At 40.8% G+C, this 144,179-nt stretch overlaps 3 protein-coding genes across 3 annotated transcripts; 1 reads left to right on the top strand and 2 right to left on the bottom strand.

Moving 5' to 3' along the window:
- Positions 1-28,115: 28,115 nt before the first annotated feature.
- Positions 28,116-65,411, top strand: LOC311146617 (gamma-1-syntrophin-like; the record flags this gene model as incomplete). Its single annotated transcript, XM_084183147.1, has 17 exons — positions 28,116-28,142; positions 31,796-31,930; positions 32,825-32,881; positions 33,113-33,170; positions 33,265-33,308; positions 33,717-33,758; positions 34,075-34,177; positions 34,374-34,456; positions 34,808-34,938; positions 35,402-35,531; positions 39,088-39,126; positions 42,863-42,979; positions 54,836-54,907; positions 55,873-56,025; positions 62,303-62,395; positions 63,422-63,532; positions 63,725-65,411. 17 exons carry the CDS (start codon positions 28,116-28,118, stop codon positions 63,908-63,910), a joined length of 1,581 nt encoding a protein of 526 aa, XP_084039273.1. The 3' UTR covers positions 63,911-65,411.
- Positions 65,412-70,698: 5,287 nt separating this feature from the next.
- On the bottom strand, positions 70,699-87,508 carry LOC311146895 (protein-L-isoaspartate O-methyltransferase domain-containing protein 1-like). The gene is made up of 7 exons (XM_084183522.1): positions 87,337-87,508; positions 78,085-78,406; positions 77,763-77,929; positions 74,077-74,179; positions 73,497-73,668; positions 72,432-72,555; positions 70,699-71,566 (listed from the first exon to the last, which is right to left on the bottom strand). Exons 2-7 carry the CDS (start codon positions 78,222-78,224, stop codon positions 71,178-71,180), a joined length of 1,095 nt encoding a protein of 364 aa, XP_084039648.1. The 5' UTR covers positions 78,225-78,406; positions 87,337-87,508; the 3' UTR covers positions 70,699-71,177.
- A 10,855-nt stretch (positions 87,509-98,363) lies between these two features.
- Positions 98,364-139,205, bottom strand: LOC311146678 (suppression of tumorigenicity 18 protein-like; the record flags this gene model as incomplete). Its single annotated transcript, XM_084183211.1, is given in 23 exon segments — positions 98,364-100,707; positions 101,042-101,185; positions 101,275-101,378; positions 101,556-101,644; positions 101,821-102,045; positions 104,013-104,093; positions 104,384-104,446; positions 105,292-105,360; positions 105,778-105,840; positions 106,581-106,693; positions 107,529-107,771; positions 110,118-110,332; positions 110,986-111,212; positions 113,408-113,500; positions 113,609-113,699; positions 114,967-115,101; positions 116,201-117,007; positions 120,456-120,649; positions 121,105-121,135; positions 121,990-122,041; positions 124,906-125,024; positions 139,042-139,177; positions 139,179-139,205. Coding segments are annotated over 23 exon segments (3,462 nt in total). The 3' UTR covers positions 98,364-100,566.
- Positions 139,206-144,179: the final 4,974 nt, after the last annotated feature.

The raw sequence follows: 144,179 nt of genomic DNA, 5'->3' as shown, positions 1-144,179 counted from the left end.
CGACCCAGAATGGAAATGGCACCTCGCATTTTTAACAGACGTGACAGAAATACTTAACAGCCTTAACTTGCAGCTACAAGGCGAGGGGAAACTCATTTGCGACATGTATTCACACATAAAAGCATTTGAGGTGAAATTAGCGCTGCTTTTGGAACAAGTGAAAAAGCGCAACTTCGTCCATCTTCCTGCTACCCAAAACCTGTCGACAGAGAACCCAGCGGTCCCGTTCCCAGCTGAAAAGTGCGTGGAAGCACTGGAAATGCTGAAGGCGGAGTTCGGTGTGCGATTCAGTGAACTACATGTTCATGCAAAATAAATCCGTCTTTTTCAGAACCCCTTTGTTGCCGACATTGATGAAGCCCAGCCTTCATATCAGTTTGAGTTGGCTGAGTTACAGAACTGTGATGTTCTGAAAGACGCATTCAAGCCCAACAGTCTCATTGACTTCTATGCCGCCCTCCCAAACGACACATATCCAAACATCAAAAAACACGCAATGAAAATGTCCACAGTTTTTGGCAGCACGTATATCTGCGAGAAAACCTTTTCTCGCATGAAACTGCTGAAAACTCCGATGAGATCAAGATTGACAGATGAACATTTGCATCAGTGCTTGAGACTGGCTGTAACTAGAATGGAACCTGATATTCAACTTCTCACCAGCCAGATGCAGGCCCACAGTTCACACTGATGAACATACATAGGTAAGCTCACTTTTCTGACTTGAATGAGTCATTCTGAGCATAAACAAATATAATCATAATAAAATCTACTGGGATAAAATCCATCTTTACAACCATACTGGTAGTGAAATGTATTGTGCTGTGTAGGTGCTGTATCACTTAGTTCAGTTTCTCAACCTGCTTCCTTTGTGGTTTTCACAGGGAAGTTGATGAGAGAGAGCTGCAAACAGCGGTGTCTACAAGCCTACTGGAACCTACAAAAGGATTATAAGGAAGGAACACAAGAACTCAGCTCTGACAACTGAGCTGAACTTTTATCTGTTAAGATTGTACATGGCACAACAGAAAGTTAATGTTCCATGGCTTTTTTTTCTATGAAGAACCCAGAGAGAGTTATTTAGTTATTATTTATTTCATAAATAGTGTTATTTATTTCCTGTTTTTTCTGTGAAGAACTCAGAGAGGGTTATTTAGTTATTATTTATTTCATTAATAGTGTTATTATTTGTTTCCTGACTTTTTTTCTGTAAAGAACCTGGAAAGGGTTATTTGGTTATGTGTGGCTTTCTGGAAAACAATAAATTTTTTAAGCTCCCCTACGATCGTCACACTTTTTCTGTTACAAACTGACACCGGCCCCCCATCAGAGAAGGGAAAAGTTATGTGGCCCTCACAGGAAAAAGTTTGGGGACCCCTGCTCTAAATCAAAGAGGAATAGGCAAAGCATAAATATGTTAGCTCCATGAAGTAGCTAAGAGAAAACATTTAATGTAGCCAAAGATTATAGGGTCCCCTAGGAAACACTCACCAAGACTTTGGTTCCTACCATGTCAAAATAACTCCTCCCTGGCATTTTCATTCGTTGTCATGTCAAACACTGTATTCAAAATGCCCACTATTATATTCTAAATATAGAATTTGAATAATCATTCTATTTCCATGATTCCAACAGTTCACCCAAGTGTTTTGATCTAAATTGCTAGTCAAATAGCAATTGCAACATTTGGTAAAAAACAAGGCCAAGATATTTTGCCAATATCGCGCAGCCCTACGTGGCAGTGTGTAAATGATCTGAAATGAGTGCAGGAAATGCAGAAATTGATGAAAATGTAGAAAATGTTTTGGGGTTGTTTAATTGAACAGTATAATACAATCAGAATGGAGGAAGACCCATTGAAATCTGTTACAGGAGGGGGTCGCAGTTCCGGAGTGACCCACTAGGTGTCATCCTCCGACAACCTTAGGCACCTCCTCACTCACAGTCTGGACTAATCAGTATCCTATTGGTGTAACCTGTGTCTACCTGTTCACCTGTGTCTTTATGCCCTCACTTCCCTGTGTTCCCTTGCTCAGTTTTCTCTGTTAGTTTCTATGTCCAGCAGTACTACTCGGTGTCTGATCGGAGACCTATGCACAGGTACTTGAGAAGTGTTCTCCCTGTTTCGTTATTTGTTTCAGTCGTAGGTAGTATTTCGTATTTCGTATTTTGGCTGTCAGCCGGTTTTTGGAGACTTAATTGCTCCAACTTTCTTTTATAGTGATAAGTCCATTATTTTGTATTTTGGCTTCGGGACCACCAGTAAAGATCCTTGTTTCACCATCTCTGCCAACTGCCTACTGTATATCCTGCACCGCACCTGGGTCACACCAACCCTTACAGAAATCACATACAGTGGGGAGAACAAGTATTTGACACACTGCCGATTTTGCAGGTTTTCCTACTTACAAAGCATGTAATAATAATAATAATATGCCATTTAGCAGACGCTTTTATCCAAAGCGACTTAGTCATGCGTGCATACATTTTTTGTGTATGGGTGGTCCCGGGGATCGAACCCACTACCTTGGCGTTACAAGCGCCGTGCTCTACCAGCTGAGCTACAGAGGACCACAAGGACCATGTAGAGGTCTGTAATTTTTTATCATAGGTACACTTCAACTGTGAGAGAAAATCACATTGTATGATTTTTAAGTAATTAATTTGCATTTTATTGTGTGACATAAGTATTTGATCACCTACCAACCAGTAAGAATTCCAGTTCTCACAGACCTGTTAGTTTTTCTTTAAGAAGCCCTCCTGTTCTCCACTCATTACCTGTATTAACTGCACCTGTTTGAACTCGTTACCTGTATAAAAGACACCTGTCCACACACTCAATCAAACAGACTCCAACCTCTCCACAATGGCCAAGACCAGAGAGCTGTGTAAGGACACCAGGGATAAAATTGTAGACCTGCACAAGGCTGGGATGGGCTACAGGACAATAGGCAAGCAGCTTGGTGAGAAGGCAACAACTGTTGGCGCAATTATTAGAAAATGGAAGAAGTTCAAGATGACGGTCAATCACCCTCGGTCTGGGGCTCCATGCAAGATCTCACCTCGTGGGGCATCAATGATTATGAGGAAGGTGAGGGATCAGCCCAGAACAACACGGCAGGACCTGGTCAATGACCTGAAGAGAGCTGGGACCACAGTCTCAAAGAAAACCATTAGTAACACACTACGCCGTCATGGATTAAAATCCTGCAGCGCACGCAAGGTCCCCCTGCTCAAGCCAGCGCATGTCCAGGCCCGTCTGAAGTTTGCCAATGACCATCTGGATGATCCAGAGGAGGAATGGGAGAAGGTCATGTGGTCTGATGAGACAAAAATATAGCTTTTTGGTCTAAACTCCACTCGCCGTGTTTGGAGGAAGAAGAAGGATGAGTACAACCCCAAGAACACCATCCCAACCGTGAAGCATGGAGGTGGAAACATCATTCTTTGGGGATGCTTTTCTGCAAAGGGGACAGCACGACTGCACCGTATTGAGGGGAAGATGGATGGGGCCATGTATTGCGAGATCTTGGCCAACAACCTCCTTCCCTTAGTAAGAGCATTGAAGATGGGTCGTGGCTGGGTCTTCCAGCATGACAACGACCCGAAACACACAGCCAGGGCAACTAAGGAGTGGCTCCGTAAGAAGCATCTCAAGGTCCTGGAGTGGCCTAGCCAGTCTCCAGACCTGAACCCAATAGAAAATCTTTGGAGGGAGCTGAAAGTCCGTATTGCCCAGCGACAGCCACGAAACCTGCAGGATCTGGAGAAGGTCTGTATGGAGGAGTGGGCCAAAATCCCTGCTGCAGTGTGTGCAAAACTGGTCAAGACCTACAGGAAACGTATGATCTCTGTAATTGCAAACAAAGGTTTCTGTACCAAATATTAAAGTTCTGCTTTTCTGATGTATCAAATATTTATGTCATGTAATAAAATGCAAATTAATTACTTAAAAATCATACAATGTGATTTTCTGGATTTTTGTTTTAGATTCCGTCTCTCACAGTTGAAGTGTACCTATGATAAAAATTACAGACCTCTACATGCTTTGTAAGTAGGAAAACCTGCAAAATCGGCAGTGTATCAAATACTTGTTCTCCCCACTGTATGTGTTGCCACTACTCCTAAAGCAAATGTAGAACTTTTATTATTCAAAAACATAAAATACTGCCAAATACCATACTGTCAAAAAAGTAGACAAATACCGCGATAAGATATTTTGGCCATATTGCCCAGCCCTAGCTGGTCTGCAATCTCTCTCTTTCTGTTTAACAATATACTTAGCACGCAAGTGACAAAAGGTAGCAATAAACGAGGCGTTGACTTAAAGATTAGCTAGCATATCTCTGCCACTGAATTTCAGTCTGGTGCTGGCAGGTATTTGTTGGATGTTTTACAGTCACTAAGTAGCCTAGTGTGCTGGACAATTTTAGGTAATGTCTGATTAATGTAGATAGCCTGCTTAACCAATTATTTAAGCAATGGTACCTTGACAGCTAGATGCCTGTTGGTCTCTGCTCAACCTGGTAGGCCAATTTGCTTTTCCACTATAAGCTGCATGGAAGTCTGGTGCTATGTTTGTTGAGATTGGAGAGGGGACTGTGGATAGGTCTCCATCCGTCCATATGTACGATAGTTTGTACGTTAATCACACATGATATCTCAGACAGCACTGGCCAGATTTTGACTAAACTTGGGTGAATGATGCTTCTTGCCATCGAGATCTGGCATTTACAAAGATTTGCCCAAGGTGGGAGCTATAGTAATTAACTGAAATTTGTTTGTCACACCAGAGAGGACAAGGCGAAGCGAGAGGGATAACTGGGCCCAAACTTCATTCTATCCAGGAGGTGGTGTTTTTTCGTTGTTTTCACACACCAAACAAGGAGTTTTTGTATGGAGGTCAATGAGAGATTGTTGAATTTGGTTAACAAAAAATTGAATGGCTTATTTGCTACGTGTGGCTTATTTAATGAAATAGAAGTTTCGTAGTGCTTAGGTTGTTATGAGTGTACTGACACAAGTAGGACAAGTGACATCCAGGCAACTTTGAGAAAATAAACCTGTTGTTCACACGCGTATCTGCCCTCTCATTGGCTATAGTGGTCTGACTGCCTTCCATTTTTTAAGACATTTATTTTCATTGTTAGAGCGGCCACTTGAGTATCTGGTCAATATAATGGATAATCTGTGGTCACACACGATAACTGAAATTTGTTAGTCACACACAATATCTCAATTGGCCCAAGCGGGGTCGCTGCATCATTCGTGGGGGACAACATGTTTACTGTTGTTGTCCCTCATGATGAAATCGGGGAGGGAACTGTGGATCTGTCTCCGTCTGTACGTTCGATTGTACGTTAGTCACACGCTATATCTCAGACAGCACTGGCCCGTTTTTGACGAAACTTGGGTGAATGCATCATTACCATAATGATCTGTCATTTACAAAATTACACTGATTGGCCCAAGGGGGGCGCTGCATCATTTGTCGGGGACGACATGTTTACTGTTGCCTTGTTTCTTAATTACTTTTGTACAGAATTGCAACTTAAAAATAGATTTCAGATGATGTTATTCCAGTGGTGTTAATTGTGTTTTGTCAATGTGGGAATTAGTTAAAATGCACAATGTTTGGTTAGAGCACGTACAGCACATTGGCTCAAATAGGTAATTTATTTTAGACAATACAATGATGTTTGCTTATTATAGGCAGTAAGTTATGACTTTATAATTTGCCTTAGAAGGGCAATTTTGTCAGTTATATATTAGACGGCAGGTAAATGACATACAGGGTCTTGAATCATTGATGGTGATTGTTAATTGCTGCAGATGTGAAATATGTTTTCCAATTTGTCATGAAATTGTCTAGGAGTATTGCTTTACAGTACAACCATTACCCTTAGCATTTCAAGTCTTTTGATGATTCAGGCACTGTAATGTGCATGAATAACTATTAGTTAAATTAATGCATTAATGTTAATTGAGACAACCATGTCTGATTATTTGCTTCACTTCACTCAAGCCATTAACTTATATATTGGTATATTATCGTCTGTTCTTAATGGAACACAATGAATTAATTTCAATTAAGAAACTCACCAGGGGGTAAACAATCAGTTACACCTCTTTAAAGCCACAATCCAGAGTTTGTGTTTCAGCCCAGCCACTTGGTTTGGTATAAATATGAGGGATGGGGCTGTCACGAATGTCGGTGGAATGCGGTAGGCCAGAGTCAAGCGCAGGACACAGAATGAGATGAAGAACCACTTTACTGAGTAGTAAAGAAATACAAGGAAAAACCCTCCAAAACAACAAAGGAGGAGCAAAACCCGCTCACACTAATGACACTCGTACATACAATAAACACGCACACCAAACAGTGGACGTGTACAGGTTAAATAGGCAGACAAACTAACATAATGGGGAACAGGTGTGCAACAACAGACAACAATCAAGTGAACATAGAAACATCTAACATAGAGCGGCAGCAGCTAGTACTCCGGTGACGACGAACGCCGAAGCCTGCCCGAACCAGAAGGAAGGGCAGTCTCGGCAGAATCCGTGACAGGGGCTGGGGAAATGTAAGCAGAACTCGCAAATTAATATGTTGAAGCTATAAATTGTATGTTTACACAACTATATATCCCCACAACACAATATAATATAATATGCCATTTAGCAGACGCTTTTATCCAAAGCGACTTACAGTCATGCGTGCATACATTTTTGTGTATGGGTGGTCCCGGGGATCGAACCCACTACCTTGGCGTTACAAACGCTGTGCTCTACCAGCTGAGCTACAGAGGACCACATAATTGGTCATAATGAACAATTCCTGGATATTCAGTGCTATAATGGGGCAGCACCAGTTTGTGAAATGCTCCTGTTGGACTGAAGTTGACACCCACCTGATAGTTCTAGGCTGAGCCATGCCAAAAACCATTCATCAAGAAGGTCAGGAAGTGGGTCCATAAATGTGTCCGTCGCTAATTTACCTCTGCTCCCTCACTCTCACTGCTGAATGGACCTGGCATAGAGAGCATAATAACAATACTGGCCTAGACAGGACAATTCTGGCCATGCTGGCATAGATAGGAAAATACTGGCCATACTGGCATAGACAGGACAATTCTGGCCATACTGGCAAGATAGCAAAATATTGGCCATACTGGCATAGACAGGACAATTCTGGCCATACTGGCATATATAGGAAAATACTGGTCATACTGGCATAGACAGGACAATTCTGGCCAAACTGGCATAGACAGGAACATACTGGCCATACTGGCATAGACAGGACAATTATGGCCATACTGGCATAGACAGGACAATTCTGGCCATACTGTTATAGACAGGACAATACTGGCCAAACTGGCATAGACAGGAAAATACTGGCCATACTGCTTATTGTAGACAGTAAGTTATGACTTCATTATTTGCCTTAGAAGGGCAATTTTGTCAGTTATATATTAGATGCCAGGTAAATGCCATACAGGGGCTTGAATCATTGTTTGGTGATTGTTAATTGCTGCAGATGTGAAATATGTTTTCCAATTTGTCATGAAATTGCAAAATGTATAGGAGTAGCCTACTATTTGGGAACAACTCCACATAATTACACAATTCATCTGGTATAAATGTACAAAATGAGAGTTCTGTCAGATTTTTCTCAAACTAAAGTGAGGAATTTCGTACTTTCTCCTTTGATGTACGTTAAATGTAGGCCAAAGACTATTATTTATTGTAATATATATTATTTTGGTGCATTATTTCTGGTGCTATATATCCTTCAGACAGTATACCACCAGTCTAAAAAATGGCTTTACAGTACAACCATTACCCTTAGCATTTCAAATCTTTTGTTGATTTTATTCCCCCATAGACAGGACAATTCTGGCCATACTGGAATAGACAGGACAATACTGGCCATACTGTTGTGGCTCAGGTATTAGCTAACTTCTAATCTCAAGAAATAATGTCAAAATCTTCCTCTTTCCTATCCACTCCTTATGAGATTGACAGAATAAGGAAAGCTACCGGGGGTAATGCTGGGAGAGGGTTGACAGTCCCTTTTACAAATTATACAAAATAGGAGACAAGAACTCAGTCAGTACCTAGCAGAATATACAAAACCATCACACACTCACTCACAGCCAAGCATAAACCTACTGTAAGTAGCATTTGAAAACATTATACGAATTAGGGTGCTCTTGAATCTGAGAGCTCCTCTGTAAATACTGAGCAAATAATTGGTTGCTTTCCGAGGTTAGCCTTTGGAAATCAGTGCGAAGATTTGTTTTTCTTAGAGAAAAAATGTGATTCGTATTTCTTAGAGAAAAAATCTGGAGAAATCGAGTCCATACAAGATAAGAACATAACTATTTATTATAATCAAACTGCATGGCAAGGGCAACTGTTTAATTTGAAAGAGTCAACTCACTGCAGTATCATTGTCACACCCTGGCTCTGGGACTCTATATGTTGAGCCAGGGTGTGTTCATTCTATGTGTTCTGTTTCTATGTTGGGAGTTCTAGTTTGTGTATTTCTATATTGGCCTGAGTGACTCCCAATCAGAGGCAACGAGTGTCAGCTGTGGCTGGTTGTCTCTGATTGGGAGCCATATTTAAACTGTCTGTTTTTCCCTTTGTGTTTGTGGGTTCTTGTTCTGTGTTGGTCTATGTTACCTAGCACGTTACGAGTCGTTTGTTGTTTTGTTCATTGTCAGTATTTATCACTATAGATAAATAAACATGTTCGTTCATCACGCTGCGCCTTGGTCTATTCCGTACGACGATCGTGACAATCATAAGACTGCTCATGCTTGTTTGGTCACCAATTAATTTAGACTGATTTCTCTAAATTAACAAAGTTTGTGCATCTGGTTATTATTCCATTTATCTTATGACTGTGTAGGTTTGGTTATGAGGCTATACAATGGCCATGGTTTAGACCAGGGTTCTTAAATTCCGGTCCTGGAGGGCCGAAACACCTCTGTTTTTCATCCTCTCCTTCTAATCAGGGGCTAATTCAGTCCTGGGACACCAGGTGAGTGCAATTAACTACCAGGTAGAAATAAAAAACAGAAGTGTTTCGGCCCTCCAGGACCGGAATTGAAGAACCCTGGTTTAGACTATGAAAATACTGTAGTTACTTTGGTTTGGATATGGCCTCTGGTCGGTTTGGCTCCTGTTCAAAGACTGAGGTAGATAAGAACCCATAGAGATAGATCTAGTAGTTTCATATCATATATCTCTATGGAAGAATCCACCTAGAGAGAGGACGGAATGGAGATGGGCGGTGGTGAAGGTGGGATGCAGAAATCAGCCAGTACACCATTGTGACGTATGTCGCTGTTTATATAAAATGTAGGTGGAAGGGTAGGCAGAGTTGAAAATTGATCCTGTCATCTGATTGAGTGAAGTTTTCTTCCTGAACCTACAGTGAGCTCCAAAAGTATTGGGACAGTGACACATTTTTTTTTTAAACTTTCTTACGATTCATTATTCACGATTCATTCAGGACTATCCGTAATCATGGTAGCATCCACGTTAATGTAGAAGTGTTTAGAAACATATTATATTCTTATTTACAATAACAATGACTCCAAAATGACACAATACATTATTTACCATTAATTTCTATTGGGCACAAAATAATCTGAAACACAACCAAAACAAACAGTAAATGCATCCAACAAGTTTGTAGAGTCACAAGCTTGATGTAATAATTGCGTGCTAGGAATATGGGACCAAATACTAAACTTTTGTCTACTTTAATACACATACACATACACATCTAGAATCGGCTTCCTATTTCGCAACAAAGCCTCCTTCACTCATGCTGCCAAACATGCCCTCGTAAAACTGACTATCCTACCGATCCTTGACTTCGGCGATGTCATTTACAAAATAGCCTCCAACACTCTACTCAGCAAATTGGATGTAGTCTATCACAGTGCCATCCGTTTTGTCACCAAAGCCCCATATACTACCCACCACTGTGACCTGTACGTTCTTGATGGCTGGTCCTCACTACATATTCGTCGCCAAACCCACTGGCTCCAAGCCGTCTATAAATCACTGCTAGGCAAATCCCCGCCTTATCTTAGCTCATTGGTCACCATAGCAACACCCACCCGTAGTATGCGCTCCAGCAGGTATATCTCACTGGTCATCCCCAAAGCCAACACCCCCTTTGGCCGCCATTCCTTCCAGTTCTCTGCCGCCAATGACTGGAACGAATTGCAAAAATCTCTGAAGCTGGAGACTCTTATCTCCCTCACTAACTTTAAGCATCAGTTGTCAGAGCACCATACCGATCACTGCGCCTGTACACAGCCCATCTGAAATTAGCCCACCCAACTACCTCATCCCCATATTGTTATTTATTTTGCTAATTTGCACCCCAGTATCTCTATTTGCACATCATCTCTTGCACATCTATCATTCCAGTGTTAATACTAATTGTAATTATTTTGCACTATAGCCTATTTATTGCCGTACCTTCATAACTTGCTACATTTGCACACACTGTATATATATTTTCTGTTGTATTTTTGACTTTATGTTTTGTTTTACCCCATATGTAACTCTGTGTTGTTGTTTTTATCGCACTGCTTTATCTTGGCCAGGTCGCAGTTGTAAATGAGAACTTGTTCTCAACTGGCTTACCTGGTTAAATAAATGTTAAATAAAATAAATAAATAAATAAAAATATTAGTGAATTTGTCCCAACAACAAAACAACAACAAAACATTTGTCACCGTCCCAATACTTTTGGAGCTCACTGTATGTGTTAATTTCAACTAAAGAACGAGAATGGGAATCTCACCAGGGTCATTAGTGTGTTGTATCCAAAACAGAGCTGTACTTGTAAAAGCTTAATTTTATTTTTCATTTTCATACTGGCCACCCATGGGAATCGAACCCACAACCCTGGCATTGCAAATGCCATGCTCTACCAAATGAGCTACACAGGACTAATCTCACATGCCAGATTTTACAGATAGGTCTAAATGAACAGTATGTCAGAGTGTATTCCATATCAAGAGACATACTTGTCTGCTTCCATAAGACTACTAAAGCTTAAACCTACAGCTACTATATCCACCTCTCTTAGATTCAGGTCACTTCACCAATGTAACCAGTAGGCTAAATGGCTTGTCTCTTCCTCGAGGGGCGACACCTGCTGTCTTCAGGTCCTAGGCAAGGCCATGTCTTCATCAGCCAACACCTTCCAAGCGAAGGAAGCGTTTTAACTCCTCTCTACTCTACGCTAACTTTCCCCTGCTATTGTATCAAAGCCAGGAGTGCTATTCGAGAGAAACACTGTGCAATAAATTGGTTTCGGGGGAAATATCTGATTGCGTGCTTGTGAGTTGCGCTGACTCAACTTAAATTGTACAAAAGGTTCAGCTCAGTTTATCTGACTGGGATTCTTGCAGTGAAGTGAACTGCTTGCCCTTGTCAGTATGTTCCAGAGGGCACCTGCTGGAAGCAGGCCTGCGTTTGTCTTCAAACATACAATACATACAGTATGTAAAACAGTTCCTTTTTTAGATTAAAATTTTAGGACTTAGAAGGTCAGACGTAGACATTCATTTTTAAAGACAGTCTAAAATGGTGTCAGAAGACATCACTCAATGAGTTGGCAGGCTCCCGATGGAATGAACAGTATTGAGAGACATTCCAAAGTCTATGTTTTAAATAAAGGTTTTTAAAATGTTAATTTAGTATACTCTTGGATGCAGAGGGAAAAGATTTACATAACATGATGAGTTATAGTTTCAAATGTGAATGAAAAGCGAGTGGAAAAAGAGTCTTAAAACAATGATCACAGAGGCAGCTTGCGACTACAGCTCAACAAATATGTGATATTGTGTCAAGAAAGCACGCTAATGAGCAGAATTTCTCCTGAGGTTTCGATTGCAACACAACAAAACACCTCTGCAGAAATGTTTGTGCTTGGCATACAAATGACAAGGATACTTCTTCTACTCCTCCTACACCGTTTAAGCTAGAAACGTCATTCAAACTTTAAAACGTGCAGCTCGCTCTGGAATAGTCCCACTTGTCAAAACTGGTTTAATCATTGTTGTTTCCACGTCATTTCTACCTAAAAAATCAATGTGATAACGTAGAATCAAGGTGGAAAACTGATTGGATTTGCAAAAAGTAATCAACGTAAGGGCATTTTGTCTTTCTTTCACCCAACTTTTAACCTAAATCCAATGACATGGTGTCATTTTTTGTTGATTTCACATTGAATTCACCGTAGTTGACAACTCAACCAAATGTAAATCAAAACTAGACGTTGAACTGATGTCTGTGCCCAGTGGGGTGTGCTTGTATACGACGTTTTGATATCTTCTATACTTTTAAAACTATTAAGCTAAGCTTTGTGTCCTTATTTTTGTCCTCCATCCACTTTCATGGGATTTCCTCAGCATTCTAAAGGGCAATTGTGACATCATGACTCCCAACATTCTATTCTATTAACTGTAAACATTGCAACTTTTGCTCAAATCAGATCTTTGACCGCTGACAACAATTTAGACAAATCATTAGAGCATATTAAATCTTCCTCTACTTCTCTGCTATTCAAATCTGAAATCAGAACAAAATATACCAATCAAATGGTACAGCTATTTTAGTTACCACATAAACTGATTTTCTTCCTAACTTTTTGAAACAACTGCCGTTTTGACTGTTCTGACCGCTACAATGGCTTTGAAAAAAATATTTCAGCTAATAGGGAAAAGTGTCTAACAAAATAACTACATTATGGAATTCACTAACCATAAGCTATTTACATATAATAGACATTATTAGTGTATTATTTACTCAAGCTTTAAGCTAACTTCCCACTGTCATGTAACTTCGTTGGGTGACACTTCCCTGGTTACCATAGCAACATTTGGTCTCACTGTGCATTAATAGCCCTACTAACTTACTAACTCAGTCTGTTTGAAGTGCCACAATTATAGATTTCTACAGGTAAGAAGTCAAAAACACATTGAAACCAGTACACACCCATATTGAGTAAATGTATTTATTGGTTTCTTTTCATTTTGATAAGATATGAAAACGCAATGAATTGAAGGTTATTTGTTGATGTAAAAATCACAATTTACAGATTTTATTTTTGTGTCATTAGATTTGGTGTGGGGTAGGGTTGTGAGAAATTTGTGGGGAAAAAATGGGGTCCCCAGAAATTCTGGAGTAAAAAAGGGGGCCCTGGTGAAAAGGTTTGAATACCACTGGTTTAAAGGCACTGAACCAATCATTGTCTGTGGCAACTTCAATGAGGATCTGCTGTTCAGGTTAGTGTTAGTGTAAAAAAACGAAAAGTCAAAATACGTTGTGAAAGCACAATAAAAGATTTACGGTCTACATGCTCATGGTAAAAAAAATACTACAATAATTGCATTTCAAATAATTAATCTCAGATGTATGTAGGGCTCTATAAAATCTGCATTGTGGAGAACACGGAGGAAGTCCTGGAATCCAGACATTTAACCCTCCCGTTGTCCTAGGGTCAAAATGACCCGCCACTGTGTTGAACCAACTTTATTTAATTTTTATATTTTTTGGATCATTTGTGAGAAGGAGGCAGTGATACTTTCTTTCTTTAAACCGAATTCAATAATATTCCAAAAAGTATAGGAAATCAACTAAATGTATTGAACTTTCATTAGTTTGCCCATGTTAATCACAAGACAGTTATATGTATTTTCCTTAAACTTTCTTGAAACAGCACAGGAATGCCCCTGTCTGTGTGATTGTGTGTGTGGTACGTGCGTATGTCTACACATTGTGTAGCCATTAGTGATTATGCTAATGATTATGCTAAACATTACACTGTTGATTTTATGTGCATTTTACATTTACTGTACTTTTCGCCGCATTTGTTGATAACAAAATATGAATATACTCTGGATACATTCAGTAACATAATAAGAATATTTCTGGAAAATGTGTTGTAGCTGCAACATAAGACAACATTTTTTATAACAGTTTGAGTGAGAGGACTAACTGTTGTCTCTAAGTGGCCACACACTTCTCCAAAGTGTGCACATTTCCTAAGTAATTTCAATGCACTTTTATGACTCAAAGAAGAGTCTTCCTCTATAAGTTGCTTTTTCCCGCTCTCCTAGTTGTGCCATTGAGGAACTAGAGCAAGCACACTTGTAGTTGTTTTGTTTGGAACACAACCAACGGCGGCCGCTGATTGGCTGAATACCCAGGGCGCGAGGTGGTTGAAGTTGTTAACAAAGCAGCATGACAGAAATATGATGGCAAGTTTTCGAACTACCCGTAGTTTATTTGAGAAGATATATAAACCGATCTGTGCATTTGAACAACAGCATAAATACACCTATTTTACTTTTCATGTCAAAAACCAAATGACCACGGCTGCGCATGCTGCCACTGTTTTCAACAGATTAGATTATACTATTTAGAATAAGCAGCCAGCTCACGAAAAAACAAGTGCACCAGAATAGCTAGCTAACATAATGTCACAAATCATGATACGCTAGCCAGTTAACTTTCTGATATGACATCTTTTACACATGATGTGTTAATGTCTTTGATATTGTGTTGCATAGGATTTTGAGGATGAGGACATTCCATGTATTTATTTCTGTCACTGGTGTGTGCCAGAAGGTATGCGTGCCAAGGAAGACTGGGGGGCCACTAGTGCTAATCTTAGGAGGAGTACGTGATGGAATATCCTGACTAGGGTGCAAGACGATACCGTAGAGGGTGATACTATTGTGGTTAGGAGTGACACTCAATAATGGTTGGCAACTGTTGGATGGAATTAGCTTGCAAAGCAGTATATAAACTGAGATATTTTGTAAGCCTATCATTCGAATAGTGAGATGCAACCCACGTGTATCTTGCTATGTTGAATCCGGTGGGGAGTTCAAATGACAATTGGTGACTCACGTGCCGTTTGTTATACGAACCCGGTACCGTAACATTAAATACATGTATCAACTCTCCATCTAAGTGTTAAATATCTTCTTGCATCCTGAATTACTTGATACCGGAAAAACTCATCATAACAGATTGCCGTGTAACAAACAGGATGCAGTTTACGGCCGAACTAACGGGTAAGCAGACTTTCATTTTGTTATTATGTTAAATTCTGCTTATCTGTGGTAAAGCTGAGCTGTAACGAACGATTAAAATGCAATATTTTTTGAGGGGAATTGATGAGTGGTATTTGAGTATGTAAACATACAGTGGGGAAAAAAAGTATTTAGTCAGCCACCAATTGTGCAAGTTCTCCCACTTAAAAAGATGAGAGAGGCCTGTAATTTTCATCATAGGTACACGTCAACTATGACAGACAAAATGAGAAAAAGTCCAGAAAATCACATTGTAGGATTTTTAATGGATTTATTTGCAAATTATGGTGGAAAATAAGTATTTGGTCAATAACAAAAGTTTCTCAATACTTTGTTATATACCCTTTGTTTGCAATGACACAGGTCAAATGTTTTCTGTAAGTCTTCACAAGGTTTTCACACACTGTTGCTGGTATTTTGGCCCATTCCTCCATGCAGATCTCCTCTAGAGCAGTGATGTTTTGGGGCTGTCGCTGGGCAACACAGACTTTCAACTCCCTCCAAAGATTTTCTATGGGGTTGAGATCTGGAGACTGGCTAGGCCACTCCAGGACCTTGAAATGCTTCTTACGAAGCCACTCCTTCGTTGCCCGAGGCGGTGTGTTTGGGATCATTGTCATGCTGAAAGACCCAGCCACGTTTCATCTTCAATGCCCTTGCTGATGGAAGGAGGTTTTCACTCAAAATCTCACGATACATGGCCTCATTCATTCTTTGCTTTACACGGATCAGTCGTCCTGGTCCCTTTGCAGAAAAACAGCCCCAAAGCATGAGGTTTCCACCCCCATGCTTCACAGTAGGTATGGTGTTCTTTGGATGCAACTCAGCATTCTTTGTCCTCCAAACACGACGAGTTGAGTTTTTACCAAAAAGTTATATTTTGGTTTCATCTGACCATATGACATTCTCCCAATCCTCTTCTGGATCATCCAAATGCACTCTAGCAAACTTCAGACGGGCCTGGACATGTACTGGCTTAAGCAGGGGGACACGTCTGGCACTGCAGGATTTGAGTCCCTGGCGGCGTAGTGTGTTACTGATGGTAGGCTTTGTTACTTTGGTCCCAGCTCTCTGCAGGTCATTCACTAGGTCCCCCCGTGTGGTTCTGGGATTTTTGCTCACCGTTGTTGTGATCATTTTGACCCCACGGGGTGATATCTTGCGTGGAGCCCCAGATCGAGGGAGATTATCAGTGGTCTTGTATGTCTTCCATTTCCTAATAATTGCTCCCACAGTTGATTTCTTCAAACCAAGCTGCTTACCTATTGCAGATTCAGTCTTCCCAGCCTGGTGCAGGTCTACAATTTTGTTTCTGGTGTCCTTTGACAGCTCTTTGGTCTTGGCCATAGTGGAGTTTGGAGTGTGACTGTTTGAGGTTGTGGACAGGTGTCTTTTATACTGATAACAAGTTCAAACAGGTGTCATTAATACAGGTAACGAGTGGAGGACAGAGGAGCCTCTTAAAGAAGAAGTTACAGGTCTGTGAGAGCCAGAAATCTTGCTTGTTTGTAGGTGACCAAATACTTATTTTCCACCATAATTTGCAAATAAATTCATTAAAAATCCTACAATGTGATTTTCTGGATTTTTTTTTCTTAATTTGTCTGTCATATTTGACGTGTACCTATGATGAAAATTACAGGCCTCTCTCATCTTTTTAAGTGGGAGAACTTGCACAATTGGTGGCTGTCTAAATACTTTTTCCCCCACTGTATGTAAGAGGAATATCAAATTAGACAATGACATGGTGCTATGATTCAAAATAGGGTGCGTTCAGATTAATGAGTACGGAATACAGAGGATAAAGTTATGAGGTTTGAGTCCTTTAATGTGAAAAATCATTATAAAAGTGTGAGGTTTGAGTCCTTTAAAGTGTAAAAACACATTATCAAGCAGATACAATTCAGCATGATTCACATGGCACCAATGAATAAATGAGACAAAATACATTTTAATAAAGATCAAGTTTGGGATTTGATTCAAGTATTTATTTACTAACATTGCATGAACTAATAGTACAAAACAATGTGGAACCACATATCAGTGATTTATCAGCATGGTCAGATAATGAGTATCCTCAAGAAGGTATTTTTAAAATGGATAAATTACAGATGATAATAATGGCCAGGAAATATAATTAATAAGGAGAAAAAGTCAGCTAACAAAGTTAAGTAATTGAATGGAACAACATACTCTGCTGGGAGTATGTTTGAAGAAGTTGATTTGTGTCGATTGAGAATCGTTATAAAAACACAAAGGGATTTATTGATGTGAGTAACTAAGGATTTCTAACGTTCTATATTGATTATGTGAATATATGAACATGAATTCCAAAGCCTAGCAAGCTCCACTAAGGTGAGTGGAGTGGTATGATGAGGAAGTAAATAGCAAGCTAGCCACATTTAGCCAGTGAGCTTGGGAGATTGATTGCCTTTGTGAGAATTAAGGAGAAAAGATATTAGGTCACATTAAATTAGTGGTATTTATATGCGAGAGCACAAATTATGTTTAAGAATAGTCCAATTTTGTGTCGCGCTGCATTTAGAGGGATGACAGTAACAATATAAGGGGAAATATATATATATATATATATATATATATATATATATATATATATATATATATATATATATATATATTCCTATGTCGTTGGACAGTGATCCAGTAACGATACCACGATAACACAAATTATCAAGGAACCTACCAGGTACAACCCTAAATCCGTAAACATGGGCACCCTTATAGATATCATCCTGACTAACTTACCCTCTAAATACACCTCCGCTATCTTCAACCAGGATCTCAGCGATCACTGCCTTATTGCCTGCGTCTGTAACGGGTCCGCGGCAAATGACCACCCCTCATCACTGTCAAACGCTCCCTAAAACACTTCAGCGAGCAGGCCTTTCTAATTGACCTGGCCCGGTATCCTGGATGGATATCGATCTCATTCCGTCAGTAGAGGATGCCTGGTTGTTCTTTAAAAGTGCTTTCCTCTCAATCTTAAATAAGCATGCCCCATTCAAAAAATTCAGAACTAAGAACAGATATAGCCCCTGGTTCTCCTCAGACTTGACTGCCCTTGACCAGCACAAAAACATCCTGTGGCGTACTGCATTAGCATCGAATAGCCCCCGCAATATGCAACTTTTCAGGGAAGTTAGGAACCAATATACACAAGCAGTTAGGAAAGCAAAGGCTAGCTTTTTCAAACAAAAATTTGCATCCTGTAGCACTAACTCCAAAACGTTTTGGGACACTGTAAAGTCCATGGAGAATAAGAGCACATCCTCCCAGCTGCCCACTGCACTGAGGCTAGGAAAAACTATCACCACCGATAAATCTACAATAATCGAGAATTTCAACAAGCATTTTGCTACGGCTGGCCATGCTTTCCACCTGGCTACCACTACCCCAGTCACCAGCTCTGCACCCTCCGCTGCAACTTGCCCATGCCCACCCCCGCTTCTCCTTCACACAAATTCAGACAGCTGATGTTCTGAAAGAGCTGCAAAATCTGGACCCCTACAAATCATCTGGGCTAGACAATCTGGTCCCTTTCTTTCTAAAATTAGCCGCCGAAATTGTCGCAACCCCTATTACTAGCCTGTTCAACCTCTCTTTCGTAACGTCTGAGATCCCCAAAGATTGGAAAGCTGCCGCGGTCATCCCCCTCTTCAAAGGGGGTGACACTAGATCCAAACTGTTACAGACCTATATCCATCCTGCCCTGCCTTTCGAACGTTTTTGAAAGCCAAGTTAACAAACAGATCACCGACCATTTCGAATCACACCGTACCTTCGCCGCTATGCAATCCGGTTTCCGAGCTGGTCATGGGTGCACCTCAGCCACGCTCAAGGTCCTTAACGATATTATAACCGCGATCGATAATAGACAGTACTGTGCAGCCGTCTTCATCGACCTGACCAAGGCTTTTGACTCTGTCAACCACCGCATTCTTATTGGTAGACTAAATGGCCTTGGTTTCTCAAATGACTGCCTCGCCTGGTTCACCAACTACTTCTCAGATAGAGTTCAATTTGTCAAATCGGAGGGCCTGTTGTCTGGACCTATGGCAGTCTCTATGGGGGTGCCACAGGGTTCAATTCTTGGGCCGGCTCTTTTCTCTGTGTATGTCAATGATGTCGCTCTTGCTGACGGTGATTCTCAGATCCACCTCTACGCAGATGACACCATTTTGTATACATCTGGCCCTTCATTGGACACTGTGTTAACAAACCTCCAAACAAGCTTCAATGCCATACAACACTCCTTCAGTAGCCTCAAACTGCTCTTAAACACAAGTAAAACTAAATGCATGCTCTTCAATCAAACGCTGCTGGCACCCGCCCACCCGACTAGAATCACTACACTCGACGGGTCTGACCTAGAGTATGTGGACAACTACAAATACCTAGGTGTCTGGTTAGACTGTAAACTCTCCTTCCAGACTCACATTAAGCATCTCCAATCCAAAGTTAAATCTAGAATCGGCTTCCTATTTCGCAACAAAGCCTCCTTCACTCATGCTGCCAAACATGCCCTCGTAAAACTGACTATCCTACCGATTCTTGACTTCGGCGATGTCATTTACAAAATAGCCTCCAACGCTCTACTCAGCAAATTGGATGTAGTCTATCACAGTGCAATCCGTTGTGTCACCAAAGCCCCATGTACTACCCACCACAGTAACCTGTACGCTCTTGTTGGCTGGTCCTCACTACATATTCGTCGCCAAACCCACTGGCTCCAGGCCATCTATAAATCACTGCTAGGCAAATCCCCTCCTTATCTTAGCTCATTGGTCACCATAGCAACACCCACCCGTAGTATGCGTTCCAGCAGGTATATCTCACTGGTCATCCCCAAAGCCAACACCTCCTTTGGCCGCCATTCCTTCCAGTTCTCTGCTGCCAATGACTGGAACGAACTGCAAAAATCTCTGAAGCTGGAGACTCTTATCTCCCTCACTAACTTTAAGCATCAGTTGTCAGAGCACCTTACCGATCACTGCACTTGTACACAGCCCATCTGAAATTAGCCCACCCAACTACCTCATCCCCATATTGTTATTTATTTTGCTCATTTGCACCCCAGTATCTCTATTTGCACATCATCTCTTGCACATCTAGCATTCCAGTGTTAATACTAATTGTAATTATTTTGCACTATGGCCTATTTATTGCCTTAACTCCATAACTTGCTACATTTGCACACACTGTGTATATATATTTTCTGTTGTATTTTTGACTTTATGTTTTGTTTTACCCCATATGTAACTCTGTGTTGTTGTTTTTATCGCACTGCTTTGCTTTATCTTGGCCAGGTCACAGTTGTAAATGAGAACTTGTTCTCAACTGGCTTACCTGGTTAAATAAAGGTGAAATAAAATAATAAAATAAATTTGACATGGGAGCAAAGGGAGACGATTTTGAGAGTTGAATAATCCTTGTGAGAATTACAGAAAATAAAGTCTAAAAGGTTAATCAATTCAGAATTCTCATTGCAAACTCAGAGAACATTGGGTGGTTTTTATCTTGTGAGAGATTTTATGTCATCTTATTCTGGAGTAGTTATGAGGAATTAGATTGAAACAAACGATTATTGATCTGAGGTAGTACAGTGGAATTATCTGCATCATGTTTTGTGTTTAATTACTATTTTTGGATTGCTGATTATATCTGAATGTTAACAACATGTCAACTTTCTGTTCCAGGAGAATGGGGGTTTAATTATGTCTCTGTGGAAAGATTCCCGAGTCTGTGGGCTGGGGGAGCAGTTAGTTAAATCTTAAAGGGACACACACATGGAATTTTTTGAAGTTTTATTTTCTGAGTGAGTTTTAATTAAAGACGTGATTTATTTTGAAAATAACTGTACTAAGGACTGATTGTACACTTGGGATACTAAAGGTATGAAATGTTTTGACTGTTGTTAATGATTAGTCTACTATAGAATGAAACACTTCTTTGAAGGGTTTGAATGACCTCTGACCTCTGTCCTGACTTTCTAGTGTGATTTGATCACCCACACTGGAAAACCGAGAGACATAGGATGATGAATTTAAGGTAATTTATTATACCGAGTTGAGGGTCATTTGTAATACTGATAATTATGAAGAAGGTTATAATTTGGCAATAGTAATATATATGATTCGGACCATGAAAAGGACAGAGAGAGGGAGCTAGCCCTGAATGGGGACACGTGTCTCTAGTCAATTTTACTATTACTTGAATTACCTTATGGGATACAATTAAGTTAAAATATTATCAAGGGTTGTCTTTCTAATTTCATTTATTATTTTGGTTTAACAGGCAATGTTGTTGTTTTATTTTTGAACGCATGAATCACGACGTGAGTCATGTGTCCAAAAGGGGGAATTACTGGTCGCCTAGGGCCTTTTTGGAAATATGCAAATTGTATTAAGAATATGAGCAGTAGTAATTAATGTGTTATGGGTTAGATGTAATGTTTTATGTGCAAGTGTATTTGTGTTAGGAGGCAGGGTGTAGAGGAGGTCTGTGTCTCTGAAACTAGTATACTACAACAAGATGCAAGAATGTGCACTTCCTAATCTCAGGGCTTCTCCTGACTGATGAGAAGACATGGTATAGTAGCATCTGGTGTCTTACCTAACAATGTTCTTAAGACTTTCTTCATGGGTGAAGGTTTCTCTGCCCAACCTAATAGGAGAATCTTGGTATTTTCTGCACTTGGAGACTTTGTGGTGGTAATTGACAGATTGATAAGGGTATTAAAAATAATTGGTAAAACATAATAATTTGTCATATAGTCAATGCTTATATGGATTTCTTGGATTAGAAATGAACTCAGCTAAACTGTTATGTTCTGTCCTATCTCGAGGTAACTACAGATGGTGTCTTGATGCATAGCAGGGATGATTAGGCCTAGAATGGTGTGAACCTCAAAACCCCTCTAAACCGGCTGAAGATGAGCAACAAAGGTATTGAATACGGTCCTGTAGAGCACCGCTTCTACCTGCAACCTGTGTACAGCAGCCAATCGAAGCTATCAAACGCTTTTCTCTCATGCGTTTCTCTAGGGAATGTGACAGGAGTCCACAGAGATGGAGAGAGATCTCATGTTGTTGGTATACTGGTTGGCAAATGGACGAGACAAAATAAGGGGTAGAGATGGTAGCTGCTCTGATGAGACATTGAAATTGGGACATTATCATGGGCAATCCACATTGAACTAGGAAGCTGTCTGAAGAACATGATGAAGAGACACCAGAAGATTGAGTGCCGGAGAAGAAAGGGGTTGGTCAGCTGTGTCCGTAATTGATTTGGACAGATCTAAAATTATTATTTGGGGTATCAGGTTGATGTAGGAGGTATATACACTGATACATTTATAGTAATTTGGATTAAGAATGCATTGTGATAATGATCTGTAGTTATTCTCATGATGAGGAAGGTAATACTAGAATTCTGGATTTTTATACTCTATGCAATATAAGTGTACATTCTGAGAGTGGTGATATGTGCTAAATTGAGGGTTTTAAATTTGAGTGATAAGACCCATGTGAGTCACTAAGCATTGTCATTCTAAATTTGGGTTGGATAGTTAATTTGGATGTGTTGATGATTTTTCAGTAGACTATAGTTACATTTATTCAGACTCAGTGAACTATAAGATCAACATAGTTAATCAATGAACATCGAGATAGGGTTACATCTATGTTGATATGCAATAACTTAATTGGTTCCTATCACTGGGTTGGTGTGTGAAAGAGAAATGTTTATGCTATTTTCATCTGACCTTGGGTTGAATTACTCAATCCTAAGTAATCCAAGACTGTACTGATTTATTAGTGACTGAAATCAGAGTGTTATCCTTTGTATCTCTCCTAAGGCATATTATGGGAATGGATTTAGGGTTGAACAGAGTTCAGACTAAACATGGTACCTACTAACAGTCTTGGGTTTTCAAGCAATTGGGTCTGAAATGGCACTCATTAGACAATATGCAATTGATAAATCGCATAGCATTGGATGCTATTACAGCAGCTAAAGGGGGGAGTGTATGCGATTATAGGGGGAGATGCATGTTGTACATACTTGCCATCAGAATAGGAAGGTTTTGGGAATTTAACTAAAGCTATGGGAAATATTAGAGAAATACAGGATGGGATTAGTGATTACAGCTAGAGATGTATCAGTTAATATTCATGCGAGGGAAAGTACAAATTCTTCATCTATATCATGTTATTCAAGTGTAGAGTCCATTGATAATGTTATATGGGGAATTTGCTCCAATCATATGTAAAGCTATGGGAGAATATTTTATTTTGGAAATCAAATTTTATGTGAATTACATTTACATTTTATTAATTTAGCAGACACTCTTATCCAGAGCGACTTACAGTTAGTGAGTGCATACATAAAAAAAAAAAAAAATCATACTGGCCCCCCGTGGGAATCAAACCCACAACCCTGGCGTTGCAAGCGCCATGCTCTACCAACTGAGCTACACAGGAATTGTTTGGTTTAAGTAAATGTTATATCTGGGGAATTTTACTGACAACAGATAAAGAGAGAAATAGGGGGATTGATATGACGTATTTTACACAGGATTTGTTAATGTCTTTGATATTGTGTTGCATAGGATTTTGAGGATGAGGAAATTCCATGTATTTATTTCTGTCACTGGTGGGTGCCAGAAGGTATGCGTGCCAAGGAAGACTGGGGGGCCACTGGTGCTAAACTTAGGAGGAGTACGTGATGGAATATCCTGACTAGGGTGCAAGATGATACCATATAGGGTGATACTATTGTGGTTAGGAGTGACACTCAATAATGGTTGGCAACTGTTGGAGGGAATTAGCTTGCAAAGCAGTATATAAACTGAGATATTTTGTATGCCTATCATTCGAATAGTGAGATGCAACCCACATGTATCTTGCTATGTTGAATCCGGTGGGGAGTTCAAATGACAATAGGCCACTTACGTGCCATTTGTTATACAAACCCGGTACCGTAACATTAAATACATGTATCAACTCTCCATCTAAGTGTTAAATATCTTCTTGCATCCTGAATTACTTGATACCGGAAAAACTCATCATAACACTTTCTTTCTGAAATAGCTTCATATTTCCGAGTTAGTCAAATAATAGTTTAGAAAGACTTGAAATTGGCATGGGAGCTAACTAGCTAGCAAGCCACCAGCTAGCTATAGCTAGCTAGCTGCTTATCAAAGGTAGACAGCTAACTGGTTAATTTGACCAAAATATCTACAACACCACATATGTAGGCTACAGTAGGCTATATCATAAAAATCAAAAGATATTTCCATGTGGAAATGTAATGGGATTTGCTCCATTGGTTTTGTTGGTAGGCCATTCTGATAGGCGTACATTATGCTCAAATAGCCACTATAGCCTATTGGCTACAGTCTAAAACTGTTCATATGCGCTGGAAGTTGCACAGAATTCTCACAATGTTCAAGTTTCTGCTCACAAGACCTGCTCATTGCCAAAATTAATTAGAGGGAACATTGGTTAAATCCCAGGTGAAGCTTTAACGTCCTTATAGATTTAACGAAAGACAATGTACAGGATCCCATTGAGCCCATTTCAGCCATTGCCGTGGTGTTTGACAGGTCCTTACAAACATTTCCGTGGTCAAAACGTTAACCTGAATAAAACGACAGGCACAAGAAAGAGTATGAAAGAGTCGCTCGCAGGAGTAAAATGAAATCAATCAATCCAGCGAGATTTTAAGTGACAATTGGATTTTGCACACCTCAAACACAGGAAATATATGGCTGAAAAAGACAGCTCCTCAGGTGGGAGGGGCATGCATGTTGCTAGTTCTATTGCCAACATGACTAGCTAAGTTATAAAATACGATATTACAGTGTTAGGCTTTCACAATGCAATTCAGGGAAATAGATCGTAATTTTGGTGCCCATAGAAAGGAGTCATGAGTGCATTCAGGTGTGTGTGCCGCCGTGAATTCTCTTCACAGTTGACAAACACAGTCTCATTCTGTTCAGAATAACCCAGGGTAAGACGCCAAAAATAGTGATCATAAACACTGACACTGTATATAACATGAGTTTTATGATATGGAAATGTGAAGTGCACATTTGGACTCGCAGGGTTAGGGTTAGGGTTAGGGTTAGGTAACCCTAACCCTAACCCTAACCCTAACCCTTGCTTGTATGACATCAAAGCTGTATTTACTATAATCTTCAACGTCTCATCTATCAAAATACATTAAGTCCTTTTAATTTACAGCATTTCCCTCACTCAGTCAACAAAAAGGTGCAAAAGTTGCCCAATTAATGGGAGGGATGGAGCCAACTTCTCAAGTTCAGAATGACTGTCAGTTAAAATCCATATAGCGCTGTGAAGCGCAGAGACTAAGGTCTGACGTCATATAGCATGTTACTGTACAGCCACTAAGTTCCAGTTTAGGCGTTTATCAGTGTCCAAATCTGCCATTTTCAACCCGTATACGGGTACGAGTGTAAAGGGTGATTTTGACTGCTAAACCCTGAAAAAACAGGGAAAAACTGAAACATGAAAAACTAAACCGGGTATTGTGTGTAGATTGATGAGGAAAAAAACCTATTTAATCAATTTTAGAATAAGGCTGTAACATAACAAAATGTGGAAAAAGTCAAGCGGTCTGAATACTTTCCGAATGCACTGTATGCTATGCTCAGTTAACTTGTGTGTCCCTCCTTGGGGCAGAGGTGCTCCGAGGGAAGGGGATCCCCCTTTCCGGTCAGTGGGTCCCTCTTCCCACTGATCCCCCTCCAGCACAGAGAGCACTTCATGAACATCCCGCTGTCGTCCAAATATGTTGTGAAAAAAATAAATATTTTATTTATTTCAAACTTCAACAATGCATATACTGTGGTATTCTAGTAGGAGAGTGTCTATCAGTGTAGTAGTCCGAGTGTTGTTATTTCTGAAGAAATGTGTGATCTAACTGCCCCACAATCCACAGTAATAAGGTTGATGTAGTAGTATATAAAAGTAATCAGACCAATTATTTTACTACACTTTGACTATATTTAACTGCTTTAAGTAAAAAAATGTAAACTTCACCTACCACAGAAATACTTTTAAACAGGTAAAGCAAGTCCCACAATTTTACTTCATGTAAAATTGCCATCTAGTTGCTGCAAGGTATTTATATTATTAGAACCACAGGTGTCTAGAACCTGCAGCAGTTGAGACTTCTCACCTTTGTAGCGAGCTGCTTTCTGAAATTCAACCTCTGCGCTTGTCAAACAAATTGTCTCTGTGATTACATACCCCTTACCCATAAACTGGTCAGGAATACAAACCATTAGATCACACCCAGCATTTGTGAAGTCATCAGCCTTTTTGCGCTGTGAAGTGTTTTTGTGCCATGATTGGGGGCTCTGTAAATATGAACATCATTGCACCAGGCACAAACCATATGGGTTATTACTGTGATATACGTTTTGAGGATTAGCCCTTAATAGCCTCATGGTCTAGTTTCCCACTACCTCACAGACTAACTAAAATGTTATGTATTTTTCTAATCTCAGCTCTTATGGTCCTTTGAGTCTGGATCTGAGTGGAACTGCTCCTGAGTCCGCCATCAGACACCCTCCCTAACCACCATAAGGATTGGGACAGCACCTTGGCCACAACAACCTGGAACTGTGGCAGCCCATACACCAGGCCAGCCAGTGCCCAGAGTGGTCCAACACCAAGCCCAGCACAGGCCAGGCTCCGCCACCAGCTCCAGATGAGGGCCTGCATCTCCCCACAGCCATTCCCAGGGAAGCTCCTCTGCCACCGGTAGGATCAGTGCTCACCTGCCAGCTTCATGGCTAGACCTCTACAGACAAAGTGCCGGGGGCCTTTCTACTGAGGTGAGACTTGAATATATACTAAAAGCACTCAAGCACAATGTTGTTTTAGTGTAATTAATTCCTTTTCAAGGACAGCAGATTGTTCACTGCAATGTTGAGGACAAGGGAAGCATATGTTCTATATTTATCCTTATCCCAAACCAGAGCCATTTATTTATGGCTCTGTCTCAAACCACTTCTATTACCACTAAAGAACAGAACTGTACTACTCCTTCATCTGTGACTTGTCTTCAACAGCTTCAGCTGTAGCGTGTTTTAATACTTTTTGTACTACTAGGCTACTGCAGAGACTTGTGTTCATCAGCTTTGGTTGTTGCATGTCTCACTGTTTTAATTATTAGCCCTAATGTAACACAGTAACAGATATCGTAACACAGTCAGTCAGGAGCAATGGATTCCATATTAAAACATTTATCATGGTACAGATTAGGATCTTAATTTGAGCCAGTTTTCTACAGCAGGAAAATAATCCTGCAGCAGCAGGAAATGTGAATTATTATGTGGATTATAATGAATGGAAATTTTTTGGGCGGTTGATACATTTTTCCTAAGGGGAAATCAAGTCTGAAATTTCGAAGTACAAATTACAAACTTCAGAAGCCTTTTTAAACCTCAAATACACTAAACGTTTTAAATGTCCTGTATTTCAGGACAGTTCTCCTGCAACAGGGTAATCAAATTAAGATCTTACATCTGTAGATACTTAGGTTCTCACCTTCAGCTTATGAATTATTCATAGACATTTAATGGTCTTTGGTTTCCTCCCTGATTAGTCCATGGGGTTCTGCACATGATTCTGCTAGAAAGAAGTGAAATTGCAATGCAAATCTATTGCTCTGGATTCATATTGTTCAGTCCTATAAGGATGACATGACAGTAATGAAAATAGGCAGACCATGCTGGTGGGTTTTGTGTTTGTATTAAGTGGAAAGTGGTGCACCATCACGAAGTGGTTGGGCAATCTGTGTTATTACTACAAATGAGAAGAACCATGTCACTGACTAACTGCTAGGTATTTGTTCAGGAAGCTAATTCAATTTCCTTTCCTTCTTTCTTTTTCCAGGGCAGTTTCCCTCACTGTACCATAGCACATGGATTTCAAGACTTCAAATGAAGAGGTAGCTACAATTTGAGTTTAATATATTTCAATCTCTCACCATTTTGCAAAGATAATTGGAGCAAATTTGTCTGCCATGGCAACTAGTATTATGTCTTGTTACTTGACAGCGTACTCAACTGCTGACACGTTAACCTTTGCAACGCAACAAGTGTCATTGAATTATCATATCATGAAAATGTGACTGTCCTTGTTGCATATCTGGTGCCTGGTGCCTACCGCCTGCAGTGTAAATTGTAAATGTACACAGACGACAGCATCTCATTGGAGTTGATGATGTAGATAATGATGGAGAGGATTAGGATGGGAGGGTAATGATGAAACACAAGATGGGATCAGAGATAAGGGTAATTACTGTACATACAGTGAGGGAAAAAAGTATTTGATCCCCTGCTGATTTTGTACGCTTGCCCACTGACAAAGAAATGATCAGTATATAATTTTAATGGTAGGTTTATTTGAACAGTGAGAGACAGAAAAACAACAAACAAATCCAGAAAAACGCATGTCAAAAATGTTATAAATTGATTTGCATTTTAATGAGGGAAATAAGTATTTGACCTCTCTGCAAAACATGACTTAGTACTTGGTGGCAAAACCCTTGTTGGCAATCACAGAGGTCAGACGTTTCTTGTAGTTGGCCACCAGGTTTGCACACGTCTCAGGAGGGATTTTGTCCCTCTTCTCTTTGCAGATCTTCTCCAAGTCATTAAGGCTTCGAGGCTGACTTTTGGCAACTCAAACCTTCAGCTCCCTCCACAGATTTCCTATGGGATTAAGGTCTGGAGACTGGCTAGGCCACTCCAGGACCTTAATGTGCCTCTTCTTGAGCCACTCCTTTGTTGCCTTGGCCGTGTGTTTGGGTCATTGTCATGCTGGAATACCCATCCACGACCCATTTTCAATGCCCTGGCTGAGGAAAAGAGGTTCTCACCCAAGATTTGACGGTACATGGCCCCGTCCATCGTCCCTTTGATGCGGTGAAGTTGTCCTGTCCCCTTAGCAGAAAAACACCCCCAAAGCATAATGTTTCCACCTCCATGTTTGACGGTGGGGATGGTGTTCTTGGGGTCATAGGCAGCATTCCTCCTCCTCCAAACACGGCGAGTTGAGTTGGTGCCAAAGAGCTCGATTTTGGTCTCATCTGACCACAACACTTTCACCCAGTTCTCCTCTGAATCATTCAGATGTTCATTGGCAAACTTCAGACGGGCATGTATATGTGCTTTCTTGAGCAGGGGGTCCTTGCGGGCGCTGCAGGATTTCAGTCCTTCACGGCGTAGTGTGTTACCAATTGTTTTCTTGGTGACTATGGTCCCAGCTGCCTTGAGATCATTGACAAGATCCTCCCGTGTAGTTCTGGGCTGATTCCTCACCGTTCTCATGATCATTGCAAGTCCACGAGGTGAGATCTTGCATGGAGCCCCAGGCCTAGGGAGATTGACAGTTCTTTTGTGTTTCTTCCATTTGCGAATAATCTCACCAACTGTTGTCACCTTCTCACCAAGCTGCTTGGCGATGGTCTTGTAGCCCATTCCAGCCTTGTGTAGGTCTACAATCTTGTCCCTGACATCCTTGGAGAGCTCTTTGGTATTGGCTATGGTGGAGAGTTTGGAATCTGATTGATTGATTGCTTCTGTGGACAGGTGTCTTTTATACAGGTAACAAGCTGAGATTAGGAGCACTCCCTTTAAGAGTGTGCTCCTAAACTCAGCTCGTTACCTGTATAAAAGACACCTGGGAGCCAGACATCTTTCTGATTGAGAGGGGGTCAAATACTTGTTTCCCTCATTAAAATGCAAATCAATTTATAACATTTTTGACATGCGTTTTTCTGGATTTTTTTGTTGTTATTCTGTCTCTCACTGTTCAAATAAACCTACCATTAAAATTATAGACTGATCATTTCTTTGTCAGTGGGCAAACGTACAAAATCAGCAGGGGATCAAATACTTTTTTCCCTCACTGTACAGGGTGTACAGCAGGTCAAACAATGCTCAGCCGAGCAACGCAGAGAGAGGCTCCTCACCTACCCAGCGAAACAGCAGCATCATAGCACTGATTCAGCTAGGCTAATGAGAATGACTCTGCCTCCAACGACTCCCTCTCTCTCTCACTCTCTCAAACGCACACACACACACCATAACTGCCTCTGTGTATTTTAATTGTGAGTTTGAACTAGCTGTGGATATAGTGTGCAAGGCAACCCACTGTAAAAACACTTTCACATTGAGATGCTGCTGTTGATATTAATAATACTCACCCAGGCTGATTTTTTATGGTTTCTTTACACAGTGCTAGAAACTGTACAGTACAAGTAAATGTCATTATTTGAGTTGCCTTACCTGCAATTGAGATGCCATTTCTGACTAAGAATAGCTACCACGCAAACTGGTGACTAATTTATCCTTCGGTGACACTACTGCGTGTGTTGTCAAGGATGCTCAGTGACATTGGCCTGCTTGGCTTTACATTAGTAATCATGTCAGGTGAAAGTGCTTCTCTTATTTAGACTTAACCATAGTCTCAAGTACAGGATAGGCATTCCAATTAGCTGGTGGGGAATTGGCTATGCAGAATACAGATTTATGCAGATTACCATGTTTTAAATGGATCACGGGATATGATGATGATTTCTCCTATCCCTTTCTTTTGTGCAACACTGAGAAATGCATATCTGGCGAATTATTTAATTGGAGATTTATTTAATTAGACGATTGTAACTAATTGTTTCTGTTGTCTGTTATTAAGAGGCATATCATTGGAGTTATCTGGTTTTGGAAAATTATTAAACATGGAGTTTTATCTTCAGGGCCTAGACAACAATATATTTTGCTCTGATTAATTTTATAGCACAGTGCATAAAACATTAATGTAATTCACACTAATTAGTGAAACTGAATACATTGGAACATGTCCAGACCTAAGATAAAGTTAAACACATGCAGACTGCTATGAAAGACTGCTAATTTCTCACACTGCCGGTTCAGCACATACTTGACTGAGAACTAACCTTAATCAGTGAGTCTATATTTCTCCTGTCTTCTTTTAACAGAATTGCAACATAATATGGAAGATGTATGCAAAACACTAGTGGGTAAAAAAAGATTTCCCTGAATTGATCATGAATTATGATAGCTCTTTTCCTAGCCCTTTAGAGACAACATAAATTATATGGTTTCTTGGTTACTACTTTGGCTTTCCAAAGTGGAATTCACAGAATGTATAGGGGCATTGTTTTACATGTAACCATTTTGAAATGAACAGGCTAAGAAGAAGAAAAATATACAATGACTATCAGTATAGATAGATGAGTTTGTTAGACATCACAGGGTTGCAGATGTAATCGCAGGGTACAGTGAAATTCTTATGCTCCGAGCTCCAACACAGGAGCATAATAATAATAATAATAATATACACATTTACAACTATAGCAATGATAAATGTCTATTGGGGTGCGGGGGCAGGGTAAGTGTATGTTGGGGGGGGGGGGGGGGGGGGGGGTGTAAAATGTCCATAGGTCATTCTCCGTGTCACTCTGCCAAAAGTCTCTCCAATGTCTTTCCAATTCGATGACATTTTCATTTCATTTCGTGGCAGTTAATTCGGACATAGAAGAATGATACATTATTTTTCCACTGATTTACTTTGCAGACAAAGACTGGGGTTTATCTACTGCAAGATGGTAATGAGGAGCCTTACAATATTCGACTGCACTTGGCTAAAGACATTCTGACAATTCAAGAGCAAGATGTCATCTGCGTGTCAGGAGAACCATTTTATTCGAGTGTAAGTAACCTGCCGTGCCTGTCAAATAAAATACCACACATTGACATCATACTGATCTTTTACAGACACTCCAAAAGGCTAGGGCCGGCTCTGACTGAATGTGTGGGTATGGATGTGGATACACAGACCCGCCAGCCTCTGCGGTCCCTCATGATGAGGTCAGATATTTTGTGACCCCCACCCCCATCAAAGTTGCCCATACCTTCTGTAGAGGGTGATACACACACACACACACACACACACACACACACACACACACACACACACACACACACACATACACACACATGCATGCATACTATATCTGGGGTAACAATATAAAGATATTGACAATGTACTGACTGAATGACCATATGCACATGGAAGAGCTACTTCAGTCAATTGTAAAACCATAAATCAATGTTCATATTAAAGGGTGTTTCAATTACGAGAAGTACATGTAATGTCAGGCAAGCGTTATATTTGGAACCATGAGAGTGAGGTGTGAGCATGACTGATGAGATTATACAATAAACAGGACAACAGCCAGACACTCAACCTCATTGGTCCATGCCTAAGCATGTCTCAGCCTCATTGGTCCAGCATACACACCCTGTTCCTGGTTGTACTCAAACATGCTCTGGCCCTTACAGTAATTAGATGTACTTACATTAAGTGTGTAATAAGTGTGTAGTGATACGTACTGTATGCACAGAAATAGGAGAGACACCCATGTCTCATATCATGCACCATTTCAAATGGACCTTTCCTTTGTCACTTTCCTTGTATATCAGTCAGCTCTGTTATTCTTTCATTTGCATCTACAGTAAAACTTAAACTCTAAGTAAAGTAAAACTAAACTCTAAGTATCTCCATAATAAACACTATCTCTTTAATCTATCTGATTCCTTTCAGGAGAGAACTGTAACGATCAGAAGACAGACGATTGAAGGTTTTGGCTTGAGCATCAAGGTAATTTAGATCGCCATTGATTAGTCGTTTTCTCCCTATTCTACCTTTTAATTTACTTTCACCTAATGCAATTGATCTTTTAAAACCACTATTGATTAATATCAACAGTAGACTAATGGAGTAGCCTATGGGGGAAGACACAATACTTTCTCTCTTTTTGCTCTCTGTTTCTTTCTTTTCCTCTATTTGTTTGTGCAACAAACTACATAACGATATAATTCACCCCCCTAGGGAGGTGCAGAACACAAAATCCCTGTTGTGATATCAAAAATATCAAAAGAGCAAAAAGGTAAGCTCTTTTTTCGTTCTTTGTATCCATTTCATTATGCATTATGAATTATGATTTATTCACCCAAACATAATATATAATATATTGTCTGCAGCTGAACTATCTGGGCTGCTGTTTATCGGCGATGGAATCCTCCAGGTAAGTGATGATGTTGAGTATTGTGACAGTTTCTTCTGCCTGGTGTCATTCAGTGTTTGTCCAACAGGTCTGGTGGAATTCCGACCCCTTCACGCTCTGCGGATGGATCACTATAGGATATATTAGTGCACTGAGCCATGTGTTGGCATGGCCAGGAAGAAAATAAAATAAAAAATTGCAATAGAGATCTTCATTGCAACTGTGACTGTCAGCATTCATTGTTTTGCAGCAGCAATGCTATATTTGAGCACAGACGACAGATATATAATGCACTTGATTGCTGTTTTATGAATCAAGGACTGTGTTTTCAAACACACCTTATTAAAGTAAAATAAAGCATATTATGCATATCATCAGTTTAATGGATCTGATATTATTGTTACTAACCATAAGACTGTTTGATTTTAGATAAATGGAATAAATGTTCGAAGCTATCGCCACGAGGAAGTGGTAAGAAGCTGACAACTTAATATCTCATATTTCACTGAAGTTGCAACACTTGCAACACCACCTTATCTTGTTTCACTTTTTGGACCTTATCTTTGAGACCTGTAAGATCTGTTTTACACCTTTTTCCAATGTGTCTGTATCAACCTCCCAAATGCGTGAGGCTCCATAAATCTCCCAGTTTTCAACCAATATCTAATCTACTTGTTCTAAGAAGGGAATTTGCACTACATCCATCATCCAAGTACGTGGTTGAAATGAGCAACAGACGTTGAAGTCCAATGGCAGTATTGTAAATTCTCCTAATTTTCTTTTACAGGTGCAGGTTTTGCGAAATGCCGGAGAGGAAGTCACTCTGACTGTTTCTTTCTTGAAGAAGACACCAGCTTTTCTGAAACTGCCCCTCTGTGAAGACTGCACATGTACGCATATCTTAGAAACCTCCAAAGAAATATCAGAGCTGAAATTATGTTATTTTCACCAAGGATATAATGAGAGAAAATAAGAACAATATTAGAGAAAGAACCTTCTCCATCTACACATGGATTATATGATGATTCATGCATTGTCTGACTGTTATTTGTCTCTGGTATTATCTGAATGTCATTCTACTCCCAGGTGTCCCAAGTGATCAGAGCAGTGGAACGTCCTCCCCTCTATGCGACAGTGGCTTACACTTGAACTACCATCCTAACAATACGGTACAGTTTAACATTCTCATTTCTGTATAACCTTCAGCCGTATCGCTCTCTCTGCAACTCTTGTAACATGGCCAGTAGGCTGTTGTTATTCCACAGTGGCATTCACAGGCAGACGGTGACGGTCAGGGTGCTCTAACTCTTTCTCACTCTTTCTCTGGGCCAGAGAAAAAAACTACCTTATTCAGTAGTTCCACAATGGCTTGTACTTATACAGCCTCTGCTGCATCTACATCTACCCATATGAATCATGAACAGGCCTGGGCTGTTGACATCTTACTAAGCCATGGGATAAACTATATGAAGTGTCAAACAATGAGGTGTTCTCTTCTCTGTGTGTATAAACCCCTGCAGGACACACTGTCCTGCTCATCTTGGCCCACGTCCCCTGGGCTCCGCTGGGAGAAGAGATGGGTGGACCTGCGCCTTATTCCTCTCCTTCACTCCCATCTGTCACAGCATATCCCCGGCTCTGACGTCTGCAGGTAAGCTGAGTGCTGTGCTGCAGCAGGGGGACCAGAGACCGCTCGTTGTCAAAACGCAGCCAGGGGCCATTTTCTGGCACGCTGTCACTGCTGCTGAAGGTTCAGTGACCCCTGTGCCTCGGCTATTTGAGAGGGGTCCCCTGGTAAGGGACTTTGGTGACTCAGTGTTAAAATGACTTGTCTCATGTAAATACCTTGAGATTATCCAAATGAAGAAGTCAGCTATTGGTAGTTTTGCTGCAAAGCTTGCTTGGCTGTTACTTATTTATCTTGAATGTACAGTAATAGAACTGAGAGTGCATGGGTCATCATAACATATGGACAGAAAAGCTGTTTGCCTGACCATGGAAAAAGATACGATATTGGGATATACCTCGCTCATATTGCTATTGATGTCAATATCACATTGAATTTGTGCCAACCAGTACTAAATAGTATATTTGTCTGATTCTGATTTCTATAGGAAAAATGCATTTCAAGTCATAGCTGTGGATGGGGTTTGCAGTGGGGTTATCACGTGCCCCACTGCTGAAGACTGCCTAGATTGGCTCCAAGCAATCGCAACTAATATATCAGCTCTCACCAAGCACAATGTGAGTATAATCAAACTGAAGGCAAAAACATGAGTAAGATAGGTAGATTTTCCATAGTCTTCAAGATCCACAGGTTTGGTTATGAAAATTACAATAGAGCACTGTATTACTACAGTAATATGGATTGCATGTGGCTGTAAAAGTGATTTAGGATCTAAACACAGTAGTTAACATATAACAGTTTATGATCTTGACTACTGTTAATTAAATGTTCAATAAGGTGTCAAACAGCTAGGGCCTCCCGAGTGGCGCAGTGCTTGAAGTGTCACTACAGACCCGGGTTCGATCCTAGGCTGTGTCACAACCGGCCGTGACCGGGAGTCCCATAGGGCGGCGCACAATTGGCCCAGCGTCGTCCGGGTTAGGGGAGGGTTTGGCTGAGGGTGGGCGCTTTACTTGGCTCATCGCGCTCTTGTGGCGGGCCGGGCGCCTGCAGGCTGACTTTGGTCGTCAGTTGAATGGTGTTTCCTCCGACACATTGGTGCGGCTGGCTTCTGGGTTAAGCGGGCTGGTGCTAACGAGCGTGGTTTGGCGGGTCATGTTTCAGAGGACGCATGACTTGACCTTCGCCTCTCCCGAGCCTGTTGGGGAGTTGCAGCGATGAGACAAGATCATAAATCATAGATCATAAAGGGGGCTAAAAAAAAGAAGAGAAGAAAAAGTGTCAAACAGCAAAGTCACATACTGTATATATGAATGTATTTTCATGCTATGGGGCATGAAACATCCACTTATTGTTTTTGCCGTAGGTCACAATATCAGTTGGCTCTTGGAGACAGCTACGGCATACACTTATACCCCCAAGCTAACTAGTGCACTTGTATCATCTATAATTCATAATGATGCATTATGCAATAATAATGATGCCGAGAGGTGGCAAGCAAATTAAAAAGAACTCAGGAGAAAGCAACTGTGTACTATGCTCCATTTCTCTGTTTGAACATCTTTGGAAAAGCTTTCTCTCGCTGGGTGTGTGGGGAACAAGTTAGTGCTTTGTTTAACTTCCAGATGGATAGTGCTCAACAAACAGCATCAGGAAAGTGTGCGTACCAGTCAGCTCTGTATCTTACTGGTTGGACCATCCTCAATTTGTATCCTCCAGACAGAAAGCAAATTATAAGTTTAGTTTTTTAGTGTTGCTATCTTTGAGCACCAAAGTCGATTTTTCAAAATGAATACCATGTCGGCCATTAGTGTTTAATGAGTAAGTGGACCTGGCAAAGACTAGGCCAGGAAGTAGAGCTAAAAGCTAGCCTGGCTAACGCTGGCTAACGCTGGCTAACGCTAACTCCCACTCAGATAAATCCTAATTCTGGCCTGGGTGGGTGGTTGGAGTACTGCTGAGAGTGTGGTTCGGAATGTAGTAAAGAGCATCTCAACACCTAGCATAGTATTAGCAACCTCTAACAAATGTAATTATAATGTAGCCTAGGGGCAGTGTTAGGGAGACCAAAGCATCTAGGGGGCTAATGGGGAATGGGCTAATGTGGAATGGACTAAGTGAGGGGTCACACTGAGCATAATACTGATGAGTCACTGTCACTACTGTACTGTGAGGAACAGAGGGTTTTCTGGCTGCCACCACTTTGCTTTCCACCCACTTCTTACTGTACCAAGATGCATGGAAGAGGTTGTCACCTGGATATGATTATATCAGTCTCTCTAAAAATGGAAGTTTGGTTGGTAAGTGAGAAATTAATAGGTAAATTACCCATTCTGTTAACATCTGACTCCAGAGTGATCTGAGTGGGCAATTCCACAGTAACAGACTGACGCTGAGACTTTTTCCAATTCCAATTGACATTTAGCAGACGCTCTTATCCAGAGCGACTTACAATTAGTGAGTGCATACATTTTTCATACTTTTAAAGTATGCCAAACAAAAACCATTGATTGCAAAGTTAAACAATTTGGTAACAGAATTACGCATTTTAATCACTTAAAAAAAGAATCGTTATCAGTAAAAACACTAACTATTTGGTAGGTCTATCTTTACTTGTTACTTCTGTGAACTTTCATTATCCTCCATCCTCATGAGGGAAAGACATTTTAAAATATCTTAAAGATAAGTGGGGTTTGGTAACAGAATGACACTAGGCAATATGTCTTATACAGTAAATGTTTATATTAGTTGGCAGGGGTCTTTAGTTCAACATGATTGTGTTTACAACGCCATTCTCGTCACACATCACATATTGAGCAACAACCGTCCCGGTATAGGGACACCGATCCCGTTTAAGAATTCTTTACAGTGGCTGATCTGGTCATTGTGTGCAACACTAACAGAATAGTTAGTAGACATATCTGTGGCAGACTTCCAACATCTTTCTTAGGCACTGGACAGGTCTAATCTGAAATCCAACGCTGCTGAATAAAGCCAACCACAGTGATACAGTACTGTATAGGGTATTCCGTCCCAGAACTCACCTCATGTCTGGTAATAAAAGGCAAATCTCTCCATAACATTGAAAAAATAAACATTGGCTCCTCTCCTGGATCACTGTAAAAAAATTACCATTTTGGAAATGAGATGCTGTGAAAATGAAAAAGTTATAGCTACCCTCCTGCATAGGAAGACTTTGTGGGGAGGCCGGCCGGTTTAATTTGGTGCGCTGTCTGTTCCTGTGAGAGGGTTCTATTGATAGCGTGGTGTGGATTAGGAGTTACCTGGGTTCAAATAGTATTTGACATAATTGCAAATACTTCTGTGCTTGATTGAGCTTGCCTGGTTTAAAAGACCAATAGAATAGTACCAAAACTGTAAATATCGCCCATCTGGCTAGAGCAAACACTGAAAGTATTGGAAAGATTTTAAATAGTATTTTAATCCCAGTCGGAGCTGCTGATACTTGTAATCTAGCAGAATGTTTTAATTTGAAGCATCACGGCTCTCTCTCGCTCTCCCCAGCTTTTACTTCTCACAGACGGCGAGAGCGAGAGTGAGAGAGAGAGCGAGAGAAAGAAAGAAAGAGAGAGAGAGAGAGGGAGAGGGAGGGAGAGAGCGAGAAAGATAGAGAGAGAGAAAGAGAAAGAGAAAGAGAACGAGAAAGAGAAAGAGAAAGAGAAAGAGAAAGAGAGAGGGAGAGAGGGAGAGAGGGAGAGAGGGAGAGAGGGAGAGAGAGAGAGAGAGAGAGAGAGAGAGAGAGAGAGAGAGAGAAACAATATATTTTTTGGAACAGCTTCAGGTCCTTGTGGAAATGACTCTATCCATTTAGCAATTTACATACATTGAATAAATTAAGTAGTTTCACTTCAACAGGGTTCTTTTATTTCTGTGGGGATAACATAAGAATGTTGTAAATAGAGAGTTAGCATTTGGTTTTGGTGGGCCCATGCCAGACTGAGTGTGTGTGTTTCGCAAAGAGGAGCATATTATACTGGTATGATGATACGTCATGACATTTTATACAGCCAACAAATGGTGTGATTAATAGGTTATTATTGTGTAGTAATAAATACGCAACATAAATAATAGTCTCTGAACTATAAAATCAAATGCTACCAAATGTAATCTTTGTGTATTATGTTGCAATGAGTTTAATTTTTGATTTTACAGGTGAAGAAGATAAACAAAAACTTCCCAGTTAATCAACAGGTAAGCTATTACTACTACTACTACTACTACTACTACTACTACTACTACTACGGGGTGAAAGTAAGGCAGTATGGTCCGGTACAGCATCCCGGTAAAATAAATAGTGTGGGTACGTCTTCCTGGTAAAACGTGAGCCTATCACAATTAATACAACATGCCCAAAAAACGATAGGATATTATCCTATTAGTTAACATTACTGCATGTCAGACGTATGAACAATTTTTGAATTGACTGGAAACCGGGTGGTATACGCTCCAAATTGCCTTTTGGTTTGAGGAGAACACTTACATTTTGTCAAGGCAGAGATGAGTGGCGGAGACACTTGCGGACAAGGCAGAGATGAGTGGCCGAGACCGAGGCGCGCGTCAACAGACGCGGACAACAGTGGATGATGCGTCAATTCAGGCTAAGTGTAGGCCTAATGACAATCCCAGAATGTCATTACACTACACGTAGGTGTTTTGTAACTGATGTCTCTTTCCATTCATCAAATTGCGGGTGCACAGTGCACTGTTGGGGTTTGGATGCTGGAATTATTTTGTGAGTGAACTAATGTGCGCGGGTAGGCTACAGGAGTGGCTTTGTTAAGTGACTGGTTGTGTTTATGCCACATTAAAAGGCGTAGGCGGCATGTCCATAAGGCTAGGGCAAGCTAAGCTTGAATTAAATTGCCCAATTTGTATAGCCTAATTAGCTTACTCCTGTCTATACAGAAATAAATAAAAAATCTTTCAAAATAGGCTACTACACCAGAAAGCATGATTTGGCCAGAGAGAATTATTATTATATTTTATTCAATACAAATACACATTAATATTATGATGCATTCTTTTAAAACACAGTTTCAAGGTTTTAAAAAATGACAGACTATGCCCAAAAGATGCTTCATCCAATTAGTCTCCACTCCACACGGTTTACTGTACTAGAACTCTCTCTGAATTTCAATCCAACCTGAATGCACAGAACACTGGAATAATTATCACTGTGAAAGTAATGTTTGTTTGTCAATTAAACCCGTAAGGTATCGGTTGCCAACTGGCGATTTGACACGAAAATAAAATTTCATTTTTCATGTCATTCAGTCATTCCAACCAGGTTGAATAGTCCACAGAAAGACCATGGTTGACTGGCAGTGCCAGTGGCAACTATTGCAGATGGAGGGAGAATGTTTGCATCATAAAGTCAAAGCAAAGAGAAATCATCAGGAAGAGAGGTTAACACAAGTTCCCTTGGTCCTCACTTCACCAACAATCCCTCCATCAGCCTAGACATGGATAGTGAATTAGCTGTCTTTATAATTAATCCATCTCCAGCCCCCAAATGACAAAAGCATGAAATCATTCGACATCCCGTATCGTCATGGCAATTAAAGTACATTAGAAGAGACCGACTGCTCATGCTGGTCCTGAATCTTTCACTCAGTGTTTTCATCCATCAAGACGTCCATAGAGAGAGAGAAATGCAAGCAAACATTTCCACTGTGGCTCGCTGCAATCCTCCTGACTGAGCTAAGTGCAGAAAGACTTGCTTGAAGCCTGCTGCTTCCCTTTTCTCTAAAAAGTTGTCACGCTCGTCGGGAACAGAGGACCAAGGCGCAGCGTTGCAGGCAAACATACTCTTTAATTAGAGACACGATCAAAACAACAAACGATACGTGACAGTTCACGGTCTAACATAAACAGACTTGAAACAAGATCCCACAAACACAAATGGGAAACAGACAGTTTAAATATGGCTCCCAATCAGAGACAACCAACGACAGCTGACACTCGTTGCCTCTGATTGGGAGCCACTCAGGCCAACATAGAAATACACATACTAGATAAACAAATGAAATGCACACCCTGGCTCAACATACAAGTGTCCCCAGAGCCAGGGCGTGACAGTACCCCCCCCTAAAGGCGCGGACTCCGACCGCGCCCACCAAACACCACAGGGGAGGGACCGGGTGGGCACTCCGCTTAGGCGGCGGATCCGGCTCCGGGCCTGATCCCCGCTCCCTCTCCAACCCCCCAAAGTACCCCTGGTCCGGTCTGGCCCCGCTGGCCGGAGCTGGACTGCACACTGGTGGAGCGGATTGCTCTAGCTCCGGCGTGAAGCATCTGACCGGTGCCGGACCAGCCACCGGTGGAACAGGCACGGGCCGTGCCGGACTGACGACGCACACCACTGGCTTGGTGTGGGGAGCAGAAGCGGGCCGCGCCGGGCTGACGAAACGCACCACTGACTTGGTGCGGGGAGCAGGAACGGGCCGGACCGGGCTGACGAAGCGCACCACTGACTTGGTGCGGGGAGCAGGAACGGGCCGTGCCGGGCTGACGAAGCGCACCACTGACTTGGTGCGGGGAGCAGGAACGGGCCGAGCTGGGCTGACGAAACGCACCACTGACTTGGTGCGGGGAGCAGGAATGGGCCGGACCGGGCTGACGACGAGCACCACTGACTTGGTGCGGGGAGCAGGAACGGGCCGAGCTGGGCTGACGAAACGCACCACTGACTTGGTGCGGGGAGCAGGACCGGGCCGCGCCGGGCTGACGAAACGCACCACTGACTTGGTGCGGGGAGCAGGAGCGGGCCGGACCGGGCTGACGAAGCGCACCACTGACTTGGTGCGGGGAGCAGGCCGTGCCGGGCTGACGAAGCGCACCACTGACTTGGTGCGGGGAGCAGGAACGGGCCGAGCTGGGCTGACGAAACGCACCACTGACTTGGTGCGGGGAGCAGGAATGGGCCGGACCGGGCTGACGACGAGCACCACTGACTTGGTGCGGGGAGCAGGAACGGGCCGAGCTGGGCTGACGAAACGCACCACTGACTTGGTGCGGGGAGCAGGAACGGGCCGCGCCGGGCTGACGAAACGCACCACTGACTTGGTGCGGGGAGCAGGAGCGGGCCGAACCGGGCTGACGAAGCGCACCACTGACTTGGTGCGGGGAGCAGGCCGTGCCGGGCTGACGAAGCGCACCACTGACTTGGTGCGAGTGGCAGGAACAGGCCGGACCGTACTGGGAACACACACCACTGGCCCTACGTGGGGATCAGGAACAGGCCGGACCGGACTGGCAACACACGCCAGTACCTCTCGCCGTGCCTCTACATCCTCCTTCCCCCTGGTGACCAGTGACTCCCGTAACCTGGTGGCCTCCTGCTGCCCCGTCGTCCACGGGGTTAGCCCCCCCCCTAAAAAATGTATGGGCTTCACTCCTACCCGTGGCCAAGGCCTCCATCCCTCTTGCCAGACTCGCACTCATCTCCTCCCAAGTCCATCCTCTCTCCTCGTCACGCTGCTTGATCCAGTCGAGGTGGGATCTTCTGTCACGCTCGTCGGGAACAGAGGACCAAGGCGCAGCGTTGCAGGCAAACATACTCTTTAATTAGAGACACGATCAAAACAACAAACGATACGTGACAGTTCACGGTCTAACATAAACAGACTTGAAACAAGATCCCACAAACACAAATGGGAAACAGACAGTTTAAATATGGCTCCCAATCAGAGACAACCAACGACAGCTGACACTCGTTGCCTCTGATTGGGAGCCACTCAGGCCAACATAGAAATACACATACTAGATAAACAAATGAAATGCACACCCTGGCTCAACATACAAGTGTCCCCAGAGCCAGGGCGTGACAAAAGTATTTTTCTCCCTCTCCCTCTCCATTTCCATTTCCTCCACTCCTTCTTCTCTCTCTTTCTCCCCTCGATATCCCGCCTCTCTCTCTCTCTGACAGATTATCTTCATGGGCTGGGTAGATGAGAAGGAGCAGGACTCCGTTCAGGACCGAATGTATTCATCAAAGTTCCTTGCCTTGAGGGGTTCCTCACTCTTCAAGTTCTCAGCACCTCCTGTACGTTTTATACCCTCTATTCCCTTTATTAGCAACGCTAACACTTTATTTTAAGCTGTTTTAAGCAGGGTACTTACCAGTGGTGTAAAGTACTCAAGTAAAAATACTTTAGTACTACTTAAGTCGTTTTTTTAGGTATCTGTACTTTACTTTACTATTTATATTTTTTACAACTTTTACTTGTACTCCACTACATTCCTAAAGAAAATAATGTACTTTTTACTTCATACATTTTCCCTGACACCCAAAAGTACTTGTTACATTTTGAATGCTTAGCAGGACAAGAAAATGGTCCCATTCACGCACTTATCAAGAGAACATCCCTGTCCATCCCTACATCCTCTGATCTGGCGAACTTACTAAACACAAATGCTTTGTTTGTAAATTATGTCTTAGTGTTGGAGTGTGACCCTGGCTATCCGTAAATTCAAAAAACAAGAAATTCTTGACATCTGGTTTGCTTAATATAAGGAATTTGAAATGATTTATACTTTTACTTTTGATAAGTATATTTTAACAATTAGATTTACTTTTGATACTTAAGTATATTTAAAACCAAATACTTTTAGACTTTTACTCAAATAGTATTTTACTGGGTGACTTTCACTTTTACTTGAGTCATTTTTTATTAAGGTATCTTTACTTTTACTCAAGTATGAGAATTGGGTACTTTTTCCACCACTGGTATTTACCTGGTATTTCACTAAGAAACTATGTGTCAACAACGGATACTTTCTGGTACTTACAGTACCTGGTAACTACCTGCTAAATACTGGGCTGTAAAAAAAACGGTTACCATATAAATGTATAAAACTAGTTTCTGAAAATATGTGTCAAATGTTTTTGAAAATGTGTACATTGGTCAATGTTTCCAGCCTATAATGGAGTCCTACACAAGTTTTCCACCTTTGTTATGGTCTATTAAACCGTACATGTATCCAGCTAGACAACGATTATAATTCCACACATGATTGATGACCATCTGTGGACCATTGCTTTCCATTTGATTGATCATTATTATTTTACATTTACAGTCATTTAGCAGACGCTCTTATCCAGAGCGACTTACAGGAGCAATTAGGGTTAAGTGCCTTGCTCAAGGGCACATCGACAGATTTTTCACCTAGTCGGCTCGGGGATTAGAACCAGCGACCTTTCAGTTACTGGCACAACGCTCTTACCCACTAAGCTACCTGCCGCCCTATTATCACATCAGTATTATTATGTTATGCCAACCATATCAGTAATTGTGTTTACAGTATATCCACAACTCAGAATATTAGTTATTATGACAATTGTTTTGTTGGTATTAAACTAAAATATAGAGCGAGATTGATGTTGAGATAGATGTAGGTTTATCCCGGAGGAGCCCCCAGCTACACCTCACTTCAGCTGAGGTGTGATTTCCAGCTCAACCACTTTAGTTTGAAAGAAGCCTGAGTTTTGGTGTTTCCCCCATTTTGTTTTGCTCCATATTCTTTTTGTGCTCCCTATTATAAGTTGGTGTGGGTTTTCTTTTAGTTTGTCTTTTCGGAGGCAAACCTAGTGGGCAATGTTCCCTCTAATGTTTTTGGGCACTGAGCGAATTTCAGGTCTGCTGAGCGCAAATTCTGTGCAACTTACTGTGAACACTGAGGCTGTACCCACTTTAAGTTACAGTTTTAACAGTGGCTACTGTGGCTATTTGATCATAATGTACAGTGAATTCGGAAAGTATTCAGACCCCTTGACTTTTTCCACATTTTGTTACGTTACAGCCTTATTCTAAAATTGATTAAATAATTTTTCCCCCTCATCAATCTACACACAATACCCCATAATGACAAAGCAAAATAATGACAAAGCAAAAACTGAAATATCACATTTACATAAGTATTCCGACCCTTTACTCAGTACTTTGTTGAAGCACCTTTGGCAGCGATTACAGCCTTGAGTCTTCTTGGGTATGACGCTACAAGCTTGGCACACCCGTATTTGTGGAGTTTCTCCCATTCTTCTCTGCAGATCCTCTCAAGCTCTGTCAGGTTGGATGAGGAGCGATGCTGCACAGCTATTTTCAGATCTCTCCGGAGATGTTAGATCGGGTTCAAGTCCGGGCTCTGGCTGGGCCACTCAAGGACATTCAGAGATTTGTCCCGAAGGCAATCCTGCGTTGTCTTGCCTGTGTGCTTAGGGTTGTTGTCCTGTTGGAAGGTGAACCTTCACCCCAGTCTGAGGTCCTGAGCGCTCTGGAGCAGGTTTTCATCAATCCTGTACTTTGCTCCGTTCATCTTTCCATCGATCCTGACTATTCTGCCGGTCCCTTCCGATGAAAAACATCCCCACAGTGATGCTGCCACAGCCATGCTTCACCGTAGGGATGGTGCCAGATTACCTACAGATGTGACGCTTGGCATTCAGGCAAAAGAGTTCAATTATGGTTTCATCAGACCAGAGAATCTTGTTTCTCATGGTCTGAGAGTCCTTTAGGTGCCTTTTGGCATACTCCAAGCGGACTGTCATGTGCCTTTTACTGAGGAATGGCCTCCATCTAGCAACTCTACCATAAAGGCCTGATTGGTGGAGTGCTGCAGAGATGGTTGTCCGTCTGGAAGGTTCTCCCATCTCCACAGAGGATCTCTGGAGCTCTGTCAGAGTGACCATCGGGTTCTTGGTCACCTCCCTGACCAAGGCCCTTCTCCCCCGATTGCTCAGTTTGAGCAGGTGGCCAGTTCTAGGAAGAGTCTTGGTGGTTCCAAACTTCTTCCATTTAAGAATGATGGAATTCACTGTGTTCTTGGGGACCTTCAATAATAATAATATGCCATTTAGCAGACGCTTTTATCCAAAGCGACTTACAGTCATGCGTGCATAAATTGTTTGTGTATGGGTGGTCCCAGGGATCGAACCCACTACCTCGGCGTTACAATCGCGTGCTCTACCAGCTGAGCTACAGAGGACCACAATGCTACAGAATTTTTTTGGTACCCTTCTCCAGATCTGTGCCTCGACACAATCCTGTCTCAGAGCTCTACGGACAATTCCTTTGACCTCATGGCTTGGTTTCTGCTCTGACATGCATTGTCAACCTTATATAGACAGGTGTGTGCCTTTCCAAATCATGTCCAATCAATTTACCACAGGTGAACTCCAATCAAGTTGTAGAAACATCTCAAGGATGATCAATGGAAACAGGATGCACCTGAGCTCAATTTCGTGTCTGAAGGGTCTGAATACTTATGTAAATACGATATTTCTGTTTTTTATTTTTAATACATTTGCTAAAATTCTACAAAGCTGTTTTCACTTTGTCATTATGGGTTACTGTGTATAGACTGATGAGGGAAAAAATTAGTTTAATCCATTTTAGAATAAGGCTGTAATGTAACAAAATGTGGAAAAGGTCAAGGGGTCTGAATACTTTCCGAATGCAATGTAGGCCTACGAGAGTAACCTACCATCAAAAACAATGGAGAAAATGCATCCCATAACATTTTAACATGGAAATAGCAGTTCTATCATTCAGCCTACAGTAGCAGCCAATGTGTGGTGTTCAACTTAGGCCTACATTCCATGAGAATTGTCCTTCAGACAAGGAGGTGACTGAAAATATTGTTGTGTTAATTGATGCAAGAAACCACTTTACAAAATAAAATAAAATAACAACAACGCAAACCTATAGATACACTTTCCTATTAATTAATTACTGCTGCAGTGCTTGTTGTAGCGCTGAGTGAATATAGGAAGAACGCACATTTTATGGCTTATAAAAGTGTTGAATATAAAGTGTTGACAGTGCTGAGTAAGATCTTAAACATGAACTCACTCATAAAAACAGCAGCTCTTTGCTGTATTCGTTGACAGTCTCTCTCTAGTCATGGTTTAAACATTTTGAAATCTCACAGTATGAACTTTGCTGTAGCTTTCTTTAATGCCTGCTACATTACGGCAGACACTGTAATCTGAGCCACCCATTAGCCAGCGGTAGGCCTATAGTGCACTTGATTTACTCTCCGGGAATGCCGGGAAGGCAGAGTTTGTACCTTCAGACACATGAAATGGTTAAAAACGGCAACAGTTGCCTACCCGGTGCGCAGGGCAGCTGAATCAGGTGCACCTACCGCCAACAGCCCGAGACGAATATAAAAAAATAGGAACACTAGTCTGTTATGATGAGTTTCTCCAGTATCAATCTTGTGCTTCTCTTTGTGGGCTAATATTTCTTCTGCGCGGCAGTGCCGGGAGCTACCCGGCAGTCTCGGGGCTACTGCGCGCCCATGCGCAGCTTAGAGGGAACATTGCTAGTGGGCATCCATGGTGGTGTCTTTTAGAACATCTTACTAGTGGCTTTGACAACTTTCAGTGGGTACCTCCATGGGTGCCTTTAAAAACCTTTTTTGAAACCGTTTCTGTTTTGGTTTGGTTGTCAAAGTGATTTTCTTTGTTTGTTCCCTTTTCTGTGAGTGATGACATTTTGAGTTTGTCTTATGGAAACGTAACAAAATGGGGTTAGTCCGGAATCTTGTTTCCCATGAGTACGGTAGTTGCTCTAATCACCTACTCTCAAGCTCTACTAGCCCTCCTACCTCTACGGAAGCACAGGTCCCGCTCAGCCCAGTCAAAGCTATTCGCTGCTCTGGCACCCCAATGGTGGAACAAGCTCCCCCACGACGCCAGGACAGCGGAGTCACTGACCACCTTCCGGAGACACTTGAAACCCTACCTCTTTAAGGAATACCTGGAATAGTATAACAGTAATCCTTCTACCCCCCCCTCCCCCTCATCAAAAATAAAGAAATAATAATAAATAAAAAAGGGGGTGGTTGTCCCACTGGCAATCCTAGGTTGAATGCACCAATTTGTAAGTCGCTCTGGATAAGAGCGTCTGCTAAATATTTGATATATTATATTACTTTTGTTGTAGACTGTCTTTCACTGACAACCAACATAGGGGTTATAAGATTGGTGAAATCAATGTGAAAGTTGCATAAACACACAGGAAAAATAGAAAACCATGGACTTTGATTGGGAAGCATTGTGAAAGACCCAACTTGGGAAATACAAGATAACTGTACAAAGGCAAATCTGATCATCATTGCAAAGCATTATGACATCAGTGTGTTATCTGTCCATCCAAAAGCAGTGGTCGAAAATGTACTAGATGCTGCTTTGGTGCTGAAGGAAATACTCTCAGAGAGAGAGGCTGATGAAAAGGGTGATACGGGTAGTAGAATAAACCCCGAAGATGTGCAACTGCAGGAGTTAAAACTAAAGGCAAAATTAGAGCAACAGAAATGTAAGTTTGAGTACAAGAAAAGGGAACTTGAGTTAGAGTACAGAAAAGAACAAGAAGAGAATGCAACCAGACTAGCACAAGAAGAACGTGCAACCAAACTAGAAGAACAAGAACGTGAGTGTGCCATTTGATTAAAAGATATAGAGCTGGAAGCACACCAAAAAGAAGGAAGTGGATGTATATTCGAGTGGATTGCCACGTCCCTAAAATGGCCATGCGAAATTTGGTCACTGCTCCTTCAAAGTGTTCTTGTGGGAAAAGCTCAGAAAGTGTACGCTGCTTTATCTCTTGATCAGAGTTCAGATTAGGGCACTGTTAAAGCTGCTATCCTTTGGGGTTACGAGTTGGTCCCAGAGGCAGATAGACAACAGTACTGTATATTATGAAAGACAGAATCGCAAAGTCATGTTGAATGCGCAAGAATGTCTTTTTGATCGGTGGTGTGCTTCTCAAGAGGTCAACAACCATTAGGGTTTAAAGACACTTATACTACTCGAGTAGTTCAAGAGTTGCCTTCACGAAAGGGTTGCTACGTGCATTTATGAGCAGAAGGATCTCGCTCTCGAGAAAGCTGCATTCCTTGCAGATGAGTTTGTGTTGACACATAAAACTACCTTCACAAGCAAAGCACTAAGTAGTTATCCCTACCCAGAAAGCAATCCAGAGAAGTCACCTCCCACTACGAGTTTTCAGTCTCTTTTCCAAGTGCCCAAAGACAAGGGTTGACAGAAAACTGGTTCTTTGTATCCGCCAGTTTGTCATTACTGCTGTTAGAAAGACCACGTTGTCTCTCAGTGTCCTAAGTTGAAACAGAAATATTATATAGAGAAAAACCTGTTTCTTCTTGTGGGAGCCCGTCAGCCTATTAAGTCTCTGTGTGGGAATGGTTTTATATCTCCTAAACAAGATTTTGTATCAGTTGTGTATGAACCCTTTGTTTCTGATGGGTTCGTGTCTCTGCAGAATGGGGATGATGTTAAGCAGCCGGTGAAGTTACTGCGAGACACTGTGGCAGCCCAATCATTCATTTTGGAGGGTGTTTTGCCTTTGTCTGATACTTCAGCAACTGGTGACAATGTGTTAGTTCAAGATGTGGAGCTGGGCTGCATGGAAGTTCCTTTGTATATTGTGGAACTCAAGTCTGATCTTGTTTCTGGTCCCGTGGTCATTGGAGTGAGGCCTAGCCTACCTGTGAAGGGGGTCTCATTCATTTTGGGCAACGATCTGACTGGAGGGAAGGTTGTGCCAAATCCTGTTGTTTATAAGGTGGGCAGTGTAGAGGAACCTGATGAGGTATCAGACAAAAACCCTAGAGTGTTCCCATCTTGTGCTGTTACACTTGCTATGTCTAAGAAGATTGCTGAAAGCAAGTCTAGTGTTGAGGAGAATGTCAGCGATCCCACCATATTCGATCTGTCTGAGACATTTATGTGTGGTCCTGATTTCAGTAAACCTCCTGAGTTGACCTCTCCTTTGAAAACCCCAAAGGTGAGCGAGTTAGTAGGGCTTCTGAAAGAAGATAGGTTCCCTACAGTTGAATTAGGAAGCAGCTAATTGCTGAACAGAGAAAATATGCTTCCCTCTCCCCTCTTTTTGCTAAGATACGTCCAGAGGAGGAGTTTGATGAAGTTCTCGTCGGTTACTTTGACAGAGATGGTGTCAAGGTGACGTGTATGCGGGAAACGAAGTCAAGCGCAGGACACCGAACTACTGGCAGAACGTACTTTACTTAACACAGTAAAGAAAGGACAAAACAAACCTCCAAACAGGGAGGAACAAATAACGCATACAACCAGCACTGCCGACCTAACGGAAAACAATCACACACAATAACCAATGAGAGACAGGGGTTTATAAAGGGAATACAATATAACATAATGGGAAACAGGTGCAAACAATCAGGACAAACTAGACAAACACCGAAACATAGATCGGTGGCAGCTAGTACTCCGGGGAAGACGAACGCCGAAGCCTGCCCGAGAAAGGAGGAGGGGCAGCCTCGGCTGATTCCGTGACAGATGGTGTTCTGATGAGGAAATGGCATTCTCCAACAAGAGATACAGAGGTTGGCTCACGATGGAAGTATGGCAGGCCATCTTGGGGTCAACAAGATGTGTGATTGTATCCTGCGTAACTTCTTCTGGCCTGGTCTGAAACATGATGTTGTGGTTTACTGTAAATCCTGTCGCATTTGCCAGCTGACTGGTAAACCGAACCAAACTGAGCCGGTTGCACCTTTGCAGCCTATACCTGCTTTTGACTAACCTTTCAGCAGGGTTCTGGTGGACTGTGTTGGACCTTTGTCCAAAGCAAAGAGTAGTAACCAATTTGTCTTAACCATCGTGTGCTGCCACTCATTTCCCCGAGGCCATTCCACTGAGAAACATCATGGCTCCCAGTATTGTTAAGGCCCTTGTGAAATTATTTTCAACGTTTATATCTGCAGGTTCAAATTTAATGTCAAACATCTTCAAGCAAGTGCTACAGAAGTTGGATGTTACCCATTGCCCCTCTAGTGAATATCACCCAGAGTCACAAGGCGCTCTTGAGAGATTTCATCAGACTTTGCAGTCTATGTTGAGAGCTTACTACTTTGAGGTCGAGAAAGACTGGGACGAAGGGGTGCCTCTAGTGCTATTTGCAGCACAGGAGGTTGTTCAGCAGTCTCTCGGTTTCAGTTCGAATGAACTTGTGTTTGGACATTATGTGAGGGGCAGTGGAGGCTCCTCAGAAGAGGAAGGGGAGGACCATCCTCCTCAGTGAATTTCATAAAAATAAAAATGGTAAACATTTAAAAAGTTATCCTTTGTAGATAAAACTATACTAAATATAATCACATCATCAAATAATTGATTAAAACACTATATTTTGCAATGAAGGTCTACAGTAGCCTCAACAGTACTATGTAGGGTAGCACCATGGTGTAGCCAGAGGACAGCTAGCTTCCATCCTCCTCTGGGTACATTGACTTCAATACAAAACCTAGGAGGTTCATGGTTCTCACCCCCTTCCATAGACTTACACAGTAATTATGACAACTTCCGGAGGACGTCCTCCAACCTATCAGAGCTCTTGCAGCATGAACTGACATGTTGACCACCCAATCAAAGGATCAGAGAATGAATCTAGTACTAAAAGCATAAGCTACAGCTAGCTAGCACTGCAGTGCATAAAATGTGGTGCGTAGTTGAGATTTCTTTGCTCAGACTGCCCATCTTAATCTTTTCTTTTTATTAGCCAGTCTGAGATATGGCTTTTTCTTTGCAACTCTGCCTAGAAGGTCAGCATCCCGGAGTCGCCTCTTCACTGTTGATGTTGAGACTGGTGTTTTGCGGGTACTATTTAATGAAGCTGCCAGTTGAGGACCTGTGAGGCGTCTGTTTCTCAAACTAGACACTCTAATGTATTTGTCCTCTTGCTCAGTTGTGCACTGGGGCCTCCCACTCCTCTTTCTATTCTGGTTAGAGCCAGTTTGCGCTGTTCTATGAAGGGAGTAGTACACAGCGTTATATGAGATCTTCAGTTTCTTGGCAAGAATAGCCTTCATTTCTCAGAACAAGAATAGACTGATGAGTTTCAGAAGAAAGTTCTTTGTTTCTGGCCATTTTGAGCCTGTAAATGAACCCATAATTGCTGATGCTCCAGATACTCAACTAGTCTCAAGAAGGCCAGTTTTATTGCTTCTTTAATCAGCACAACAGCTTTCAGCTGTGCTAACATAATTGCAAAAGGGTTTTCTAATTATCAATTAGCCTTTTAAAATGATAAACTTGGATTAGCAAACAACGTGTCATTGGAACACAGGACTGATGGTTGCTGATAATGGGCCTCTGAACGCCTATGTAGATATTCCATTAAAAATCAACCGTTTCCAGCTACAATAGCCATTTACAACATTAACAATGTCTACACTGTATTTCTGATCAATTTTATGTTATTTTAATGGACAAAAAAATTGCTTTTCTTTAGAAAACAAGGACATTTATAAGTGACCCCAAACTTTTGAACGGTAGTGTGTATATATATATATATATATAAAAAAATTGGGGGGGGGGCGTGGTCCGTATTGACCCTGTTCTGGGTCTGGATCCGGTCTGCGGTCCGCCAGTTGAGTATGGGGGGGGGCTAGGTAGCAACCTCATGTTGGTTATAGGGAAAATTTGAGTATCAGGTAGTAGCCTAAATCTATCGCTGTTACATTGAACTGGGTGAATGGAAAATGAATGACAGTCATCCAATATGTTGTAATAGAAAAAATAATTTGTCCTCCCTCATCTTAAACGCCACTGACCGGCACTGACCGCCACTGGTCAGAGGTCCATTGAGCTTGCTGAGCGAGAGGTTGTTGCAGGACACCTCAAACACGAAAACAAATCTGTTGGAGCACATAACTGCTTTTCAATACAGATTGCAGCTGCATTGCACCTGTGAGTGTGCCAGTGAGAATATGGAGAATATGGGTCACTGTGGCAAGCTCGCTTTTCAGGCCCTTACAACTTAGAGAAAAAAGTTGATAAAATGGTTGACCTCATCAACATACCGGAGCACAGAAAGAAAAACCCACACCAACTTAGGATAGGGAGTAAAGAGAATATGGAGCAAAACAAACAGGGGAAACGCCAAAACTCAGGCTTCTTTCATAACTAAAGTGGTTGAGGTGGAAATCCTATCTCAGCTGACGTGAGGTTTAGCTCTCCCAACATCCTCTCCCATGGTGCACTGGGCCAGCAGCTCTTAAGAACCAGCTGGGCCAGCACAGGTGGCTAACGAGGTGACTCCTATCAGTGCGCGCCTCAGATATCATGCTAACGTGCTAACCAACATCGTAATGGAGAGAAAAAACTAACCTGTAACAAGTGTGAACATGGGAACACGGTATGTGCAAGTAGGATATAAAAGATTAAAGTTAAGGCAACTGAAACAGACCAATGTAATTACACTTCAAAAAGATTTCAAAGGGATCCATCTGAATAGAAGACTATGGAGTATTTACAGTGCTATGAAAAAGTATTTGCCCCCTTTCTAATTTTCTCTACTTTTGCATATTTGTGATACTGAATGTTATCAGATCTTCAACCAAAACCTAATATTAGATAAAGGGAACATAAGTGGACAAATAACACAACAATTACATATTTATTTCATTTATTTCATAAACAAAGTTATGCAACACCCAATTCCCCTGTGTGAAAAAGTAATTGCCCCCTTACACTCAATAACTGGTTGTGCCACCTTTAGCTGCAATGACTCCAACCAAAAGCTTCCTGTAGTTGTTGATCAGTCTCTCACGTCGCTGTGGAGGAATTTTGGCCCACTCTTCCATGCAGAACTGCTTTAACTCAATGACGTGTAGGTTTTCAAGCATGAACTGCTCGTTTCAAGTCCTGCCACAACATCTCAATTGGGATTAGGTCTGGACTTTGACTAGGCCATTCCAAAACGTCCAATTTGTTGCTTTTTAGCAATTTTCATGTAGACTTGATTGTGTGTTTTGGATCATTGTCTTGCTGCATGACCCAGCTGCGCTTCAGCTTCAGCTCACAGACGGATGGTCTGACATTCTCCTGTAGAATTCTCTGATACAGAGCAGAATTCATGGTTCCTTCTATTAAGGCAAGTCATCCAGGTCCTGAGGCAGCAAAGCATCCCCAAACCATCACACCACCACCACCATGCTTGACCTTTGGTATGATGTTCTTACTGTGGAATGCAGTGTTTGGTTTTCGGCAGGCATAATGGGACCCATCTCGTCCAAAAAGTTGACTCAAGTTTGCCAAAAAGCACCTGGATAATCATCAAGACTCTTGGAAGAACGTTCTATGGACAGATGATTCAAAAGTATAACTTTTTGGACGACATGGTTCCAGTAATGCCTGGCAAAAACCAAACTCTGCATTCCACAGTAAGAACATCATACGAAAGGTCAAGCATGGTGGTGGTGGTGTGATGGTTTGGGGATGCTTTGCTGCCTCAGGACCTGGATGACTTGCCTTAATAGAAGGAACCATGTATTCTGCTCTGTATCAGAGAATTCTACAGGAGAATGTCAGACCATCCGTCTGTGAGCTGAAGCTGAAACGCAGCATGAAAATTGCTAAAAAGCAACAAATTGGAAGTTTTGGAATGGCCTAGTCAAAGTCCAGACCTAATCCCAATTGAGATGTTGTGGCAGGACTTGAAACGAGCTGTTCATGCTTGAAAACCCACACGTCACTGAGTTAAAGCAGTTCTGCATGGAAGAGTGGGCCAAAATTCCTCCACAGCGACGTGAGAGACTGATCAACAACTACAGGAAGCTTTTGGTTGGAGTCATTGCAGCTAAAGGTGGCACAACCAGTTATTGAGTGTAAGGGGGCAATTACTTTTTCACACAGGGGAATTGGGTGTTGCATAACTTTGTTTATGAAATAAATGAAATAAATATGTAATTGTTGTGTTATTTGTCCACTTATGTTCCCTTTATCTAATATTAGGTTTTGGTTGAAGATCTGATAACATTCAGTATCACAAATATGCAAAAGTAGAGAAAATTAGAAAGGGGGCAAATACTTTTTCATAGCACTGTATGTGTAATGTTGCAGGTGACTACATGGGACTGGACCAGGGCAGAGAAAAGCTACACTGTGTACGAGATCATGTGTAAAGTTGTAAAGGTATGGCAACAACTTTTACGTATTTAGAAAGTGCTGAGTAGCAAATCTCAGGGTCTGTGTTTGGAAGATGACATGAAAAAGAGAAGAGATCTGTGCTATGTGTCCTTTGTCATTTTAATAGAAAGAGTTGTGACATAGAATGTGTGGATATTCCACAATTTCTATGCACATTGCGTATTTGCAAGGCTAGAGTTGAGCAATTTCTTGACCACTGGTTTCTGTATCATATGTCAGTGCAAAACTCAGTAAAACTCAAAATGCTGCTATTGGAATCGGTTATACTTTCTGAAACTCTGGCTGGTATCATTGAACTTTTCTGCAATGCACTTTCACGAGTGCATTTGATATTTACAGCAGCGTGTCTCGGGTGGGTGGAGGGAGTTTACACGTGATTTTGAAATCCTCACAGCAGCAACAGCAGCTCCGCTTATTCATTTCTCACTCAGCCAGGTTCGTTGTCACATACTGAGTGAGCTGGTCATTCGGCGCGCGCCATGCACATAACTGTTTATTTCTATATGTATTGTCAACTATCTCCCTCCACCCATAACACATTGAATTACACATGTGAAACAGCATTCTGAACATGTGAAACAGCTTTTCTGAAAATGCATGTTGATTGAATTCCAGCCAATGTCTTTCACATCCCCTTAGTGTATCTCTGAATTTCTTATCTGCATACAGTACAGTAAATTAGTCACTAACTGTCCCCTGTGCACATTGTCAGCATGATAGCAAGACCTGGGTTCAAATAATATTTGAAATATTTAAAATACTTAAGCTGTGCTTGATTATGATTGAGCTTGTCAGGGGCAATGTAACCAATAGAATAGTCCCAAATGTGCAAACCCCGCCCATCTGCCATTCCAGACAGGCTCAATGAAACCGCTCAAAGAATTTAAAAGAAAACAAATACAATTTGAACCCCGGTGTGATGGCAGGCATGACTAACGTGGTTCTCTCAGGACAGTGACCTCTTGGACAAGCGGAAGCACTGCTTTAGTGTCCAGACGGAGTGTGGGGAGGACATGTTCTACAGCGTAGAGCTGGAGTGTGAGCTGCTCATCTGGGAGAAGGCCTTTCAGATGGCTACCTTCCTGGAGGTGGAGAGAATACAGGTACACAATATATGAGAGGCAGAACTTTTTCATAAATCAATTTCCAGGCAGGTTACAATGCCACCAAAGCAACATCCACTTGAAACCAATCAAAGCCAAACTCTTTTAGGTGGGGGTGGGGAGTGGCACATCCTGCTTATACAGTGCCTTGCAAATGTATTCATCCCCCTTGGCATTTTTCTCCTATTTTGTTGCATTACAATCTGTAATTTAAATGGATTTTTATTTGGATTTCATGTAATGGACATACACAAAATAGTGCAAATTGGTGAAGTGAAATTAAGAAAATAACTTGTTTCAAAAAATTCTAAAAAATAAATAACGGAAAAGTGGTGCGTGCATATGTATTCACCCTCTTTGCTATGAAGCCCCTAAATAAGATCTGGTGCAATCACCTTCAGAAGTCACATAATTAGTTAAATAAAGTCCACCTGTGTGCAATCTAAGTGTCACATGATCTGTCACATGATCTCAGTATATATACACCTGTTCTGAAAGGCCCCAGAGTCAGCAGCACCACTAAGCAAGGGGCACCACCAAGCAAGCAGCACCACGAAGACCAAGGAGCTCTCCAAACAGGTCAGGGACAAAGTTGTGGAGAAGTACAGATCAGTGTTGAGTTATAAAAAAATATCAGAAACTTTGAACATCCCATGGAGCACCATTAAATCCATTATTAAAAATTGAAAGAATATGGCACCACAACAAACCTGCCAAGAGAGGACCGCCCACCAAAACTCACGGACTAGGCAAGGAGTGCATTAATCAGAGAGATAACAAAGAGACCAAAGATAACCCCGAAGGAGCTGCAAAGCTCCATAGCGGAGATTGGAGTATCTGTCCATAGGACCACTTTAAGCCGCACACTCCACAGAGCTGGGCTTTACGGAAGAGTCGCCAGAAAAAAGGCATTGCTTAAAGAAAAAAATAAGAAAAAGAAAAAGCTATGTTTAAAAAAAAAAAAAAATTATTTCACCTTTATTTAACCAGGTAAGCCAGTTGAGAACAGGTTCTCATTTACAACTGCGACCTGGCCAAGATAAAGCAAAGCAGTGCAATAAAAACAACACAGAGTTACATATGGGGTAAAACAAAACATAAAGTCAAAAATACAACAGAAAATATATATACAGTGTGTGCAAATGTAGCAAGTTATGGAGGTAAGGCAATAAATAGGCTATAGTGCAAAATAATTACAATAGTATTAACACTGGAATGCTAGATGTGCAAGAGATTATGTGCAAATAGAGATACTGGGGTGCAAAAGAGCAAAATAAATAACAATATAGGGATGAGGTAGTTGGGTGGGCTAATTTCAGATGGGCTGTGTACAGGTGCAGTGATCGGTAAGGTGCTCTGACAACTGATGCTTAAAGTTATTGAGGGAGTCTCCAGCTTCAGAGATTTTTGCAATTCGTTCCAGTCATTGGCAGCAGAGAACTGGAAGGAATGGCGGCCAAAGGAGGTGTTGGCTTTGGGAATGACCAGTGAGATATACCTGCTGGAGCGCAGACTACGGGTGGGTGCTGCTATGGTGACCAATGAGCTAAGATAAGGCGGGGATTTGCCTAGCAGTGATTTATAGATGGCCTGGAGCCAGTGGGTTTGACGACGAACATGTAGTGAGGACCAGCCAACAAGAGCGTACAGGTCACAGTGGTGGGTAGTGTATGGGGCTTTGGAGACAAAACGGATGGCACTGTGATAGACTACATCCAATTTGCTGAGTAGAGTGTTGGAGGCTATTTTGTAAATGACATCGCCGAAGTCAAGGATCGGTAGGATAGTCAGTTTTACGAGGGCATGTTTGGCAGCATGAGTGAAGGAGGCTTTGTTGCGAAATAGGAAGCCGATTCTAGATTTAACTTTGGATTGGAGATTCTTTATGTGAGTCTGGAAGTTGAGTTTACAGTCTAACCAGACACCTAGGTATTTGTAGTTGTCCACATACTCTAGGTCAGACCCGTCAAGAGTGGTGATTCTAGTCGGGTGGGCGGGTGCCAGCAGCGTTCGATTGAAAAGCATGCATTTAGTTTTACTAGTGTTTAAGAGCAGTTGGAGGCTACTGAAGGAGTGTTGTATGGCATTGAAGCTCGTTTGGAGGTTTGTTAACACAGTGTCCAATGAAGGGCCAGATGTATACAAAATGGTGTCGTCTGCGTAGAGGTGGATCTGAGAGTCACCAGCAGCAAGAGCGACATCATTGATATACACAGAGAAAAGTGTCGGCCCAAGAATTGAACCCTGTGGCACCCCCATAGAGACTGCCATAGGTCCAGACAACAGGCCCTCCGATTTGACACACTGAACTCTATCTGAGAAGTAGTTGGTGAACCAGGCGAGGCAGTCATTTGAGAAACCAAGGCTATTTAGTCTGCCAATAAGAATGCGGTGGTTGACAGAGTCGAAAGCCTTGGCCAGGTCGATGAAGACGGCTGCACAGTACTGTCTATTATCAATCGCGGTTATAATATCGTTTAGGACCTTGAGCGTGGCTGAAGTGCACCCATGACCAGCTCGGAAACCGGATTGCATAGCGGAGAAGGTACGGTGGTATTCGAAATGGTCGGTGATCTGTTTGTTAACTTGGCTTTCAAATACTTTCGAAAGGCAGGGCAGGATGGATATAGGTCTGTAGCAGTTTGGATCTAGAGTGTCACCCCCTTTGAAGAGGGGGATGACCGCGGCAGCTTTCCAATCTCTGGGGATCTCAGACGTTATGAAAGAGAGGTTGAACAGACTAGTAATAGGGGTTGCGACAATTTCGGCGGCTAGTTTTAGAAAGAAAGGGTGCAGATTGTCTAGCCCAGCTGATTTGTAGGGGTCCAGATTTTGCAGCGCTTTCAAAACATCAGCTGTCTGAATTTGTGTGAAGCAGAAGCGGGGGGGGGGGGGGGGGGCATGGGCAAGTTGCAGCAGAGGGTGCAGAGTTGGTGGCCGGGGTAGTGGTAGCCAGATGGAAAGCATGGCCAGCTGTAGCAAAATGCTTGTTGAAATTCTCGATTATTGTAGATTTATCGGTGGTGATAGTGTTTCCTAGCCTCAGTGCAGTGGGCAGCTGGGAGGAAGTGCTCTTATTCTCCATGGATTTTACAGTGTCCCAAAACTTTTTGGAGTTAGTGCTACAGGATGCAAATTTCTGTTTGAAAAAGTTAGCCTTTGCTTTCCTGACTGCTTGTGTATATTGGTTCCTAACTTCCCTGAAAAGTTGCATATCGCGGGGGCTATTTGATGCTAATGCTGTACGCCACAGGATGTTTTTGTGCTGGTCAAGGGCAGTCAAGTCTGAGGAGAACCAGGGGCTATATCGGTTCTTAGTTCTGTATTTTTTGAATGGGGCATGTTTATTTAAGATTGAGAGGAAATTACTTTTAAGGAACAACCAGGCATCCTCTACTGACGGAATGAGATCTATATCCATCCAGGATACCTCGGCCAGGTCAATTAGGAAGGTCTGCTCGCTAAAGTGTTTTAGGGAGCGTTTGACAGTGATGAGGGGTGGTCCTTTGACCGCGGACCCGTTACGGACGCAGGCAATAAGGCAGTGATCGCTGAGATCCTGGTTGAAGACAGCTGAGGTGTATTTAGAGGGTATGTTAGTCAGGATGATATCTATGAGGGTACCCATGTTTACGGATTTAGGGTTGTACCTGGTAGGTTCGTTGATAATTTGCGTGAGGTTGAGGGCATCTAGTTTGGATTGTAGGATGGCTGGGGGATTAAGCATATCCCAATTTAGGTCACCAAGCAGTACGAACTCTGAGGATAAATGGGGGGCAATCAATTCACATATGGTGTCCAGGGCACAGCTGGGGGCTGATGGGGGTCTGTAGCAAGCGGCAACAGTGAGAGACTTATTTCTGGAAAGGTGGATTTTTAGAAGTAGAAGCTCAAACTGTTTGGGCACAGACCTGGATAGTATGATAGAGCTCTGCAGGCTATCTCTACAGTAGATTGCAACTCCACCCCCTTTGGCAGTTCTATCTAGACGGAAAATGTTATAGTTGGGGATGGAAATTTCAGAATTTTTGGTGGCCTTCCTGAGCCAGGATTCAGACACTGCTAGAACATCAGGGTTGGCGGAGTGTGCTAACGCAGTGAATAACTCAAACTTAGGAAGTAGACTTCTGATATTTATGTGCAAGAAACCAAGACTTTTGCGATTACAGAAGTCAGCAAATGATAGCGCCTGGGGAGTAGGAGTGATACTGAGGGCTGCAGGGCCTGGGTTAGCCTCTACATCACCAGAGGAACAGAGGAGGACTAGAATAAGGATACGGCTAAAGGCTTTAAGAACTGGTCTTCTAGTGCGTTGGGTACATAGAATAAAGGGGGCAGATTTCCGGGTGTTATAGAAAAGATTCAGGGCATTATGTACAGACAAGGATATGGAAGGATATGAGTAAAGTGGAGGTAAACCTAAGCGTTGGGTAACAATGAAAGAGATAGCATCGCTGGAGGCATCAATTGAGTCGGTCTCCGCGTGTATAGGGGGTGGGACAAAGGAGCTATCTAAGCCAGGTTTAGCTGGGCTGGGGGGTCTACAGTAAAATAGTACAATTAGAAATAACCGAAACAACAATAAGCTAACCATGTTTGGGCTGAGGCTAAACATAAACAGGATGTAGTACCGTAAAAAGGAACAGTCCAGCAGACATCAGCTGTATAGCTGAGTTATCATAAGGTCCGGTGAACAGCAATAGGATAGTTCGAGTAAGAGGCCACGGCTAGCGTGTGCTAGCGGGCCGGGGCTAGCAGATGGAATCTTCGTGGTTAACGTCGTAACCACATCAGACGATTTCGTCGGCAGACCAGTCGTGTAGGATCGGCGGGGCTCCGTGTCAACACTAGGTGGTCCCGTCCGGTTGACAGAGAGGTAGATAGCCGGGAGATGGGCCTAGCTCAGGATGATTAGCCAGACCACAGCGTCCATTCCGTTGCAGCTAGCTGGTAGCGATGAATCAGGAGTTAAAGGTCCAGTGATTCAGTGATTCCGGCGGAAAAACCGATATGTTCTGGGTCGACAACGCGCTGTGCAGACTGGCCGAATATCCGGTGATTAATGTCCAGTGACCAAATAAATCCCGCAGAAAAAAAAAATCCAATGCTCTGGGTGAAATACCGCCAGCTGTGGCTAATAGCAAGTAGCCAGTCAGCTGGCTAGCTAGTTTCAACTGAAGACTCCAGATAAAGGTAAGTCAATAATAGAATCCGTTCCACATTGAGTGAGGCGGGTTGCAGGAAAGTATATTTTGTAGAAGGATGAAAAGTCTGATAGGGGAATATGTACGAAAAATACAAAAAAAACAGGGTATTTACAGGCTATTTACAGACACACGACAAAAACAGGACTGCACTACTACGCCATCTTGGATAATTCAAAAATTATGTCTGGTGCACACCCAACACCTCTCATCACCCCGATAACACCATGCTGTGGGGATGTTTTTCATCGGCAGGGACTGGGAAACTGGTCAGAATTGAAGGAATGATGGATGGCGCAAAATACAGGGAAATTCTTGAGGGAAACCTTTTTCAGTCTTCCAGAGATTTGAGACTGGGACGGAGGTTCACCTTCCAGCAGGACAATGACCCTAAGCATACTGCTAAAGCAACACTCAAGTGGTTTAAGGGGAAACATTTAAATGTCTTGGAATGGCCTAGTCAAAGCCCAGACCTCAATCCAATTGAGAAACTGTGGTTTGACTTAAAGATTGCTGTACACCAGTGGAACCGATCCAACTTGAAAGAGCTGGAGCAGTTTTGCCTTGAAGAATGGGCAAAAATCCAAGTGGCTAGATGTGCCAAGCTTATAGAGACATACCCCAAGAGACTTGCAGCTGTAATTGCTGTAAATGGTGGCTCTACAAAGTATTGACTTTGGGGGGGTGAATAGTTATGCACGCTCAAGATTTCTGTTTTTTTGTCATATTTCTTGTTTGTTTCACAATAAAACATATTTTGCATCTTCAAAATGGTAGGCATGTTGTGTAAATCAAATGATACAAACCCCCAAAAAATCTATTTTAATTCCAGGTTTTAAGGCAACAAAATAGGAAAAATGCCAACGGGGGTGAATACTTTCGCAAGCCACTGTACAATGGTAGGAGATACACTGATAAGTGATAAAGAGAAGCAGTAGCATATTATACTATACAGGCCAAGCTTGCTCATCCTCTCACAACAACTGATTTATATGCATTTGGCTGTGGAAAATTATGCTCTCTATTATATATTCCTCTAATGACTAACTTCATGCACTGTTTCCTCTCCACAGTGTAAAACGTACGCTTGCATCATGGAGAGCCACCTGATGGGACTGACCGTAGACTTCAGTATGGGCTTTGTCTGTTTCGATGCTGCTTCAAAGGTAAGTTACATTACTGGTACATAAACTTTTGACTTTTACCAAGTCTGAGTGACACCAGAACTAATCCACTAGAATACATAATGTGGACAAACAGGACACATCGACAGCTATATTGTTCTCTGTATTTCTTGGCCTAATTCCTACACAGCGAAGCATATTATTTTTCTCTCCCCAGAAAGTCTCACAGTAGCCTAGCCTACTGCTGATAGGCAGGGTATTGTATATCAAACAAGCATGAAAGTACTATTCATATTTAAACGGCAATTGTAAAACTATACACATGGTGGGGAATGTTTAATAATTGAATCAGATAGGAAACCGGCCTTGTTTTGCACTCACAGGATTCAGATCTGTGTGGAGCCCCTAGGAGGAAAAGTGTTGCTTTCTATTGTATGTTTTGTACACGTATGTCTTGTTTTGTATAGAATGTGAATAAATTAAATTGCATATTTTACATGTGCAAATTCCTTTCCAAGGGCAAATACAGTTCCATTCTATTCATGACCAAAAGTCAGACAGACAGTGATACAGAGGGAGAGCTCAATCTCTATTGACACAAATTAAAACCAACCTACCCAATGTTGAAAACGCAGGCGACTGATTTAGAACAAGGTGACGTGGATGCTTTCACATTCTCTAGACAGGCCCAACAAAATGGTTGACAATTAGGAGGACGTTTATCATCACTCTGTAGTAGATTCCAATCGTCAACAGGATGTTGATGCTCATCTTCCAGGTGACTCTACAATCCACACTGGGTTGCCTGCTGAGGTTATGAATTATTATTATAACTGCACTGTCTGGTACATTTTCAAATATTAGGTGGAAAAACATGATGGGAATCATTGAGCTATGCAATTCAATTATATGATATTTATAGGTAGATAATTTAAAAGGAATAATTAGGATCAAATAGATAGATAGATAACAGCTAGTTTACCGTAACGCTTGACTCCATCTTAGTTCGAGAAGGTAAGCTTTTTTATAAACCATCTCCAACCGCATTTACTTCCTTCCACTATATAGGCAGTGCTATGGAGATTCAAGTTTTCCCAACTGAAAGGATCGTCTGATGATGGGAAGAGCAAGATCAAATTTCTGTTCCAAAATCAGGACAATAAAGCTATTGAAGCCAAGGTAACAAACCTATGCTATATCTCTGACTCAAGTGAAATCAGCCAATAGAGATATAATATTTGTATCATGTTTTCTTAGCCATTATCGTCTGATACCAATGTGAACAACGATATACTGTATTGTGCATTCATAAAAATGTAAAATTATTATACCAAAACATTAAATACTTACTGTCTATCTTTTGTTTCCCAGGAGCTGGAATTTTCTAACCTCTTTGCCGTGCTTCACTGTATCCATGCGTTCTTTGCTGCCAAAGTTGCTTGCCTGGATCCAATGTTTCTGGAGAGCCAAGGTGCTGCGACTACCGCTGGGGGGGTTCCCACTCTCACCAGTGTCTCCTGTAATACACAGACATCCAAAATCAAATACTCCACCTGACAGAGCCTGTTCACCCCCTCTCCTCCCCTTCCCCTGAGTCCTCCCTCTCGACACTGCACTTTCACTACATCATGGCCCAGAGAGAAGGAGGAGAGAACACAAACGAGTATGTTGTCATCCAATGAACAAAGACATGTGAATCCAACATGTAAATGGAGCTATTATTGACATACCTATTTTTTTCTTCCAGAAAGACACATTTTACATTTTATCAGAGAAAGGGATGATAACTGTGTGAACTTTTGGACCTGTCCGTTGCACTGTACTTCAAACAACATTCTAACATGAAGGAGTGAACGCAGAACCAATGAACGAAGAATGGATGACAAAACAATTCTGAATTCAGTTATTTGTCTTTGGGTAGATCCTCAGACATAATTCACAATGATTCACACGTGTTGTTCACAGTGTTGATAAAGATAACACAATCGTATTTCCATGGAGACCAACTGTTTTCTACAATATTGTATCATTTTCTTGAAGGTTCAAGTGTATTTTTTTGAACAGGTACATGTACTGTAAGGATGAGGACTATGAACAAATTGCTATCTTATTCCTGACAAAGGAAGACAATTTTAATTCTGATGATTATAGCAATTGTTAGGATGGTCACTAAGTTAGTATTGCCAACATTTATCATTGGAAGTATCAATTAGCCGTAACATTTTTTCATGCATATTTTTCAGCAATTAAACCGATTGATTTCCTAATATACATGAATAATTATTAGATTCATGAATATTGATTAGATGGGAATGTAAACTGCAGTGTTACATAGCTTAGTATTTTTCTCTTGTGTGGTTGTATAATGAAGTTGAAAGCACTTAACTTTCTCCAACCTATGTTATTTGATTTATCTGAAAACATCCTTTAATTCAACAAAGAAACAGCAAAATATGTGTGTATTATTGATTATACACAAATGTATACCCTAATGGCACCTTTTAATTATGTGTTCATGTCATATAGATTATTTTTGTTGCCCCTGAGGTAGTTCAGATATGCTATAAATATAAATCATATCATGTCAAATTATATACGATTTCCTTTCAACAGAACAGAAATGAATGGGGAGTTGTAGAGAGAAAATGGCTCAGGATTTGGATGTAAGCACAGCTCTTTTTATTGATGTGGAGGAGAGGACAGGGATGACTGCTGCTATGATGAGTCTGTCAGGAAGAGGGGCAGTCGAGAGGTGTTTTTAATCAAGGCATTCAGCAAAGAGTAATCCCTCACACACCCAACCTGGTCAGGACCCGGATTAAGGGCAGATTCACAATCATTGAGTCCATTGAATCAATTATAATTATTTGGACTAAGTGCTAGCTACAGCCAACACAGTCAGACAGATTCAGAACATGTGGTTGTGTGAAAATGTCTTTACCTATACTCACTGGAAGATATTGCTCTAAATACAATCTACAAAAATGTAATAAACCCTTTCTGTAATGTTATTTTTATTTCTTTCTTGATGATGTAAATAAAGGTTGACATCCAAATGAACAAAAGGAAAATAATGAATATGGGTGGTTACTTGAGGGATTACTTTAAAGGATTAAGACATTTATTAATTTGATGTCTTCCACAGAGACTAAATAGTTGATACCCTTATGCTCTTTTTACCAAGTTCAATGATGATGACCCATGGTGAATTTTGAATATATATTTTCGATAATATACTGAACAAAAATATAAACGCAACATGTAAAGTGTTGGTAACATGTTTCATGAGCTGAAATAAAAGATCCCAGAAATGTTCCATATGCACAAAAAGCTTATTTCTTACAAATTTTGTTCACACATTTGTTAATATCCCTGTTAGTGAGCATTTCTCCTTTGCCAAGGTAATCCATCCACCTGACAGGTGTGTCATATCAAGAAGCTGATTAAACAGCATGATCATTACACACTTGCACCTTGTGCTGGGGACAATAAAAGGCAACTCTGAAATGTGCAGTTTTGTCACACAACACAATGCCACAAGTTTTGAGGTAGCGTGCAATTGGCATGCTGAATGCATGAATGTCCACCAGAGCTGTTGCCAGAGAATTTAATGTTAATTTCTCTACCATAAGCTGCCTCCAACGTCGTTTTAGAGAATTTGGCAGTATGTCCAACCGGCCTCACAACCGCAGACCACGTGTAACCGCGCCAGCCCAGGACCTCCACATCCGGCTTCTTCACCTGCGGGATCGTCTGAGACCAGCCACCCGGATAGCTGATGAAACTGTGGGTTTGCACAACCAAAGTATTTCTGCACAAACTGTCACAAATCGTCTCAGGGAAGCTCATCTGCGTGCTCGTAGTCTTCACCAGGGTCTTGACCTGACTGCAGTTCGGCGTCGTAACTGACTTCAGTGGGCAAATGCTCACCTTCGATGGCCACTGGCACGCTGGAGAAGTGTGCTCTTCACTGATGAATACCGGTTTCAATGTCCCATGGTGGCGATGGGGTTATGGTATGGGCAGGCATACGCTACGGACAACAAACACAATTGCATTTTATCGATGGCAATTTGAATGCACAGAGATACCATGACGAGATCCTGAGGCCCATTGTCGTGCCATTCATCCGACGCCTTCACCTCATGTTTCAGCATGATAATGCACAGCCTCATGTCGCAAGGATCTGTACACAATTCCTGGAAGCTGAAAATGTCCCAGTTCTTCCATGGCTTGCATACTCACCAGACATGTCACCCATTGAGCATGTTTGGGATTCTCAGGATCGACGTGTACGACAGTGTGTTCCAGTTCCCGCCAATATCCAGCAACTTTGCACAGCCATTGAACAGGAATGCGACAACATTCCACAAGCCACAATCAACAGCCTGATCAACTCTATGCGATGTGTCGCGCTGCATGAGGCAAATGGTGGTCACACCAGACTTATTGGTTTTCTGATCCACGCCCCTACCTTTTATTTAAGGTATCTGTGACCAACAGATACATATCTGTATTACCAGTCATGTGAAATCCATAGATTAGGGCCTAATGAATTTATTTCAATTATTTCAATTTCCTTAAATGAACTGAAACCCAATAAAATCTTAGAAATTGTTGCATGTTGGGTTTATATTTTTGTTCAGTGTAGATGGTAAATAAATAGTGAAACATGATTAATAGATGTGAAGTCCCCTGTTTAGGAGGGACGAAATCACTTTGTGCTTAAAGCTGAAATTGGAAGGAGTCAGCAGGCACTCAAATGGTGTCTGCATCGCTCAGAGGATGCTGGGCAGAAAATGATCTGGTGTCAGTTATATGAAATGGTGCCAGTTTTGTACTGTCACTAAGTATGATCTTATTTTACAGTTATAAGGTCAAATCGTATAGTAAGTCATTTAAAATTTGATTGTAACTATATTTGGAATGTATTTCAATAATTTCAAGCCCTATTCCCCAACGTTTGTTGAATATGGGAAAAAATCATATGATTTTTCTTATTTTCAGATTTGTATATTTGTACTGTGTACTTGAGCTTGTGTCCTCAAAAGTGACTAAACTTCAGCAATTTATAACTATTTTTACCAGAAAGGTGAGATTGTAATTTTCTGGCAGTATAAGCATTAAGACAATAGGTATTGTTTATGGCTCCCTCATGATAAATAATTACTTTTGGGTATGTCTATTTAGGTGGAAATGACATTTAACTCAGATGATGTATTTGGCATGTCAGTGTAACAATTATGACAATTATAACCACATTGCAAGCAGATTATAATATGTAGCATCATGTTTCAAAGCGCTTAGACAAGCCACTTTAAACTGAGTCCATCCTCTCTAAAGTCGAAAAAAATCGATTTTAAAATGTAGTCTGACGACTAACACAAAAACCTATTTTGAAAGGCTTTGACTCAGAGTGCTATATGAAGTGATATGCTTGACCCCCATTCCCCTCAGTGTCACAAAGTAGAAGGCTTTGGGTAAGGAAAATCAGAGGACAAAATAAATGGGTTCAGGGGAAGAGCATAACTAGTTGGTCTAAGCATCTGACATAAGTGTAGAAAGGGAAAGTGGTGCTGTAGAGTCTATGCAAAGAGAGTTGAAGGGACGCTGTGTTGTGCTTTACATAAATATCTCTTTCACATATCCTTTGGCTTGGAACACTAAAAAACAAGAGATTGAAGGGTTGGCTTTTATTTTTTGACAAATATATAGTGTACTTAATAAATAAAACATTTTATAACATGCGGCCGACTTGTAAATAACTTTTTGATCCTAACTTGAGCTAATAGTCACAGTTTGACAGTAAAGCCAGAGATGGGGAGGCAAAGCATACATTTTTTCAAACTTGTGAATAATGTATTTTATGACCACGATTTACTATTTTTAGGTTACAGTCAGGGCTGGGCTAGTGCTGGGTTAAGGCTGTTGCTATGCTACTTCTGTACAGACAGAAATGAGACAAAGATTAAACCACGACTCACTGAGTCCTTGGCAAAGAGGAAGAATTAAAACTGAAATACTTGGGTGAGAAAAGCATCTTGCTACAGTAAGTAGCTGTGGGACTCTATGGCAGTTGGAAGGCATTAATGATTTAAACAGAGGCAAATTGTGACCTTTATTTTTTGTGTGCCAAAACATGTACAGAGGGAACAACTGACACAATTAAAAAAATTAACTGACAGCACACTTTCAAATATCAATAATAAGAAAAAAAAACAGAACAATAGTTCCGCCCTTGTACCAATTAATTGAAGGCAAGACCATAAAATAGGTTTGTAATTGGGCCTTTACTGTGGGGACCATTTATTACTGTACATTTGATAACGCATCACCTCTGGTACATGGGGTGACCCAAAATCTCAGGTAATAGGACTCCTGAATTATGTCCAACACCATACATTTGCAGTTTTACCCATTGTAAATATGATTTCAACAGTTTTATGTGTACGTCATTTAGCATTTCTGAGAGATTTGATTATTCAAAATGATGACTATGAAAATTACAGTTGTTTTTGCCAATCAGAGCCATACGGATCTGCTACTTATTTTTGATAGTTAAAGTAATGTATGTATTATTGCTTACAATTCAAACGTTTTCCTGGGAATATGAACACTGCTCAAGTCATGATGGAAAAAGGTCTACAGGATCACCTCTTCACAAAATACAATAACCAATATATAAATCAACTAACCCCATGTTAAACCCAAATAGTATACACTACACCAGAACAAGATGGAAGGCTTTGAGCACATGCATGTTTAGCCATAGAACTAACACAAGTGGAGTTTGGATCTACATACAAGAAGATTTCGCAGTGCCTTGTGACAGCAAGAGGGCGCTACAACAACAAACAAATCAAACCTAATCCACATTATTTTATAACCAAACATATCATACCCAGCTACTGTACTGTTGTCATGTTCACACAAAATTTAACCTCAATAATATATCAACAACTATCATTTCAGCTACTGAAATATTAAAATGCTTTCAAAGCAAGATCAGTCATGAATTTCCAAGTATGTAATGCAACTGTCAAATATAAATACAAATGTGACATCTAACAATGGGTATTGAATATGTTATTCTTTTTCAAGCATTTATGGAATGTACTGTAGAAGCACCCCATCATTCTTAGACGTCACTGTGGTCAGAATGTCCCCCTTTACATTGCCATAAAACAAGACTCACTTGACAAGGAGCGGATGTGATGGGGTGTAATGTCATTTTAAAAGCCATCTCTTAAACTGAGAGTTTCACAATAAAATTATAATTGATACACGTACAGCTACATGACTCAAATACCATGTGTTTTGTACTTTGCTCCAGTCCACAGTAAAAACACATACATCAACCCAAGGATGACAAGTCTCTTTTCATGATTTAGGACTTAACAGAATAATGTGCTTGTTATGTTGAATACTGCCACAGTACAGAGAAAGGAGGATTTCAAAAATCTCCCATCATTGTGATTTTGCACTGCTGCAAATAGAAAGTACAGTACAATACAACGTATTGTGAGTTTTTGTGCCATGACCCGCCTCGAGTCGTTCTTTGTGGTTTAAAAACACACCAGCTCTTTTCATATAGAAAGTAATAGTACATTTATGATCATCTAGGACATCACCTCCAAATGATCAAGAGTGGATGTCATGTGGACCAAAGCTGACAAACATTTAAAATAATCCATACCACTTATCACTGTACAGGATTATTATTATTGTTACTATATGACTCAGATACCCCTGTGAGTTCATAGTGGGTCTTCTGGTTTGTTCTGAGGTACTGTAAGTGTTAAGGTCCTCACGATAAAGAACTAGAGATGCTGTGCCAGGGGAAAATACATTTATGAGCCGGCCATTTTCATTCACGATTAGAAAAATCTTCATTAATAAGATTCCCCATTAGCCTAACCGCTGGTATGACGATTATAAACCCTTATGCACGACAGCAAAAAAGATAGGAAAATAAGTCTGTCGGACGAAGCACTCAAGGCCATAAAAATTCATCACAAAATTAAAATGCCTATTCATATAAAGCCTAATGTCAGTTACTTAAGAGCAAAGTGAGATAAAATATGAGGATATAACCATTCTAAAAAAAAAAACACTTCAGATAGATTTAAGAATGGTCTCTAGGAGAAATTACAAACCAATCTAGTCGGAGTCCCACTGATCTTTCATCGTCACACAGCATTAAAATCCCTCTACTCAAACATAACAGTGTGAGGAAATTACAATGAAAGAATTGCCCCTTAAAAGATTCATGAGAAAATGTTCCATAATAGTCTTTGATTCAAATAAGATTAGGTGTACATGCATTTTTGTCTCCGATTCTTCCATTCAGCAATTGTAAATCTTTATTCAGTAATATCAAGTTCTTTAAAGCTTCTAGAAAAAGTTGCAGTAAAATTATGGATCTTTTCATTATCATATTCTTAACAAATATAGTTAGCATTTATTTTATTTTATACAATTTCATTTAGTGACAATTTGCTGGAATATTAACATGTGAAAAAATCTACATCCTCAAAATGTAATCTTTGAAAATGATTTTCCAATCAGTAGGCTTTTAAATAAAGCTTTGATGTACAAATCCAAAACATTAGACAACAAAAACTTAACCAGATCATAGTAATTATAGAACATTATCCAAGACGACCAGGAAGTCTCTCAGTCTCCATTCCAGGTTCACCTTTAAGAGAAATGAAAAACAATGCTAAATCTTTCTGTACTGAAAAAAGAAGACAGGAAAGTAAGGAAAAACATCTCAGCAGGCATTGCATCCATTAGAACGGATGCCAGCAGGTTGTGCCGTCAGTCATTTTTCTCGGTAGTGCAACAGATAGGCCTTCAGCGATTCAGGCAGAGGTAAAGTCAGGATTTTGTCTCTCAGTACATTTACTGCCTTTAGTATCTCAATTCTGCCAATGTCTCTCTCCTCCTCCTTCTCCTGCGCCTCCTGCTCCTCCTTGTGCTGCTCCTCCTCGATCCGTTCGTCCTCCTCGCTCTCCACGGCTTGGGGGATCAGTTGGTTGCCCACAAAGACGTAAGTGTTAATGCGTCGCCGCCGACAACGCCTGCGCTTGCGTTTCTGGGGCGCCCGCTGCACCAGGCTGTTGTCAGGGCTCTCCTCATTGGTCAGATCTCGGAGGGTGCGGCGGATGTAGATGCGAGACAGGTCCTGAAGGCTCCTGACTGTCACTGGGGCTGAGGAGGAGGAGGAGGGACAAAGATGGCAGGTCAAATCACATTAGCCCAATAACATTCTCTATTGATATTCAGCAGGCAAGAGCTCCATATATTGTCTGGCCATTTGGGGACAATACTTATTTAACCTTTATTTCGACAGCGAGTCATGCTGAGACCAAAGTCTCTTTCTCAAATGAGCCCTGCATTCACAACAATACATATAAAAAACTAATATAAACTATACACATCAATATACAAACTTCAACTTCATTTATAGAAAAATAAGTAAAGGAACAATCCATTACTGTTTGAAATATTTAGAATTATGCATCTACCCTGCAGGGCAGCGAGGCCTCGAGTCAAAGCAAAGGATTTGTTAGAAACGGCCTCATCTTCTAACTTTAAATAAATCCTCTGACTTAAAAAGTGTGGCTTACTTTACACTTCAAAAGACAGATAGAAAAACAAAATAAAAGGGGAACTGTTCTGATGTGGCTTTTTACAGAGAAAATAACAAGTTCATATTCATTAGTGCACACCGTAGCAAAATGTGGCAAAGGGAAAATGAAAACAAGTATTTTTAGGGGATGAATTCAGGTACTTCCTCCCTCCCTCCCTCCCAGTTTCAGTTTTCTTCCTTTTGGGTCCTAGTGAATAAGACCCAGGGGTTAATAGTAGAGAACAGGGGGTTAAGAGTAGAGAAAAGGGGGTTAATAGTAGAGAACAGGGGTTAAGAGTAGAGAACAGGGGTTAAGAGTAGAGAACAGGGGTTAGAGTAGAGAACAGGGGTTAGAGTAGAGAACAGGGGTTAGAGTAGAGAACAGGGGTTAGAGTAGAGAACAGGGGTTAGAGTAGAGAACAGGGGTTAGAGTAGAGGACTCACGCAGTTCTACCGCATCAGGCTTGCTTCCCTCAGCTCTGTTCTGCTGGACCAGAGGAGCGAATGACACGGCCAGGATATTCTTACTCTCCCAGGAACACTGACCAGTCCTGGTGATCTGAGTCAGCTGCAACAAGAGACAAATGAGTGATAGTTACTGTATAGCCACCACGGTAACAACAGCACCAGTCCATTGAGACAACGGAGAACATATACCAACCATGTTAACGCCAAATCCACTAGACACATACCAACCACAATAAACACCACCATCCTACTAGCCAATGGAGAACTTATACCAGCCAGGATAACAACACCACAATCAATACACCATGACAACAGATGGCCAAAATCACATGTATTATATGCATCTTTAGTTCCACACCAGAAAGGGACATTGGTGTTTTCAAATCAAATATCTACATGACAAAAAGCTGGTTTTGGCCTGATGTAGAGGTGTTGATCCAGAGGAACTGTGGTGGACCTGAGCTTCTTAAGCTGCCTCAGCCCTTTGGCCTCAATTCTCCTCATCAAAACATTTTCTCTCCTTATTGCACCACCAAACAAACCTGGCAACGCAGGAGTTTCAACCGTTTTCAGAAAAACAACATAAGCAGCTCCTTTCCATTTCACAGCATGAAGGACTGTGTGGGCTTGTGCAAACCCTTACCTTTTTTTGTTTGTTTCCTTCCCTGCTTGAGTGCCACACAATGTCATCCTTTTTCAAAAGTGTTTTTGCTATTTACCAATTTCTTGGAGGGAAAAAATAGAGCAGACTGATGGCGTAAGTCCCCGTCCAGGGGCTTCTGATGCACAATAACAATGGCTGGGTATCATAACATCATTGGTCATGCAGGCCACGGCTATTTCACTTTATCTGTGTCCGACATGGCACTCTAGTCCCAAATAGTGCACTTCTTTTGAACTGGGCTCTGGTCAAAAGTAATGCGCTATAGTGAATAGGTTGCCATTCTGGACGCAGCCTCTGATTCCCAATTGGGACGGCATCATCGTGAATGATGATGTTTATGTTTTCTGCAATATTCAGAGGCATTCTCTAATGCTTACCTGATCCTCTATAGGCATCACTAGAATACCCCCCACTTTGAGCTGGATTTTCATGTAATTTTCATGATCCTTCTGCACCCCCGCACCACAGTAGATACGGTCGTATTGGTGACTGTCTGACGAGATCTCCAGACAGTTGCCCACCATGAAGACGGGTTCACAGAACTCAAACCTGACAAAAACAAAATAAAAAGTAATAAAAGTAAGCCAATCAGTCTGAGAAGAAATGTAAAAATAAACAAACAGATTTGAACACATTCAAATGTATTCCATTTGCAAGACACACAAACTTAAGAAGGCAATTTCCATGTCTGTGAATTGGCAGGCACATAAATACTAACGGAACTGCAGCTAGTTATTTAACTAGAGTTTCACTGCATGCACCATTACACATTTTACATTTTAGTCATTTAGCAGACGCTCTTATCCAGAGCGACTTACAGTTAGTGAGTGCATACATTTTTCATACTGGCCCCCTGTGGGAATCGAACCCACAACCCTGGCGTTGCAAGCGCCATGCTCTACCAACTGAGCTACAGGATATACCCTATATAACATTTTGATTAAGCATCCAACTCACTTATCAAAGCTGTCACTATTCTTGATGAAGTCATCCAGTTTCTCCTTGGCATATTCCACCACATCCTTGTGGAGCTCAACTCCATGGTTCACGCCAAATGGACCTTCAAAAAACAATTGTATTTATTTCACCTTTATTTAACCAGGTAAGCCAGTTGAGAACAAGTTCTCATTTACAACTGCGACCTGGCCAAGATAAAGCAAAGGAGTGCGATAAAAACAACAACACAGAGTTACATATGGGGTAAACAAAACATAAAGTCAAAAATACAAACAGAAAATATATATACACAGTGTGTGCGAATGTAGTAAGTTATGGAGGTAAGGCAATAAATAGGCCATAGTGCAAAATAATTACAATTAGTATTAACACTGGAATGATAGATGTGCAAGAGATGATGTGCAAATAGAGATACTGGGGTGCAAATGAGACAAATAAATAACAATATGGGGATGAGGTAGCTAATTTCAGATGGGCTCTGTACAGGTGCAGTGATCGGTAAGGTGCTCTGACAACTGATGCTTAAAGTTAGTGAGGGAGATAAGAGTCTCCAGCTTCAGAGATTTTTGCAGTTCGTTCCAGTCATTGGCAGCAGAGAACTGGAAGGAATGGCGGCCAAAGGAGGTGTTGGCTTTGGGGATGACAGTGAGATATACCTGCTGGAGCGCAGACTACGGGTGGGTGTTGCTATGGTAACCAGTGAGCTAAGATAAGGCGGGGATTTGCCTAGCAGTGATTTATAGATGGCCTGGAGCCAGTGGGTTTGGCGACGAATATGTAGTGAGGACCAGCCAACAAGAGCGTACAGGTCACAGTGGTGGGTAGTACAGTCATTTTACATTTTAGTCATTTAGCAGACGCTCTTATCCAGAGCGACTTACAGTTAGTGAATACATGTTGTTTTTTTCAATGTATTTTTATTTTTATACTGGCCCCCCGTGGGAATCAAACCCACAACCCTGGCGATGCAAACGCCATGCTCTATCAACTGAGCTACATCCCTGCCGGCCATTCCCTCCCTTCCCGTCCATTCCCTCCCCTACCCTGGACGACGCTGGGCCAATTGTGCGCCGCCCATGAGTCTCCCGGTTGCGGCCGGCTGCGACAGAGCCTGGATTCGAACCAGGATCTCTAGTGGCACAGTTAGCACTGCGATGCAGTGCCTTAGACCACTGCGCCACTCAGGAGCAGATCCCCTGCTGATTTTGTACGTTTGCCCACTGACAAAGAAATGCTCAGTCTATAATTTTAATGGTAGGTTTATTTGAACAGTGAGAGACAGAATAACAACAAAAAAATCCAGAAAAACGCATGTCAAAAATGTTATAAATTGATTTGCATTTTAATGAGGGAAATAAGTATTTGACCCCCTCTCAATCAGAAAGATTTCTGGCTCCCAGGTGTTTTTTTATACAGGTAACGAGCTGAGATTAGGAGCACACTCTTAAAGGGAGTGCTCCTAATCTCAGCTTGTTACCTGTATAAAAGACACCTGTCCACAGAAGCAATCAATCAATCAGATTCCTAACTCTCCACCATGGCCAAGACTAAAGAGCTCTCCAAGGATGTCAGGGACAAGATTGTAGACCTACACAAGGCTGGAATGGGCTACAAGACCATCGGCAAGCAGCTTGGTGAGAAGGTGACAACAGTTGGTGCGATTATTCGCAAATGGAAGAAACACAAAAGACCTGTCAATCTCCCTCGGCCTGGGGCTCCATGCAAGATCTCACCTCGTGGAGTTGCAATGATCATGAGAACGATGAGGAATCAGCCCAGAACTACACGGGAGGATCTTGTCAATGATCTCAAGGCAGCTGGGACCATAGTCACCAAGAAAACAATTGGTAACACACTACGCCGTGAAGGACTGAAATCCTGCAGCGCCCGCATTGTCCCCCTACTCAAGAAAGCACATATACAGGGCCGTCTGAAGTTTGCCAATTAACATCTGAATGATTCAGAGGAGAACTGAGTGAAAGTGGTGGTCAGATGAGACCAAAATCGAGCTCTTTGGCATCAACTCAACTCGCCGTGTTTGGAGGAGGAGGAATGCTGCCTATGACCCCAAGAACACCATCCCCACTGTCAAACATGGAGGTGGAAACATTATGCTTTAGGGGTGTTTTTCTGCTAAGGGGACAGGACAACTTCACCGCATCAAAGGGACGATGGACGGGGCCATGTACCGCCAAATCTTGGGTGAGAACCTCATTCCCTCAGCCAGGGCATTGAAAATGGTTCGTGGATGGGTATTCCAGCATGACAATGACCCAAAACACACGGCCAAGGCAACAAAGGAGTGGCTCAAGAAGAAGCACATTAAGGTCCTGGAGTGGCCTAGCCAGTCTCCAGACCTTAATCTCATAGAAAATCTGTGGAGGGAGCTGAAGGTTCGAGTTGCCAAACGTCAGCCTCGAAGCCTTAATGACTTGGAGAAGATCTGCAAAGAGGAGTGGAACAAAATCCCTCCTGAGATGTGTGCAAACCTGGTGGCCAACTACATGAAACTTCTGACCTCTGTGATACCAACAAGGGTTTTGCCACCATGTTTTGCAGAGGGGTCAAATACTTATTTAATGTCTTTGTCAGTGGGCAAACGTACAAAATCAGCAGGGGATCAAATACTTTTTTCCCTCACTGTATATGGGGCTTTGGTGACAAAACGGATGGCACTGTGATAGACTACATCCAATTTGCTGAGTAGAGTGTTGGAGGCTATTTTATAAATGACATCGCCGAAGTCAAGGATCGGTAGGATAGTCAGTTTTACGAGGGCATGTTTGGCAGCATGAGTGAAGGAGGCTTTGTTGCGAAATAGGAAGCCGATTCTAGATTTAACTTTGGATTGGAGATGCTTAATGTGAGTCTGGAAGGAGAGTTTACAGTCTAACCAGACACCTAGTTATTTGTAGTTTTCCACATACTCTAGGTCAGACCCGTCGAGAGTAGTGATTCTAGTCGGGTGGGCGGGTGCCAGCAGCGTTCGATTGAAGAGCATGCATTTAGTTTTACTAGTGTTTAAGAGCAGTTGGAGGCTACGTTAGAAGTGTTGTATGGCATTGAAGCTCGTTTGGAGGTTTGTTAACACAGTGTCCAATGAAGGGCCAGATGTATACAAAATGGTGTCGTCCGCATAGAGGTGGATCTGAGAGTCACCAGCAGCAAGAGCGACATCATTGATATACACAGAGAAAAGAGTCGGCCCAAGAGTTGAACCCTGTGGCACCCCCATAGAGACTGCCATAGGTCCAGACAACAGGCCCTCCGATTTGACACATTGAACTCTATCTGAGAAGTAGTCGGTGAACCAGGCGAGGCAGTCATTTGAGAAACCAAGGCTATTTAGTCTGCCAATAAGACTGCGGTGGTTGACAGAGTCGAAAGCCTTGGCCAGGTCGATGAAGACGGCTGCACAGTACTGTCTATTATCGATCGTGGTTATAATATCGTTTAGGACCAAATGTCATTTGCAGTGATTACACATCACTTATGAAAGAAGATGTGGGTCTGTGTTTGACTTCATATGCTGTTCATGTGTGTTATTCAAGCATAGGTTAACTCATTAGGGCTAGAGCATCAATGTATATCATCACTATATAATAATCAAATCAAGTTTCCACTGAATATCTCAACAGATTTTAGAGAGTGAAATTATTTATGTGAAAAAACAGGGGCATCATTACCTATGATGAGTCCCACCATGGTGCTGAGGTACCCAGTCCCACTGCCCAGGTTGAGGAAGGACAGTCCCTGTTGCAGCTTTAGCGCCTCCATCACCTCAGAGTAGATACAGGGGGCAGACAGGTGGATGTTGCCATGCTTCCACGCCAGGTCCTTGTAGGCATTGTCCCTGCAGTATCGATAAAGTGTTAGCTTCAGGAACATCTTTACTAAGGGGCAAATTGTAACTTCCACTTAGTCTTCAATGTACAACAATGCAAGTTAGGATTCGCCCCCAAGATAAAACTGGATATGCTGTACAGAGCATTATGGGTAATGTAGTACCTGTAGCCAACCAGGTAGTAGTCTCCGCGGTCAATGGCCCTGAAGGCCTGCTCCACGTGGTCCGTACGGATGTACTGCGCCTCCTTCAGGTTGTCAATCAGATCATCGTTGTCCTCGCCGGCACTCACCGCACCCCCCATGGCGAGAAAGAAACAGTAGAACAAAGAGGGTGCAAAACTCTTCTTTCCACAAGTGGAGCGCTGTGTTGTCTTCTTAATGTGGCATGGAAAGATGAAGAGGACACCTGAGGGATTGAGTGGTTGTGGTGTTCTTCTTTCCTTGGGGCCACTTCACACCATGGTCATACCAAGACAGGCTAACTCTAGGGAATTGAGAGAGAGGGAGACAATGTCGAGGGATGTAAGATTATAAGTATAGCAGGGGATGTCAATCTGTGGAGACACCCAGAAGTAATTACCCATGTAGTTACAGATAGTGCAAAGCAAGCAACTATGGAGATAAATGTATAGGCATCCTATTCAACTGATCAATAACCAAAAGAAACAAGCTGCGCACTTACTTCCGTTTTAAATGCACTTTTGGGACATAACCATATGTACATACAGTTTTATCCATGCAAAATCAAAGCTGTTTTACAAAATCAAAGCCCTCTCGCTATTGAGACTGGTCAATACACAAACATTCCTCTAGATAAATGTGTCTGTACTTTTTGTTACGATGTATCCATTTTAACAGAAGCTCATGCCTTGCTTTACTGTGGGTTTTACAATGACATTAGGGATGATCTTTTTCCGTCAGCTGTCCAGCCAAAATGATCATTTTAACAGTCTAGATGAAAATAATAAATTGTGTGAAATGTTATCAGGTAACAATTATGTAAATGGCTGCGCCAAAGCCTGCCACCTTATCCTCCAATGTCCTTTTATCTACTGTACGGTTTATGCATACATGTGTATAGATGCCGTAATGTATGTATTATAGATGATGCCAAAGGAAATACTGTACCATGTTTGACTGATTTTATTTGTGTCTCAAAACTATTTGAGTGGTCCACAATGTGTTTTTTTATCTGTATTTTGTATTGTCAATTATTGTATCACTGTGGAGTGACACTTAAATACGTTTTTCGAACTAACTTTTTACTACAATTCAGAAATTGTCAGTTACGCCCCTTTGGTGCTCAGTCCTTGATATCTAGTGAACTACTGCGTAAGCACATTAATCTAATGGTAAAGACTATATTTAAACAAAATCCTTATGAGTTCATGCATGTTAACTACAATGAGATATTCATTTATAAAACCGTAAAACTGAAGTATAGTATTTTATGATGAAGCGTGGAAATAACTGCAGGACAGGTAGCAACTAATAATTAAAGTTATTAAAAAGCTAAAAACCTTGCATGACTCTAATGAGTATGATCTGTGAGAAAATCATAATGCCCATTTATGAGCGCTGCAGCAGAGGAAGAAGAAATGTCTTGAATTCTCCATCTGCTTTCTCAGCATCTCCACCTGACATATCTGAGTCAGCTAATAAAGATTACATTCAGAGGTGACATTGTAGTAGAAGCTAGTAGGCTAGGCCTTGTGGAGAGGTACTTTTCCATTGGCTGTTCTTTAACACACTGGCAAAATAAATAATAGATGAATTCTCACCAATGTGTGATAGTACTGTACAGTGTTAAAGGAGTAGCTTTAAGTCCCTGAAATGCATAGCCATGCAGGTTGCTCCACAAAGAGTAAGAGTGGCGCTGCGCCACCTTGTGGACTGGATGCGGCACTATGTAAAAAATTAATAAATAAATAAATTTTTAAAATAATATAATCATATTTATTGTTTTAATATACACACAGAGAGTAATTACATTTGCCCATGCATTGCCCACCTATGTCCAGGGCCGCATTCAGCAGGGCACAAAGTTGTGGACACACCTACTCATTCAAGGGTTTTTCTTTATTTTTTACATTGTAGAATAACAGTGAAGACATCAAAACTATGAAATAACACATATGGAATCATGTAGTAACCAAAGAAAAGTGTTAAACAAATCAAAATATATTTTATATTTGAGATTCTTCAAATAGCCACCCTTTTGCCTTGATGACAGCTTTGCACACTCTTGGCATTCTCTCAACCAGCTTCATGAGGTAGTCACCTGGAATGCATTTCAATTAACAGGTGTGCCTTGTTAAAAGTTAATTTGTGGAATTTCTTTCCTTCTTAATGCGTTTGAGCCAATCAGTTGTGTTGTGAGAAGGTAGTGGGTGTATACAGAAGATAGCCCTATTTGGTAAAAGGCCAAGTCCATACTATGGCAAGAACAGCTCAAATAAGCAAAGAGAAACGACAGTCCATCATTACTTTAAGACATAAAATCGAGCACACAGCCATGCAAATCTCCATAGACAAACATTGGCAGTAGAATGGCCTTACTGTAGAGCTCAGTGACTTTCAACATGGGACCGTCATAGGATGCCACCTTTCCAACAAGTCTGTTTGTCAAATTTCTGCCCTGCTAGAGTTGCCCCGGTCAACTGTAAGTGCTGTTATTGTGAAGTGGATACATCTAGGAGCAACAACAGCTCAGCCACGAAGTGGTAGGCCACACAAGCTCACAGAATGGGACCGCCGAGTGCTGAAGTGCGTAGCGCGTAAAAATCGTCTGTTCTCGGTTCCAATACTCAATACAGAGTTCCAAACTGCCTCTGGAAGCAACGTCAGCACAAGAGTTGTTCATCTGGAGCTTCATGAAATGGGTTTCATGGCCGAGCAGCCGCACACAAGCCTAAGATCACCATGTGCAATGCCAAGCGTCAGCTGGAGTGGTGTAAAGCTCGCCGCCATTGGACTCTGGAGCAGTGGAAACGCGTTCTCTGGAGTGACGCTTCACCATCGGGCAGTCCGACTGACAAATCTGGGTTTGGCGGATGCCAGGAGAACGCTACCTACCCCATTGCATAGTGGCAACTATAAAGTTTGGTGGAGGAGGAATAATGGTCTGGGGCTGTTTTTCATGGTTCGGGCTAGGCCCCTTAGTTCCAGTGAAGGGAAATCTTAACGCTACAGCATACAATGACATTCTAGACGATTCTGTTCTTCCAACTTTGTGGCAACAGTTTGGGGAAGGCCCTTTCCTGTTTCCGCATGACAATGCCCCTGTGCACAAAGCGAGGTCCATACAGAAATGGCTTGGTGAGATCGGTGTGGAAGAACTTGACTGGCCTACACAGAGCCCTGACCTCAATCCCATCGAACACCTTTGGGATGAATTGGAACACCAACTGCTAGCCAGGCCTAATCGCCCACTAATGCTTGTGGCTGAATGGAAGCAAGTCCTCCTAGCAACGTTCCAACATCTAGTGGAAAGCCTTCCCAGAAGAGTGCAGGCTGTTATAGCAGCAAATGGGGGACCAACTCCATATTAATGCCCATGATTTTGGAATGAGACGTTCAACGAGGTGTCTACATACTTTTGGTCATGTAGTGTATCTTCTGACAGTGACATAGCTGAACTGTGGACTGAAGCTGAACTTTACTATATATACTAAATTATATTTAACCCTGTTTAAAATTAGCTATGTTGAGGTGGTAGAACTGACAAAATTAAATGAATCATAACATATTCCATTCTACAGGTAAACATGCTTGGCTCATGTCTGATATTTCCATATAGGCTATGTAACTATTTGTATGAAAAATACATTTAAAAAACTGCCTTAATTTTGCTTTTATTTTTATTACTCTTTATTCACTTAGCTACTTTTTCTATTGTTTTTGCATTGTAGAGAGGTTAACCTGCAAGTAAGCATTTCATTGCACTATATAATCCATGTATATCATGTGTATATGACAAATGAACAGAAAGAGGGGAAAAGATTGCCAGCTTTGTGGTTAGATTGTAGGTGAACAAAACAGAGAAAATACATAGGCCCTTAAAGGGGCAATCAGCAGATACTACATACATTTTTGGACTTATTAATGAATTATATGTACCCATTGATTCTAGAAGAATATAACAATGGCTCATGAGCTTAGTTCAACTGTTGCACCCCATCAGAACCCAAAATATAAGCTTGTTTTACTAGAATGTTTGTAAACAAAGTAAATGTAAACAAACACTATATAGCATTTAAAAACATGGTTAAAACTATAAATGTTGATATCATGGTTGGTCAGTCCTTGCATCCATAGCCTTCTATGAATTTGAGAGAAGCTACATTTCTCCAGACCCATCCCTCAGCTTTTTACCGAAACAGGGTCAGGGAATACGCTTTGTTACTGTTTCAACTGCTGATTGCCGCTTTAAGTTGTGTGTCCTCAAATGTTATGTAATCTAAAAAATCTCACATTAGCTAGTAAAACTGACTAAATGAATCATTGAGGTTTTATAACTTATTCAATTCTACAGGTAAAAATTGTTGTGCTCATGTCTCTTTATATTAATATTGCCTAGGGCAGGGGTATTCAACTTTTACCCTACGGAGGTCGAGAGCCTGCTGATTATCTGTTCTACCGGATCATTAATTAAACACACCTGGGGTCTCAGCTCTAAATCAGTCTATGATTAGAGGAGAACAATGAAAATATGCAGTGGAACTGGATTTGAGGCCCAGAGTTGAGTTTGAGAGGCCTAGGGGCTACGTAGCTTCTTATCTGTCATGTTTGGAGTTGTGTTGCGCTGTTATGCGGACACTTTTTTACAGTTTGAGCACACAGTCGCTGGGCGATTTATAGACAAAATATAATATCACAATATTTGACGTTTGACGATATTTTGTGTTTTTGGATAATAAAAGTTCTAAATATGATCTTATGAGTAGTTCATGACCCTAGGGTGGCAACACAAATTATAAGCGATTTCAATAGGGGCTTTCTCCATTTATACTGTTAAATCCAACTCTAAAACAACAACAAAATAAAATCAGCATTTTCATCAATTTCCGCACTTTTTTATATAACTTTAACACTGTGCCACGCAGCATGATATGGGCAAAAACATATAGCCTTAGTTAATTGGTGAACTGTTGGAATCATGGAAATATAATGCTTATTCTAATTCTTTAGCTGGAATATAGTGAGCAGCACCTTGAATACATTGTTGTTTGGCATGACAACAAAGGAATAAACCAGGGAGGAATTATTGATAGGGTAGGAACCATTTCTTACTTCATGTAGCTAGCCAGCCAACATATTCATACTTCGCCTATTCCTCTCTGATAAGATACCGTTGCACTAACATGCTTATCTAGGCCTACACTAGCACTGGTACCAGGCAGTATTAGCTAGCTAGCTACGTTTGCTCTGACACTTAGTACATTTAGCAAGCTAGCCAACTAGCGATTAGCGGCTAACACAAATTATTTTAGCAATTCCTTGCTAAGAAAAGATAAACTAGCAGATAGTTTGTGTATCTTACAGTCTGCAAACTACTAAGTGTATAGAACGCTTGTGGAAAGCAGCATTTCACCAACATTGTTGCATCCATCTGACCATGCAGGGTTAACAGCAAAAATGTGCTCATTACTCTGTGGTTGAGCAACTGCTCTCTCCTTGAGTGACAGGGGGCAGGGCTTGGTGTGGTTAGCTGCATGCAGCAGCAGGAGGAAAGGGAGAGAGATGACTCAAGTAGCAAACGGAGTGAACTATAAAAACTGACATTATAAGTGCCAGAGTTGCATTGCGTATTTATTTAACAAACCAAACATTAAAATACCTTTATAGAAGGTAAAGTAAACACTGAAACCAGTCTGTGCATCAATAACGGTATACAGTAAAATACGGTATACTGCCCAGCCCTAGCACACAGTAGCTCAGTTGGTAGAGCATGGCGCTTGCAACGCCAGGGTTGTGGGTTCGATTCCCACGGGGGACCAGTATGAAAATGTATGCACTCACTAATTGTAAGTCGCTCTGGATAAGAGCGTCTGCTAAATGACTAAAATGTAAACTATCACTTCAAGCTGCTCTATAGATTCTAATTGGTCTTATTTATTTGCACAAATTATAAGAGGTGAAATACAGACAGTGAAAAAGTAAAACATGGTTTAGAAAGAATTTGCAGGCGAGGTGAAAAAGCCTTTGAAATTACTATGAAAACAATTGTTTACTTTTTTACAACCAGGACAGGACAAGAGAGGGCAGACAAGAGAGACAGCAACAGACACAGAGAATGCGATAAGAGAGGCGCAGAGGAGGGGTGAGCACACAGTAGACTGTCACTTAAAGCTGCTCTATGGATTCTAATTACTGCACAGTGTGTGTGTGTGAGTGAGAGGCTCATTTGACAGGTGTACAGTGCATTCAGAAAGTATTCATACCCCTTGACTTTTTCCACTTTGTTACGTTACAGCCTTATTCTAAAATTGATTAAATTGTTTTCCCCCCCCTCATCAATCTACACACAATACCCCATAATGACAAAGCAAAAACAGGTTTAAAAATGTTTGCAAATATATGTATTTTTTTAAACACTGAAATATTACATTTACATAAGTATTCAGACACTTTACTCAGTACTTTGTTGAAGCACCTTTGGCAGCGATTCCAGCCTTGAGTCTTCTTGGGTATGACGCTACACGCTTGGCACACCTGTATTTGTGGAGTTTCTCCCATTCTTCTCTGAAGATCCTCTCAATCTCTGTCAGGTTGGATGGGGAGCATCGCTGCACAGCTATTTTCAGGTCTCTCCAGAGATGTTCGATCGGGTTCAAGTCCGGGCTCTGGCTGGACCACTCAAGGACGTTCAGAGACTTGTCCCGAAGCCACTCCTGCGTTGTCTTGGCTGTGTGCTTAGGGTCGTTGTCCTGTTGGAAGGTGATCCTTCGCCACAGTCTGAGGTCCTGAGCGCTCTGGAGCAGGTTTTCATCAAGGATCTCTCTGTACTTTGCTCTGTTCATCTTTCCCTCGATCCTGACTAGTCTCCCAGTCCCTGCCACTGAAAAACATCCCGACAACATGATGCTGCCACTACCATGTCTCACCGTAAGGATGGTGCCAGGTTTCCTCCAGACGCGATGCTTGGCATTCTGGCCAAAGAGTTCAATCTTGGTTTCATCAGACCAGAGAATCTTGTTTCTCATGGTCTGAAAGTAATTTAGGTGCCTGTTGGCAAACTGTCATGTGCATTTTACTGAGGAGTGGCTTCCGCCTGGCCACTCTACCATAAAGGCCTGATTGGTGGAGTGCTGCAGAGATGGTTGTCCTTCTGGAAGGTTCTCCCATCTCCACAGAGGAACTCTGGAGCTCTGTCAGAGTGACCATCGGGTTCTTGATTACCTCGCTGATCAAGGCCCTTCTCCCCCAATTGCTCCGTTTGGAGTCTTGGTGGTTCCAAACTTCTCCCATTTAAGATTGATGGAGGCCACTGTGTTCTTGGGGACCTTCAATTTTGCCTTAACACAATCCTGTCTCTGACAATTCCTTTGACCTCATGGCTTGGTTTTTGCTCTGACATGCACTGTTCTAAAAACCTGTTTTGGCTTTGTCATTATGGGGTATTGTGTGTAGATTGATGAGAAAAAATATATTTCATCAATTTTAGAATAAGGCTGTAACGTAACAAAATGTGGAAAAAGTCAAGGGGTCTGAATACTTTCCGAATGCACTGTATGTTTTCCAGAGTCTCACAGTAGCTACTGTAATTGAGTAATGGCAGTGTCTGCTTTGGCAGGTGGGAAGATCTCATCTCTCAATGTTCATCTCAAAGGGACCCATATTCATGAATTTAGCTGTTGAAATTAATTTTTTGCTGGGGGAGAATGCCCCCAGACACCCCTATTGGCTTTGTGCTAAGCCCAGAATGTCTTCAAATCCAAGAAACACCCCTAGAGAGAGCATGCAGTGACATGTCATGCACCATTCTAAGAACGAGGGAGACTGGCTGGTGTCCAACTTTGACAGGCAGGGTGATGAAACATGTAACCGATCCTGGGACAACCCAATAACATGCTCAGTGAAACTATCTATATACACTGCCATGCTCTATCTGGACAGGGGCCATGATGTAGGCTAGGCCACTAGGTTTTACTGTGTTACTGAATGTGCGTATGGGGGTAAATAATTTAGTAAATAAATGATGATTCACAGTTCATTCAGGGGTCATTCAGGGTCAGTAGAAATTAAAATCTACTTTTATTTCCCTTGGCACTACAGTGATTTGTCAAAGAACACTTGACAGTAGGATGTCCTGTAGCCTAATGTTTAGTTTGTTCACTTAGCTCTCCAAACTAGCTATATATTTTGCTAAAACGAATATGCCTAGCTACATCTGGGAGAGAAAAAAAACTCAGTGAGTTGTTGTCTGATACATTACAATGTAGCCTACACATTACAATGTAGCTTCTGTAGGCAGCTACTGTAGTCTGATAATACAATGCATTCATTGTCTAGTTCTCATCCACGACTGCCAGAACTATTTGAAAGCAATCAGCCGTTTTCTAGTACAGACACAGGATGGACGTTTTCTAGCCAATCATCTTACGAGTGTACCATGTTAGTTATATCTGCACGGTGTGTGATGGAAAACAAAAACAGGAAATGGGCTGGATATACTTTTCTGTTTCATAACTATCAAGTTGATAACATTGAATTTAGCTTCATAATGTAGCTCGCTGATTTAACTAAGTTGCATCTGCTAACGACGCATTACTTAACGTTGGGTTAAACGTGTTTTTGTGGTGCGTTATTTTAATCATGCATGAAAGACAGACAACACATTTTAGTTAACTAGCCACAACTAACATTTCAGGTTAGTACTAAGTTACTACTACTAGCTAGTGTTGTTATGTAAGCAAGGTGTGACAAAACACATTTCACACAACGTTAGAGCGATAGCTAACATCCATCAGCATTGCAGGTTAACGTTAGATAATGTGTACCAAATAGCATGTCACAACATCTTGAACGTTGCCAGCTGTAGCTAGCTAGCTTGCTCGCTCGCTCGATGGCTGCATTTAACAGTCGAATGATGGCCATGATCAACTAGTTAACTAAAATAGCTAGCTAAGTATTAACGAAAGAATGGGCAAAAATACATTGCGATTCATGATGAAAGCGTTGGTTAAGTCGAGTTGACAGCTAGGCATTGTCATAAAAAGATGTCAACAGTCTCTTGAAATTAGGTTTAGCACATTGCTAATTATGCGGGCCCAAACAAAGTCTGTGCGTCACCAACTCAGACAAAGCAATGGTAGCTACCGAGCTATAGCTCGTCAGCTACCACTAGCGAGTAGCCACTTTCTAACAACATACAAAATGTCGACATTGCACTTTAGATTGGAAAATACTCACAGCGCCGAGTCAAACGAATCAATCAACTCAGTCCCAAGGGTGGATGCACTTCAAAGGAAAATATAAGGTCAGTAAGTTAAACGAGCTGTAGCGCGGGTGCAGCTAGTTTGTGAAGTGGTGACTAGCCTACCAGTCGTTTCTTTACGCCGAAAGAACACAGCTGAGAGGATGTAAACACATGTCACGTGCTGTTAGCGGAAGTAGGCAGACAGACGTGTGTTTTGCGCTACCACAGAAATAGCCTAATGGTGGCTTCAATGGAAAACTTTGAACCAGGGTGAAAAATCTAAGACATATCCCCAGGAGACCCAGCAATAAATTGTTGTCCTCTAGTGGACATCAGTTTTTGGTCCATATCTCTGAAGACATACAAGCCACTGTATTAAGTCCTGTTGTCCCTTTGAGATGACATTCTGGGCTTTTCAATTATACTGAACAAAAATATAAATGCAACATGTAACGTGTTGGTCCCATGTTTCATGAGCTGAAATAAAATATCCCAGAAAGCTTATTTCTCTCAAATTTTGTGCACAAATTTGTTTACATCCCTGTTAGTGAACATTTCTCATTTGCCAAGGTAATCCATCCACCTGACAGGGATGGCATATCAAGAAGCTGATTAAACAGCATGATAATTACACAGGTGTGCCTTGTGCTGGGGACAATAAAAAGCCACTCTAAAATGTGCAGTTTTTTCACACAACACAATGCCACAGATGTCTCAAGTTTTGAGGGAGCGTGCAATTGGCATGCTGACTGCAGGAATGTCCACCAGATAATTTAATGTTCATTTCTCTACCATAGGAAGCCTCCAACATCATTTTAGAGAATTTGGCAGTACGTCCAACCGGCCTCACAACCGCAGACCACATGTAACCATGCTAGCCCAGGACCTCCACATCCGGCTTCTTCACCTGCAGGATGGTCTGAGACGAGCCACCAGGACAGCTTTTTTGACACCACACTACACAAAGCAAGTCCTGCAGGCTCTAGTTTTATCGTATCTTGATTATTGTCCAGTCATATGGTCAAGTGCTGCAAAGAAATAACTAGTCAAGCCGCAGCTAGCCCAGAGCAGAGTGGCACGTCTAGCTCTTCATTGTAATCAGAAGGCTAATATTAATATTATGCATGCCAGTCTCTCTTGGCTAAAAGTTGAGGAAAGACTGACTGCACATTTATGTGTTGGAAATTCCAAATTGTTTGCATAGTCAACTTACACACAGCACTGACACACTCACTTACCCCACCAGACATGCCAGGGGTCTTTTCACAGTCCCCAGAGTCCGGAAGTCCAGTGCGAATTCCTGCGCGCTCCTCCTCCCCTGTCTGAGGTGGAATAGACGCTCACCCGCCACCTTCCCCTCCGGGGGATGATCGAACACTGCCCTGAAGCGGCGGGTGAACTCCGCATAGTTCACAGTAGCGGCGTCTATCCCTCCCCACTCGGCGTTGGCCCACTCCAGTGCCTTGCCGGACAGACAGGAGATGAGGGCGGACACGCTCTCGTATCCCGAGGGTGCCGGGTGAATGCTTGCCAGGTAAAGTTCCACCTGGAGCAGGAAACCCTGACACCCGGCTGCGGTGCCATCATAAGCCCTCGGGAGCGAGAGCCGAATCCCACTGGACTCCGGATGTGAGACGATAGGAGTAGCCGATGGTGGTGGTATCGTTGGAGGAGGTGTGGGCAAACCTCCTCTCTCCCATCGTCCCAAAGTGTTCATGACGTTATCCATGGCGGCACCAAGATTTTGGAGCATCGCTGCCTGTTGTAGGACGCGCTCCTCGAGTGATCCAGTCGGTGCTGTCGCTCCTGCTGACTCCATGGTATGGTGTGTGATTCTGTCATGACTGTCTGTGAGATGCGGTAAACGAAGTCAGGCGCAGGACACAGAACTCTCGGATACGTACTTTTAATACGAAAAGGATCCAAAAGGACACAGAAATAACTCCACGCAGGGAGGAACTAACCCGCTCACAAAATAGACGACCGTGAAGGGGAAAACAATCACACACAAAGTACAGATGAGAGACAGGGGTAATTATAAGGGAAACAATTAACATAATGACGAACAGGTGTAAACAATACAGACAAAACTAAACAAACACCGATAACATCGAACGGCAGTAGCTAGTACTCCGGGGACGACGAACGCCGAAGCCTGCCCGAGCAAGGAGAAGGAGCAGCCTCGGCAGAATCCGTGACAATTATATAAATAGGTGTGTTTAATTTTGTCTGGCTTGCCGTTACAAACAAAGTGGAATATTTTTTGCTCATCTCATTTAAAAAACAAGTTGTTTAGTGTAGCCAGAGCCATAAGTAAATAGTTAAACTGGGATATGGCTAAAGAATGAATCAAGGTGATTTTTCCACAAATAGACAGGTGTTGTCCTTTCCATGGTAGCAAGATCTTATCTCATTTGGTTAACTTTCTATTAAAATGTATTGTAGTGAGATAATTTCTCTAGTTTTTCAGGTGGACTGGATCTTTATATTTACCACCTGGGTCCTGTTTCAGTAATAGTGAAATCAGACATTCTTGCTGAGTATCTGATCGTCTACCATATTTATAGGAGTGGTTAAAACATGTTAATAACGGACCTTTGAGTACATAGAAAATATTTGATATTCCTCAACTGGTATGCCATACAGCCCTGGAGTTTTCCCAGACTTGAAGGCTTTAATTGCATCTAGAAGTTCCTCCTCTGTAATTTGGCCTTCCCATGAGTCTTTCTGTACAGCTATTCATTTTACACTATTAACATACAAATCCTTACAAATAACTTCAGTTAGTGGAGATGGAGGAGACTGAAATTAAAAAAATATGCTTAAGGCATTTTGTTTCCTCTTTTATTCATGGGTGACTCTGTTATTTCTAACAGGTTTCTGTATATTATTTTTGGTAGCATTTCTATGTTGAAGATTTAAAACTAATTTAGTGCATTTTGCCCCATATTCCATTGTGATGAGGTGATGTCGAAGGAGTCAGGCGCAGGAGGGTAAACCACAGAATAACAGGCTTTATTCTGCAATTACAGAGTTACGCAGAAATGCGTCAAAACACTCTAGTGCGCAAAACAGGCGCACTGGAAAATAAACGGCACACAGGGAAATATCCCGGCGATACAAAATACACGGAGCTCCACCGAGCTTTACCATCCTCCACAATAAACAGTCACACACAAAGACAAGGGGGCAGAGGGAACACTTATACAGGTACTGATGCCAATGGAATGATGAGATGCGGAGCGGCAGTGGCTAGAAGGCCGGTGACGACGAACTCCGAAGCCTGCCCGAACAAGGAGAGGTGGCAGCTTCGGAGGAAATTGTGACAGTACCACCCCCCCCCTTGACGCGCAGCTCCAGCAGCGCACCGACACCGGAGCCGGATGGTGATAGTGGAAATCCTGCAACAGTGAGGACCCAGCACCGCTCCTCCGGACCATACCCCTCCCACTCAATGAGGTACTGAAGGCCCCCCACCCAACGCCTCAAATCCAGGATGGAACGGACGGAGTACGCCGGGGCCCCCTCGATGTCCAGAGGGGGCAGAGGGACCTCCTGCACCTTAGACTCCTGGAGCGGACCAGCCACCACTGGCCTGAGGAGAGACACATGGAACGAGGGGTTAATGCGAGGGGTTAAGGCGGAGAGGCAGATTCCGGGTCGAGAGCCAGACCCGATCACCCGGTACAAAGACCGGGGCCTCACTGCGATGGCGGACAGCATTGGCCTTCTGGCGACGCATGGCGCATTGGAGGTGGACGTGAGCAGCGTTCCACGTCTCCTCCGCGCGCCAAAACCAGTCATCCACCGCAGGAGCCTTGGTCTGGCTCTGATGCCACGGTGCCAGAACAGGCTGATAACCTAAAACACATTGAAATGACGTTAGGTTAGTGGAGGAGTGGCGGAGAGAGTTCTGGGCATATTCAGCCCATGACAAGAACACGACCACTCCCCTGGCCGGTCCTAGCAGTAGGACCACAGGAACCTACCCACATCCTGATTCACCCGTTCCACCTGCCCATTAGACTCGGGGTGAAAACCAGAGGTCATGCTGACTGAGACCACCAGATGTTCCATGAACACCTTCCAGACCCTGGATGTGAACTGGGGACCCCGGTCAGACACTATGTCCTTTGGCACCCCGTAGTGCCGGAAGACGTGTGTAAACAGGGCTTCCGCAGTCTGCAGGGCCGTGCGGAGACCGGGCAGAGGAAGGAAGCGGCAGGCTTTTGAAAAGCGGTCCACAACGACTAGGATGGTGGTGTTACCTTGAGAGAGGGGAAAATCAGTAAGGAAGTCAATACAGAAATGGGACCATGGCCGTTGTGGAACTGGTAAGGGCTGTAACCTACCCGCTGGGAGGTGCCTTAATCTGGGTGCACACTGAGCAGGAGGAGACATACACCCTCACGTCTTATCCAAGGTAGGCCACCAGTACTTTCCGGTCAGGCAGCGCACTGTACGACCGATACCTGGGTGACCAGAGGAGGGGGGCGTGTGTGCCCAATAGATCAGACGGTCACGGACAAGAGAAGACACGTACTGCAGCCCAGCTGGACACTGAGGTGGAGATGGCTCTGTTCGTAAATCCCGATCTATGTCCGCGTCCATCGCCCACACTACCGACACCACAATGCAGGAGGCCGGGAGTATGGGGGTGTTGTCTATGGGCCTCTCCTCTGTGTCATACAGCCGTGACACTGCGTCTGCCTTCACGTTCTTCGAACCTGTGATGTAAGACAGAATAAAATCTATCCGGGTGAAGAATAGGGCCCACCTGGCCTGGAGAGGGTTCAGCCTCCTTGCTGCCCGGATGTACTCCAGGTTATGGTGGTCCGTCCATATGAGGAAAGGGTGTTTCGCCCTCTCAAGCCAGTGCTTCCACACGGTCAGGGCTCGGACAACAGCCAACAGCTCCCGATCACCAACGTCGTAGTTCTGCTCCGCCGTGCAAGGCTTCTTGGAGAAGAAGGCACAGGGGCGGAGCTTGGGTGGCGTGCCCAAACGTTGAGATAGGACAGCGCCTATCCCTACCTCGGACGCAACCACCTCCACTACAACAGAGATGTGATGGGAGCTGCGACCATGCCAAAGCTCCAGATAAACCTCCGATAGTAGTTGGAAAAGCCAATAAAGCGCTGCACCTCCTTGACTGTGGTTGGAGTCGGCCAATTACGCACGGCCGAAATGCGATCTCCCTCCATCTCCACACCTGAGGTGGGAATGTGGTATCCAAGGAAGGAGACGGACTGCTGGAAAAACAGACACTTTTCTGCCTTGGTATGAAGGTCATGTTCCAACAGTCGGGCCAGCACTTTGCGAACCAGGGACACATGCTTGGCGCGCGTAGCGGAATACACCAGAATGTCATCGATGTAGACCACTACATTGTGACCAAGCATGTCCCGAAACACCTCGTTCACAAAGGACTGGAAGACGGATGGAGCATTCATCACACCGTAAGTCATCACCAGGTATTCATAATGCCCCGTGATTGTCTTCCACTCGTCCCCCTCTCGGACACGCACCAGGTTGTACGCACTCAGGAGATCTAATTTTGTGAAGAAGCACGCCCCATGCATTGACTCGATCACAGATGGAATGAGGGGTAGAGGATAACGTATTGTCCCCTTGTTCAGTGCTCGGTAATCAATGCAAGGGCGCAGACCGCCGTCTTTCTTCTTCACAAAAAATAAACTTGAGGAGGTGGGCGAAGTGGAGGGACGTATGAACCCCTGGCGCAGGGACTCGGAGACGTATGTCTCCATCGCCTCCGTTTCAGCCTGCGACAGGGGATACACATGACTCCTGGGAGGCACAGCATCTACCCGGAGGTTTATCGCGCAATCCCCCGCCCGATGAGGTGGTAATTTGGTCGCCTGCGTTTTGGAAAACGCAAACTGTAACTTAAAGTGGGTACAGCCTCAGTGTTCACAGTAAATGCGCGCTGGAAGTTGCACAGAATTTTCACAATGTTCAAGTTTGCGCTCAGCAGACCTGAAATTCGCTCAGTGCCCCAAAGAATGAGGGAACATTGCCCACTAGGTTTGCCTCCGAAAAGACAAACTAAAAGAAAAACCCACACCAACTTATAATAGGGAGGACAAAAAGAATATGGAGCAAAACAAAATGGGGGAAACACCAAAACTCAGGCTTCTTTTAAACTAAAGTGGTTGAGCTGGAAATCACACTTCAGCTAAAGTGGGGTGTAGCTGGGGGCTCGTCCGGGATAAACCCACATCTATCTCAACATCAAAAGGATATGTGTAAAGCCAGTGATAAGTGTAAAGAACATATTCAGTGCACTGTCTCAAACATCAAATGATGATTTTTGCCACAGACACAGTTGAGGCAGTTTGAACTAGAACTAATCACTCGCTCTATATTTTAGTTTAATAACAGCAAAACAATTGTCATAATAACTAATATTCTGTGTTGTGGATTTAAACACAATTACTGATATGGTTGGCATAACAATAATACTGATGTGATAATAATGATAATCCCAAGGATGATCAATGGAAACAGGATGCACCTGAGCTCAATTTCGAGTCTCATAGCAAAAGGTCTGAATACTTATGTAAATAAGGTATTTTATTTTTTATTTATTTTTAATACATTTGCAAACATTTCTAAAAACCTGTTTTCGCTTTATCATTATGGGGAATTGTGTGTAGATTGATGAGGACATTTCTTTATTTAATCAATTTCAGAATAAGGCTCTAACATAACAAAATGTGGAAAAAGTCAAGGGGTCTGAATGCTTACCAAATGCACTGTATATTTCACTAAGTCAGGATATTTAAGCCTCCATATATCCACTAGTTCCAATATATCCATAATATTCGTGATTTTCATAAGTGCATGAGGGTGATAGTTTGTAGTGTGATTTCCTTTACGGTCCATTGAGGTACTTAAAACCGTATTATAATCGAGTCATGTATTGCCTGTAAGCTTGATAAATTATTATACACTACCGGTCAAAAGTTTTAGAACACCTACTCATTCAACGGTTTTTCTTTATTTTTACTATTTTCTACATTGTATAATAATAGTGAAGACAACAAAACTATGAAATAACACATATGGAATCATGTAGTAACCAAAAAAGTGTTAAACAAATCAAAATATATTTTATATTTGAGATTCTTCAAATAGCCACCCTTTGCCTTGATGACAGCTTTGCACACTCTTGAATGAGTAGGTGTTCTAAAACTTTTGACCGGTAGTGTATATATTTTCAAAGAAGCATGGCTCATCATTATTTGGACCATATAGTTTAATGAGATAAATCTGTTTATGGTCCAGTAGAATATTTAAAAGGATTTACTTTCCTTGCAGCTCTGTTTGAACAGTTAGCACATTCGGATCAAAATTATTGTTAATTTATATCATCACCCCTTTTGAGTTTCTTTGCCCATGGGAGAAATATATTTAGCCCCCTCCCAGTCCTTTTTCCATACAACTTTGTCTAAAGGTGTAGAATGAGTTTCTTGTAAACAAAAATATATCATATTCCTTCTCTTTTAGCCAGGTAAAGACTGATCGTCTTTTCTTATTATCTACTAAGTTATTACAATTATAACTAGCTATACTTATTTCACCACTTACCATAAAGAGTTAACCAAGTTTTGATTATGCTTACCATAATATATGTTTGTATATTATGTTTCATGAGCTGAAATAAAAGTTCCCAGAAACTCTTCTAATGCACAATAAGTTTATTAATCTCAAATTTTGTGCATAAATTGTAATGAATACTCAGGGAGAAAAAGGTGTAGATTCACACACAGAGCGCGGCAGGTGTTTATTACGCCTTCGCAGAAGGCAGGAATCGTGGTTACAAGCAGGCAATGGTCATACACAGGTAGGCAAACAGGCAGGTGAAACAAAACTAGGACTGAAGGCTAAAACCGGTTCTCACAAACGAGTTAGGAAAAAGCTTAGTAGAGTCAAAACGAACAACACCTCACAAGGCACAAACAGAAAGAACTGAACTAAATAAGGAGCTGATGAGACCAGGTGAGTAACTACACAGGTGAAATCAATGAACAAAAATGAAAGACAGGGCTATATTCAAGAACATAAAGAAACAGGGCTACGTTCAAGAACACAAGGTGAACTAAGAAAATAAAATACAGAACCTTACACAAATGTGTTTACATCCCTGTTAGTGAGCATTTCTCCTTTGCCAAGGTAATCCATCCACCTGACAGGTGAGGCATATCAAGAAGCTGATTAAACAGCATGATTATTACACAAGTACACCTTGTGCTGGGGTCAATAAAAGGCCACTCTAAAATGTGCAGTTTTGTCACACAACACAATGCCACAGATGTCTCAAGTTTTGAGGGAGCGTGCAATTGGCATGCTGACTGCAGGAATGTCCACCAGAGCTGTTGCCAGATAATTTAATGTTAATTTCTCTACCATAAGTCGCCTCCAACGTCATTTTAGAGAATTTGGCAGTACGTCCAACTGGCCTCAAAACCGCAGACCACATGTAACCACACCAGCCCAGAACCTCCACATCCGGCTTCTTCACCTGCAGGATGGTCTGAGACGAGCCACCAGGACAGCTGATGAAACTGTGGGTTTGCAGAACCGAAGAATGTCTGCACAAACTTCCAGAAACCGGCTCATCTGGTTGCTCGTTGTACTCACCAGTGGGCAAATGCTCACCTTCGATGGAAACTTGCACGCTGGAGAAGTGTGCTCTTCCAGGATGAATCCTGGTTTCAACTGTACCGGGCAGATGGCAGACAGCATGTATGCAGTTTTTTATGATAGTTGTAGTGCTTTATGTTAGCCACAATTAGTATTGGAGGGGGGGAATATTGATAAAAGTCACCTTGTCCTACAGAAATTTACACGGTCATCAAAAGGTCACGCCAGGGTAAGCCTACACGAAACGACGCCCTTATTTTAAGTGTTTCTAAAATCCCCTATGGGAAGAATTTGGGATTTTAGTATGTCCTGACCACTCTAGGAGGCAGCTCATACAGTACATATACTCCCCTCCATTTTGTATTTGGACAGTGAAGCTACAAATCTTAATTTGTCTTTGTACTCCAGAATTTTGGAATTGCGATGAACTGTGTTATCCCACTGGGCACACACTGGTTGGATCAACGTTGTTTCCACGTCATTTCAATGAAATGACGTGGAACCAACATGGAATAGACGTTTAATTGACGTCTGTGCCCAGTGGGATATGATATCAAATAGTTTATTTTTATTTTTATGCATGACTTTGTTGATAACTACTTTGTTGAGGGAAAATGTACTTGCTACGACTGTGATATGTTGGGGTCTCAACTAGCCTCTGGATATGAGGGTCTGCTAAATTACAAAAATGGAACATGTAAAAATGTAAATGTGAGGCGACAGTACAGGGTCACCTTTTAGTTCAGGGTATTTTCACACATATCTGTTTTACCATTTAGAAATGAAAGCACTTTATATATCTAGTCCCCCCCAATGTGAAGTATTTGGAAAAATTCACTTATAGTGTATTAAAGTAGTACACATTTTAGTATTTAGTGCCATATTCCTTGCACGCAATGACTACATCAAACTTGTGACTACACTCGTTGGATGTATTTGTTGGATGCATTTGCAGTTTGTTTTGGTTGGGTTTTGGGTTATGTATTGCCCAATAGTAACCGAATGGTGAATGATGACTGGATTTTCTTTCTAAGTGAGTAGATAAGATGTTTCAGAACACTTCAAAATGAATGCTGATAATGCCATGATTAAGAAAAATCATGAATTAATCATGAATAATGATGAGTGAGATGTCGTTCAGAGGCTACAACAAAACATGCTAACCTCTCACCATTACCAATAACAAGGGAGGTTAGCATTTTTTGGGAGGTATGATCTTTGCACCTCTGTAACTTTCTCACTCATCGTTATTCACAATAGATCCATGATTATCCATAATCATGGTAGCATCCACATGAATGTAGAAGTGTTCAGAAACATCTTCTATTTATTATTACTTACAATAAAAGTGTCTCCAAATGGCACAAGACATTATTCACCATTCCGTTCCTATTGGGCAAAACATAATCCAAAACACAACCAAACAAACCGCAAATGCATCCAACAAGTCTGTAGTCACAAGCTTGATGTAGTCATTGCGTGCAAGGAATATAGGACCAAATACTAAATCTTTGGCTACTTTAATAAACTATAAGTGAATCGGTCCAAATACTTATGACTTCCTCAAGTGGGCGGACTAGATACATAAAGTGCTTTCATTTCCAAACGGTAAAACAGATATGTTTGAAAATACCCTGAAATAAAAGCTGACATTTTGTACTATCGCCTAATATGAAACATTTGAACTCAAATCAATAAAAATTCAGGAGTATAGAGACAAATGTTTTTTGGGGGGTTTCACTGTCCAAATACGTATGGAGGGGAGTGTAGCTGGCCTATACTTGGTTCTGATGAGGTGTGCTGAAATGTAAACTGCTAATCTGCTAACTGTATCTGGATGTCATGTAGTTTTAGCTAGAAAGCAACCTCAACATGAGGTGACAAGTTCAAATGGGTTGATTTGTAGTGCGTTCTGCTCTTGTACTCTCTCTTTGAGAACTATCACTGTTGTAGTCCCCCAGCTGCTTGGCAAGGCCTGCTCACTCAGTCACTCTAGTTAGTCTCTGGCTTCATTCTGAATGAACATACTGATACAATTATATGAGGATTGTCAATTGATTGAATGGGTTTCAATTAACCAAATTGTCAGCAATGCACAACGAATAGGCCTATATACCTGTATTTGCCTACTTTCTCATCTGAGATGTCTTGTCTTATTGCTACTCGCCACCAGGTGGCACAGACTTGTCATTCTCAGGTATTGACTTCATGAAGCTACATTGATGTATGGGGAGGAAAGTGATCCAGTGCACCAATATGACAACACCAACATACTGTACTACTTTACGTCTGAGAATCACACACAACCATTTAAAAAGTTTTATTTCTACCATACACAAACTGTACAACACAGCGCATATCTGCTTATGAAATAGCAAAAGTAATACTTTCGATTTACAAACTACTTGAACTGAAAAAGCATAACATTTGAATGAAAAAGGAAAAAAATACAATACGGTTTCATCATACTAATATCATTCCACAAAAAATCCAGTTCACATTACAAAACATCAAATACTAACAGGGTAAAATAAATATTCTTCACAAAACTTCCTGAGCAAACAATGTGTGGTATATGAATGAAATATGACTAATTATAAATAAATTAACACAATTATTAAGTTAAACAAAATGTTAAATTATTAAATTTTTCAAGATTACAGTTCTTTAGAGTATTTGAATAAAAGAAAGCATTTTTCTCAACAAGTGTCCTTAATTTGGCTTTGTTTTGCAGATATGCACTTATTTGAATTCCTCCTCAGGACATGTGTAGTAGGCCAAGTCAAACTCAATTTATTGTAACTTGATAGGATTATCAACCCATGCAAACTTCAAAATAATAACATTGTACTGTGACATCAAGAGCAATGCTCACAAACAAACAAAGCGCTTAATCTTTCTCTGGAACGCCAGGGCAATAGAACTCAACTGAAATACAACAGAAAAATGTGAAAGTGCAACTGATTCAGAACTCAATTTAAGAAGAAATAAAACATAAACAATTGAAAACAAACAGTTAAGAACTAGCAATATCATTATTTGTTTGTCCCTTTTTGCTTCAGGTAATAGTGATGAACTGAAAAAAAAAATGATTGACAGTTGTCCATTATTGACAATATGGGCTTGATTTACCAGGGTGCAAATACATGCTTATTGAATCTGGCCATAAATAACCTGCAGTGATATTTATGCCACCAAGTGCCTTTTGGGGGATATTTAGAAATTGGTATGACTACTGAATCTGAAATGCCACCAACCATCATTAAGTAATAATGAGCATACATTTTATACATGTAAAAGGTGTCATAATAGTTGAACTCATAGTAAATGTTTGTATGTTGGTGGTACATTTCTTTTAACACCTTCCTCACCTATTTTCTTCCATGCTGAAAATAAGTAAAAAGAAAAAAAACATTAACACTTCTTAACCTGTGATACTTCAAGACCTGACTTTGAGATTACAGCTACTGAGACGATGCTTAAATATTTGAAATGGCATATAAACAGTCATTAAGAACATTTTCTCCTTTGAAAATGAGTGTACTGTATAATAACTTACACACCATCCACATAATACTGTCCTACCACAAAACAGAGAACTGTATATTTTATGTATTCATTTACATGTAGGCACATATATGCACACACAGTGTGTGCACAGAAGGCAGTTTAATATCTATATCATTTAAGAAAAAGAAAGACAATATCTTGTCAAAGTGGATTTAGCCATTTTCTTAGTGCTGTCAGTTGCTCTATTCTAGCAACACACTCAAAGTTGAATATGACATTCAGTTCATTGAATGAAATAAAAAAAATGTTGCATTTTCCTAAGAGCCAAATGCAACTCCCCAATTGCAGTCAACTGTTAACATATTGTGGAATTAAGAGAGTACAGTACAGTAACATTGCATTTTTTATATTTAGTCTTCATTTTGTCTAACCATACATTCAGGGTTGAATAGAAATCGAAAGCAACAATTAAAAAACATGTTGATTCTGGATTATTCTGGTAGAGTTCTCTACCTTCATGGGAGATCCAAATTGTTTTATTATAATCTGATCTGATATATAAATAAACCACCACTAGACGGCGAAAGAGAGCTATGATTGAAACTGGAATGCGCTTCAATGTAATATACAACGTGCTGAATTAGTCAAAGGATTTCAAATATTTAGCATTTTACAATCATAGAAATACAATTAAAAAAAAAGTGAAATAAATACATTGATGAATAAAGATAATAAATGGCAATAATATAACAATGGCAAAAAATAACAAATACAGATTTAAATCAAGTAAACCATACAAAATAATTAAGTGCAAGGGGGGTAGAAATCTCACCAGAAGTAACATGTCAAGTGAATACAGAAGCGTAAAAAAAATGTTGGCTGGTAATTGTCTCAGTGCAATGTATTCAACTGTGAAATGTCGACACATTTCCCAAAGCTTTGTCTTATACATGCAACTAAGCCAGCACGGCACTCTCCAGGAAAAACACAGCCATCCAGTGCCATTATCCCATCTCAAAGATACCTCCTCTTGGTGGCTCGACAGCTTAAACGTGGATTCCCTTTATAGCCTGTTTGATATTATCCAAGAGAGCCTTACACTCGGGAGAGTAGTCGTGCTCCGAGTTGTTGTACATATCTGTTAATGTGTTCACATAGGCTTCGAAATTATGCTCACTGATGGGCCCCTGGAACACAAACATGTTCTAATATTAGTTCACAAACTGAAGCATATATTGACAATAAGAATTTAATGCCACTATAGCAGGGTTTCCAAAACTCGGTCCTCGGTACCCCAAGGGGTGCACGTTTTGCCCTAGCACTACACAGCTGATTCAAATAATCAACTAATCATCAAGCTTTGATCATTTGAATCAGCTGTGTAGTGATGGGGCAAAAAACAAAACGTGCACCCCTTGGGGTCCCGAGGACCGAGTTTTGGAAATACTGCACTATAGATAAAAATATGGTAAAAAAATGCTACAAGTGCAAGTGAGGAGGTTCGGATGAGGCCTACTGTACCATTTGAGGCAGTTGGATGTCTGTGAGACTGTTGATGAGAGCTTGGCTGAGGCGAGCTAACTCTTTCAGAAGGCTGTCATTGTGCTGTTCAATCATTTTGTTCTCCTCCTCTATTGTCTTCAGGTTACATTCCATTGACGAAATCTGCTTTCAGGGAAGAGGAAAACTTGTCAAACTGAACTAGGCCTGAATCCTTTCAAAACCATCATATCATCACAGATGTGGATAGTTACCTGGGTCTGCAGTTGCATCATGTCAGCTTCTATTTTCAGGTTGGATTCGTTCAGTTCCTTGATTTCATGATCCAAGTGTTGCATGTCATCGTTGTTGTCGACTCCTGTTTGAAAATGAAGAATACTCTTATGAAATGGAAGCTATACCTGCTACTGTGCTTCAGTGAATCAACTAGCAGAGGGTCTACACATACTTTGATGGTACTAAGATTAACATTTCCATAAAATATATTATCCTGCCAAAGCATATACTGTATGTACTGTACACCACCATGACTTACCACTGCTGGCTTTCAGTTTAATAGTCACCATCTCCTCTCCTGACATCTTCTTCTTGATACTTTGAGCATTAAGTGGGCATCCAGACAAACTATTTAGAAATAAAATTAAATAAAAAGAAATAAATAATACAAACTCACTAATGTCAATATCAAGCTATTTAGACCCTTTAATTAAGGGTCAGTGGTGAAGAATAGTAGTATCAATAGAAATAATAAAAATGTCACTAGAATCATAAGGGTCAACATTGATGCAATGCAACCTCACCTTCTATGGGTGACAAACACGTTATTGGCGTGTCCAAGGCCATTGCAGCCGGGCAGGGGACAGTGGGGCAGTTCCTGTTTGCAGGCCTTATTCCAGGGGAAGGGGAGGCCATTGATGGATGACTCGTTCTGCCTCTTGGCAGCGAGGGGGCAGCTCCCTGCACTGCGGTGAGATGTGTACTTCCCCGATGTGTGGCCCTGCCCATCACAACCTATCACTTGACACCTAGTACGGAGACAAACAAGGGATCTGTTAAGGAGGATTTTACATTACAAACGTTCAGTTAGAAATGTATCGCATAGAACAGATATGATTATCTGTCAGATAGAATAGGGAATTGTGTCAGGTCTATTCATTCTATATATACCCAGGAGTCTGTTACTATATGATGTACTCCCCTTAAACTGCTAGTGGAGTGATTCATGTTGTAACACAGACTGTTGACAATGTACAGAGTGCCCCTGTGAGATATGCCTATTCTCATTCAGATGAGGCAGAGGAGAAAGATTATTGTCACCAGCAAGCTGTTTTTCCCTCAGAATAGTTTGGCAGTTCAAGCCATTTGATATGACAGATGTAGTAAATACAGTATGATCTGAGATATGTAAATCTATCTCTGTTTACAGTTTAAGTACAATGGAAATGTAAGTAGATCAAAATGCTGTCAACTGAGTTGCGACGACTTTACTTAACCTCTTAAACCACACATAATACATACGTACGTACTCAAACAAATCATTTGCACAGTTCATAAATATCCCTCACTAACTAGACCGGAAGATTTGTCAAACCATTACGTTGATTAATCCAGTCAAATGCTGATTAAAAATGTAGTCAAGCAGGCTCAAATAATCGTATCAGCCAAGTTGCTAATCCACAAAAACTTTGGAATAATAAACACATTCAGATTGATATAGCCTACATATACAGTACGAGGTAGGTTATTGGTTTTTGTAATCGAAAAACATAAGCACAAGTCTTGTTGAATATTGTTAAGAGTTATAAGGGTAATTACATTTTTCCAGCTCTGTTTTCTACAGGTCAGTAATGGAGTGACATGAATTACACATAATTGTCATGTATCCCGTCATGTGAAGAATGTAATTTTAAGGGTTGCCGACCCCTTCCCTTATTGGTAAAGGTGAAAGGCAGGCTGAGATAGTACAAATGGAACACAGAACTAGCGTACAAACAGAGTGCTACTGTAACAATGCTTGTTGTTGCACTTCATTGTTCAGAGTACTGCTAGTACTTAGAGGACAAAACAACCCCAACCACATTACTTCCATCCATCCATACACCACAGGTAGATGGAAGGTACCAGGACAATGGAAGCATGCCATATGGCCTACAATTTACAATAATCTAGTAACATTACAGAATCACTACAGTAGCAACCTTTTGGTTATTGGCCCAATGCTCTAACTGCCAGGCTACCTGCCGCTCCCCCACCCTCTCTTAATGTGGATGAGATTTATTCCAGTCTAATTCCTAAGCTCTTGGCCCTGCATTAGTAATTAAAAAGAATGGAAAATCTGTGTCTGTCCAGTTGTAGAAGTAAACAAGGTCTCATACATCTGACTTTGGATTTAAGCAGCAGCAATCAATTACATTATTTTTTTATGGTCCCGTGTAGCTCAGTTGGTAGAGCATGGCGCTTGCAACGCCAGGGTTGTGGGTTCGATTCCCACGGGGGGCCAGTATGAAAATGTATGCACTCACTAACTGTAAGTCGCTCTGGATAAGAGCGTCTGCTAAATGACTAAAATGTAAATGTAATACCAATAACAGTTTTTCCAGAGACAACTGCATCTAGAATTATTAAGCTTTACATCAGCGAATCAAAGCTTTGTACCCATACAGTAGAATGGGGGACCTGTAATAAACAATACACGATGATAAGGAAAACACTCACACAAGAGAGTGATAAGCCAGATATTCTTATAAGAAAACTCAAAATATTACAGTGTTTGAAAACATGTATTATACACATGTTGTTAATCCTTGAAAGATGATCTACTAATGTTATGATCAGAAAAACAATTTCCTTTATATTTTTCTGGTATAATGACCTCTTAACAACAGGATACAAGTATTTTCATTCAATGAGACAGCAATCATGTAGTCATGCCAGTAAAAAACTAAACAACAAATATCAAACAGAAATCATAAGAATAAGAATAATCTCTTACTTAATTTCTTGCTCGTCTTTTGCATCTCTGTTTGGTGTGAGCTTCAAGCCCCCCTTTCTGGCACGTGGACATCCTGACAAACTACAAATGTTTAGAGACAATACGGTTTAACAATAATGAACACTACTTTAGGGCTAAAATCAAGCAAACTCTTCCATCAATGATTATCACATAGCATGTCACTGAAAACCACATTCTAAACAACAAAATCAGTTTTAAGAATCAGTCAGGTGTCGTCAGAATCGTATCTTCTTGGATATACAACAGTTTACCAAATGTCAAAGATTCATGAATTCATAAAAATAAACAACGAGATTCAAACACATTCCTGTTAATCTATTCAATAATTTGTGTCATCCAGTCTAGACTACCTTCTGTGTGAAGCATAATTCCCAGTCACATGTCCAGATCCATCACAACCAAGTGTTGGGCACCTGCAGGTGGAGAGACAGACAAAACAGGTGAATCTCAGTGCGACGTCTTGGACAATGATATCATATTTAAATGCATTTTTTTTAAGACGTAAAGGTTCTATGAGGTCAGTAGATATACAGTATATTGCATAATGTACACTGAGTGTACAAAACATTAGGAACACCGGCTCTTTCCATGACATAGACTGAACAGGTGAAAGTTATGATCCCTTATTGATGTCACCTGTTAAATCAATTTCAATCAGTGTAGATGAAGGGGAGGAGACAGGTTAAAGAAGGATGTTTAAGCATTGAGACAACTGAGACATGGATTGTGTGTGTGCCATTCAGAGGGTGAATGGGCAAGACAAAAGATTTAAGTGCCTTTGAAAGGGGTATGGTAGTTGGTGCCAGGCACACCGGTTTGAGTGTGTCAAGAACTGCAATGCTGCTGGGGTTTTCACACTCAACATTTTCCCATGTGTATCAAGAATGGTCCACCACCCAAAGGACATCCAGCCAACTGTGGGAAGCATTGGAGTCAACATCCCTGTGGAACGCTTTCGACACCTTGTAGAGTCCATGGCCCAACGAATTGAGGCTGTTCTGAGGGCAAAAGGGTCTGCAACTCAATATTAGGACGGTGTTCCTAATGTTTTGTACACTCAGTGTATACAGCCTGATCACACGAAGTGGAGAAAAGTCCAAATTCAATATAGTCAGTGTATTGTATGACTAAAACAGCATGAGACCAGGTGGAATGTATAATGTAATCCAATAAAATAGCACAAAGTTGAATCAGTGAACACAAACAGGTGAACTACTGGCTATAAACAGTTGATGATGACTGACAGGACAACACGTACTTTAGTTCCTGAGAGTTGGCTGCCATCAGTGATTTGAGAGTCTTGTCAGCCAGGGGGCACCCAGATACACTACAGACAGAGGATACACAGCTGAGAGTTATTATAATGAACCCTTTGATCATAGTTCAATTCAATTGAAGTCTGACAGTGATTGATATACTGTACAGTGCAATGTGGCAGAGACGTCATTTTCTCCCAATCCATATGACAATCATTTGCATTATCATCTCACATTTTTTTTGGGGGGGTGGTTTCATTTCTAAAAATGCTAAGATTTGTTAAGTTTGAACAGTTGTTTCTGTCCAACGTTTCAATAAAATTACAAATAAGTTTTAAATTACTTAAATTCCACAGCAACAATAGGTTGAATAAAAGAAAAACAGTTTCAGCAGCATATAATACTAATCAACATGAAACAATCAACATTGTTCCTCTGAACCAGGCCTTACAGTATTTACTAGCTGGTGTTAACGAGTGTGTAATTACCTTCGATGTGATGCATAATTTCCTGTTACATGGCCACTACCGTCACAGCCGGGGGTAGGACAGCTGCAGAGAACACAACACTTAGTTAGACCATACTCTACAATACATGGACTTCTAATACAGTATATTAACCTTTTTAACATGACGTTGATTTGCATTAGTGGAATTGGAAGTGTGAAGTTAGTGCAGCAGGAAATTTAGTAGAAGATATTTTACTCCCGAACACATTCACTACAACAATGTCTCTGATGGTGTTTATTTGGAGTGGCAGAAAGTTGCTCATAAAAAGGTGCTCACTTGGAAGATCTAATTGTTTTCTGTAAACTACTCAATCGTACCTAACCATAAAGTGAATAAAGTCCCCAGAGCCTAACTCAATAGAACATGCAGAGTCTAACTACAAAGTCAAGAGTGATAAGCTCATTTTGAGGACATACGGACATGTAAAAACTCACTTTTAACAAGATACATTTCCTCTCCACATGAACCTGCAGACATACCAGTCACAACGATATGTAATATATAATAGGCAACAATATAAGAGCTAATAATAGGATAGATCATGTCCAGTGCATTTCACTGAGCGTGTATTCAGTCACCCCACTTATAATATACTGCCCCATTTAAAAGGTCTGGTCGGGAATTACACTTTTGTTATTAATACTGACCATCTGTCAGCTGACCTTTTTAGAGGGAAATACACATTATACACAGATGACTGAGCAAAGAAGCCTCAATATGTCAATTTCTCCCCTCACTGGACCCCCAGAATGAGCCGACCCAACATGTTTAACATGAAATACCTCATCAGCTCTTTCTTAGCATCTCTTAAGAGCATCTTGGTCTTGGGGCTTAACATGCTTGCGTCTCCGGAGTAGCTCTGGTCCTCCAGAGAAGCGTCGTCAAAATCCTCCTGCTGAGAGACATAGGTACGTTTGAAATTGACCCTTTTCACTACATAAGTAATAGGGTGCCATATTGGACGCAGTCTTAATAATAAAGTGTCCTTAAAAATCTGCTTAACCTCCTGACTTCCTGTCTCAGTCTTGAGTCTTGAACATGATCTAAAAGTGAATTATCAATGAAATCATCCCACTTACTACTCTTAAATCACAAGCCTAAGGGTTGGGGGTAAGGCTGAGGTATTACGCTTAAGGATACTTACAGTAAACCATACATCCATTTAAAGTCACATTTAATCCACACGGACAGTATTTATGACGGATATACTTGTGAAATAAATCATTTGGATTTACTTTCTCAAAGATTCTGTGTTCAGCACCAGATGTTGTCGTCGGTGAATTAACAACAGTACAAATGTCATGGCCTTTTAAATCGACAACAACCAGGAATACCAGCTGTGAGGAACACTCTCTTTAACAAGAGCTTTATTAGGAACATACACAGTATACACGATTATCTATCATTATACATTGTATGCCCATATCACCTTTATAGACCAGGGGCCTGTTGGTAGTCTCATGAATATGTTTCTCCATTACCGGTAGCTCTCGTTTCTCTTGTTCAACAACTTTTGCCAAATAAGCTCTGTTTCATAGGTCTGGTACAATATTTGTTTTTACCTCGAATTAGTCCTTTTGGAAGTTTTTCTTGGTAAGCCATTCTCGTGATTTTTGTCATTGTTGTTGAGCACCCCTCATTTCCTTTATTTGCTGTAGAGCGAAGGCCCACCTGAACTCCCAGTATTTATTGTGCATTTAACAGATTAACAATCAGGTTGTGTTTTTTACCTCTCTTTCGTGCATCATTTGTTGTGATTTGCTGAAGTTGAGAGGTGTGTCCCAGGCATCTCTCTCACACAGGGCATGGTAGAAGGCAGGGCTGATGTGCACACTGCTGGCCTGCTTGAGAGTGGACTCAGGAGGGGACAGGGCAGCGTCTCCCAAAGGCACCTTGGGTGGGGCTTTCACCTCCCGACTTTTCTTCATACTCAGGTCCAGAGTGCCGTTCTCATCCACGTCTATGGGCATGTCCTAAATGAGAAGAAGTTCACAAGTCAGACTCGATAATAGTCAGCAGGTTACATTGGGATGCCAGTCTTCGTGGAAATAAGAAAATGTGGGTTATGAAGTTTGAAATTAATATATTTCCATGACATGCCTTAGCCCCAACTACAATGCTTTAAGCGTGTACCACTCTGAAAATGACAACTTGTATAATTCCTGTGAGAAATAACTTGAATTGCACCTCAAATATACATTTACATGAGTAAAGTAAGACGCACAGTGATTATCTAACACCGGGGTAAAGTGTGATGTTAAGCCAGCATTAATTCTGTTGAACAAAATAATAATCGCTGCTTGGTGTATAGTTTTTTTGTGACAGCTGTGTAATCTGTCTGTTTTCTAGGACACACAACCAAGATGGCAGCTGGGGGTGCTGGTTTTAGGTCATCACCATTAAAACAAAAATGTAAAAGCTTAAAATGCAGCATAAGTTTTCTCACTGACAGATGTGTTACTCATTCTGTGTTATGTGAAATGCTAGGCTGTGTGCTTGAGCTTTATAGGTTTTATAGTATTAAAAGTTTTACCTCATTAAATGCCGAAATCCGGCCTATAAATGAAACCAATTATTCAACGCATATATCCCATTAAACCTATCTTCCATTATTTTTGTAACAAAAGAGAGCCTTTCAAATTAATTAAAGGGGATAATTTTCATGGACATTGCATGCATGTGTGGCTGTCCATTTTAATTATGTGTGTGATGGTGACATGTCTGTAGCTAATCTCAACAGCATGAACTTTTCACATTGAGTTGTGATGCATGTTTTGTTGCATTTGCATCACTGGTAGCCTACAGAGATACAAACACATATGAGTTGCATGGCCCCATACAGTGTAATGTATGCTACATAAGTCCACTGCAGAAGAGCACAAATGATTAAGTTGCTAACACTGTTTTATTCATTCAGTGGGTTGGCACCTGGTACAGGACCACATTCTCAGCTCACCAAGCTGGGTTCTGTACTGTGTAGGTGTTGGGAACCTTGAATCATTTATCTATCAATATTCTGTCATAAATTACATACTGCAGAGAGGCCTTGTTTGGGTTTTGAGACATTAGTTGTTATGCTGTCAAACTTTATGCATAGGAAGGCCATGGTTCAGTTAATTTGAGAGTATCATGGTTTTGGGGGTTTTCCCACTATAGATTATACAGGATGTGCACAAATGGGTCAAGATTTAAACTAAACTGGTGCACATTTAATAAATCACTGAGATTTTGGTTTTGTGTGAATAAAAGATTTCAGCTAATGAGTCCTTCAGCTGATTGGTTTAATCCACTGAACTAGTTTTATAGGCCATCTGATAGAGACACAGCTTATCCTGGATAATGTATTACTAAGCAAAATATATTCCGCCATCTGCAGCATGCAAGACACACTTTCATACAGTTATAATTTATTTCATTTTCTTTTTGGTCATTACCATAAAAGTAGAAATTAAATGCATGACCACATGTTTTACAGAAACTACAGAGTCTAATTGTAATTGAGAAATAAGGGGGATTGTAATAGTTTGGAAGAGTTTGTGCATATATTATGATATCATTTTATGACGTTTTTGTTCGTTTTGGATTTGGGTAAGGTTTTTTTTGGTTGTTCGGGCACAAAACATTTTTTCTTGAGGCAAGCCGAAGTCAGTAGCCAAAGTCTACGCCCCTTCGTCAGTGACTGGTAGGGATTCTTCAGTAAAGTCTTTGTTGTCATTCAACGAGAGAAGACTCATTTTCATGCAATTTTTTTAAATTTAGAAATACTGCACCAAACATAAGATCTCCTAGGCAAAAGCATAAAAATGAATCTTAGATTAAAGTGTATACTGGCTATTTCCGCTTTTTTCTTGTTTTTCAAGAGAATGTCTTTTAAGGGAGTATGCGAGCACAGTCATTCAGTTCACCTAGCCGACTTCGGCTAGCCGCCAGCCAAACTGAAGCATGCTGACGCCTTTATCCTCGATAATAATTTATATTGTTAAACAAAATATATTCTGCAGCATGCAAGACACACTTTCATACAGGTATTTTTTTCATTTTCTTTTTGGTCCATTACCATAAAAGTAGAAACTACAGAGTCTAATTGTAATTGAGAAATAAGGCTGATTGTATTTTTTTTTCTTTTGATGTGAATACACACATTTTCTTTTGTGTACATTAAAGCTTTACGGAGGGGAACCTCTTGTTTCCCTGCCACCAGAGACACCATCACATTGCCAAAAACGGTCCTTTTGATGTTTCTCCCTTTTTATACACAAATCAGAGTTGCTTTAAAATGACCCCATTAAATACCTTTCCAAGTGGTCTAATTTGATTACCTTTGTGGAGGATGCCAGGGGCTGGCCGGAGATGGAGATGGCCTCCATGTTGCTTCGGTAGCGGGTGGAGAGGTTGAGGATGGCGGTGGTGGCTACGGTGTCTTGGAGCCCCTCACATCCAGGTTTGTAATGGCTGGGTGGGCTGTGCCGTCCGGGGCCAGGCGTGGGCAGGAGGTTGCCAGGGGCACCCAGGAAGCCAGTGTACTGTAGAGCTGCTGGATAACAAAACACACATTCAGCAAGTTACACAGAGATACAGGAACAACTGATTATACTCACTACATTACGGTGAATCATGCATCCAGCTATACGTTTGTTGTTACAGTGTGGTTTCAATGGAATCAGTCTGTGCCTGAATAAATAAAGTCTGTGTTGATAAAACATGTATTCTTGATAAAATGACAATTCTCTCAGGATCTGACAGATCTGTTGGACCCAACTATTTTTGTATTTAAAAACAAAATCCTACTAGCACTGACTTTGCTGATAGCTACTTTATTGAGAAAAATGTACTTACTATGACTGAGATATGTGGTTGTCCCACCTAGCTATCTTAAGATGAATGCACAAACTCTAAGTCGCTCTGGATAAGAGCGTCTGCTAAATGACTAAACTGTAAATGTAAGCAGTATTAAACTAGCATGATTGTCTTGTTTACAGGAACCTTGTGAGTGTGTTGCATACTTGTAGTTTGGTTGTTGTTTGATCATGTATGAGTTGCACATTTGTGGCAGAAGATGAGCGACGCTTGCACATTAAATCCCTTTAATGTGGCTTGATATGCTGTTATGGTTCCAACAGACCACCCCCCCCCCCCCCCCCCCCCCCCCCACCCCCACCCCCCACCCCCCAAATGTGCGAAACTCACAGTCAGGGAAGTGTGAAGGAGAGATTTCTTGGTCCTGGTTGGGTGCCATCAGAGGTTGTTTGCCGAAGACCTGTGCATCAAAGCTGGCGTAATCAAAGCGGATCTTGCTGTACTTGTCCATGTCCTTGGTGAGGTTGGCTTGTAAGGCGGCGGTGACAGGATGGTGATGGGCGAACCTGTAGCTGTACTGGTTGAACTCCAACTTCTTCATGAGGGGGCCGAGAGGTCTGGTTGGAGAAGAATCCAAGAAGACGAGGTGTTGTTGTTGGATTTGATGAGGAAAGTGGCTACTGTATGTGTCAAATAAAGCGCATGTAAGGAACTAGGAAATTGACACATGCACACAAGTGGGCAGGAAAGTGGCTATGGTGTCAAATAAAATGCATGTAAGGATAGGATATTGACACATACACTACCAGTCAAAAGTTTGGACACATCTACTCATTCAAGGGTTTTTCTTTATTTTTACAATTTTTTACATTGTAGAATAATAGTGAAGACATCAAAACTATGAAATGAAACATATGGAATCATGTAGTAACCCAAAAAGTGTTAAACAAAACTAAATATATTTGATATTTGATATTCTTCAAATAGCCACCCTTTGCCTTGATGACAGCTTTGCACGCTCTTGGCATTCTCTCAACCAGCTTCATGAGGTAGTCACCTGGATTGCATTTCAATTAACAGGTGTGCCTTCTTAAAAGTTAATTAGTGGAATTTCTTTCCTTCTTAATGCGTTTGAGCCAATCAGATAGCCCTATTTGGTAAAACACCAGGTCCATATTATGGCAAGAACAGCTCAAATAAGCAAAGAGAAATGACAGTCCATCATTACTTTAAGACATGAAGGTCAGTCAATACGGAACATTTCAAGAACTTTTCAAGTTTCTTCAAGTGCAGTCGAAAAACCATCAAGTGCTATGATGAAACTGGCTCTCATGAGGACTGCCACAGGAATGGAAGACCCAGAGTTACCTCTGCTGCAGAGGATAAGTTCATTAGAGTTACCAGCCTCAGAAATTGCAGCCCAAATAAATGCTTCACAGAGTTCAAGTCACAGACTTTGTGAATCAGGCCTTCATGGTCGAATTGCTGCAAAGAAACCACTACTAAAGGACACCAATAAGAAGAAGAGACTTGCTTGGGCCAAGAAACACGAGCAATGGACAAATTGGAGATTCAAATTGGAGATTTTGGGTTCTAACCGACGTGTCTTTGTGAGACGCGGTGTGGGGTGAACGGATGATCTCCACATGTGTATTTCCCACCATAATCATGGAGGAGGAGGTGTTATGGTGTGGGGGTGCTTTGCTGGTGACACTGTCTGTGATTTATTTAGAATTCAAGGCACACTTAACCAGCATGGCTACCAGAGCATTCTGTAGAGATATGCCATCCCATCTGGTTAGCGCTTAGTAGGACTATCATTCGTTTTTCAACAGGACAATGACCCAACACACCTCCAGGCTGTGTAAGGGCTATTTGACCAAGATGGATAGTGATTGAGTGCTGCATCAGATGACCTGTCCTCCACAATCCCCCGACCTCAACGAAATTGAGATGGTTTGGGATGAGTCGGACTGCAGAGTGAAGGAAAAGCAGCCAACAAATGCTCAGCATATGTGGGAACTCCTTCAATGCTGTTGGAAAAGCATTCCAGGTGAAGCTGGTTGAAAGAATGCCAAGAGTGTGCAAAGCTGTCAACAAGGCAAAGGGTGGTTATTTGAAGAATCTCAAATGTAAAACATATTTTGATTTGTTTAACACTTTTTTGGTTACTACATGACTGGTACTGTTATGCACATGTTAGCTGTGGAAGAGGTGGTGGTGATTGTGAAAGTAATAGACACAATGTAGTTTGAATCATATAATAATATCAATGTCCTCCTCCTGGATTGTGGGATCTGATCTGTATTGTAGGTTCACACACAGGCATGTTGCCCAACTAATTAATTTAGTATGAGTAGGCAGTCTGCCCGTCATTTCTCTACAGGGAAGAAAGAGTTCTGATGCTCTGTGTCTCTAATAGGGAGAATCTCATGGGACCTTAAACCATTGCTTAAGAACAAGTGATACTGAGTAACCATATCTGTGATGCTTTGCTAGGCTATATATTGTCATTCATTTTACAATACACTGAATGAATAAACTGGATATGATACAGTAAATGTTAACCAACATATCTCCTGATTTTATATGATATTGCAATTGAAAGTCAACGAACACAAACTTTGTTTTATATCAAAGGGACTATGCTCTCAGAATCAATTTGTTTTATGTCTCAATGGTTTACTGTCATCATAATATATGTGCACATGCTCATGCACTTCAATAATAGTCAACAGTCAAAGTGACAATATTGCAATATTACAGCTATAACATGTGTTAAAACATACATTCTCAGTCCATGTGATTTTACCTGGACATTCGATCAGGTGCTTGCCTGCATTTGGGGCTCTCCTCTTGAGGTTTGGAGACTTTCACTGCAGCAGCAATGGGGCAGCCTGAGAGACTGGATGAGGAGAAGGAGGAATAGGAGGAAATCAAACCCATTAGTCCGACATTAAACCTATCTAGGTACAGTTTGTCATTTTTAATGGGTTAGTCCTGCAGGCTGTACCTCCGATGGGTGCTACGATTGCTGTTTACATGGCCCCTTCCTGTGCACCCGGGAGTAGGACACTTGAGGACGTTTTCATGCATGGCCAGGACTGGGGACAGACAGGAGAGGAGAGGGACAGTAGGTGAGACAGTAGGGTTAGTAGAAGGAGAGCTTTACTGTACATCAGTGGTAAATATACTGTATCAGTGATGATACCATGTAGAGTAGGCATAGGAGTCATAGGAGGATCTATAGTTAACATAATTAACAGAGCACAACATGATAAGACAGGAAAATAATAATGTATCCACAGTGATCAAGTTGAAAACTATAGGCATACAGTCTGCTTGTTCATTTCTTGACAATTTAATTCAATTAACACATTCCTTATGTACTGACATCGGAAAGAAACCATGGTTATAGTGCACAGATCCTTTGAAGACACAAGCATGTCTAACTAGCACTGTTCCCATTGTCAGTGCACTGTGTGTTGGTTGCATAATACAAATACTTTAGTGGAAATAAGAATATAACAAGAAAGCACTTCTTTTTTTTTTTTCATAAAACATTCTCATTGTTGGAGTTCCACTTGGTATCCTTGGAAACTTTTATTTTCTGTACATATTTTCCAGTTAGTTTGCAGGTTTTGTTTATTTATTTTTGAATGCAGAGTTAGTAACCCTTTGATTTGCAAACACTGCCTCTGGTCTAAGAGCACATGCTTTCATATTGAAAAAATGTAATTACTTTTTCTGTTCCTTTTGTATCATTATTGTTTAATGTTGGATGTTTATTATGTTACATTGAAATGAATAAATCACAACCAATAAAAAAGCCTTTTCAATTTTCAGAAATTAGAAGTAAACTCCAAGTTCCTAGGTGACAACATGTCTCAATTGTGTATTGAAATATGATTTTTCTATTTGCATGATTCTATTAATGGAAAATGTAGAGATGCCCTTCAATCAAACAGTTTCTGGAACTACAGATGTAGGATCTTAATTTGATCACCTTGTTGCAGGAAATGTTAAACTTGTAGTGTATTTGAGGTTTAAAAATGCATCTGAAGTTTGTAATTTCCACGTTCAAATTTCAGACTTAATTATGCCTTACGAAAAATGCATTAACTCCTAGAAAAATGGGCATTAATTATAAACCACATAATAATTCACATTTCCTGTTGTTGCAGGATTATTTTCCTGCTGTAGCAAACTGGCTCAAATTAAGATCCTACATCTGTATTTGATAACTTTCATGATTTCATTCGAACATCAGAACTTATTTTATGATTGATAACAACATCCCATTCTACTCTATATGTGTACATGCTTGTGTATGTATGATGTATACAGCAGGTGTGTATATGAGTGACTTACTCTCTGGGGGAACTCGGACTTTGTGGGGACAGCCAGACAGACTCCGGTGGTGAGGGTACAGACCAGTGACATGGCCAGTTCCATCACACCCAGGGGTAGGACACCTAATATCCTTCTTGTCTGGCCGTGGAGAGTCTGGGAGGAGACAAACAACAGGAACTCTTCGATTTATACATAGACATTCACATATACATAACGACACCTTTAAGAATGTTGCAGTATCATTCTTAACATGCTTAACATGCTTTATAACCTTCCTTACCACACAAACAAAGAGTAGAACAAAGGTAATTGTTCATTAAAAAGTATTTTGGCAATATTGTCTTGGCTAATGAACTTCAGTTTAATATTTGATTAAACTTGTAGAGGTTTTCTTGCATGAATGTTCCTCGGAAATGTATTTTAAGTGAGATTCTGGGAATTGCTAAATGAAAACACACTTAAATACTGAAGCTACAGTGCTATAGATATACAGTAGCTACATAGAAACATACAGATTGCAGGACAGTATCATGCAAAGAGCTAGACACTTTTTGCAAAATGCTTCTATTAATCTGTCATTTTAGTTAAGGCTTCCAGTTCAACACAGGGCATTCACATCTTAATGCCCATCCATCGAAAGATTACATCTGGGATTACACATTAGGCTGCAGTCATTTGAAGAATCAGTGGAAAACATGAGGGGTACTTTGGGTGGATTTAAGACTTATGGTCATGGTTAAATATCCAGTTGATTCCTATCAAAATCCAATATTCTGAGTAGTAGCAATTCCATCAGAAGATTTTATTCTTTTTTTAATTTTAGTCTGTTTATTTATTACATCATTTGTTGCCCAAATGTTTTTAGTACTTAAGAGGATTTTTCCCCTCCTCCCTCCAATTTCCCCCTCGGAATATGGTTATTTTATTATTTTTATGTTTTGAAGAGCCTCATTATTAAAATCACAAGTGGGCTGATCCATACTAGATAAACATGCATAATCATGTCTGCTGCGTACTTCTTTTATGCCCACTACTCTTCATTACAATAAGTGCAATATTCATTGTATGTAGTCCTATTATTCTCAAGTTTCCTAAATAGTACACATACAAAAACAGAGGAAGGGCTTAAAGAAAAGGGTCCTCTGTCATTATGTTGATAAAAACCTGTTGTAAAAAAAACATAAACATGCTAAAACAACTAGAATCTTGAATTGACAAAGAAATAAGACATATTCAAATCTATTATCCATACCTTTGCATCCATGGTAGCCCACCCTGGAGTTCACATCCAATAGCCTTTGGTGCCTCCTCTCATTGGTCATCTGCTCCAGTAGGAACCTGTCCATCTCCCTATAGGCGTTGTGGATGACATGCCTCTGCTCTGACTGCAGGGCCATGGCCTGCTCCAGGAGGCTCAGGTTCACCCTCCCTCTGTCCATGTCTCTGTCTCCTCTGTCTCTGTCCATCTCCAGGCCCAGCGGTCTCTCCATCTCCTGCAGGCCCAGCGCCCAGGCCTCCAGCTGGGGAGGCCTCTCCACCTCTGGCTCTCCCTCACTGTCCTCCTCACTGGGTGTCGGTTGGTAGAGCCGCAAGGCCCCTGCCTGGAAGGGGCCTACTCTGCCTATGTTGTACCCCCTCAGGTCCGAGTCAGGATCGTCGTCTCTCATGTGTTGGTGGCCGTTCCTGCCTAATGGGTGTCCTCCTCCGGTGGTGGCTTTGGAGGGGCTGCTGATGGAGCCGTTGGAGCCATTCACCCTAGCAGAATGAAACAGGGACAGAGGCTCCCACTCGGCTTCCCGGCTGTCCTCGTATGGGCTTTTACGTGGCGAGGAACTGCAAGTCATACTCATCCTGTCCTGACTTTGGTCTTCTTCTTCCTCTTCTTCTTGGTTTCGTTCCTCCACCTCTTCATCTTCCAGAGTTTCCGAGGCTGCAGCCTCCTCATGGGGAGAGTCATCAGTCACCACCTCAGACCATCCAAAGGAATCATTGGGTTTTGTTATTGCGTCCTGGCAGCCATTTCTGTGGGGCACTTCATTAAACATATATTGGACTCCATCTAAGAAACAAAGTAGGAGCAAAAAAACCTATGCTGTGAGTTTTGAGTCAATTGTTCATGTTAAGGCCATGATTTTCAGAGAACATTTGGCTAGGCAGAAAGAGTAACAATTTTGTATGTCCCCATTTGAGCTTAGTCAGAATGTTTCGTTGAGACATTCAACGCACATTTCATGACAGTTTTTCATATCTTGAAAATGCATGTCTTGTAGACTGTTAAGAGGATTGACAAATCAAATATGTCATGAAAATAATAATAGTATGGACAGGACCGCAACTGCAAGATTATGCTGCAATTCCTCAAGTACATCAGAGATAATACATGAGACACTTATTTTGGCTAGTTGAACATGAAACCTAGAGATGATGAAAAATATTTTCTTCGTCTTCTTACAAATCTCCAATCAGAATACAACAACTTGATGTGGATTAAGACGGACCAGATTATGACAGAGATTTAGCCTGCATCGCTTGTGACACTGAACATCCGTTTTAAGTAGTTATTAGGTGTAAGCTAAGCAGGGCTTTATGATTTTTAGATATTAACTTGTAGACATTCGCATACAACTCATTTAAGAAATCATATTCATATGTAAGCATGAGAACCAAGAAAGTGTGGAAAATGTCAGTAAAAAAAAAGAAAAGAAATGTTCCATTGTTTTCTTCTTCCTTTCCTTTCTTTCATTAAAATTGTATTTTTCAAAATCTCTTTTCAATATGTAATTATGTGGAGTGCACCTTGTCATTTATTTTTATATTGATTCTTTACTAAACATTTTTTAAAGAAAGCGTTTAAAATGTTTATCAGTGGACATTTTCATTGACATATCAAAATGTTGAACGTATCCCAGGACAGTGTGTAATGGTAAAATATTTGACAATTCAATTTCTAGTTTCCAGCTTAGTCCGTTTTATGTGAAACTGACAGAAAAGCTAGGCCTCTTAGTTCCCCAAAATGCATTTTAAATGACACTTTATTTTAGTAACACCCCTGATTATATTAATATTAACTCATGGTCAATGATTAACAATGGCAAGCTATCATCTGGATTGATTCGATAAAATCTCTTTTGATCCTCCAAATCATTTAAACTTATATTCAGTACTAAAGCTCTTTGGTAAGGCCATAAAGGTTTTTACTTCATAAATCATAAGTAGGCTGTACTGTACTGAGTAGATCTATCCTCTTAAGTGGCTAGACATCATGGACCAAACTAAAAGTAGCCCACAGAGAATGGAGTGAGAGGGATCCGATAGGTTGATGATAGATTTGGGAATAATTTAGGATGCGTATAGGCTATATAGGCTTGTAAGTGGATTCCACTGAGGATGATATAGACATTATCAAACAGACACTACTCGTCATTATAGTCAGGCCACAGTACAAAACGTAATCCCCCAAAAGAAAAGCTGCTAAATGCAGGAAGTGTTATCTGGCGAACGGACCTCTGCCAAAAGCTTTTGTTTCGAAGCATATGATTTTGGATTGTGCAAATTAAGGTAAATGTACTGAATATAATACAGGACAATAAATAAATAAAAACAGCAACAGAGCAAGAAGTTTCATGAAATAGACTTAATTAAACTCCTTTTTAGATTCAACCCCACAAAATATCAAGCTGGATTTTGTGAGACATATAACATGCAATGACGTGGCTAATAATCTCTTTGTTACTAGAGACATTTAATTCTAAACAGAGGCAAACAAATAGCAGCCTGTTCAACAAAGAGTAAAAGTCAGTTATGCTTAGCTACAATTAGCACAGCAGACAAAAAATTACTTATTTTTGTCCAGATGGATGACACACACACGCACACACACACACACACACACAGTGAAAGAAGTGCAGTAGAAAAGAGACTGCACTTGGATCCCTCCTGTGGTTTGTGTATTGGAACAGGTGAAGAGTTTGTACTCCAGAATAGCCATTACCGGCGCTCTGCAGCAAGGTTGGAGCTTGGCTAGAGTTGAACGCAATGCGACTCGACCAAATGAGAGGTTTGTTTTTCCCTCTTTTTGCTATAAAATGCAGATATGAACAGTATCCCACTGTTACATTATTTTTCTATCCACTTGAACTGTCATAATCTTTTCACATAAAATAGCCCCAGACCTGATTGTGACAAAAATATATTTACAAATGTACGTAGGTCTTTGTTAACCACACAATGTGCAGTCATTTGTTTGTGTTGCCTGACTTTTGATACATGTTCACTGTATTTTATAGGGCTTGCTGTTGGCAAGTGCCCTCTTTTGAAGGTTATAATGCAGTGCAGAAGTAGTGGTGACTGAATACAGACACATAAAAGCTCTGCTTGAAACACAAACAGACCATGAGAGGGAGGTATATGAACAAAGAAAGTTATCAGAGGGGGAAAATAAATGGATGGCAAATCTAGTGCAAAAAGGGTTACGATAATTGTAATGTTATATGAACCCCAGAAATAAATAAATTCCATTTCTAATGAATCTGCACAATTCATTGAGCTATTCTCTTGGTCCATTTAACTACCCACATGTGTACTATAATGAGCTGTAGACATTATGCCTAATTATATATATTTGGACTGTGTTAGAGGGCCTAACAAAAGCTTTCGAAGGGGACAATTACATTTGTTGCTTAGTTACATCGTTAAAAATATACCAAATAAGTGCAGATTATAGTGGGTGAGAATGCATGTGTAAACCATGGATATTGTGGCCAAAATGCTCAAAATTAAATTCATTAGGAAATATAAATGTTTTGCTTTTGGAGAGGGACAATGTTTTTAAATGAAATAAAGACAAATATTTCCTTATGTCATTGTTGAGTACGTAGCTTGGTCTTAGTATCTTTTGACAAATAAGCACCAATTTATTCCATTCTATTGTATCAGTGACATTGGTTTTATAAGAACATGTTTAGGCAATGCCAATGTCATACTTCAGAAGGCGAGCTGGTTCTTTTCAAGATGCAACATCAGCTTGTGTTAATAATCAATCAATTATGCATATATTCTACACTCAACTAAACGAACATTACTAAACAAACATCAACAGATGAGATTCAAAACAGAAGGGCCTAAAGCAAACATTATCATAATTTCTCAATTCTCAGTGTTTTTAACCTATTTTTGAATGGCTTTTCAGAAAAACCGAACACATAAAGCAAAAGAGATTGAGAAGTCCAAAATCTGGCCTCATCAAAAAAGTGGGGAAAAGCCATGCCAAAAATATCATGACAGATAAGCTGTCAAAACTTCAATCTGAGGACGTGAGACAGACACAACTAATGTGGACCCAGCAGTGTCATCTTTCACTTGCAGTACATAATGACTATGGGGTCTGGCTGATGCCGGGCCCTAAAAGGCAATAGAGAGGGAGGGAAATATGAATGCAACAGATGGGATTTTAAAATTCAGCGTCAATTGTTCATCAAAACAGACAAAACAACAGGACATCTGTCTACCTGCTGGAGTGTCAATGTTCCTCAGCTCTTCTTTGTCCTGTGGCGGTGCCAGGTCCTCATTCTCCTCCTCGCAGCACGCCTCGCTGGGGCTGTAATGGCGGGGCCTCATCAGGAGAGACTTTCTCTTGTTGACGGGGGCGCCCTGCACCCCTTCCTGGGCGAGTCTTTTCCTAGCAGCCATAGACCCATATGTGCTGTTGTGAGGGATTGGATAAATAAAAAGAGCAACGGGGTCAACAAAGCGCCATAGCCGTTACTGGGGTTCATCTGAAAACGTTCAACTGAAAATGAACCTAAAATGTAACATTGTCAGTTTATTCACCAATTGTATTTTGCGGGATTCAGAAAGTATAAGTGTAATTTGTAGCTAGAGTGAAAAAAGGTCAACATAAGGTTGAAGAAACTGTATTTAGCTGAGATGATGAACGGACCCCCCAAAGACACTATAAAAATTATGTACGTAGAAGCAGTGAAGAGCTACGGGGACAAATTTAATTATAACCGTTATTTTCAAGATAAGGGCATGGCCAGCATACCACATCTACTAACAAAGGACGCCTATTTCACTCTGTATGTAAGGATATAGAAACCCGGGAGTTAGAGGATATCTGTAAAAGTTTATTTTCACATAGAGGTCATGAACCCTTACCTGGGAGCCTGGGTGATGCCTTCATCTGGAACTGTAAACAGAAGCAGAAGCACAGGTATGTCAGGTAAATAGTCATGTTCATATTTCCACTGTGGAGTGACTCAGGCTCTGCATCTGTCTACTTGGGAAACACAATCCTGATCAAAGCCACTGATCTAGTAACTCCACCTTTTGGATAACCAGTTGGGAATTAACACTGTGTCCTACTACTGTACACTCATGGTAGTGGGGTGTTCCCCTAGCATGAATTTGGAGCGTACTCTAGCAAATGACCTATAAAAAGAGTTACTGTTACATAAAAAAAAGTAAAACATATCATTTATTTTTTGCCTTCTAATATGAACAACATTATAGCAAAGATTCCCTTTATATTGATAAAAGATCCACTCCCCCAATCTACTGTAGATCATCCTCCTGACAGCTTTGACAAAATCGATTTTCCCAGAGGGCCTTGCACCACAGATGCAAATCTCATTCAGAGGTCTACCGTATTCCCATGAAGCACAACCCCATAATACATTTCCCAGACATAGTAATGGCTCTGGTGCCACCAACCAGACCTCAGAGGCTTGGAAAACTAGCATAATGGCATCCCCTGTCTAGGGGTTTTCAATCACACTATATATATGCACTCCTTAACTAATTTGAGTCACTGTTCCAATTTGATGAAGTAATTCCCCATCTGAATAATGTAATGGCAATGCAGTGCTCTTCAAATTGGTAAGATAATTCGTAAAACTGACAGTTGTAAAGTTGGATTGTTGAACTGATATCCCCCTAGACCCCAGAGCTATATAAGTGGAATGTGTGTGAATAGCTGAAACGCTCGGTTACTGCTATTGATGTGCTTGCCTGAACATGGTAAGAGTTGTTGAAGCTACTCACCTTTGCCACCGTTGCATGTTTGAAGTGGGTTATCCTCTCCTTCTGAATCCATCTGTAAATAAAGAACACACTATGTATCATTATGCATGTAACACTCATTTATATCAAAATACAGATTCTGTAAATATTGACAACTGGGACTGGAATAATGATGTTAAGATTTTATCAGCAGATGCTGGATCCATTTAATGTTTGAGAGCCCTTGACGTCAGTGGTTGAAGTTTATTTGAAGTCATTTTGACCCTTCCTATCAACAATAGCCTATATTTCCCAGAACATTTATGTAGTTATGTGCAAATTATCTGTGGCATTTAATCGGTGTAGAGTCACGAAAACACATGTAGCATGTAATAGCAAAATACCAAGCTAAGGTGAAGTTAAAACAAAAAAAAACTTTGAGGTGGGAAACACGTAATAATGCAAAATAATGACATTAAAGTGCAGGTGGTGGTATACAGACAGACAGTAGTGTGTTTAGACCAAAATACTTGTTAAAATCCATCCACTCTCCCTCGCCATCATTGCGTGTGTGGATCCCAAATAAAACCTATTAAACGTAATTATTCCAGGCTGATGGCGGTGTATAGTGGTCACAGGCCAGTGAAATCTGTGAGTCACAGGATACGCTGTTACTTTTCCTGGTAATGGGAAACATGACTCCTCTCTCTGGTTTGCTGTTGTGATTGAAGGCACTGACCTGTCATACATTTATAATAGGGGAGCAGGTGTGGCAGTGATGAACCTTAATTTCCTTTAATAAACCTTTTATGTGCCACACTCTTAATGCCACACCGGGCCCTCGGAGGACCTGCTCATAATAGGTTCATTACTTTTGATTACTAGGGCCCTATTGAAACAAACAACTACCCAAACACTATAGATTACATTCTGTAACAACTAATGTACCTGATTAGTTCGTTACACTTTTTCCATCATCGTACAAACAGACACACACATTCAGACAGACACACTGTAAGAATGTATATAACTCAGTTATAAAGATTTGTTTAGATACTGTGTATGTGCTACAATGTCTACAATAATACAAATACATTTCAAATTCAAATTCAGATAGCGTAATTGCTGTACTTGTATTAATGTCACAGGTTGACAAATATTTACACATTATGCACCTCTGTGTTATTGAGAAGCAACACTCACATTATGTAAATCTACTTGTTTTAAACACTTATTCAATATCTCATAGCATAACCTCTTGTACCAGAACATTTAATACCTTATTTATGTTCTGTACATGAAACATTTAAATTCCTCTTTCTTACAAGTCAAGCCACAATATCATGTTTTATGAAAATACAAAAGCGTTATGGTAACAAGTATTGAATATACTAATGGTTCTCTCTTCATTAGATACCTGATGACCTTGGTTTTGACACTGAGGAGTACATACAATATTTCACTGATAATTTGTCAGTAGAACATTATTTTACAACTGCACTCAATATGTTTGTGAGAGTGTTCAATGATGTACTGTATTTCTTCAAATGACTGTATCAATTAAACTTCATGATTATCTGAGGGGAGACGGAGGAACAGATCAAACCATTTATGTTCAAGTATTATAGTTTCTGCTTCAAGAGCAACATAGAGGTTCTGAGAGGGTATATAGAGAATGTGCTTTTGACACCCATTTGACAACAGCTATCGTTGGTCCTTAAACTCGAAGCTGTATAGATGTATCTAATTCTGCAGAGGAGGAATCAGAAGTAAATTAATGGAGAATTGAGAAAAGCTCCAGTAGATGTTTAAGGGTATGAGAGAGAAGAAGAAAACTCATGCAGACATGGAGAGAACGCATGATGTTCAAAGAGTATTTACACAGGCAGAACAAATAGATACATGCTATTCAAATAAGGCCTTGTTTGTATTGAATATTTGCTACACTCTCAGGCTGTGATTTGTTTGTGTCATATATTCCTGACATGGCACAAAACTATATGACATTATACATTATGGTGGTCATTGGTCAATACAAAATATGTCCTGTTTCTTCACTGTTGACAGTATGATCATAGTATTTTTAAAGAGGCTATCATTAAACAAGGCTGTTTCAGCTAGCCAATTTGGACTCAGAAACTGGGAGGCATGGTAACCTTCAACCTACAGTAGGCTACATTACTTGTTAGTTAAGTGCTGTGGTATAACAATAAAGCAGCACACTCAGCAAAGCTAGCTACACATCCCTGCATATGTAAAACAATAACTGAGTCTCTGATTTCACAGGGGTCAAAAGGGCGTTGACATGACACTGCTAAACATGCTGCCTATCCAAAACATCCTGGCTACCACTTCCATTAGCCTTAGAAATACACAACTATATCTGTTCACAGGTAAAGTGAATTGGTAAAATATGTTTTTTCAGGACAATGGATTTAGCTCTACATTTCATCTTCATTATGGATGGCATCAACGAGCAGCATGCTCTATTATCCATATTTATGTTACCTGAATCTATCACTAGAAAATATATTCTGAACAAAAATATAAACGCAACATGTAAAGTGTTGGTCCCATGTTTCATGAGCTGAAATATTAAATCCCAGAAATGTTCCATAAGCAAAAAAACGTATTTCTCTAAAATGTTGTGCATAAATTTGTTTAAATCACTGTTGGTGAGCATTTGTCTTTAGCCAAGATAATCCATCCACCTGACAGGTGTGGCATACCAAGAAGCTGATTAAACAGCATGATCATTACACAGGTGCACCTTGTGCTGGGGACAATAAAAGGCCACTTTAAAATTTGCAGTTTTGTCACACAACACAGGGCCTAATTAATTTATTTCAATTAACGGATTTCCTTATATGAACTGTAACTCAGTAAAATCTTTGAAATTGTTGCATGTTGCGTTTATATTTTTGCTCAGTATATATACAAATATATTATTAGGCCTACCTTTGTTTGCAGTTTTCTGGGCAATATATACGACGTGCTGCAAGGTCCACGCGGTCCACCTTGGTTGATGTGTGCACAATTCTTGACTTGTTTCAGGATGTGAGTGTGAAATTCATTCTCTGTAAAAAAAAAAATATATATATATATACCTTTAATGCAAATTAAAAAAACTATCAAATAAAAAGTGGAGTGGAAAGATACAACTTTCGAATGAGTTATCTCACCGAAATGCAATATTTTCAATTTTGTATAGTATTAACTCACCATATTATATTTAAGCAATAAGGCCAGAGGGGGTGTGGTATATGGCCAATATACCACGGCTAAGGGCTGTTCTTAAGCATTTATTGCCTTATTGCTATAATAAACTGGTTACCAACGTAATTAGAGCAGTAACATTGTTTCGTCATACCCATGGTATACGGTCTGATATACCACGGCTGTCAGCCTTTCAACATTCAGGGCTCGAACCACACAGTTTATAATAGACAATGAATTACCGATAACGATTATACTATTCCAAGCCTCACTGCTAGCTAAAGGTTTCTGGTCATGATAGACATACATGGTGAGTAATGTGCAGTCAGTCTGAGATGGTGGGGAGCAGGAAACATGATAATACCTCACATGGTGGATAAGGAACAAGATGCAAATTGATTGCTTGACAGAGATTGCTCGCAGTCTAATTAATACAAAACATCCAAGAGGGAAAACAAGGATGAACACAATGAGTACATTAAGCCTCTTCACTTCACAGATCTTATTACCAGAATTATTTATTTCTGTTAGCTTTGAAGAAGAAAAAATGAAAAAGAGAAAACATCATCTTAATTATAGCACTCAGAGCATTTCCCCTCTGGAAAACAAAAGGGGGGACTCTGGGAGTCATTAGCATAAGAAAAAAGAGATTCACTACTATTTGAGGCAGGCCGGTGGGTTTGTCATCTTCTGAAACATATTCCTGCCCCCCCCAACACAAATAGACAAATAACGTCTTGCTCTCTGAGGACTATTTGCCCATGTATGGGGCAGATTTCTCTGGGGATACAGAGTCGCCTAATGCCTGATGCGCAGGGTTTCTATGAGATTCTCTATGTGCTAATCTGGCTGCTTTGCTTGCTGTCCTTGGGCCCAGCCCAATCCCCATCCTAACCCCATCTGCTACCTTTCCCACCACAGAGGAGAGGAGAGAATGGGCTATGACTGACTGGGACTGGGACTGAGAGAGGAGAGGGTTTCTCAGTCCAAGCAGTCATGAATAACCATGGCCTCACACACCGTTTGGAGAGGGGTTGAATGGGGACCGCTTATCCATTGGATATGTTACTTTGGATCCAACTGTGGTTTCCCCTGCTCTAATACAAAGGGAGGTGAATAATATAACATATATGCAATCAAGCATATATTGTTCATAATTATTGTTCACCATAGCTGTACATACTACAAGTGGGGAAATATACATATGATTACAGATATGAGGTTATTTGTTTGAATTCAACTTCAAAAGGTTAGCCATTGACAAGGTAATGCATTTTTTGAATATTGTTGATATTGAAGGAACCACTGAACTACCACTATTGCCACTTATGCTAGTATCTAAAATGACTACTACTACTAAGACTAGGACTACTACTATTGTGGTTGATTACTAAGACACTAACGGTACACTTGTATGTCACCATTTATACTAGTGGTGTTGTTACTATTTTCACCCATCCCAACAACTGCTGGACTGCTACTGCTCCAACTAATAGTGACATTCATGAGTGTAATAATAATCATCATTGACCTTGAGTCATTGAAATGTGTCCTTGTTCCCAGCTTATCCCTGCACTTGGGACACCCTCATGTAATTAACATAGACACTATTGTGATAAAGTAAAACTAAGTCAATGGCACTAGTGGCACTTCATTTAAAAACCAATAAAACCTTACAGTTGGGCATGTAATATTTCGAAGACCATAAAAATTAATTACATTGTTTATATTTTCTTTAGATTGGGGCAGAGGCAAGATGATAGCTAGGCAAATGAGATTACACCAAATAAGATTTTAAAATGTCAGCTCCCGCACACTCACCCAGCCAACTGTTATGATTAGATTACACTTTTAACATAATTACTGTCTAAAGCTGTATGTGGAAACAATGCATAAATAACGAAAGAGAGCTCTATCTGAACCGATACCCATCCTTTTTCCCCCCGCTGAGCCTTTCTCTTAACCTTTCTTCAGCAGTATCATTTTGAATTATGGGGATGGGTAGATGCTCTGTGCAAGGTCACTGTCTATTCAGCCCCCCCCCCCCCCCCCCGCCCCCACCCAACCCCCCACCCCTGTTTTTGTTTCTTATTCCAGAGGCAGACTATACGAACGAAGGGTTAAAACTGAAATGGATTTAATCATGGAATGAATGGAATTATAGTGTGCCTGCAGCAAGTTTTCCTCCTTATTTATTAAAGCAGCTGATGGGCCAGGTTTGATGAGCCACTTCTGGCATAATTGAGTCATCACACAAAGAGGGTTCATCGCATTCAGAGTGGTTTTATCAGCAGCAAACAGACCTGATTACTGGCAATTACACTCTGATCTATGGGAAGGAGAAAAAAAGGCTAAATGTGCAGTGTAACTTCTGTGATTATAGTTTATCCCAGGAAAAAACGTCACATTCATTTGACATGCTAAGTGTTTTCTTTTTCTGTATAATAAAGAGCAAACGGCAAGAGATATCACAATTTACTTTCATATTTCCTTGTAATGAATGTCTAAGTGTATATGGCAAACTGATCATAATGGTACATGTAACATGGGGTTTTGTTATCCTCCTTGTGCTTTGAATCAGCAATATGTAAAGCGTTTTTAAGCAAAAAAGGTGTGCTTTACAATAATGGTGGTTGCTTGTGTGCAGACAGTGATAAAAACCTTGTCAGTGGAGAGCCAAATTGAAATGTTATATGATGGTAAAGAACACCAGAACTCCTTTCACCACCTTTCATTAACATGCAAATTAATTCATAGTGAGTTAATCAAGCCCTGCTCAGAGACTATTTTGATAAACAAGTTTTTGAAAAAAGGATTTTCTATTTACGGTGCTGCGACCAGGCAGCCATCAGATGCCCTCTGCCTAAAAAGCTAGCAGCTGGACATTAGAATAATAGCTAAGAGACGTTTTAGGAGGGGGAGGGTGAATGAGAGGAAGGGGGGGGTCTCTGATTTTCCTATTCATATCAAAGCCGGCCTTTAGAATGATGGGGACATTCTCTTTTAGATTTCATACAGATGCATTTGATAAACTATTGAGAAAAATAGGGTAATGTTTCTATAAAAAAGTAATATACAGTATCTCATATTCTTTCAATATTAACAAACGGGTTCCCAGATTTTTTATTATTGGTGACTTTCTTATGATGCAGAATCAATAAAGATATGATTGAACTAAAAATTGGTTGACCTGGTGAGCAATACCTCTGTGACAACACCTCCAATTGTACTGAAAATAGTCTTAAGGACTATAGAAGTTCAAAGTATCATACACAGTAGTGGTCTTTGTAACGCTCCCAACTCATCCCATCATAAATTCTCACAGTATACCTCTTCCAATGAAATATTGTATATTCAATACCATGACAAGATGACAGAAGAATGTAGAAAGTAGAAAAAGTCAAAACAGTAGAGAAAACTGTGGACAGTGACAGCAAGTAGGATAAAGAAGCTAAGCCAGGTACATGTAAGGTACAAATGCAGGATCTTAATTTCAGCCAGTTTGCTACAGCAGGAAATTAATCCTGCAGCAACAGGAAATGTGAATTATTATGTAGATTATAATTAATGGACATATTTGATACATTTTATGTTAGGGAAAATCAAGTCTGAAACTTCAGAGGTGGAAATTACAAACTTTAGAAGCCTTTTTAAAACTCAAATCCACAACAAGTTAGCATTTTCTGCTGTGCAGGACAATTCTCAGCAACAAAAGAGCAATCAAATTCAGACCCTACATCTGTATGGAAGAAGCCATACCTGACTTGCCTAATTCCCCACTACTTCAGTATTGATAATGTAATATAAATTCAATGAGCGAGAGAGAGAGAGAGAGAGAGAGAGAGAGAGAGAGAGAGAGAGAGAGAGAGAGAGAGAGAGAGAGAGAGAGAGAGAGAGAGAGAGAGAGAGAGAGAGAGAGAGAGAGAGAGAGAGAGAAACCGTAGGAACAATCGCCAAATTGTAGAACACCAATCCATTCACATAAATACAGTAAAAGGGACACAGAATATCTTCTGATCAGTGGACTTTCACTTTTTACACATCAATTTCCTCATAGAGGGGTGCTTCCAGACTTCCAAAAGACACTGAGAGGAAATCTGTGATTTCAGACATAACAGTCTCCCATGCAGCCATCTTGGCCGCCAAGCAAAGTGTTTGTGTCTCATGCCAAATTAGTACTTTTATACAAAACTGGCTTCTTTCTTATCACTTCCCCAAGACTGAGAAGCTTCAGTAAAGAGAGCAAGGCTCCCCAGAATTTTTAACAGACAATTAGGAGCCTGGCTGGCCAGCCACTATTGCTTCAATGATTTGTTATGATGGCATAACTACAGGGGAAACTTGTTGTTGGAGCCAGCTAGCAAGGCATCCCATAAAAGAGTCAGACGGTGACACCGGCGCTGAAGTGATTTATAAATCTTGTAATCGCTTTCCAAAGTCATCCCAAAGCCTTCCCTTCTCAATTGAGCTAATCTGGACCAGGACCACACAGTCATCGTGGCACAAAGTCCAGATTGGTTCTTTTACTTTCGCCATCAGAGAGACAATTTCAGGTGTTTTTTGACTACATTTGAGGCACCTTTGTAGTTATATTATTCTATTAAATATAGCTTTTTAAATGATTTGCAATTATCAAATATCAATCTGAATCAGAACAGAACAGAAATTTGGAAAATTCAAAAACAGCAGATTGCTTTGTTTTGTGGAATGGTTGGCTACCATGCTAGCTATAACTACCAAGATAAATAATACTCCAAATTAAATGTAGCCTACATTACAGGATTGTACACATTTACGTTTATTTTCCAAGACACAATCCATTAACACCTATGTTATATTAGTTTGCATCTTTGAAATCATCAGTGAAGATAGGTTTTTCAAAACACTAACACAGATTAATTCATTGACAGGTGTTTGGGGGGAAAGAAGTTCCAGCCGGGTGTCTGTCATCACTACAAAGTAATCCTGGCCATTGTTCCTGCCAAAGGAGACCCTTTTCATGCAGGAGGGTTGCCTGAATGCTACCAGGTGGTCGGCAATTTGGAGAAACGTAGTAACCGTTCAAGCTAATCCCCTTGCCACAAAAGGCAGGTCTCCCATGCCTAGAGGCCTCAGGGTTTATGGGAAAAGTTTACATAGTACACACACACACACACACACATGCACCCTATACACACATGCATCCACACCATACACAATCACACACACCACACACAGTGTGTGTTTGTGTCTGAAAGGAGCCAGGCAGTGCTGTAGCCTGATTCCTAATCAGATTGCCTGAAGTGAACAGCTCGCATGGCAGCTGTAGTTTTCCCAGGGTTAATTACCTTTCACTGCTCTCTCTAAACGAGTCAGCTGTTCCTGTCATTAAACAACTCCACTCTATCTCTGCTCCTCGGTCCTGCCCTGTCCGGTCCTCCACACATACACAATCACACACACATATACTCAAAACACGCAAACATGCATACACATATGTATCCGCGAATAGACACACATACAACCACACAAACTATATCCCTGTCTTCTCATCCTGCACAGCCACTCACATCCAAAAATGTTCTGTATATGGAGCCCAAAAAAGAGGAGAAAAATGAAAATTATTCCAATAACCACTTGGTCACTTTACTAATGAAGAGGTGGAGTCAATGGCTATTAAAATAGAGGCCATTATCATTTACTTTCAGCTATTTATTTATGTTTATGCAGATGGGATGCTGAATTCCCAATACTACTCCCTCGCCCTGTCAAAGGGGGATAATACCAATCTGTCAAGGTCTCATGTTATCTGGCTCCAACTCTTACTAAGTGAGTGTATACATTTATCAAGTAAATTATCCAAATAAACACACACACGACTCACATACACATGCGCTGGTGGACAGATGCACACACATGCACGCACGAATGCACACACACACACAGTTTGTGTGTGCTCAGCTCTGCTCTCTGATATAGCTGTGCTGTCATCAATTCTGAAAAATCTCCCAGCTCACTGAGCTCCATGGCTCAGGATGTTGGGGGAGTTTTAAGTGATTTTTGCCACTGTGTGATCCCCTGGCCACCTGGATTACAAACTCTAGTCCTTTAACTCATGCCAGTATAAATCCGTGTTAACTCGGATTTACCTCTGGCATATGAATTCTCAGTCTGCATAAGCTTTGTTTGGAATGAGTTGTACATTAAAAGTATTGTATGCCTTATAGAGATGCCTTATTGTAATTCCTTATTTTGCTAGAAAATAGGCAATAATGTTTATAAAAGCAATTTAGTTATTCTAATGGGGGAAATGAATACAATAATTTCCATTGACCATTTTACCAATATTATTCAAAACCAGGAATTACTACAATACCTTAATGCAGTTAAATGCCTGCAACTATGGCAATGTACACATTCAGTGCATGGTGCAGTCAAAGTATACAAGTATATAATGTGTACTGTTAGCCAGGATGTTTTTCAAGTTGATCATGCTTAATATCATGGTTATCGAAGCGATCATGATATAAAAAATATGTCTGGAGCAGCCCTACAGGATCTGAATGAAGTATTATCCAACATCTATACACTCTCCTCAAACACACATACACACACACACATACACACTTCTGGGATAGAAGAGTTAAGCCCTGACTATAGTATTTGGTACTTAAAAGGTTAGCAGGGCTGTTTTAGAGTTTGGACCGAGCTTGCCAGATCAGCAGATGGTCCATGATTATGATTATATGCATCAATAAAATGAATAATCTTTAACAAAATGTAAATTTGACTTAACTCCAGGGTTTAATAAAAAAGATGGACTTTAACCCACTTTGCAGTCTGCCGGTCGTGCATGATATTTTGATACACTTAAATGATGTAGGATAAATAATATACTGACATATACTATATGTAAACCAACCTAAAACTGTTGAGAATACTACTGCTACTGTCCCGCAAGCATAGGACAAATACAAGGCAGTGAAACGTCTCAATAAAAAATACGAAAATGTAATTGTATTTCAAGTCTAAGCCAGATATAAGTTTAAGTCAGAAAAAAAGTACTTTATGGACACAAACTGAATGCACAGACATATATTTAGTAACTTTGTAATATTAAGAAATTGCCAAAAAGAATGCTCTAAAATACACTACCATTTCCCCTTTAAAACAACCTCTAAAACTACATTTCAGCACTTGGACAGCGCTCTAAAAGACTGAAAGCACACTTGAGTTTGACTGGAGGAGTCACTAAGAAACTGCCATCATGTAATAGAGGGTGTTCCTAGCGTGTAAAGTTACAGTAAGGCAGCAAGCAAGGAGAGGAAACGGTCTCAACTTAATGTGGTATCTGGGTCTCGTCCTCTGTCACATTAGCCAATATGTCTGGAAGTGAAAGTCTCCTTAGGAGCTATGTTAACCTTTCATGAATCTACTAATCTGTTGAGAGCACTATTTACTCTGAAACTGAAAGCTCTGCATTCACAAAACAGACACAGATATACTCACTCACTCACTCACTCACTCACTCACACTCTCACACGTAGATACACAGACACAGAGACACACAGACATTAACATTTCCGACAGGACAGAATTGTTAGCCTGACTTACCATGCCCCTTTTAGCCTTTGTTTTGCCTTTCATAGTAACATCAAGGAGGTGTAAAAGGAAATCGGAGTGGGGTGGGTGGGTAGCCGGGTAGCCAGGCTAGTCCAGTGTGACGCTGCCGCGTGGTGTGTGTGTGTGTGTGTGTGTGTGTGCGGGGACACTGTGATATTCAACGGAGCAGCTAAGCTTTTTTTGTAGCCTTTGTGTCATTCACTTAACAACCAATCTCATTAGCTGGCAGGCTACAATGGGCTGAATTATTTTCTGTGTAAATACACCACATGGCGACCCTCAAGGTAAGACCTCTGAAGGTCTTTTTAATCACATAAAAGATGGAATCCCCCCCAAAATCAATGACCAAAAGAATGATTGCCCACAAAAAAAGGATGAATAAAACATAGTGTGGTATATATTCAGTTGTAGGTGTGAGATCGACAATTTCTGGTTTAAACAATCATATCATGACATGTATTTGTGTTTAGACATGTTTTATGTATTTAGACACATATGATTATATTTATATGTTTATGAAGTTCAGCGTATGTATGTACAGTATGTACTGTATGTGTGTATGTATCTATGTATCTATGTGTACCTATATATAGATCTGTATATGTATCTATATATTTATGTAGCTATATATATACATGATCTATGTATGTGTCTATAGATCTATGTAATGTATTAATGTACAGTATCTTTGTATCTGTGCTTAAGTTTGTTAAATTTTTTCAAACATTGTACTTTATGTAATGACTTTAGAAACTGTTACAACATTACATTTTGATTCAAATGTTAATTGAGTCCAAACTTTGCATTCTCAAGTTAATAAATAAATAGTCAAACAGACGAAAAGGCTGGACATTTTCTGATAATGTTCTACACATTTTACTTTTCTTTTTGCGATTTCCCTGATGCTGTGTTTCTAGTGCAGCAGACCTATAATTCCTTGCAAAATGAATTATTGTAAGTACTTGCAGTCATGACAGCTGTCTATAAGCATCAGGGACATGTCTATTGGCCAACTTGACCCTTGTTAGAAAACAAAACAAAACACAAAAAGAGAATAGTGCCTGGGACTGCTGTGCAGGGTCACTGGAGATTTTCCAGACAAACACAGAACAGGTGAGGGTGTGTGGGGGGGGGGGGGGGATAAAAAGGACAGGCTCAGAATCTCATTTTAACAGACCGCACACAATCTGGGCTCCCACAGAACTATCTCTGCCTGACCGCTTTCTATTTATCCCTTATCAGTGTTTACCAACCGCTAGTTTTCTTTCATTCACACTGTGAGGCAGTTCTCTTACTATCAGTCAACAGCTGACACCGTGGAACAGCCTCAAAGGCAAGAGGAAGGGATCAAAACTAAACCAAAGCTGTTTAAACAATACAACAGAGGAAATAAATTCATAAATCCTAATTCTTCCCAACCCACAAGGGTACAAGCAGATCCTTTATAGTTAGGCCAACAAACAAAACCGCAGCCAATGAGGTAACATTACAATCAAGGTAATGTTAAAATATATTTTGAATAAAAAAGAGCGGAAACAAATCCCATGTAATTTTAATTAGGGACATTACTTATAGCTACAACATGTCAAGCATACAAAACCACTCACTAAAAATGATACATTTTACATTTATTCTCTTTTAAAAAGAATACTACCTGTTCACTTTTCAGTGAATTTATTTCTAGATAGATCATATATGAATATCTCAAATGATCTGAGTTAGGTTATACAACATTTATAATATTAATGTTTTATATAGTTTTTCAATATTTCGTATTTATCACTAAATACTTATATCATAGTCTGCATCAGGATATATCTAACAAATGCTACTTGACAACCAGGAATTGATTAATAGTCTATCACACTCAGATCCACAAGAGCATTTTAGACATATATAACCTTAAGTACATTGATCTTCAGAGGATTACTGCTTTATCATTATACAGAATCCACTGCATATACTTAACCCATTGTGGGTTTTAAATTAATTTGATATAGCCAAAGGACAAATATGGGTTACTAAACAGACATCAGTCTTTTTATGCCTATTTTCTGAAATCCTATACATATAGATCTATAAGAGGACCTACATGACAATAAAACATATGCAGTGCCTTCAGAAAGTATTCACACGCATTAACTTTTTCCACATTTTGTTGTGTTACAGCCTGAATTTAAAATTGATTAAATTGAGATTTTGTGGCATTGACCTACACACAATACCCCATAATGTCAAAGTGGAATTATGTTTTTAGATTTTTTAAACAATTAATAAAAGATGAAAAGCTGAAATGTCTTGAGTCAATAGTTATTCAACCCCTTTCTTATGGCAAGCCTAAATAAGTTCAGGAATAAAAATGTGCTTAACAAGTCACATAATAAGTTGCATGGACTCGCTCTGTGTGCAATGATAGTGTTTAACATGATTTATGAATGACTACCTCATCTCTGTACCCCACACATACAATTATCTGTTAGGTCCCTCAGTCGAGCAGTGAATTTCAAACACAGATTCAACCACAAAGACCAGGGAGGTTTTCCAAAAGAAGCAGATATTGTATATCCAGTTGAGCATGGTAAAGTTAATAATTACACTTTGGATGGTGCATCAATACACCCAGTCACTACAAAGATACAGGCGTCCTTCCTAACTCAGTTGCCGGAGAGAAAGGAAACTGCTCAGGGATTTCACCATGAAGCCAATGGTGACTTTAAAACAATTACAAAGTTGAATGGCTGTGATAGGAGAAAACTGAGCATGGATCAACAACATTGTAGTTACTCCACAATACTAACCTAAATGAAAGAGTGAAAAGAAGGAAACCTGTACAGAATACAAATATTCCAAAACATGCATCCTGTTTGCAATAAGGCACTAAAGTAAAACTACAAAAAATGTGGCAAAGAAATTAACATTATGTCCTGAATACAAAGCGTTATGTTTGGGGCAAATCCAACACAACACATCACTGAGTACCACTCTTCATATTTTCAAGCATGTTGGTGGCTGCATCATGTTAGGGGTATGCTTGTCATCTGTAAGAACTAGGGAGTTTTTTTAGGATCAAAATAAATGGAATCAAGCTAAGCACAGGCAAAATCCTAGAGGAAAACCTGGTTAAGTCTGCTTTCCAACAGATATTGGGAGACTAATTCACCTTTTGGTGGGACAATAACCTAAAACACAAGGCCAAATATACACTGGAGTTGCTTACCAAGACAACATTGAATGTTGCTGAGTGGCCTGGTTACAGTTTTGATTTAAATCAGCTTGAACATGTATGGCAAGACTTGAAAATGGCTGTCTAGTAATGATCAACAACTAACTAGATAGAGCTTGAATAATTTAAAAAAGAATAATGTGCAAATGTTGTACAATACAGATGTGCAAAGCACTTAGAGACTTACCCAGAAAGACTCACAGCTGTGATCACTGCCAAAGGTGGTTCTAACATGTATTGACTCAGGCATGTGAATACTTATGTAAATGAGATATTTCTGTATTTCATTTTCAATACATTTGCAAAAATCTCTAAAAACATGTTTCACTTTTTCATTATGGGGTATTGTGTGTAGATGGGTGTGAAAAATAATCTGTTTAATCTATTTTGAATTCAGGCTGTAACACAACAAAATGTGGAATAAGTCAAGGGGTATGAATACTTTCTGAAGGCATGAAAAATATAATTTTGGGGTAAATATCAGTTTGGCCCAAAACCAACCACATGTAGCAAAAAGGTTCATTCAGCATTGTTATAACAAATACATACTGCTGTTGTACATTTGGGATTTCAAATTCATTCCCAATCATACACGAACAGCAGAGTTTTTCTGGAATTCTGTTCAAAAGTTAAGTAATTAATTACATTTATCCTTTCACCAGCTGCTCAACAGCAGATGGAAAATTTCTGAAACCTTGCTGAATTAAATCCACATAATTCATTTCCCTGGATTAACTAAGTGAAGTTTGAGTGGGGAAAAACAGGTAACAAAATATATGTTGGATGGACACTGAACACTGAGCATTTTCTGCAATTATTTTCTACTGTAACTCTTTGCTGCTTGCAGTGTTTCACAATGCTCAACAGTTACTTTCTCTATATTTGACTTGCTCTTCAATCTAATTATTGAAAGGTAAAGTGTGCTCTTGTCTTGAATAACTATTTGAATCTATTTGTTGAGTTATGAAGAGATTTGTCGAGTGCAAAGTGAGAAAGTTAACAAGTCACAGGAGGGCACTTGATATCCATAGAACAATCAATGTATCATCATAGAACTCAACTTAGCAAGCTTTTCACAAAGAAAAAAACTATATGCAACAGTGGAATTTGTCATTTCACCTCCCCCTCTGGACAACAAAGTATTTTTCTCTCTTGGTACCATGGACAGCTCCTGTTGTCATCCTGGAGTGCAGGCAGATCTAACATTACCCTGTTGTGTAGCAACTGACTTAGTATCCTTTTGCTTGGAGCAGGAAGAGGGCTTCATACAGTACAGCAAGAGGGTTTACACTACAATACCATATCATCTGTATTCTTTGTGTTGTTGTAACGGTGGTATTACAAGAGCATGTAAAGAGTGACTATATGGTCATGGCTTCAGTGGTTTGTCTCAGTTATTACATGTCTCCAACTCTTTTTATTGGACATACCTAACTTGAAAATAATTATTATATATGGCATGGCGTAATGGTCTGTATACGTCATTGCCTTTTTAAAATATCACAGCTCAAATGGGAATCAGGGATTTGGGAGTTGACAAATAGGTCATTTTGTTGTATGTTTTAGTATATTTTTTTCAAAAACAAGATATAAAATGTAATATTTGAGAGATCTGTTCTAAACTGTTCCAACAGGAACATACTGTTTAAACGACAAGCTGGAATGTTAATTTTACTCTGAAAGCTTACTTAAGCTTAACAAAACAAAGTTGGGTGCAAATAGAAAACTACACAAGCAAATATATACATCTTAAAAAAAGAAACTGAAGCTGACGCGAATTGACTGACTACTTAAGGATTTTAATCCAATTAAAGTCTTCTTACCCGCACAACACGTTACGCCTGTATATTAATTTAATCATGTGTACTATGCAAAGGCCTGGAAAAAATCCTGAGCTGCACTAGTTATGTTTTTCTCAATACACAACTCACTTATCAACCCACCAGTTGTCTTGATAAAATCCCTAGCTGCAGTATGTTATGAAAAATGCATTAATTTTCTTCCAAATTATCCCTTAACAATCTTTGCCCTTCTGAGGCACAGTCCTAAGTCTATTGACAGTTACCAGTAAATGATAAACTTTTGCAACGTCCATCCTTCCCACTAAATCAACAGTTTCCCTGGAGACCTTGGAGTACTGTGTCTCTTCAGAGTTTGTTCAAGTGTAAGGTCTGAACCATGTACGCCACAGCAAAGTCTCAATTAACGCTTATTACCATCTATAATACAACATTTAGAATACAACAGGTTTTCAACAAACATTCATGCAACTTTTGTCTTAGGTTACCGTCATATAAAGTCCTGCTGTACATAGGCTAAGTCTAAAACCTAAAACAAAATGTCATAAACGGTTTCAACGACAAACTCCCATGTTACTGGAAGGCTAAGTCATTAGTGCATTACGGCTCGATAGTCGTGTATACAGCTGTCACTGCGAAAGCCGTCCAGCACAACATGACAATGCTTTGTCTCTACACACAATACTAACATGTGTTCCTCTAAGACCTGAGCTTATACTCTACCTAAATTAAACACACAGCATTTGCGTAGACAGCATCTAATGTTATCTGGATGATACAAAATAGGTCATACTTCTTAAAAACCAGTTTGAGCCATATAATCTCCTCTCTAACTGTCTGAGACCTGAGCAGAAGCTGCACTCTATTAACAGCAAGGTTTTTCTAAGAACACAGAACCATGTCATGGCAACCATCCTGTTTTTATCAGAAGAATACTTTCTTGAAGTGCACAATTTATATTATTTCTGTATTCATATCATAAAACTAGTCATGGCAAACTCATTTTTAACACATTAGTAGTTAAACTGTCATATAGCTATAAGCATGTGCATTAACTTTAAAACAGTCATATACCGTATCTAGCCCTAACACCTTTTTATGAAGTCATATGACAGCATCAAACATCAAGAGGATAAAACACTCGCCTTTCACATGCACTCACAGTCTGCGATTGATGTCAATGACAAAAATAACTGACTACCAACACCAGCATAACCACTACATTATTATTATATAAAATAATTTGACACAAACCTATTTCTATGATCCAGAAAGTTTGATTTCCCCCCAGTCGCTTGATGGCCGAGCTGGTGCTGTGTCTTTGAAAGGTAGTCCCCAGGAATATGACATACTGTGCCTTTGACAGCCTGGAGATAAGCACCTGCGTTCGGGTCCCTTTTTACGTCACACCTCCCCATTCACAGCCCTTCAATATGATGCACATTTGCACATCAACAGCAGACAACCCCCTCCTCATTCTACTCCCACATACGCAAACACACAAACAGGCGCACAAGGAGGCAGATGCATGCGTTAGCCCTCTACACACACACACACACACACACACACTACACCCAATTACACACTACACACATGCACACACACACGCACAGACACTGATTTATCTTAATTTTTTTTTTCTCCTCCTTTTTCATTTCCACCCCTTATATTAATGTTACTAAAACTTCCACTTGCTTTGTCATAGGATTGAGTGGGGCATATACTCTCCCAAGCTTCCCATATATCACTCATCATGCAAATGAGCGGGAATGTCACTCCTCGGCAGCAGATGGCCAGGGATGATAACAATGGCTCAACAGACGAGTTTCAATGTCTGCGACTTTATCGCTACGGCAACAACAACCAAAGTATGTCATGAAAGCCTTGTCTGTTAATTTGATTTTTTCCCCCCTCTGTATCTTAGTACCTGTCTGTCTTTTTTTTCTTCTCCTATTTGAATGAATGAATAGCCCTTTTGTCCTAGACCTTTTCTGTTACCAGAGAGGACTAGCTATCAGTAAAAAGCAGGGACCTGGAAGTGATGTTTGGTGACTAAGGAAGGAAGGCTAGCTGCTGCATAGCACTTATTTAAGTAATTCGGTGTAATTCCTCCCTGTAGGCCATGTCAGCCTCCTGAGTTAGCTCATGCATTAGACAGGCCTGGATAGAGAGAGAAGGGGGGAATAAAGAGAGAGAAGAAAGGGGCACCGAGACATCACAAACGCAGCTCTTACAAAAGCCCCCCAGCCCCAGCTGCAGTGATGTCACCCGCGTCCTGCTGACTCCTGTTAATACAAGCCCCCGTAGCAGAGAGTAAACAGTGGAAGCGTTTAGCAAACAGGGCCAGATTACAATGACAAAGGGAAGCCACACTTCTGGGTGGAGCCTGGGAGGGAGGGGAGGGGCAGGAAGAAGGGGGAGGGGGGGTTAGTAAGGGGGTAGGGGGCCATAGCTTTTCAAATATGTGATACCCGTAAGGGGCCTCTTAGAGATGCAAGCATCCCCTTCCCCAGCTGATGACAGGGGCCACCCAAACACGCTTATCTCTAGGTTGTGTCACTCCAGTCTCTGGGGAGAGATGTGTGAACACCATGTGTAATAATAATGCATTTTCTGTGCTTTTTGTCATCTGCGAATTTTGGTTATGCAAGGCTGGGGACTTGAGGATGGCTGGGGCATATCATTACTTAAGGTTTGGCAGTTGATCATCAACTTGTTTAATACCTCATTTGAAAGTCTAATTTTGTAACTGTATTTCAAGAGCCATTGGTACATGCTGAAAAGAGGGACTGCTAGAGTACAGTCTTGTTCCGTTTGGTCATAATTTTGCACCATTCGTGTGAGATGGTGGTTTCGAAAATATGAAAGCATAGAGCCGTCACTTTAAAAATCGTATCAAATAATAAAAGCATGTTTCTTTCTTTCCTTAGCCGATGCAAACAATCATAGTGAAAGAACATCATAAGCGTTTGTCCAAGAAAGTACTGATTACTTCATGTCTTGAACTATTGTAAGACAGTTGTAATGTGAGAAAAACACATAGATAAAATAAAACCATAAAAAGGATCAACTTGTCAACAGCAATCCTGACAAAATGAAAACCATTACAGAGGACAGTGTAGTAAGACCAGCAGTTCGGTTTTTCACAAATTCAGCGAAAGAGTAACGCAAACACGCAAAAAATATGCTTCGTCCCTGATTAATCTGCAAAAAGGTTTATCCCAAAGCTTACAACATGACCCATTAACCACCCTATAGTGTTTTCAAAACTATTTCATCAACAGGAAATATGCACAAAACTGGGGGGTGAGTTAGTGGAGAAATGAAAAGAGGAGTGGGTTGGATGAAATTACATGTCAGACAAGGGTTCACATTGAAAAAGTCCTGTTCATGTTTATAAAAAGTGTTTGATTGCATTTAGAAAAGTATTACAATTGGTCACATCTGTGTCTAAAAGATTTTTGCATTCTGCTGCAAATTATGTTAGCAAAGAAGTGAAATGTCAAAGCACCCCATTGTTTTTGAGCACCATAAAGGCTTTGTGTAAAACCTACAAATACACTACATATACAAAAGCATGTGGATTCCAAACTGCCTCTGGAAGCAACGTCAGCAAAATAATCTGGGTTTGAAAGATACCAGGAGAATGCTACCTGCCCGAATGCATAGTGCCAACTGTAAAATTTGGTGGAGGAGGAATAATGGTCTGGGTCTGGGAAATCTTAACGCTACAGCATACAATGACACTTCCAACTTTGTGGCAACAGTTTGGGGAAGGCCATTTCCTGTTTCAGCATGGCAATGCCCCCGTGCACAAAGCGAGGTCCATACAGAAATGGTTTGTCGAAATCAGTGTGGAAGAACTTGACTGGCCTGCACACAGCCCTGACCTCAACCCCATCGAACACCTTTGGGATGAATTGGAACGCCGACTGCGAGCCAGGCCTAATCGCCCAACATCAGTGCCTGACCTCACTAATGCTCTTGTGGCTGAATGGAAGCAAGTCCCCGCAGCAATGTTCCAACATCTAGTTGAATGTCTTCCCAGAAGAGTGGAGGCTGTTGTAGCAGTAAAGGGGGGACCAACTCCATATTAATGCCCATGATTTTGGAATGAGATGTCCACATACTTTTGGTCATGTAGTGTATAATGTTTTCCATGATTCTTCTAATGTACTGTAAGAACAATAAATTATCTTTATGAGGTCAACCAACCACTTTTTTATCTCAATTCAAAAATAGTCAACTGCATGGCTAAACAAAGCTCTAGTTTTCACTCAATACAACAAAGTAGGCATTAATAATCATCCAGTCATTAACCAAATATGTTAACATCATTATATTCTAAAATAAAGTGAGGTTAATTTAAGATAAATAGCCAATCACCACCTCCTGGTTTATAGTGTGAACCCTGTATACTCATCCGTCTGCCATTGTGTAACCACTTGATGCCTTGTTCATCACAGAAAGAGTCACATAAAAAGACTGGTACATTAAATAAATACAATGAGCATATGCTAACAAAGCATATGCTAAGCCAAACATATGCTAACCCAAACAAAGCCATCCTATCACCTCTACCTTGCCCCCAGTCTAGAACACAAAACCCCTTTAATGTGGATCACTGTGTAAAATAGTTTGGGAATCCACTGGTAGCCTAACATCTCTAGAGCAGACCATAACTATAGGCACAGTACCATCTGTAGCTCAACTGGTAGAGCACGGCGCTTGTAACGCCAGGGTAGTGGGTTCGATCCCCGGGACCACCCATACACAATAAATGTATGCACGCATGACTGTAAGTCGCTTGGATAAAAGCGTCTGCTAAATGGCATATTATTATTTATTATTTATATGCAAATATGGAGCAACAAAACATAAGTGCATGTTGTTGATATAGTTTCAGGATGTGTAACTATCTTTATGTTGATGTCAACAGGCAGGGAAGGATTTGAAAATACAGTACTACATCGCAGTTAAAGAAACGATCAGTACTACCCGACAGTACCCTTGGGGAGAACTAGTGTATAACTGTGGGCGACCTTACACTATATTTTAAACACATACTCCCAATGCTTAATCGAAGCCTCGTTATATCATGTTGAAGATACTGCAGTACTGCAAAAGCGACATACTTTCATAAGTATTTCTTTAAGTTGGTGTACCAGGGCCTACAGAAGCTCTGTAACAAAGGCTATGGGCTAACTGACACTAAAATGGACCGATTCGTTATCAGAGTATGATAGTGAGAGTTAGAGTCTCAACCTCATGGTCTTGATATCGAGACCACTAAGGACCACATTGGTCTGGGTGTCAGTGCCCAAAATGTCTGGATCTGTGACTCAGCACCCAATGTTCTGGTCTGGGTCTGGACTAATGGCTTTGGACAAGATGGTTTTAGTACTATCTAAACTCATGGTTAAGATATATCACCCAATACCTCCTCTTGCCAGTGTTATGTGGCCAAGAAGGAATGATTAAACACACAAGTGCCAGGGCGCCTTGCTTCCCTAATGTGTGAGCTTGTTGGGCATGAATGGCTAATGTTTAGGAATAAGAAGCCTTTTTTTGCAGACTTTTTACAATGGTCTTGTTCTGGATCTCATTTAAACATTTTAACTGGTCTTGAGCTTGACACAGTTTTGAAACACTGGGTCGTGTTCTGGGTCTGAGTATCAAGAGGTTGGGTCTTGGTCTGAGTCTCAAGGGGTCTTCAACAGATCTTAACTCCATCTCTGATAAGCATACAAACAGACCCACCTACAAAGGCCAGGGGAGCAGTGGTTCCCCTGGGATGGCCAGGCAAAAGGATGACCACAAACAATGGCAACAGGTGTGTCTAGTGGCTTCTGTAATGATGATGCTGATGAGCGATAGATTGTCTTGATATGAGTAATAATAAGTAACATTTGGCAATGCATAGCTCACAAATTTGTCTCCATTTTATAACCTACGATCTTTAGCAGAATCTCTGCTGACAGAGTTGGATTGCTTGTACTTGTGCTCGAAGGTCAGTATAATCAATGCCAAAATCATGTCTTAATTCATTAAACACAAGAGTCTGGCACAATGTTTCACCTTGATAATTGTTGTTGACAAATCAACAGACCCTTATTAGTAGTGCAGTGGTCCGTGTTAAAAACAGCCATTTACACCAGTTTGTAAGCCAGCCACAGTTTTTTCACGATGACTATGCAGAGAGAGATACACTTGAAAATACAAAAATATTCACATTAATGTAGTTTACAATGTTTTGATTGCGCCCGATAAAGGAAGCTTGCTGACGTGAATCAGAATGCAAATTGAAATTGATTATCAAGTAAGTTTCTTCAGCATAAGTAGCTTGCTTTGAGTGATTAATAGGCTCGGCCATTGATTTCCTTTTGTTTAGA

Source organism: Coregonus lavaretus, assembly GCF_964263955.1.
Source record: "Coregonus lavaretus genome assembly, chromosome: 19".
In the NCBI taxonomy this organism is placed as follows: Eukaryota; Metazoa; Chordata; class Actinopteri; order Salmoniformes; family Salmonidae; genus Coregonus; species Coregonus lavaretus.
This window is presented reverse-complemented; position numbering and strand designations above follow the sequence as displayed.

Excerpts from the sequence above, each read along its gene's own strand:
- LOC311146895 (XM_084183522.1), bottom strand. The coding sequence starts at position 78,224 with ATGGGGGGTGCGGTGAGTGCCGGCGAGGACAACGATGATCTGATTGAC. Across the intron at positions 74,180-77,762 it reads CATGGTGGGACTCATCATAG|GTCCATTTGGCGTGAACCAT; the intron begins GTAATGATGCCC and ends TGTTTTTTGAAG. Across the intron at positions 72,556-73,496 it reads TGATGCCTATAGAGGATCAG|CTGACTCAGATCACCAGGAC; the intron begins GTAAGCATTAGA and ends CTCTTGTTGCAG.